Source organism: Populus euphratica, unplaced genomic scaffold (genome assembly GCF_000495115.2).
Source record: "Populus euphratica unplaced genomic scaffold, PopEup_1.0 scaffold22.1, whole genome shotgun sequence".
Taxonomy (NCBI): Eukaryota; Viridiplantae; Streptophyta; class Magnoliopsida; order Malpighiales; family Salicaceae; genus Populus; species Populus euphratica.
The window spans coordinates 1,216,660-1,355,796 of NW_011499863.1; the positions used below are offsets into that span (position 1 = coordinate 1,216,660).

Here is a 139,137-nt window from a genome sequence, read left to right on the forward strand (position 1 = left end):
AAAAATACCATCCAAGTTGATATTCTCAACTTGTTACCTGTATCTTTCTCTACGTTAGGTTTTAGCCTAGAACTAGAAAAGAAACACAACGTAAAATCCTGGACGGAAGGGAACGCGACCCAGCAAAGAAACAACAAGGAAAAAGCACGGTCCATTAAAAAATTATGCAGAAGCAAAAACCATATAAAAAAAGGAGAGAATATAGCAGGAGAACATGTAATTTTCCCCAAGTCAAGTGAGTGATGTGACCTGGATTAAAAGAGCTTAATTTTTAAGGCTAAGATGCATAAGATAAGTTATATGTGATCTTCTTCTAGGATTTAGACAGTAGCTTTTTTTTATTCATTTCTGGCCACAATCTAGACAATGGTGCCATGCTTGCGTATCTAATATTAGGCTGCGTTGCCCTCTACAGCACCTACTTCCACCATAGACAAACTCGTTACATCATTCAATGAAGTTTTTTTTTTTTTCCTTCAAAAAAAGGGAAAAGGGAAAGAAACCAGGTTCGTGCGTTAGGTCAGAGCCTACCGAAGAAGATAAAACCCTATACGAGAGCATCGCCATTGATTTGCAGGGACGTCCATCTCACTCCAACTTTAATGGATTCTCACATGAACGGATATGAAATTCTTAGTTGGGTTGGGCATGGATACTTGGACACCTAACCCGAGGCTCAAAAATCAATAAAAAATCTTAAAATCTAAAAAACCACAGCTAACTTTATATCAAATAATTATAAATTATGGCGTTTACATTTAGATAATAGATTTTTTGACCATATTTCACATAGGTTTAACCCCACAGGGAGAGCTACATATAAGCATCGAAGCATCTTTCAAATGGGTTTAATTAACACGGTGTTGTGTACGTTGAGGCAAATTATAAATAATCGGGGTGTTTCTTAGTTAATTATTTTCCTAATTTGAGAAACCCTATCATAAGCTGGTAAACAATCACTAATCCTAAGAATATTGCTGGCCCATGCTTGTCTATAATCTTTATATATTAACACCATTTTTTACATATAATAAAAAAGAAAAAAGAGTTTGAGGTTTTGCTTCCCATAAGAAAAATACAAGAAAATAAAACAAAACTGATTATGCAGGAATACCTCGGGTAAAGGGCATCGTTCAATTATTTTTCTTAAGATGATGAGGCAGAATAAGGACACTATACAATGGTTAATTGCGATTTAATTCATCAACTTGAAACCTTGAATATACGAATGGCACGATTGTAGAGGGGACACACCATGCAAAAATGACCAAAAAAACAAAAAAAAAAGCTATCAAATTTACTAATTCACAGATTTCGTTCATATTTTGCTGCCCAAAATTGGTTTTTTTATGTAATAATAATAATAAATAGAAAAAGCTATTCTTTTTAATAGAAAAAAAATATAATAATAAAAACTAAAAATAAATTATTTTTTTAAGAAATTCATATTAACATATTTATGAACACAAACTTTATATATATAAGGCAAGGCTATTTTGGATTTATTCAGAAATTTTGTAGGTATTGTTTTTTAAAATATTTTTTATTTAAAAATATATTAAAATAAAAAAACATATTTAAAAAATAATTAATTTTTTTTTTTAAGAACACGATAGTAACATCAAGACGTTAGTTCTTAGGTTTATTTTTATGCCTTTTTATATTCATTCGCCGGTCCCTCTCTCCCTCCCTCTCTCTCTCTCTCTCTCTCAAGTCTTAACTGGATTTTGTATATCCTTCAAACTCCATATAACCAACGGCATATTCCACCCATATATTAACAAAAAAAAACACCCCCTGCTCTTCACCAAGTCTCCTCTCTTCTTCGATCTCTTCCCTTTTAGATTTCAAAATCCTTCAAACCCCATTTTCCATATTGTCACCAAACCCACTTCTTCTTCTTTTCTCTCTCTCTCTTTTTTTTTTTTCAATTTTTGATGTTAAAGGCCACTCCTTTCTTCTTATCATGATTAAATGTTCCATTGAATTCTTATACCCTTGAATTCCGAGACAATCTCTACCAAGTCTTATGATCTAACAAGAAAATCCAAGTCAAAATCACACCCAGATTTTCTTTTCCTCTGAAATACAGGAAAGTGAAGATAATCTATCTTGTCTTTTCTATTTGAGTCTCTTTCACTGAATTTGTTGCCATCTTTACCATAATCTCCAAAAGCCGTATCTTAAAATTCTCTTTATATCTCTGAGATCACAAGATCACTTCAAATTTCTCATTCCCGATAAAGTTTCACTCTTTTCTGTTCTAGGAAAGAGAAGTTTCTATCTTTTAAGTCAGAAATGGTGGTGAAGATGATGAGGTGGCCACCATGGCCACCTCTGTCATCGAGAAAATTTGAGGCGAAATTGATCGTTCACAAACTGCAAGGCCTAGATTTGGTACAAGATGAAGAGCAAAACAGTGATGAGGGCAAGAAGGGCTTGGTGGTTGAGATAAAGTGGAAAGGTCAGAAGGGTATTGCTTTTAGGAGGTCTGTAAAGCGGAATTTTACCGAGGAACGAGGGTTCGAAGGTGATGGGTTTCAATGGAATGAAGAGTTTATAAGTGTGTGTAATCTTTCTGGAAATAAAGATGGTGTCTTTCTTCCTTGGGAAATTACCTTTGCAGTTTTCAGTGTAAATTTCCTTTTCTTCGCTTTTGCATTTATTGATTATCTGTTCATGAATTGTTGAAGAGTTTATAAGGGTTGACTTGGATAACATAATGGACATGTGCTTTGACATTAAACTATCTCCTCTCTCTCTCTCTCTCTCTCTCTCTCTCTTAATTATGGCATGTTATAGCAGTCACAATTTTGGTCAATGCATGATTTTTTTGGATGTCTAGAGTCAGATTGCCTTATTGATTTTTTTTTCCCTCTCTTTCATATTGATCAATATGTTATCCGTTATTTTCATGATTTTTTTTTCCCTTGCTTATAAACTTCTATAAAGATGAATACTTGAGGGGAAAAACTATAGCTAATGAAGAATTTATGTATCTCTCCTTTGTTCCAGGAAATTGGATGTTATACAGGATAACAATGGAGGTGTTCCTTTTTTTTTTTTTTGTGGGTGTGTTATTTAACTTCTAATGACTCTTATTCCAGTCATCATATAATGAATTTTTCACATGAATTGTATTTTTTTTTAATCTGTTATATCAGATTTTGCAATATGTATAAGAATATGCTTATGCAGAAGAATTGGTGTTGTTTACTGGGTCAATAAGCTAAATTCTTTGGGGTTCTTTTTGAGTACCTGTAGCTTTCAATTCAAGTCTTATGTGGCTTTCTTTTTTGGTTTATATGTGTGGTGACTATTTTGAAGTGATTGGCTTCACACATGGTGGATGTTATTATCATGCCAGATCATGTAAAGTGGCATGTTCCTGGAGGATTTTCTCATTTTGTTTTGTTTATGCTCTGGATCCTTAAGCTACTTTGCCCAGTTGTTTATTTGACATTGACCTAATTCTCACATGGGTATGTATATTTTTTCAACATGATGTAATATTTGAAATACATATCTACTGAGGATTTATTTGCTTCTCTTGATTAATAATGTGTTTTCATATTACTGGTTGTGAATTAACCATATAACGCTGAAATTTTCATTTTGCCTTTCTTTCTTCGAACTGTTCAATTTTACTCCTGGATATTGGGCTGTAGAATGATATATTGAAAAGTCTTGTACTGATTTTGATTATAAGAAAACCGTGTTTTTAATGGTTCAGGGCTTGAACCAAGGGCCAAGGAGTAAGGTTCTTTTAGTTGGAACCGCTACATTAAACCTCTCGGAATATGCTTCAACAGCTAAGGAGAAAGAAGCTGAAATTGCTGTTCCTTTAACAGTTCACAAGGGCACCGTTGAGGGCACTCCCTTGCTTCATGTAAGTCCATTCCTTTCAATATGTTCTACAACGAAAGTTCATGTCTGTTACATTTCTGACACTAGTTCAAATATAATGCAGTTGTCTCTCAGGTTGATGGAATTGAGAACTATTCGAGAAGCTCTACAAGCAGTGCAGAGTGTGATAGAGACTGCCCCATCATCACCCTCTTCTCTTGAAACTCTATCACCAAGGAGAGATGAACTTTCTGTTCTTAAAGCAGGTTTGAGAAAAGTGAAAAGCCTCCAGGTGAGAAAAAAGGCTTGTCACAAAGAGAACAGCAATGATAGGTGCTGTATCAGAATCGAAGATCATGAGGACAACTACCCATTTGATACAGATTCACTCGATGATGATGCTGAGGGGGAATCGAAAGAGAGCAACGGGGATCCTAGTGCTCAGCTGTCATTCAATTATGAAACATTGGCGCATGCAAACAAGGCTGGAGGATCATTTCATTCAATTGCTATAACTAATGGTGAAGATGAGAGTTGGATATACTATAACCATTGTAAACCGGATATGGGATCTTTGTATGTTGAATACTCAACTGCATCAGACCATGAAAAATCTTCGAAACAGAGTTCAAAACTTGGAATCTTAGCTTGGAGGAAAAGAAAACTGAGCTTTATATCCCCTAAGCCTAAATCTAAAGGCGAGCCTCTCTTGAAAAAGGATTGTGTAGAAGAGGGTGGTGACGACATTGATTTTGATCGCAGGCAGCTTAGCTCCTCTGACGAGTCCAGTTTTGGGGTACATATCAACCCTTTGCTATCTTTCTTCCTTTTCTTTTTTTCTTTGGCTTCTGGCATCGGCTTTATGCCTCTTAATAATTTATACGAGTTCAACTTCATTCTAAGGCTACTTCTGTTCTGGCAGTGGAATAAATGGGAAGAAGGTTCGACTACTAGTAGATCATCATTCACCGAATTTGGGGATGACAATTTTGCCGTGGGCAGCTGGGAGACAAAAGAAGTAATAAGCCGTGACACGCGCATGAAGCTCCAAGCACAGGTCTTTTTCGCTTCAATTGATCAGAGGAGTGAGCGAGCTGCTGGTCAAAGTGCATGCACGGCACTGGTTGCTTTCATTGCTAATTGGTTGCAGTCTAACCGATATGAAGTGCCAATCAAGTCTGAATTCGACTGCTTGATCAGAGATGGATCTTTAGAGTGGAGAAATCTCTGTGAGAAAGAGGACTATAGACAACGATTTCCTGACAAGCACTTTGACCTTGAGACAATTCTTCAAGCTAAAATTTGTCCACTTTCAGTTGTCCCAGAAAAGTCCTTCATTGGATTCTTCCATCCAGAAGGCCTAGAAGGAGATTTTGACTTCCTTCATGGTGCAATGTCCTTTGACAGTATTTGGCAGGAGATTAGTCATCATGGGACAGACTGGTCTAATAATTCTGACCCTTTGGTCTACGTTGTAAGTTGGAATGACCACTTTTTTGTCCTCAAGGTTGAACGGGATGCCTACTATATCATTGACACACTGGGAGAGAGGCTTTATGAGGGATGCAATCAAGCCTATGTCCTAAAATTTGACAAAGATACGACAATCCAGAAACTACCAAAGGAAACTAAAGGATCAGATGAAAAAACTGTCGGCAACACAGGGCAACCAAGCAGCTCCAAGGAAAAAACTCCAGCTGAAAAGAGTCTGCCATCAAGTGCAAACGAGGGAGAAAAGACTCAGATGGAAGAAGAGATTGTGTGTAAAGGAAAGGAGTCATGCAAGGAATATATCAAGAGTTTCTTGGCTGCAATCCCTTTAAGGGAATTGCAGGCTGATATCAAGAAGGGTTTGATGGCATCAACACCCCTTCACCATCGACTTCAAATTGAGTTCCACTACACCCAGCTGACACTACCCGTAGATGAAAATTCATCAAGAGATGTAACTGTTGGCTGATACACCGGCTGCATGGGCTGTTATCATGTAGAATACCTCCTATAGAGTTGAGTTCCTACAATCTTCTCTAAAGTTGATTACTCTAGCCCTTTCCCCTCCTGCAATATATGGTTTTTTAGGAAATAATTAGGCTGACACAGCCATCTAGTGATTTGTTTTCGAGGTTCTTCGTATATTCCAAATGTAGTTTTCGGACCAGGAATGTAACTATCTTCCTTTTTTACGACGGATAATAACCAACTCCCTATAGTAATTTCCATGCATAATGTCGCATACAGCTTCATTATTTTATTTCCCTCACATGTACATGATGCCTTTAATTACAGTGGAAACCATCTTTCTTTAAGAGTACCATAAGGTTGCTTTCTTTACAGTTATATAGAATTGATAACTGCTGCAAATAGGCTTACATATTGCTCATGAAGAACTGTGAAGAGAGAAAAATAGGCACTAAAATAAGTGCTTTCGTTGGCACTAAAATGACAAATAAAAAAAGAACATGTTATTTATTCTTCGACTTCAGATTCTCCATCTTCTTTCACTTCTTTTGCAAGTCCCGAAAATATCCAGCAGGGTTTTTCTCAAAACCCTCCCTCGAAATGCGAACATCTTGACCGGGAGCTTTCATGGTCCCATCTTTTGTTGCTTCTGAGTCAAAGCCAGAGACAGAACCAGTAGAACCACTACCAGGAGCTTTAGCTGCACCAGCGCCACCAGTAATACCAGATGATTTGTCGTTTCCAGACATCTTGTCCTTGCAGCACACCAATAACTTTTAAACAATGAAAGATCTTCGTTTGAAATATTTCTCAGATGATACAAATCAAGAGAAGGGTGGTGCTTATATAGTGCCTTAGGGAACTTGAAAGGATGGAGTATTTATTTCTCTGTTAAATTGGCGTGCCGCAAGATTGACAGTCAAATTTCTTTACAAATCTCGATGAATGCAGTGGAAAAAAAAGGGGTTGTAGCTTTGGTCCTTGATAAAGTTTAGGTTATAGATACCAATTCCCGTGCATAGGTTCATGTCTCGTTTAACCACTACATGCATGCAGCTTCATTTATTTCAGTTAATAGGAACTGAACCTGCTGACCTTCAAATAACAGTCGTTTGATTATTTTCTCTTGCACCTGCAATTTTCTTGCTCTCCATTGCATTTTGGGGAAACTACAAGATTCAAGATGAGAAACGTAGTATGGATATATTCAAAATGGACGGGAGGTTTCTAACATGTAAGCTATTTGGAGGAATGAGATCCAATCGTGAAGAAAACATAGCAAAGAAATAAGAGAGAAACCAAAATTTATGTGCAGGAAATGAATGTTTGGCATAAGCATGATACAGGAGAAGATAAACTTGGTTTAAATAAAGGATGGCATAAATACTTAGGAGCCTTGAATACATAGATTCTTAGCATCACACAAGATCTCATTGCTTTCGGACCAAATGAGCTACAAATACTTTGTCTTGAATCCTCTGACTATTCTAGCAAAATAATGAGTATCTTCTGACAGCATCCTTCCCCTGGGAAAAGATATCCCATAGATTTCTCATGGATGACACTTTCAGAGGAATGAAAGTCACGGGTTAAGGTTAAGTCTAGTTCGCATCTCCACTTGATCAAAGCCTGAGATGAGCTGAAGTATTTTATTGATGTAGAACGCAAACAACTTCAGTTGACCGTTGAGCACATCTGTGAAACAAGCTTGACTACTCCCCACATAGGTGCATCATTCTGCAAGAAATGAACTTAAGTCAAAATTTGAAGTAGCAGCATAAATGAGGGTGTAGTTTTCCACGTAAATTCTCTCTCTGCATCACTCTCACCCTCAAGAAACACAAAATGAATGCCCCGGTCTCTTATCAGAAGTAATTGACCCTCACGCAAGCTTCTCCTGATTATAGGAGTTAACCCGAGCTTCATGCGGACCTTGGGTAGGGTGGCTTGGCAAGACCACTCTAGAAAAAAAAAGGACAAAGATAACAAAGACATCAACTCACCAGATAAACCACATCAAAGGCTTTGCAGTAGTTACTGAGATTGTTCTCAATGTTGTCATTCCTGAAAAAGCAGTTCAGATGATTGAGAAACTAATGAACCCCTTGTTTAGTATAAAAAAATGATGTTACTCCTACTGAAAGATGGTTCTGGAAAGAGAAGTTATCAAATAGTTCTACACTTCAATATCTTCACATGCGGTGACTACTCATGTTTCAGACCTGAAACCTCTTGGTTATAAGCCCAAGACATTTAACATTGCATCGCACAAACATTCAAAAACACAAACAAACCAAGAAAATATCCCTGTTAAATTTCCCTCTGGTAATCATTCCATATTATGGCAAGCAATATTGGAAGTCCATAACTCGTCTCACACAAATTCCATTAACAATACAGTGTCCAAATGCCCAACAGAATTTTGAGTTCCTATCATGCATTTTTTTCACCTGCCTTTCCAGATATATTCAGTATTATGTAAACAGGTAACAAAACGTTAAACCCTCTGGGAACCAGAATTCAGCCAAGATTGGTGAAAACTTGGGAGGGAGGGGGGGGGTATGGTAGAGATAATCAAGCAATTTTACACACTCACAGGAAACCTGCAGAAATTCGAGTCTCATAGTCTAATCCATCAGACATCCCCAAGTCTCCCAGGTGATCACCAAGAAGCAGGACATTGGTTCTCTTCTTTACAGAAGCATTGTCATTGATTGGACCATCGCCATCACCGAAATGTTCATGAACAGGAGCAGCCATCTCTAGAGCATGCTCATTTTTATTTAGACTATGGATCAACTTCCCTGCAATGAAATAGCACACCAGAATTAGGATCATTCTAACATACAGAAGAACAAATAGACAACATCACAAATAAAATTTGATCAATGTTTCAAAATTATATTAAAAAAAAAAACAAAGGAAGAAGCATGTAACCTTTTAGGTTCGATATGACAAAGACACTAGTAAAAAAAAGAGAACATGGCATGTAGCTGAGGTCCTTGCCTTCATAAAAACTGGGCACTAACCCTAGAAGCATAGACCATTCACTTAATTGGAAAAGGAGAGATTATTCTTAATTGGAAAAAGACAGATTACTGGCATTGACTCCAAGGTAAAGTCATATTTCTGCTAGGGATAAAACAAAAAGAAAAAAAGAAGAAGAAAATCCCAGGCAGGTACCGCTATGAGGAGAGGCCAAAAACATATGTTGAAACAGTGGTCACGTAAGCCAGAAAGAAAATGATACCTTTGAAAGAAATGAGGCGACCATCATTATCAAATACCATTCGGTTTGAAACAATCTTAACATTCTTAAAAGATCTATGGACTTTCTGTCTCAGGACCTGGCACAGTGAAAAGAAGAAGCGAGTGCGGCGAAAGGTACCATAGAAATCAGTTAGTTAAGGCACTTGGTTATAGTACAAAATCACCAGAAAAGCATATACTGTAAACTAACCTCCTCTATGATATCTGCAAGCCCCGCAGAGAATATGAGAACTGGAATGTCTCTTTCCTGTGAATTAAGAACACAAGCAAATTTGGTGATATACAACTTGACATGAATACCCCTATTTAGAAAAGACAAAGCTCAAAACCTTATATCGAAATGACAAAATTTTACCTCCAAAAACTCAAAAAGTTCAACCACGCCATCCCTGAAAGCAATTGCAGAGCTAGCAACAGACTCCTTGATTGCATCATATGTGAGGCCTCCCTCAATCAGAAGATTATGGGTTTTCCCCCACCTGCATTAGAAAAACTATTACTTCAGTTTCCCAAACTACAACTAAAATCTCTCCTAAGACATTGACTAAAAGCAAAACACTATGAATCATTTAGGTGCTTATAAACCACCATAGCAAATTTGTCAAATCATCGTATTAGTAACGCTAAGCCAAAATAGCAGAGACACAATAAATAGAGTGACACACCACTCTTCCATGAGCTTAGTTTTCTCTTCAATTGGAATTGTTGGGGAGAATTCTAATGGATGATAGTACTCGTACAATGCCTGCCTCTTGTCATCATACTCCGCGTTGCCCTGCTTCAAAATTCCGTGACTGCCTACACATTGCCATTACAAGAAACTCAAAAGTCCAAATTTATTACAGATTTTCAACTACACAAACAGAACCATAATTAAGACAGTAAAATACTTTGCCCTCGACGACCGTTCACGAAGTAATTGGTTAATGTTCCATCAAAATCTGCTATCACCTTGCATATATAACATCAACAACAACCAAAAAATCTTTTGATTCCAATAAACAAAATCAAGAAATGGAAAAAAAGGGTTCTTTATTAAACTCAAAAATCAATAAAAAGAGCCCAAAAATTATGATAATAAAAGAAAAGAAATACCTGGAGTTTAGCAGGACCAGCCAAACGAACTGCATCGATTTTCCTTTGGAGTAACTGAGGATCACCAAACACTGTAACCTTTGAAAGATCATGATGACCCGCCTCCATTTTTTTCACTTGATTCTTGGAGCTATAACCGCTACACAAAACCCTGGAAAAAAAATAAAAAAAATAAAACCAACGTGTACAACAAATGTAAGAACTGAAAAAGGTGGGCACTTCTTCACATTGCATTCATAAGAAAACAAAACCTGGAATTATTTGATGGGGGAGAGGTAAATATGAGGTAGCAGGGTTGCGGGTTGTAAGTGATGTTTACGCAAGCGGGGAGCGCGGTGAGGATGTTTTGGAGACGATAACAACTCATTTGAGAGAGCATAAATACTGGCGAAGAGTTATATAGTATCATCAGCGTCCTCTGGCCGTACACAACTCCTTCAACAGTGTGAGCCAAATTAAATTTTATAGTTTGGGATATCTTAATGGGCTGGCGTTCTCTATGTAGGCCTCTGAGCCATAATGGGATGGAATGAAATTGCAGATGGAGCCGTTAAGAGAAGACATCACTCAATTTTTCACCTGATGTTTTCGCTTCATTCGGAATTAGAAGATTCCTGAATTTTAAGGCAACGACCAGTCTCTTACAACAATAGAGCTTCATGCTCTTGAACTTGAAATCTAATTTCTTATTATAAAGACAAAAAGAAGATACTTGATGGGTTTTTGTGTAGGTATGATAATTTAACCCAAATTTATACCGAATTGAATGAAATTGACTTAGTGTTTTTTTTAGGTAGTTGTTTTTTAAATAAAAATTATTTTGATAATATTGTGATAATCGAAATAAATAAATAGTAAATTACTGATATTTATATGATTTTTAATGTGTTTATGTCTTTTTTTTATTGTATTAGGTTTGATTTGAGATTTATATTGTTGGGTTTATAATGTTTTTTTGTTTAATTTGTTTTGATTAAGATTGAAATTTTAAATTATTTAGTTATTAATTTAACTTAATAATTTAAGTTATTATTGATAAATGAGTTATAAAATATTCATGAATATATAATTTTTTTTATTAATAAGTAATGGCCAATTTTGTCTTTGAAAAGCTTTTGAGCATTCGTTTCTCCTATTAAGAACCACAATTTTGCTTCCTCTCCCTACTTTTTCCAAGATGGGTTTTCCTTCTTATATCCTTCATATTTTGTTCAGTTAACCTGAAAGCAGCGATCTTGATGGAATCTGAACATGGGTTTGTTTAAAGTTCATTTCTTTGTCACATACGTTCTTGGCTGGTTATGTTTTTGAGCTTGAAGCAAATATTTTGATGGATTAAAGACATATCCATGTTGTTTAAAGATCATTTCTTTTTCACACACGTGTGATCCTACATAGTTCTCTGCTCTTTAAATTTAATTGTGGAAGCTAACTGATAACTCATCCTATTGGGATTGTTTCACCTCAGCGTTGAATTTTGATGATAGTTCTTGTATTTTAGATCTTGGTTTCTAAATAATCTTGAATATAGCTAACTAGAACATTTTCTGGCCTTTCTCACATTTCTTAAACAGGTTTTAATGGATATAGGTTATGCTTATGCACTGTTGGGTGTCGGTTTTTGTTTTTTGCATCTGAAGAAGAGTTACATAACTGGTTTTTGCAGTTCGGAATAGTAAGATGGCTAGACAGGCCAATACTCTTATCCTTGAGAATGGCTGGGGAGCATTAGTGGTAGTAGCAGCGACACTTCTGCAGACCAATTTTCTACTTCATCTGGCTGTGCCATCATTCAATCATGGGCTGAGCTCAGAGACTGCCTTCAACACCTATCATTCGAGTCCCATCACTTTCTGTATTTGAAAATTCTTCTTGATGCTCCCACATCCGTTTATGTTGCTGACCCCCCAAGCGAAGCTCCTAGTTTCAATTTTATCCTCTACAAACCTCGTGATTCCCCATGAAGCATATCCTCTCCTTCTCCGGATTCTTTATATCTGGGTCAGAAAGTCATTAAGACCCTCTTCTGTACTCATTGATTCGGCTGAGGTGTCCCTGTCTCATCTTTTAGCTATTGAATTTGGTTCTAAGAAGAGCCCCGAGTTTCTCTCTGAAAGTGCACTGCTTCTAGGTGCCTTTTCTTCTGTGCTTTCTGTATCAGAATCCTCTAAAACAGTCTGCTTGGAGTGGCTCTGTAGGTTGTTGGAGGATGAGTGCAGATTGTTTAGTCACTTAGGCAGGGTCATTCCAGATGTTCTTGCAGGTATAGGGTATGCTCTATGTTCTTCTGCGGAAGTTGCAAATATTTGCTTAAGAGATTTTTCGAAGACAGACTGTTCCATTTGCTATTGTCATGGCTGCAGCTGGTGTTCTGAGAGCATCGAATAGATCTCCACCAAGTGGTCAGGGATTGTTAATTCTTTCCATCCTAAGGGTTTCTGCGGAAAATAGGATAGTCTGTGGGACAAGGTTTTATTTCTAAAAGTAGAGACTTAGATAATTCTGGTCATGATTATACGACCAGTCTTCTGCTTCAGTGCATTTAGTTAGCTTTGGCTCGGAGTGGTTCAGTGTCTTCCCGACCTTCTCTGCTTGTATCCCTTACTTCAGCATTATCAACAGAGATATTTCCCTTAGAGCATGTATATCAAAGTATTCTTGAGCCAACACATGATCAACTGGACTTGGAGGCTGAAGATTAAAGAGCGTTAAAGCAGTGTAACTCTTACGGAAGAAGGGGCAACTAGTGGTGTTTTCTGCAATCAACACATTTCAGTAGACGAGGAGGGAAACGCTATAGTGGAAAATATGGTACGGCGATTCTGCAAAGAACTCTACTCTGGGCATCGGCAGGTGGCTTTCTTGCTGCATGGGAAAGCAGATGTGTTGCTTGAGGATATATATAAAACTGCCGAGCCTGTTTTCCTTATGGTTGTAGTGTTTGCATTGGCTGTTACGAAGCAGAAACTAAATTCAAAATTCTCAACTGAAAGTCAGGTGGACATATCTATCTTGATACCAGTTTCATTCTCCTGTATCATTGAGCACTTGTTAATCGCGGTTTAGAAATCAAAAGTCGTGGCTACTTGAAGTTTTCCCGTTTTAAAGGTATTTTTGAAAAAGTTTAAATATTTTTTATTTTTTTCTTTATTTCAAATTAATATTTTTCTAATATTTTTAAATTATTTTTATTTTATAATATCAAAAACAATTTTTAAAAAATAAAAAAACCTTGAAATGTTAATCAATGGGGGGATGCTTTCCTAAAGTTGATTTTGACTTTTGATGCTTGAAAATGGGGTGAAAAAGAAACTCTCAACTTCTATGCTTATTACAGAAAAATGGCTCTGTTGCTGCTACAGTGATTCATAAAGTTTCACACAAAGAATGGCTACATTGAAAATGAATATGATGCTTCTTAGAAAGGTATAGCATGCTTATTCTTTATGAATTTTACATAGCGATCATGGAGAGGGCTGGTTCTATATTCTACTCCAGGCATTACAAAAAGGAATGGGAAGGAATCCTTGTAATGATAACAGCACCCTCCAAACAAGCAAGGCTGGAAAGAAAAAGAATTTCAAGTAACAAGGGACAACTCCAATATAATTTATCTTCAACAGCAAAGGGGACAGATTATCAGCCCATTCTCATTACAATCCTGGCAGATACTTGGCAACCCATTTTCTACAACAACCTTATGGCTGCCATTGCAATGGAAACAAAGCACAAACCTAAATCCAGCACATCCTTCACATGGTGAACCAATGAATATATCAATCGGAATCCCTTCAAAGAGTACTCTAAACCTGCCTTGTTCATGCAAAGCCAAAACCTCCTCAGCTCCACCTATATATCTCCCCTTAATGAAAAGCCTTGGAGGGTTCACCCTGCCATCCAAAACCCTCCATAACTCCTCCTTAAACTCCATGTGCATTGACACATCCCTTTCGAAAAATAGTACCCGAAAACTCTCTAAGAGAAAGCGAATGCTATTACAATCCTCAAAAGTTTTTCTGATCCCTCTAAGTGATGTTGTGTAGAGAATTACTGAGTCACTTCCACCTGGTGGACACATCTCTGGGAAGCCTAATATAGGGTCAATATCATCACCTTCCTCAATTCGACGAGCCTTCAATGGTGGTTCTTCTTCCTGGTTTTCAAAATTCTTCTCTGGTTCTTCTCTCATTCTTTCAAGATTCTCTTTCTCAATTCTTGCTCGTCTCTCCTCTTCACTCACTCGCATATGCTCTTTCACTGCTTCTTCAAAGGCAGACAACAAATTCGGGTCAAAAAGGCTCCCGGAATTCAAATCCGGTCGCCGGAAAGATGAGATATCAATCTCTGACAGCGGGGATTGCCTAAAATTAGACCCTTTTGACTCCTCCTTATCTTTAACCCCAAAAAGATCCACTCTTGCCTTCACTACTGGCCTGACATTTTCCTTATCATCATCGACCTCCATTTCCTCATCCTCCTCATCAAGATCTCTCATAAGCTCATTTACATCAATAACATCTGATTCTTGATTAACAACAAAGCTGCTATCTTTAACCTTTTCTTGCTCCACTTCTTTGCATACCATCACCTCTGGGGTTTCAGCTTGAGCTTTGAGAATCGGCTTCTTTATGAACGTCTCGATGAACCCATCTGCTGCATTCACTTGAAGAACTCTGGTTTCCTTCAAGTACCCAATTGGCTTGATTGACTTGAGCTTCTTCATCAACTTCCCTTTCATCATTCCCTTCATCTTTTCCGCTCCTTCAAATTTGGGTATTCAAAATTTGATACGGAGACGTAGATAAAGATGTGTACAAGAAGATTCGAAAATGATCAAGAATAGAGACAAATTTCTCTCCTTCTGGTTCACTTTGATAGAGATGGAAGAGAGGGTTTTCAGCCTCAACGGCTATCAAGCTGTTTATGACTTTAAAAATTCAAAAAAAAAAAAAAAAAAGAGGTTGTGCGGGGGCAAAAGGGGAGGGATTCTATGAGGTGAGACAAGAAGTAGAGTATCTGCAACCTATCTATATCAGTGAGTGATGTGTATATCTCCATGTGATGAAGCTTGGTGGGGTGATGATTTCCATAGTGCAACGGTCATAATCTATGTCATGGGCCTACTTCTTTGCTGGCCTTCGGCCTTTTCTTGAGTATATTCATCATGCTTTATGTGCCTTTCCCACCTTCCTTTTTCGAAGTGAAATTACAGGGGGGCAAGAGGTAAAGGATAAGATTGTAGTTATTAGACTTGAAATAAAACAAATTTGAGTTCTTGGGCGGCCAAGTCAATTATTATTTTTATAAAAATAACTTCATTTTTTAAAATTATTTCTTTTATGTTGACTGGTTAGGTTCGGTTAAGTTAATATCATTTCTTATTCAAATTGAAACTCAACCTGTTTTTCTAACTAATCCATTAGTAAGTTTAATAATTATAAATAAAATTAAAATTAAAAAAATAGTTCTGAACAAATAATAATAGTTGAATGGGAAAACAGTAATAAATCTCATATGGGTTGAAATGTATTTAATATTTATTAGTGATTTAAGAAGAGATATTTTTAAAATTAGAAGTTTCCATTCTTTAAAAAAAGGTGTTTTATGAACCCATCATCCACGGGGAATAACAAAAGTTTTCTAAGAATATAAAATAAAATTTAAATATTCAACAAGTTGTTTGGAGCCCACTAACAGGGGGTTTGATGGGTAGTTAGCCATGTTTCTGCAGAGGGGCCCATTCGAGCTTGTGATGTCTCATTGTACTGGGCTAGGCCCTCTTATTTCATGCCCAGAACTTAAGAAAAGGAAAAACCCTAAAAAGGAATTATTTTTATTTTTATTTTTATGTAAAAGAATCCTTTTTTCATGGAGTTTTACACAAATAAAGAATGTGGTATTTAAATTATCTGAATTAACCAGATTCAACAAAGGCGAGACAAGAAGCATAACTAAAAAATAAAAATAAAAATAAAAATCCATAATAAATTAATCGTCAATCACAAGTAAATGAAATACAAAGTAATGAATATCGTTGAAGTAATGGGATTTTTTGGACATGAGAAATTGTGAAAAGGGAGGATTTTGTTGCCATATATTTCTTGATTGGGCTACTAGCAGCAGCTATTATTAGTCCTTTGGTCAGTTACACAGCCTTGAATATGGTAATATCTCCCACCACCTTCAGACATCTTCCTCTCTACCTCCTCCAAATTCCTCACTGCTCTGTAACGGTACCTGGAGCACAAACCTTCCATCTCCCTCAATGGCTCTGCAAAGACATCCTTGCATTGCAATACTGTTTGCACAAGCCATTATTGCAACATTTGATGCCACTTCTGGTTTAAGGTACACAGTGGGAGGCTCTGTCTGGTCCATCCCACCGCATCCTGATTTTTACTACAACTGGTCCTCCTCTCATACTTTCTATATCGGTGATGTCTTAGGTATGTATCACTAACTCTTATGTCCATTGCATCCATCAAATTAAAATTGTTTCAGTGAGTCAGATTCGCGTGATGATTTCTCGTTCCCATCCGCGCAACACGTAAAATACATTTTCCAGTGTTTTTTTTTTTAATTTTTCTATTAGGAATCGATGATGGATGATCATTGTTTAAGGAGCATCTATCATTTTTAGTTAATTTTCTCGGCTGCAGTTTTTGACTTTGAATACGAGTTCTTCAATGCGATACAAGTGCCAAGGCTAGACTACGAGAGCTGCACTGCTCTTAATCCAATGAGGATCCTTACAAGAAGTCCAGCAGTGGCAATATTAATTCATGAAGGTGTAAATTACTACATTTGCAACATCTCGAATTACTGTGATCTAGGCCTAAGATTTTCGGTTGTGGTCCACAAGTTTTACTATTCTACAGGGCATTCACCAGTACCACCTCCAACCTTGAGTCCATATCCAGCACCTGGACCATCTCAAGCTGGGTGGACTGATGTATCACAACCTTCTGTACCTAACAATAGTCCAATAGCTCCTAACGCTGGAAGAAGAAAGGGATTGCGTGCTAATTCTGGTGGAACGGTTGTTGGATTGGCTTGTGCGTTATGTTTAGGGACGTTGTTTGTGTTACTTTGATTCTTTAGTGTCTCCTTCATTTAAGCTAACATCTTTTTATATATTAAAAAGATTGAGAGTGGAAAATCTTCTTCATTTTAAATTCCTAGAGCGGATTCCTGAAGCTCTAAATCAAGACTCTCTGTGGAAGCTAACAAATCCTATCCCAGGATGGACTCATAATCTCCTTGACATTGCTGAAACATGTGATTAATCAAATGGTTTGTATGAGATTCGAGCACATATCTTCCACATATTAAAGGTGTATGGCAGCTAGTTCATCACCTGGACCATAGCAAGGTGGGTGGATTAATGTGTCGCAACCACCGGTCCCTCGTAGTAGTCCCATGGAACCACACAGTCTCACAGGTTCATGTTGTAACTCAGGCTAGTGGCTTCCGCATTTTGCTGTAAGGGATGTTGTTTGTTCATGCTAGTTGAGCAACATCTCAACATCTAAATTTTAAATTGATAAAACCTGGTGGACTTGTCGATCAACGCAACTCATGAGCCCGAGTTGCCAGTATTTATAATGTCAAATTAGGAATGTTCAAAATTTGACTATATATATATATATGTTAATTAACTCATTAATTATGACGGTAATCAAGTTCAGGATACTAGTTGCCAAGCGCACTAGTTTAAAAATAACAATTTGATTCTATGCAGCATCATGCTTGTAAAATACTCCAGCATTAATTGACTTTTTCCTAGTAGCAATATGCATCAAGTAATATCCTTCATGCTTCCAAGGGCCAGCAATTTTAATATTCAAATCTATGAATTGTATTAACTTCACTAGAATGGAACTAGTTCACCAGGTTATTGTTCTTATTCTAATCAGGCATCATGTGGTGGATGTCATATGAGGGATCTTTCAACAAACGAACAGTAATTGGTTGAAAATTATATTTCAATGTTCCAGGACAAAAAATCAGAGTCGCAAGTCACAATCTATGTCCTTGTCTCACCTCTGCTGCGCAAAGAGCAGTAATTGGTTGATAATGAATAATGAACAACTGCATTCGGGACAAAATAATGAACAACTGCCGGTCAGAATCATGTGTTGAAGGTCTAATTTCGATTACTGTGTATGCGCAAATGAATCATTGTATTAGTCAGAGTCTGTCCATGGCATTTCGGTTGCATCCTTGCATCTGATGGATTGTGTTTTTTTACAATACTTAGCTTTATTAGCTTCAAAACTTTGTAGTTTGCACAATTACAATGGTCTGAAGAAAATTTCTGCAGTCAGAATAAGTTTTCCAGCAAAACCTCTTAATGCACAAACCATAGAAACCATGTACCAAAGAATTCTCGCTGAGGTGGCCTGGAAGGCGAGTTTCGACATACGGGGCAAGTAGTATGCAGCTTGAACCATGGATCAATGCACCGTGAATGGAAAAGGTAATTACACTCAGGCAAAAGTAGCATCAAGTCACTATCTGTCTAGTGCAAATTGAGTTAATCTCAAACTTGATTGGTTTCCTAGCGTGTCAAGCTCTGGAAATATTGAGTTTGATGCGAGTTAAATTCAGATGTTTTTTGTATAGTCAACCACGTTCAAAGAAACATGGACGAGTCAGTCAACTAAGTCTAGAGTAATGTGAGTCTGACAAAAATATCAAACCTAGTGCACTTAAACTTAACAATACGTCAAATACATAATAATATGGGCCTCACAAATATGTCAACCTAATATAATTGAATTTAACAATCTATCAAGTCAAGACAGCATGGGTCTAGTAAAGATACTAAACCCAAAATATTTGGACTCGATAATTAGTCAAATTCAAGGTAACAAACCTCCTTCTTTGACATATCCAGGAAAATAACCAACCTTCCTTAGGTCTTATCTTGGGAAAGAATTCATTCTTTATACATTTAGCTATATTTAACATTTTAAACTTTAATCTCTCTACGCTTTTATAAGTGTATAAAAATTATATAAGAACCCATTATATTCTCATTAAACATTAGTATAGATGTAAGAGATATTTGTCTCTCATTAGATACTATCAAGGTAAGATTATACTCACCCTCTTTTTTACAAAAATACAAGACTCATGAGTTATAAATATATCATGAGACCTACAAAATAAAGGTTCACAATCTTAATTTTTTACTGCATATATATTTTCAAAACATCTTTCTCTAGAATATTCTTGTATTTTCTCTCTCTAAAAAAATATTTATTCAAGTATCGAAAAGTTTTACCTCCACCAAAAAGAATATTTTGCAGGTACTAATCACGAACAACTTTATAATACCAAGGACCAAGTATAAGCTAGGAAGAATGGAGAAGATTGTTACAATCAATTAATTAACCGATTATTCAACTTAAGAGCTCCAATGCCAAGCTATGATGTTTTGAATTAAAAGAGATAGGAAAAGGCAACAAAATCAATGGAGGCTTAAAATGTGGGTATAAATAAATGAGGGGTAGTGTGGTTATTGAATAAACATAATAAGTATAAATAGAAAAGAGAGAGAGAGAGAGAGAGAGAGAGAGAGATCTGAAATTAAGAGTGAAAAATTGACGAGAGAAAAGAAGAAAAGGGGAAGAAGAAGAAGAAGAGAAGAGGGAAAGATATGGAAAATAGAAGAAAATTAAAGAAAATAAGTTTAAAGGTAAGATTTAGGTTGTTAAATGTATAAATGTGTGTTCTTTGAGCTTTAAATTTTTATTTTGATAAGTGTTAGGGTTTTGAAGATTGTGTTTTGGATTGATTGATGAATTAATTTGAATATTATCAGTTGTTTAGTTGATTTTAAAAGATTTTAAGTAAAGATAATGATTTTGAGTTATGATTTGTGTTAATGATGAATTTTGAATTAGAAATTTTAAGATAGCAGTAGGTTTTCTATTAAAATTTTGGCTTTGAGGTTGAAGATAATAAAATTTTGGTTGGGTCCCTTTAATTTGTGAAAATTACATTTTAGTCCCTTAACTTTTAAAAATTTACAAATTAGCCTCTGAAGCATATTCAGATATTCTGGACAGAATAAAAGATGAATTATGGGCATAATTAAAGTATAGTTATGAATTTTTAACGCTTTCAATTTGGTCCTCCCATTTGACAAAAATCACAATTTGACCGTAAAATTTTGAAAAAATTATAGAATAGTCCCTGGAGCATAATTAGAGATTTTGGACATAGCCAATGATGAATTATGGATAGAATTCCACTATATTTATGAATTTATGATTATTTGGTCCTCTAATTTGACAAAGTTACAATTTGACCCTTAAAATATGATAAATTACATATTGGTTTCTAGCTATAATATTAGCTTTTTCAGATTATTTTGATGAATAATTGAGGTTTATTTAGTGAATTATTATCAAGTCTTATTATTTTTTTATTATGGAATAGATTTCGGGAAAACCGTTAATTTTTGGGTCTTTATGAAAAATAACTAGTTAGTTTAAAAATATATAGGGTTATGAAATAGATCCTTAGTTAAGTGTATTAAATAGATTGTATATTCGTTCGAGTTGTTTTTGAATATGTCTCCTTTATATTTTGATAATTTTGATATTTTATCGGTAGGACATTAATAGGATTTCCTTTGGCATTTGCTTTTGACAGCCATTTGCTTTCGAGTCAGACAAGTAAATAATTTTTTATATACATGAGAAATATTATAAATATTTGATTTATTAATATGAATTGGATAATGCTTTTTGATAATAAATATGTTGATTATTATCTTTATTATGATAAAACATGATCAATTGTTGAATATAAATTCTTGATATGAATCAATATATATATTTTGAATTGACTTCTGAATTGATAGCTTCTTATTTTATCGATGTCATGAGTTGAGACTTGAGATATGAATATGTTTGTTTAATTATGATTATAAATCTATAGTATACTGGTCAGAATATCCATATTAACAGGATAATGTTAATCTTTGTGCATATTATATCTGAACTCTATTTAGTCAGGGTAGTTACATGTGGATTAATAATCTCACAGTACAGAGCCTCATGCTTATTGTATTTTTATTTTCTAAGAAGCTTTACTATATGATATTTTTGTTATAGCTTATTTAAGAAACCTTTTTATAAGAACCTAGAACTATATATATATTCCTCATTGTTATATTACCTCGTGTGTGTGTGTCTATTGAATGTTATCTACTCACTGAATTGTTGAACTTATCATTTTATTATTTATTCTTTTTAGACTTATAACTTGATAGCAGGTCATTTTTGTTGACCTTTAAAACCTACTTTTTTTTGTTGTAATTTAGACATTTTCTTTTATGTTTAATTAGTGCTCCACAATTATGAATTTGTATTAACTCTTGTATTAAAATAATTAAATTATTATGAAGTTAGTTTTGTTATTAATGTTATGTTGAACTCTGATATATTGACTTATTTGAAGGATAAGTTTGTATATAAATTTAAGTTTGCATAGATATGGCGCCTTGAAAAAAAAAATCTTATTTATATACTAGTTATGAATCTAGAAATTGGATCATGACACAAGCTAATTGAATTTTTAGAAAATCATCACCGGCTTAGTCTCTTAGTTTTTCCATCATTCTTAGGAAACCCTTTTTGCTTCAAACCTTGTTAGTTTCATTTGGCGGCCATCGATGACACATAACATGAAGCAAAATATGAGCTGATCTGAGAGTTGTCATATGTTCCACATCCGATTTGACTGTCTAAATTAAATCCCTACATGATTGCCATAAACATCATGTTAAAATCTCTGTTATACTGTAGAGAATTACACTACTTTAATATCTGCACAAAATGTCTAAAAACACTAGAAAACCTCAGATTGACCCCACAAGAAATTGGAAAAACTAAGATGCAATCTCTTGAATCAATAACTGCTCACTGCCAATGGTGCCTCTTCAGCAAGAGGAGCCGACAAAGTGGTTGGCATAGGAGATTTCCGACAAATCGGACATGTAGGATGCAGCCTTAACCAACAGTCCACACATTTGAGATGAAAAACATGGCCACAATCAGGCAACAACCTTATCATGTCGCTATCCTTGTAGTCCCCTAAGCATATAGAGCAGCAAGAAGGTAGTAAATCATTACCCCTGGGTTCTAACCTTGCTTTTGAATAGGGCAACTTGGGGTAGCTTGCAAGACTGGCTTCGTTGAGACCGAGTTCCGTCACAATGGAGTCATGGTCAGTGATGAAGTCGCCTTGGTTTGTAGCTGTGTGTGGGGGAGAATCTACTCCACGGGTGCAGAAATACGCGGCCAGAGTTATGCTTAAGATCAAAAATAGGACACCTGAAGACATTCCGATAGCATATGCGTATCCATTCATACCTGAGGAGCCACTGTATTCCGTGGAGTTGTCCATGTTTCTTGAACTATTCAGCTGTGTTTAGGGTTTGATCTATAGGATTAAGTATGTATAGAGGGAGATATGGGAAAGGAGAGAGGGATGGAGAGTTGGAGAGAGAAAGAAAGACGAGTAAGCTCTGACAATATTAGGAAGTACTTTGTACCTGGAGATTGTTTGGTAATTCTGAAGTTGTGGAGTTATTACCTGGCATTTGTCAACGTTTCTGTCACTATTATGGGAAAGATTCATGATTTTTGGTCCAAGCGTTATCCTTTAACAGAAATTTCAATGTGAATATAAGCATTGTTTATTTGACAAACAAAGATCTTGTGAAAGCAATAAATACTGCCGTTTTTTCTTAGAAATATGAGGTTCTTGAGTCATCCCAAGTGAATTGGCAGCGAAAGGTCAAATTTCGAGCAGTGTGGCTCGCAAAAAACTTTCTAGTTTTCCATAGAATTTGGGACAGGAGAAAATTTCTTTCTGCTGGTCTTTTCCCTGTTTGGGCAGAGTAACCCTAAACCATCAAGGCCAGAGTAGGATAAGAGGTGCTGAATTCGTGTTTCGTCACCGAGGTGTGGATGTTGATTGTAAGAACTTTGTGTCATTAGCAATGTCATACCAAAATTGACTGGAACAACATCGTTGTTAGTCCAGTTCTGGTAACATGGGAATTGCTACATGAGCAACCAAAAAACCATAGTAACCAGTTCTTAGCAAGAGGGACAATGAATAAGAACATCACCTATTTTTTATTATTTTTGACTTATGATCAAACTAAACCACATACAACACAAATCACGAATCCCACTTGAGTATACCGTTCCCAAATTCCATGCTACATATGGTATCCTCTCAAAAGTTCAGGATTTTGCCACAGAAAAATTAAGAACATAGTCAGGAAGAGTTCAATGCAGAGCAACAAAACGACAAGCTCTTTAGCTATTTTGAAAACAAGGGAATTTCTGTTTGTCTGTCTCATGCTAGAACAATGTCTAGAAGCGAAGTAAAACCCGAACTTTTACCCTAAATCCAGCCTAAATTAACTTAATTATATAAGAAAAAGTTACAAGTTTCCTCTCTTTTAATTCGAAACTCTTTTAATTCTTATGGCTGCCGTAACCTTCCTCTCTTCAAACCAAAAATTTTAATTTTTTATTTTGCATTTCTTGTTCAAAAAAAGTAAAAATAACAAGTAAATTATCTTTTTATATTAATTTCAATTATAATTTGTTTATAAAATGATTAAAAAAGATATTAGGGTTTATAAGAATTAGAAGTTTATATTGTTAAAATTGATTTGTGATTATTAAGGATTTAATGTTAGGTAATTGATTAGTATGTTGTTAGAAATAAGAATTTATAAGTTGATTTATTTAAATTAATTTTTACGGGATTAAGAAATTTATTTTAACCTTACTGAAAAATCTGAACAAAATGGTCTTAAGATTGAAGATGATCAAATTTTATTTTGGTCATTCATTTATAAAAATTTAAGTTTAGTCCCTAAACTTTGAAAAAATTAGAAAGTGACCTTTAAATATATTTTGAGATTCTAGAAATTGTTATTATGAGGTTAAGGATGATAAATCTCAGTTTGATAATTGATTTGAAATATTTTAAGTTTGATCCCTTAATTTTAGTAATTTACATTTTAGTCCTAAACTTTATAAAAATTATAGTTCGGTCCCTATTTCATTCTATATAGAATTAAGGGTGGTTTATGAGTGGCATTTCATTACGATTATGTATTTATAGTTTGGTCCTCCAATTTTAGTAAAATTACATTCTGGTCTCTGTTTTGAAAAATTATCGTTTTAGTTCCTAAACGTAGAAGATTAAACCTAATTTTCTTTTATGCATTGGAATATTTTATTTGTATTATTTTGAATTGCTCTTGAGTATATTTTGTATATTTGTTGTAAGTTCTTTTAAAGATCCTCAATAGATTTTTCGGTTATTTTATCTGAAATTTCTTTTAATCTATATTTTTTCAAGTGAGTAAGATAATATTTAATATGCATATAATATAAATATATATATATATATATATATATATATGTTGATTATACGATGAGTAGTACTAGTTAATTTATTGAATATTTATATATGTTTTTTTATTTTTCGAGTACTCATTTATTCTTGAATTGCACTCGTATTCCGTCAAACTAAATTCTATTTGATATGATATATATTTTTTTGATGATCATGTGTATACCTATTATATCTTGATGTAGGACTTGTCAGTAACTCCATACTAACAAAGAGTAATTAGATTATGTGCACATAGTCATCTTCGAGTTTTATTTGGTCATCTTCAAGTATCATTTGATCTCTTACATGTATTCCACTACTTTATGATAATATGTTTAGTTTATATATGTATATCAAGATAAATTGACTTATAAACTATTAATATCTAAAATATATATTAAATGTTATTTTCTCAATGAATTGGTTTAACTCACCCCTTCATTCTTAATAGTATTATAAGTTTTTAATTTCTAATAGCAGGTAAATTTTGTTAAGTGTTCTTGTTTCTTCAGTTTTAATCAATATGTCTTATTTATTTTGCAAGGTTTTCCTTTTAGTTTTGATTTGATGTTTTAGATACTTTATTGTTAACTTGTTTTAATTAAGTTTGGATTTTGACAATATAATAAATATTATAAATTATTGCTTTTATTTTAATTATTGATGAGAAATTTTAAACTATTTTTTGGTTTTATTAGTTTTAATAATATAATATTTTTAAAAATTATAAAATGTTACATATTTTTTAATAACTTACTTTTTTAATATATCTGTTCTGTTCTGAAAGTTATTATAGGTAAATTGTTCTTTTAACATGACTCCTACATTACCAGCGATTCGGGATGGCAAGCTATATGTTTTTTTTCCACCACAAAGATCTCTTAAATAGTCCAAAACAGTACCAGTTAACCAATGGATTAAATTCTCTCTACCAAGTAACAAAGAAACCACAAAGTGTAATGAAAGTTGCCTGGGTTGGTCACTTTCCCTGGTTGGAATTTACGAGGAGCTTCCTGCCATCCAGATGAGTCAATGTAGACTTTAACCTGCAGAATGCCTCTGTGAGCGACAAGGCGTGCTCAGCACATATGACTTGAACTTCCCTGGTTGGAATTTATAAGAAGCTTCTGGCTATCCAGAATAGTCAATGTAGACTTTTAACCTGCAGAGGACCTCTATAAGCGACAAGGTGTGCTCAACGCATAGGAATTGAACCCAAGACCTCACTTCCACTCATTTGAGTGAAAATCATGACGCTAAACATCATTTGGTGGCCAGCTTGAAGGTTGATTACTAGCTAGGTACCTAACCTCCATTTGTTGAGAAAAAGTAGGCACGGGCAAGTTCCGGCATATTGGGCATGTATGATTCAGGCATTCAGCCTTGACCAGATGTCCACACAATTAAGATGAAAAGTGCGGCATCAATGAGCAATAAACTTAACACATCACTGACTATATAGTCCCCCAAGCATACAGAACAGCAAGAATCTAGTGAATGGTTAACCTTTTGTTGAGACTTTTCTTGTGAATATAGCAACTTAGGATAGCTTGCAAGATTGGCTTCATCAAGGCCGGGATTAATTGCAACGGAGCCTTGGTCAGTAATGGAGCTGCCTTCGTTGCTGGGGGTGATGAGTCTAGAAGGATCTTGTATGCCATGGGTGCAGATGTAGGAGGCAAAATTTATGATAATGATCAAAAGTAGGATGCCAAAAGAAATTCCCATGGCACATCCTATACCACAAAAACTTGACTGATGACTCTGCTCGGGGGAGCTGTTCATGCTTCCTGAACTATTCAACTGTGCATAGGAGGGAGGGAGAAGTGGGGCTGTGAAATTTTAGATGTACAAGGTCTGAGTTCTGACAGTCTCTGGGAGTAACTACCTGGTGATTGTTTCAATGCGTGGTTCCCAAGTTATTTATTTGTCAATAGGTTACGTGTCTTTCATGGCACCAGGCACAAGCTATAACCTTTACCAAACAAATTTCAACTTGGGATATCAGAAAGACTATGAATTATTGTGAAATAAAGATTGTCAAATTGACTTGAAAGAAGCCTCCTGTGAGAACAATAGATGTCTTCCTAGAAAGTGTTCTTTGAATCTTTCCAAGTGAAATGCATATAAGAAGCCCTATGAAAGAGGCCACTTGATCAATAACTGAAGTTGAGGTTTAAGAAAAATGTTTTAGATAATTCCACTCTATTTGGGGCAGGAAGGAATTCTTATGGGTGAAAAATGAACAACTAAACCACTTCTGTGCGCATATAGGGTACAGGCGCACCCTATCTACCTGGATGGAACAACATAAACATTTTACATACAATAGCAAAAAAAACTGTCACGGATTTCTGTGTCCTTAAATTTGTCTCGAACCAAGACTGACTGAAAGAAACATCAGCACTCTCAGTCCAGTTCGGAAAGAGATGAACAGACTAATGAGTTCCGAAGGAGTTAAATGGAGGAATGCATAGAAACTCTCATCAATGCTCATGTGATTCAACGAACAACTTTGGCAAATATACACATCTTGCAAAGAGAGTGGCAGCAGAGAAAAGGCAGGTGGCAAGAACATGGGCAAGGTGCATGTGCTCAACGCATAGGACTTGGAAGAGCTACTTGTCGTTTGACTGGGTCAATATCATTCATCTAAAAATGGCAGTAGTTGCTTGAAAATTAAATGTATAATATTCAGGACAGCATGTTAGATAGTCAGAATAACAAATTTCAATCGTGTGATTATCTAATCTCAACTGAACAAAGAGCAGTAGTGGTTGGCAATGGCTTATGTTTTCTACAACATTAAGATAGAAATCATCTCAGTTAAAATATAGAGCTGTAATTAGCTACAAAACTTCGTGAAATTACAAGGATGCAAACAAAAGCTCTACAGTCATCACAAATTTGAGCAAAAAGTACTTTCAGTGCGTAAACTGTGCAAACCATGGATCAAAGAACACCCTGCGGGGTTCCCTGGAAGCTGTTTCGGTGACATTGCTTGGGATTCGTACAGGCTAGTTTCGACACATTGGGCAAGTAGTATGCAACTTCAACCACGGATCAATGCACTGTGCATGGAAAAGATGATCACAGTCAGGCAACAGCCGCAGCAACTCACTATCTTTATAGTCTGCCAAGCAAATCGAGCAACAGGAAGCAGCTACCGATTCATCACCCTTTTCAAGCTTTTCCTTTGCTTCAGAATAAAGCAGCTTTGGATAGGTATTGAGAGTGGCTTCATCCAGGCCTATTTCTATAATGACCGAGTCTTGATCATCTATGGACAAGGAACCATCATGATTAGAATGGCCTGCAGGTAATGGTTTCCTGGTGCAAAAATAATAAGCAAGAACGGCAATTGCTATTGCTGAAAGTACACCCATTGATATCCCAAAAATGAGAGCAAACCCTCCAAATCTTGGTGTGGATGACTCTATAGGACTACTGCTATTCATCTTCTTGAAATACCTACAGGGTTAGCTGGAAGTGCTTTTGTCTTGTAGAGGAATGGAAGGAAGTGAGGGCTTGAAAGAGATACATGAAGAGAATAAAGATTTGTTTAATGAATTGGCTTGGAGTTGTTTGCGGCTGTATGCAATGGCTTGGAGGCAGCAGGCAGCATTGTTTTTCAAATTTCAAGCGAGGAAGATAGACATGATGGAGAACAAGAGAGAAGGATCGGAGCCTCAAATCATCATCTTGTTAAAAAAAAATAATGCAACTTGCCTGTGTTCTTCTAATACTCAATGAATTGTCAATTCAAAAGGGTTAATTAAGGACATGTTGCACAATTTTCATTAATATAAATGATTAATTAAAGAAAGTACATTTAATCTCGATGCTCACGAATATGTATATATATTCACACATCGTGAAAAAAATATTTTTAAAGAAGCACAATTAAAAAAATAATTTTTAAATTAATATAATTTGACTAGTTGTGCAGTAAAACCCACGTAACTAGAGACAAGCATGTCTTACTTGGGGGGGGGGGGGGGGGACTTTGCTAGCCCTTTTTTCTTTTTTTTTTCATTTAGTTAACTTTAGTTTTATTATTATGATTATTTTATCTGTTGTTTTTGCACAAAAACAATTAACTAAAATTAATAATACAGATGAATAAAATTAAAACTCTGTAGAGTTAGTTGGGAAAAAGTTTTCTCGCGTGAAAAATAATTTCTCAGTGTTTTTGATCCTTTATTCTACTATAAAAGATTGGCACGAAACAAAAACCAGGGTAGTACTTATCTAGCAAATTGATTTACACTCAACATTACCGTCTTGTTAATTAACAAGGTAACGGGGACACGGGGATTGAGTGCAGATTTATTATATGTATTTATCTTTGTTCTTTCAGCAAAACAAGAGTTTATTTATTTTATGTTTTTTTATCCTCAAACACTAACTAAATATAATTCAAAAAATAATCTTCTCGTCAATAAATACAGATAGATGCATACACATGCACACACAGCAATTGTAAAATTAAATAGGCATTGAAACATGCATTACACAAGAAGATTGTCAGCGAATGCGGAGGGGTTTTAATGGAACCAGGGTAGCACTCATCAGCTCTACCATACTTGGATAGAACTAGCCCGCTGACAGTACCTGAGGGGGATCCCCATGTGCAGTAGAGCTGCTTATGTTTCCTGAAGCACTCTGCCCGTTCTCGTCTGATCAAATTATGCATGCGCACATGTGACAGTTCTTGGGAGCTGCTACCTGGAGAATGTTTGGTAGTTTTCATATGGAGTTATTGCCTGAATTTTCTACGTTTGTCACTTTACTTTCACATGAATGATTTTCTTTCGAGCATTATCCTTTTTCTGATAAATTTCAAGTTGGGTTCCAAATACAAGCATTTTTCAATTGACAAACAGACGATGAAATTGACTTGAATGTAGCCTCTTGTAAGTGCAGTAAATTCCGCCCATCATCTAGAAATTTGAGGTTCTTCTAGCGTTTCCAAGTTACTTGAAATATGCGCTCATAATTAAGGGCTGCAGACCCTCAGGCTTGAATGCAGTAATTTCAATCAGGATGTTGCATGCAACAGCTTCACAATACTAACATAAACATTGCCAAATTGCTAAGCCTGACCAAAGGAAATATTCCATAGGGGCACAAGGTTACCCCCCAGGCTACCCTGTGGCGATACGTTGTAGGATTACTAGTCCTATCCATAACTTCAAAGTGACATTCAGCAACTTGTGCCCGATCCAGAAAGAAGCAGCCTATATGGCAAACTATAAATCCAAAATTCAAGTACGAGTTGCACAGAAAAAAACACCAAGGAGCAGTTCTTGGAGATCTCTCAAAGGTTCAAATACTAGGTAATTGCCAGAGTCTGCAAACATAGGTGAAATCTCCATACAAGAAACTAGAAGTCTATCTCCTATCACAATGTTGAGAATCTTATTACTTAAATAATTGTCAAGCCCACATCAGTTCATCTTGATCCCATTCAGCTCTCTTCGATTCACAGTCATCCCCTGCTCATTGATTATTGCTGAGCACATTGCACCCTCTGGCCACCACCACTATGCATATCATCATCTTCGTCATATGCTTCTTGAGCCTGTTGTTGTTGCTTCCTCCTCATCTCCTCCTCAATGTTAACATCATGTAAAGTAGTTTCCTCACATTCATCAAGCTCCATGTCAGTAAGCTCAGCTGAGGTTCGTGGAGGAAGCATGGTCTCCAAGGCCTTGCACTGATCAAGGGACAGGGAGTCTGGGAAATCAACAGTGAAATGAATGTACAGTTTCCCCCTCATGAATGGCCTTTGGTACATTGGCATTCCTTCATCATTTATAGCCTTGAATTGATCTAGGACAAATAGGAGAACCATAAATTAGCAGCTATTAAGAATTGCCTGCCACCTTAAGCAACTTCTTGAAGAACAAAATCATTGACTTGTGATAACCACTAACTTATGATCGAACCAGACCACAACTACTACAATCTTAAAATTTACAAATGAATAATAAAAATAGAATTAGCCCAGCAGCACTCTTTAGCCAGTACAGTTCCCTAATTAAATAATCCACACAATACCCAGGATCTTGGCACACAGAAAATCCAAATACTAAGTTAGAAAGACTTCGATGCAAGAACACAATAAAAAAAAAAGGGGATGTACCATTTTAAACAAAAGAACTGTCTTGTGCTAGAAAAAAATTCATTAAAGCTCAAAAATAGTCAATCAATCACTTCTCGATTGAGAAGTCCAGAGCTAACAACAAAGAAAAGTATCATGGCACTTACCAGGTTTAACTACTTCCCCAGGTTGAGATTTTATCAGGAGCTGCCTTCCATCCAAATGGGTCAAAATGAACTGGAAGCCACAGAGTGCCTCTGCAAGAGAGAGGGTGTGCTCGACAAATAGGTCATCACCCTTTCTCTTAAACTTAGGGTGCTCCTTTTGTTGTAGGACAAAAACAATGTCCCCTGTAACGGTGTCAGGCTGCAAATAACAACACAAACAAATAAGAATGCAATTAGAAGATAAAAATCAAAATGCCAAACTCAAAAAAAGCATCCAGCTCATATTACAGCTTCATCAGCCTCTCCAGGGAAAGTAATCCTCTGTGCATTTTGCATGCCCTTCTCAACAACTACTTCCAAAACTTTTTTCTCTTGGACCACCTTCTCACCCTTGCATTGAGGGCAACGGTCCTTGTCATTAATTGCCTCACCAGTGCCCTTACAATCATTGCAAGGATGCTGCATTTGCTGGATCATAGAGGGACCAAGGTGTCTTATAGAGACCTTCATTCCAGAACCTTGGCAACCAGAACATTTCAATGATGCACCAGACTTGGAACCTTTACTGCATAGTTTCAAATGAAATAACCAGTCAGTTGTAAATAAATAAATTAATAAAATAAAATAAAAAATCAGCATGCCACAAGATGCAGCACAGTTTTCAGAAGACACTAACCCCTTGCACTTGGAGCAGATTACATTGCGTGAAAGAGATAGCTTCTTGGATGTACCGTTGTAAATATCTTCCAAGGATACTTTAAGAGGGTGGATCACATCCTCACCCCTCCTTTGCCTTCGGCCTCTGCTGCTACCACCTCCTGAATGATAGAATTTTTTTATGTCAATGTGATCAAAAAGTGGCACGCTCTGATAAACCAAAATGTTTAGTGGACATAAAACTTACCACCAAATGGATTGCCACCACCAAAGAAGGATTGAAAGATATCAAATGGATCATGGGCGCCACCGCCACCACTGCCGCCCATTCCTTCCTTGAGGGCATCCTCTCCATATTGATCATATATCTCGCGTTTCTCTGGGTCACTCAGAACCTCGTATGCTTGGGCCAACTCCTTGAACTGCAAGGCACACAGAAACCCCATGTATATATTTAATAAAAAAAAACCCTCCAATTGCAATGACTATGAAGAAAAATCAAATAACAGCACTCCCTTGTATGCATGACTTGTTTTTGCTTCACGCGAATTTCACTATACGAGTCTCATTCTTTAAGTAGAAAAGTTAATGACAAACTATAAACCAAAATTTTTTGATGCGGAAAACAAATAAGCTATTAACTATAAATCAAACAGGGCCGCTATCAGGTGTTTACAAGCCCAAGAGCAATAGACCATAAAACAAACTAGAACCTATATTCACAGAAGCATTATTTGCAATCATAATGACCCACTAAAGTAGAGCAGATCTGTTAGCAATTTGTCCAAATTAAAACTCAAATCAACAGAACCAAAAACCACCCACATAAATCATCCAGTCAAGATCAACACATGCCAGTTAAACAGGATAATTCATCAAGATTAAAAGATAAACCTTTTCAGGATCACCACCCTTATCAGGATGGTTCTTGATAGCTGCTTTCCTGTAAGCCTTTTTTAAATCATCTTGTGAAGCACTCTTTGAGACTCCAAGAATCTCGTAGTACTTGGTATTGTCGCTTTTCTTTGGTGCTCTCCCAAACATTTTTTATATCAATTTAAATCCTGCACAAACAAAACTCTTCAAGATCAATAATCATTTAAAAAAATGAAAATTTGAACTTCTTTGAAGAAATAATAAGTACCCAGAATTAAAATCACGTTCAAGAATCTAATGATACTATAAAGATCAGGTATTTTAGAAAAATAAAGAGTACCCGGATGCAAAAACAAGGTCAAGAAGCTAAAAACACTATAAATATTTGATCTTTACGAGATAAAAAAGAGCCAGACGCAAGATCAAGAAACTCTCAAGGACTACAAAGATGCAAACTTTTCCAACATAAATTAACGTACAGCGGGTTAGATTATAGGGTCAAGGAGAGCCACAAGACAGACGGCGAGACAGAGAGGGGGATTGAAGAGAAATCAGATCCGTGTACTTAAAGGAAAGAAGGAATGGACGGTGGAGATTTGATTGTTTGGAGGGCTAGATGGTGGGCAGATTTTATTTTTATTAGAGAAATTCCGATTTTTGGTTTTGGGGTTTTAGAGGTGGAAATAGAAGGATCTAGAATTCTCTTGAAGGCTTTTTGGGTTCTAGGGTGAATCGGGGCCATTGATTTGGTCAATATCCTGTAATGTTTGCCACCTAGAAAATATTTTTTATAAAGGATCGAAATTAAAAAGAAAAAGCAAGAAGCAAGATGTAATCAAATGTGGTGGGTGTTTCCTGGAAAAGTGTGGGAAATGGGAGGAAAGCATCCTTTTAGTGGTTTTCTTCATTGTTTTGTTCTCCCATTGACCTTGTTAAGGGCCTCCTATAATGGGTCGAATTTGGAATACATAAATGAATTCATGAGAGAGAAGTAGTTTTTTTATAAGATAAATATTCTATTTATGAATGTTGATTAAAAATAATAGAAGTTTTTTTCTCAAGGTTGAATAGATTTTTCAAGGTTTTTTTTCTTTTTTTTTTGTCCAATTGATTAAAAAAATGGAGGAAAAGACATGCATTGTTCATGCAGATCTCCATTTAAAGAAAAAATACATGTGTGATTGATTGTTGCCATGTGAGATGGATTCTTTAATAAAAATAAATTTGAAAATTCATCACTCCTTGAAAACTTTTAGCCATGCATTATACACATCATAGTTGAAGACAATAGTGATTTAGAATAACTATCAATATTTAGCTAATGTGGTAAAAATATTTTTTAATTAAAATAATATTTTTTTTGTTTTTTATTTTTGATATTATCATATTAAGATTATTAAAAAAACATGTACAAATATTAATTTGATTTTTTTACATAAAAAATTTTAAAAACGAGTTGAAGCACAGAAACAATACATTTCTACTCACCCTCTCAAATAAACAAAGGAAAGAGAGAGAAACAGAAATGAGAGAATTAAAAAAAAATAAACATAAATGAAATATTATTCTTTTATAGTTCACAGTGTATTTTTTATTTCATCGTCTAACTAAATCTCCAAAGTCAATAGTGGTAATTACTCTTTTAGCACTGTAAATTTTTTTCATCAAATACAAGTTTGATTTTGTGTCTGTTGAAATTAAAAAAAAAAATTGAATTCATTATGACCAAATATTCCCCACTAGAGGAAGTAATTTAGGATAATAATAACTAATGTGAATTCATGCTAACTGAGATTTAAAAATCCAAGTTTACAGTGGTTTTATTTTTATATTTTAAAAGTATTTAAAAAAATTATTTTTTTCTTCAAATTAATATTTTTTTTATGTTTTTAAATTATTTTAATATGTTGATATTAAAAATAAATTTTCAAAAAATAAAAAATATATTATTTTAATATATTTTTAAATAAAAAAACATTTTTAAAAAATAATAATCACTTTTAAACTTCCTTGATAGTTATTAGTGTCAACAGGCTTTTGAATTTCAGACGATGTACATCAGAAGGGTGGAGAAAAGAAAATCATTTTGGCCACCGGTGGTCAAAGGCAGAATTAGAACTTTAAACGTGAAGGTGTCAAAATGAAAGTGAAAGACCATAGAGCTAAGACGTGATCTTTTCTGTACTTTCGAAGAAACAAGTCTTAATTTTAAGGGTCTAGATGAAGAAAATTCAAAATTTTAGGACTATTTTAGGACTAAACTATAAACTTTCTCAAAGTTCGAGGGGTGTCATGGCACCATTAACCCTGTACCTAGATCCACCCCTGCTGCTGGCAGAATTCTAGCTCGGTGATGGACAAAAAAATGACTGAACAACATCCAGTCATGGGGTAGATTTCAGATGACTGTTAATACAATGTCCAAGTAAAAAGTTCAAGCCTTCCATCTATATACAGTTCATCCACAAATGCACCATCATTTGATCGATCATGATGCGCTCAGGTTTCTTGAATTTTGTCATTACCTTTGCAATTCAGCTTTCAAAGGGTGTGGTGTAAAAGAATCAAGTTTCTTCTGCCTTATTTTTCACTTTATATGAGAAAAGGGAAGTTAAGAACAGGAGCCATAAGAATGAATCTTGTCGAATTAAATGACAATATACATAGAGATCCTGACACTGCTCGCTCTCAAATGATCCACGAGAGATTGAGCAGCTGCTGTTCCTACTTAATTGCTCCCCAGAATCTTTGGTTGGTAGAGTAGCGGGGCTGCGGATAGGGAAGTCTCGGAGGAGTTGCCTGACTAGCAACTTGTGAAAAGCAGACACCACACTAGTATCAGCCCGCATCCAACTTCCCATAGATCCTGATTCAAGACTCGAATCATATTATCGTTATCTACTCTGTGACAGCTACTACAATGCCATCATCAAAAGGCATCAGATCCTGCACAACTACTATATTCATGTTCATATTGATATCACTAGCTTTTATGAAAATATTCCTGCACAGCCTGCGATTACAATCAACAGCTGGTGACTTATTCTGGATACGCAATGTCCTTGTTACACAAATGTCTCAGAAGATTCATGATGTATGAAACATTTTCATCGGTTATATATAAATTTGGAGGAAATGGAGGATGTTGCCTACCAAATCTTTTGTGCTAGGTTGCATGATGTTTAACATCCGCAAGGCAACTACAATTCACACCAGCAAATTCATGAACTTTTTAAACTAAACTGCAGAGAAAGTGAGAGCTGAAATAATATCAGAAACCTTGACAAAAGAACACCAGCCACTGAGAAGATGCTAGAGGTATCCTCGGTAGGATTAACCTCATATAAGCATATCCAGGATCAGGTGCCATCTGTTTATGTTGCATCTACATTTAAAAAGAACAATTCAGAAAACATGAAGAATTGCCAAAGCACAACAACAATGTTAAGTTCAGCTAGGGTACTGACCAGGGAACATACACAATGGTTGTGCTGCAACCCCGGATCTGCTTTCCAGTAAACATTAAACATATGTAGTTCGATGATGTGATCCATTCTCTTCATAACAAGAACATATGAAACATCAGAATCACAACAATCAAAATTTTGACTCCATGTAAACTACGTGGTGCTTCCCATATATTCACAGAACACAAATAACATTCTACATTCAACACCACACCAAAGGAAAATTACATTGTTGTCTCTTCACTTCCTCTTACTTGTCCCCTCTTCCCTCAAAACCAAACACTACTATGTTTGTATGGTCTAGACTTCACATGATGAACTGGATAACTATGCAAGGCCCAAATAACCGTGCAAAAGAGCTGAGCAGCCATGAGTCAAGAGACACCTTGACCCTGTAGAATAATCATACAAGTTTTGGGTTTGTGTGGCTTTCATCAAATTGAAGCCAATATCTCAGTACATTTCACAAGCATCAGTGGTATTAAGTTTTTAATGGACTAGAAATTAAAAGGGCACCGATTGGCTGGCAAAAATCAGAGCAGGCAAGACATACCTATCCAAGTTTGATGAACCATGATCACAAATGGTTTAGAGCTACAGAAAAATACAAGGAAAACTATTCAATATGAATATAACTCCAAAACACGGCACTTATCATGAATACTGTCCCATTTAAAGTTCTACTTGAGTTTTTGCTCTACAACAGATCGTGGAAAAAAAAACATCTCTTATGTTCTTAAAGTTTGCTTAAATAAATTAAAATTTAAATAAGGTTAGAAAGAAACAAATTCTTCCTTTATCCCAAAAAAATAATTAAAAACAAATCCAGGAGCTGATTTTTGTATTAATGTCAGGGTCCTTCTATAAAAATGGCAGCAACAAAACCTGACTTTGAAGCTTTCCCATTCCCCTTTTCAACATATTATTACATGTACAATCGCTCATTACAAGTTCTTGGCTTAAACCACACAGACAGATTTTACAACAACCTGATTCACTTGGAAATATATAGCAAATAAGACAAATTCATCCACAGGGCTATAACATGCATAAACAAAATTTCAAACACCTCAAACTAGAACAATTACCACAGAAAGTGAAAATCCAACCTGCACATCATTTGCACATGCCACATCTCGCAAAATTTCAGAGAAAAACGCATGCCAAATAAAACTAGAGGGGCAGAAACATAATGAACAGAGCGCGTAACATTAGCTTGTGGGCCCTATCACACCAGCAAAACCTGGCCTGCGCATTGTTCCATTGTAAAGCAAAGTCGAGCATGTGAAATAAAGCTCAAGCTCCTGCTCCAACGAAAACCCTCTATGTACACCACAGTACCCACTACCACTCTCACTATCCAGCTTAAAGCAGAGACTAAACACAACTCCTCCTCTCTCCACCTCACCTCGTCTCAATTCCTCAATCATCAGAATATCCATAAATCAATAACAATCACACCTAAATCCCAAACAAAACCACCCTTTACAATATACCTGTCTTGTTCAAATCTGCATGTTTGTGCAAATTGTCGAGCAACAAATTCAAAAATTGAAATTTCACATCAGTGGAAACCAAACCTTGTTTTTTTCTGCAGGGTTCATGGAGAAAACCAGGAACTTTGTTTTGGTCAAATGCATTCTGTAGAATTTTCCTTCTTAATTTTATGTTTATGCATTGTTTAAGAAATCTACATTTCTTTCAACATTTATATCTATATTCATTTAAAAAAAACACACAAAAGAAAACCAGTAACTTTTACGGTCATTGCAAAAGTTGGAACTGACTATAAAAAGTATGTAAGTGCACAACAGTTTTTACCTAAGAACAAATGGTCTAACTGGTGGTGAACCATACCTCCTTCATGCCTGCAGCAAAACATTGACATAGAGCATGATGATAAACTAAAATATATTGTTTAGATATTTCTCAATATAAGAAAAGGATTGTATTAAAAAGAGAAAAGATTGGTGATAAATAAATAAAAAATGTACCTTGGAACAATGTACGAGACACGTTTACTCTGTCCACCGACAGCCGCCAAGATGCTCGTCACTGAAACTTCAGTTTTCTGGTAATCAGATGACGTGTAGTGGACTTTGCATGGCCATCTGGCTGTATCCTCTTATCTTTCATTCCGTTAACAAGGGTCGTAGCCTACTACAATATCCAGATAAAAGAGTTGTGTAAGCCACATTATCAGGTTCCAGACCACTATCATTAATTTGTTTGAAAAGGCTTGTGGCAACCTGAATGTTATTCTTTTTACAGTATCCAGACAAAAAGTTGTGCATGTCATGGCATCGGGTTTCATTACTCTATCAACATATTCTTTAAAAAGGCTCGTAGCATCCTGAATGTTGTTCATTTTAAAGTGCTTGTCAATCAAAACAGTGTGACAAATGACATCAGGCTCTACATCCACATCCCTCTTCCAGCTTTTGTAGTTGAGATTGTGGTCGGATACAATTTAATTATACACAAAACTCAATCATAAAAGTTAATTTTTCTTTTTTTTTTAAGGTTTTTTTTGTAGATCCCACACCCAAACCTCAACCTCCACCTCTAATGTGTCCTTTATTTTTGAACAACCATCCATAAAAACAGTATAAGTGACAGCATCAGGTTGAATCCCTATTTTCTTCATATCGTTCAAAGATCACAGGCCTCCCTCAAATGATTTTCCCTACGATAACTATTTATCATCGGTGTGTAAGTAAACAAATCAAGAGTTATCCCTCTGGTGATCGCAACATCAAAAACATACTGGGCCTTTCCCATTTCTCCTGCATGGCAAAACATGCCTATACTTTACATGATTTTGCTCCATGGCCAACATTGTGTTGAACAAGAAGACAGCTTTCTCGATATCATCGTTTTAACATCTTTTTTTGCAGAGATGTACAGAGTAGTTTTAAGCAGGAATCTGGGTTCACTACAAATCCTTGTTTGGACAGCCTGACAAATAGTTGAAAGGCCTTGTATGTATGGTTTGTGTTGACCAAGAATGACTCTAGAAGCAAAATAAAATCTCAGTAGAATCTGAGTTTGTTTACGGTATTAGAGTTTGTTTCTTGTTACTAGTCTAATGGCTATTTTTATTCCATGTAACAGAAAATCAGATATCCTGGGAGAATATCTTGCAATTCTGTTTTTTTTTTATTGTATAAATAATCGTATTGAAAATAAATAAAGAAGTGTGTTCTGCTGCAACTACAACATAAAAGTTTTGTTTTCTCTTCAATATATACAACAAATTGGTATCAGAGCAGATTTTCTTGAGGGACTTGTGAGATTGAGAGATCCTAAACACAACCTTTAAATACTTGTGAGATTGAGAGAGCCTAAATACAACCTTCAAATACTTTTCATCTAAACATAACACATTCAGTATGAATTCAGAAATGTCATTTACTGCAGTTGCACCTCCAGTATTTGATGGGATCAATTATCAAGTATGGGCTGTTAGAATGGAAGCCTATTTTGATGCTAATGATCTATGGGAAACAGTTGAACAAGTATATGAAGTGCCAACTCTGTCAGACAATCCAACAGTTGTACAAATCAAAAATCATAAAGAGAAGAAGCAGAGAACATCGAAAGCAAAAGCAACTTTATTTGCAGCAGTCTCACCCACCATTTTTTACAGAATAATGACTCTCAAAATAGCAAAGGAAATCTGGGATTTTCTAAAAGGAGAATACGAAGGAAATGAGAGAATCAAAGGGATGCAGGTGCTAAACTTAATCCGAGAGTTTGAGTTACAAAAGATGAAAGAATCAGAAACAATCAAGGAATATTCTAACAAACTTCTCAGCATTGTTAACAATGTAAGACTTCTTGGCACTGATTTTTCTGATTCTAGAATTGTTCAAAAAATTCTAGTAACAATTCCAGAGAAGTTTGAGACAACAATCTCATCTTTAGAAAATTCTAAAGATCTGTCAAGCATTACCTTGGCAGAGTTATTGAATGCACTACAAGCATAAGAGCAAAGGAGGCTGATGAGGCAAGAAAGAACTGTAGAGGGTGCATTCTTTGTCAAGTCTCAAAACAACCGTGATGGTAAGAACAGAAAAAAACAAAACAACAAGTTTGGAGGCTCTGCATTCAACACCAGAAACAATAAAACCAGCAACATTCAAAGCTTTCCTCCCTGCCCTCACTGCAAAAAAAACAATCATCCTCAGAATAAATGCTGGTGGAGTCCTAATGCACGTTGTTTTAAGTGTGGTCAGTTAGGGCACATGGAAAAGATATGCAAGACTCAACAACAACAAATTGAAGCCAAAGTTGCCGATGATCAACAGCAGGAGGAGCATTTGTTTGTGGTATCATGTTTATCCATAAATAAATTCACAGAAAATTGGCTCATTGCCAGCGGCTGTACAAATCATATGACTCATGATGGAAAGCTCTTCACAGAGCTTGATAGAAATATTATTTCCAAAGTCAAGATTGGAAATGGAACTCACTTGAAAGTAGAAGGCAAAGGAACAGTAGTCATTGAAACACACTCAGGTTTTAAATTAATTTCAGATGTACTATATGTTCCTGAAATTAATCAAAACTTGTTAAGTGTTTCCCAGTTGCTGGACAAAGGTTATAAAGTGCTGTTTGAAGACAAAAATTGTGTGATTGAAGATGGTGAGGGTATAAAAATCTTCAATATTCAAATGAAAGGCAAAAGTTTTGTGCTGGATTTTAAAGAAGAGCAAGCTGCTGTACACAAGGAAGTCAATAATTCATTGCTTTGGCATAAGAGAATGGGGCATTATCGTTATGAAGCATTATTTTTCATGGAAAAGAACAACATGGTGAAAGGCTTACCCAAATTAGAAAAAGATCTTCCAGCATGTGCTACCTGTCAATATGGAAAGCTGTCAAGACTTCCATTTCAACAAAGCAAAGCCTGGAGAGCTACACAGAAGTTGCAACTAATTCACACAGATGTTGGAGGACCAATGAACACATCATCTCTAAATGGCAGTAAGTATTATGTTACCTTTATTGATGATTATTCCAGAATGTGTTGGATTTATTTTATGAAATTCAAAGCTGAAGTTGCCAACATATTTGGAAAATTCAAAGCATGGATTGAAACTTAAAGCAATTGCAAAATTCAGGTAATTAGATCCGATAATGGAACTGAATACACTTCTGAAAAATTTAACAGATTTTGTGAAGATGCAGGCATTGAACACCAACTAACAGCACCATATTCTCCACAACAAAATGGTGTTATGGAAAGAAAAAATAGAACAATGATGGAGATGACGAGATGCTTGCTACATGATAAAGGATTGCCTAAGAAATTCTGGGCTGAGGCAGCTAATACATCAGTATTTTTATTGAATAGATTGCCAACAAAAGCCCCGCAGACAAGGACTCCGTTTGAAGCCTGGTTTGGCTACAAACCAAAGCTAATTAATCTGAAGATATTTGGTTGTTTAGGTTTCTCTTATATTCCTCAAAATAAGAGAAACAAGCTGGACAAGAAAGCTGAAGCTGGGATTTTTGTAGGCTACAGTGATGTTGCAAAAGCCTACAGAATCTACATACCTCAAAGAAACAAAGTAATCATCAGCAGGGATGTTCAGTTTTTCGAATCTGATAGCTGGGATTGGAAAGATGAAAAGCAGATTGAAGATCAAAATCAGAAGAATGAAATAGATGATATACCTGTGAGAGGAACCAGAACTCTTGCTGACATCTATCAAAGATGCAATGTTGCTGCAATAGAACCTGCAAATTATGAAGAAGCTGCAACTGATCAGAAATGGTTAGATGCAATGAAGGAAGAGCTAAAGATGATTGAAAAGAATCAAACGTGGGAATTGGTGGACAGACCTCAACACAAAAAAGTCATAAGAGTTAAATGGATTTTTAGGACCAAATTGAATTCTGATGGTTCTGTGAATAAATACAAGGCAAGGCTGGTTGTCAAGGGATATGCTCAGATATTTGGGGTGGATTTTTCTGAAACATTCGCTCCAGTTGCAAGGATGGATACAATAAGGATGCTGCTGGCACTTGCTACACAAAAAGGCTGGACTTTACATCAAATGGATGTAAAGTCAGCTTTTTTTAATGGTTACTTGGAGGAAGAAATCTTTGTTGAACAACCTGAAGGTTTTTCTGTTTCAAGATAAGAGAATCAGGTATATCAACTAAAAAAAGCCTTATACAGCTTAAAGCAAGCCCCAAGAAGCTGGTACAACGGGATTGATACTTGCAAAACTTAGACTTTATAAAAAGTTTAAGTGAATCTACTCCTTACGTAAAAGGAGTTGAAGGACAGATACTTGTTGTATCTCTTTATGTTGATGATTTGTTGATAACAGGAAGCTGTAGAGAGCAAATTGACAAGTTCAAAGAAGAGATGAAGTCTGTTTTTGAAATGACAGACCTTGGAGGGATGACATTCTTTCTTGGCATGCAAATATTTCAAAAACAAAATGAAATATTTTTGTGTCAGCACAAATATGCAAAGGAAATTCTCGAGAAGTTCAACATGGAACAATGCAAGCCAACTTCGACACCAATGAATCAAAAGGAGAGGTTCTGCAAGGAAGATGGAGCTGGAAAAGTGGATGAAAAGCTATATAAAAGCCTAATAGGTTGTCTAATTTATTTGACAGCAACCAGACCAGACATTATGCATGCTGTAAGTCTATTATCTAGATATATGCATTGTGCAAGTGAAATTCATTTTAAAGCAGCAAAGAGAATACTCAGATATATAAAAGGCACAGCTGATTATGGGATCAAATTCAGTCAAGTTGGAAAATTCAATCTTCGTGGCTACTCTGATAGTGACTGGGCAGGAAACATTGATGACATGAGAAGCACCTTTGGTTATTGTTTTAGCTTTGGTTCAGGTGTTTTTTTATGGAGCTCAAAGAAACAAGAAATTGTTGCTCAATCTATAGCAGAAGCTGAATACGTTGCTGCCACTGTCTCTGTAAACCAAGTAGTTTGGATCAGGAAATTATTGGCAGATTTGAATCTAAAGTAAAGTGAAAGCACACAACTGTTTATGGACAACCAAGCTATAATATCGATCTCAAATAATCCAGTATTTCATGGCAGAACAAAACATTTCAAGATTAAATTTTTCTTTCTAAGAGAAGTTCAACAAGAAAGAGAAGTAAAGTTGTTCTACTGCAAAACAGAGGAACAACATGCAGACATCTTAACAAAAGCACTTCCTAAGCTCAAGTTTGAGTATTTGAGACAGAAGTTGGGAGTTTGCAGTTTCAGAGTCAAGGAGGAGAATTGTTGACTAAGAATGACTCTAGAAGCAAAATAAAATCTCAGCAGAATCTGAGTTTGTTTACAGTATTAGAGTTTGTTTCTTGTTACTAGTCTAATGGCTATTTTTATTCCATATAACAAAAAATCAGATATCCTGGGAGAATATCTTACAATTTTGTTTTTTTTTTATTGTATAAATAATCATATTGAAAATGAATAAAGAAGTGTGTTCTGCTGCAACTACAACATAAAAGTTTTGTTTTCTCTTCAATATATACAACAGTTTGCCTCACAGTAACCATTGACCATGGCACTGTAATTTCCCAAGCACTTCTCTTCCAGATTATCAAAAAAAGCTTCAGCATCCTCCACCTTACCCCCTATACATAAGCCTTCAATGATTGTATTGTGTGTGACAGTGTTAGGTTTCAAACCCCAAGTCTCCATGTCATTCAGAAGGCTACACACCTTCTGTACAACGCCGTTTTTAGAAAATCCACCAACTAGAACGTTATAAGCAACAACATCAGGCTTACGCCCATTCATTTTCATTTCATGAAATAAACTTAAGGCATCATTAAGTTTACCTTCAAGGCAGTAACCGTGAATCAAAGTTGTGTAGCTGACAATGTCAGGAATCATCCGTCTACCCTTCATCTCAATAAGCAATGCCACAGCTCCGTCCATTTCTCCCAGTTTGCACAAAGCATTCATGACTATATTATAGTAAGTTTCTTCAAGTTTTATTCCCGTCTCCTTGAATCTATTAAATTGACTGACCACTTTAGAAGCCTCAACCATACAAAGCAATCTTTGAAGAGTTGAGCTCAGAATCACACAGTTTGTTTTGATGCTTTTTTACTCCATTTCACCATGAAGAAACAGCATTTTATGTAAATCCCTGGCCTTGGAAATTTCGTACATCAATGCACCATAGATATACACATTTGGTACAAAGCCTTGTTTTTCCATGTCAAGCAAGACATTCTCTACCTTTTCAATTTCATTTCATTACAGAAGCCACAAATCACAGTCGTGTAAACATAAACGTCTATTGGAATCTTCACTCTTGTTAGTCCCTGGAGCATCTTACAGCCTGGATCTAACCCCTGATGCGTGCAAAGACCTTCAATATATGTTGGGTGAGCAAAAGCATTTGGAGTCACTCCAGGTTCCCGTATCTCCCAAAAGACATCAACCGCTTCCTCCGAACTGCCTCTCACACGTAATGCCTCAATAGCAAGGGTATATTTATAATCATTTGGGCTCGAATCAATGCTCTGTAAATGCTGATAAGCGGCGACAACCATCTCCACTATCCTACACTCAATCAACAAGTTCGTGAGAAAGGAAGATGACCATATCCGTGGAACGAATCCACGGACCTTACTATTTTGAAAAGGAACATCAATAGCCTCGTCAAACATCCCAACCTTAACCAATGCATCCGACACTCGAACGAGAAAATTCCAACACTCACTCTCAACCCCGTCAACCAGAGCTCAGAAAAATATCCACAATTTCAAAATCCAAACCTCTCCCTTTCCTATTAAGTTCCAGCAATACAGAATCAAATTTCCTATCCATACCCCGAGGACACAAGATTCTAACAATGGAAACTTGTGAATAAACATTGTGAGAAAACCCTTTCTTTTAACTCCTTGAACGATGAAAAAGCAGCTACGGGTTTTTTTTCCCAAACTGTTCAAAGCTTCAACAACCTTGACTCTGTCTACCTCTAAGGAATGGCTAATAGTTAAGTGGTTTTGGTGATGGGTTTTTATTGTTTGCTCTTCTGTGACAGAGCTTGACAAAGTGAGGATTCAATGGAGCCAGGGCTGAAACTGTGAAGAATCTAACCAAAGTAACATTCTTTACATGATCTCTACAAAAAAATAAGCGACGACACCCACGTGGAAAATACAAGTCATTGATACAAAAAATCTTGAAAATAGAAGTCAAGATAACATCTTTCAAAGAAAAAGATAGAAAAAAAGAAAGCTAGCTTAATTGACTTGTATTAAGGTTAACTGTTGAACAAGCAAAGATGACGCCTTGTCTTGCGGTGAGAGGTAAGGTGGGAGAGAGGGAGATAGCAAAACCCTTACAGAACCCTGCTAGAGACATTTACAAAGGTTACAGACTTGCAGTGATTTTACGAGCTAACTCGTGACAGTTACAGCTGGTTTCAGTGGAGGAGTGGAGGCTGATGAATTGATGAGTTTCTTGAGGGCCGCACTAGGCCCTGTGATAAAGCATATCTGCTTTGCAGTGAAAAAAAAAATATTTTTATATTTACTTAATTATATCTATTTATTATTAATTATTAAAAAGATCTAAATGGTTTTTGGAAAACACTGTCGTTATGGAGATATTTTTGCTGTACACTTGAGCAGTGCAATGCCTCTTTTACCCCTTCAACCTAAAATACATTATAATTACTTTAAGGATATTGAAGTTTTTTTTCTGATGTATTTATTATTTTCAAATTATTTATACATAATAAATATTTTTTTTATGTTAACTGTATATTAAAATATCTCTTCAAATAAATATTTTTATATTTTGCTAAATGTTTTTTTTCTTGTTATAATTTAAGTTGGGGGACAATTGGATATTTATACAAATATAAAAACAATAAATAATTAAAATACATATTAAAAATATAAAGATACGCTAAAAGTAAAAAAAAAAATAGGGTCAACAGAAATTTTAATTTTTTACAATAATTTTTTGTGATTATAAAATTAGTTAAGAGAAATTTTGTTATTTATGTAAATAAGATGGGTTTTTTATTTTTTATTTTATTTTCATATTGTTTTTTAATTTGATCCTTGCTCACTTTTACTTCATGTTTGGATTATCTTTATATTATCCAGGTTAATTAAATTATATTGGAACAACTTCTATATAATTATAAATTTAGGTCAACTAAATAATTTAATTGGGAGGTTTTTTTAAATTAACATGTTAATTTAATTTCAATAATAATGATATTTTTGATTTTTAACTTTTAATTATTTTTTTATGGATAATTACAGAAACTCTCTAATAGCTTCATCTAAATTTCCTTTTCACTCTGTATTTTTATAAATTACACGTTACATCATATAACAATTAAAAAAATAAAATAAAATGCATTATTGAGGAAGTAAATTATTGCTAAACATATAATTTACAAGATAAAAAATGTAATTTATGAAAGTATGGAAAGAAAGTGAAATTTAGATGAAATTATAAAAAAAATTATAATTATCTATTATATATATATAGATTATTTTAATGTATTATTATAAAAAATATTTTTCACAAGAAAAATATATTATTTTAATTTTTTTTAGAAATTAAGAAACTTTCTCGTCTCTTCATTGCCTTTACGGGGCCCCATTTTCCTTCCAATTTGTCGCGACTTTCGGCTAATGTCCTGCCTGCCTTTTCCTTATCCTTTTAATTTTCCTTTCAAAGCACGCAATAATTACACTTCAATTCACAATTTCACACCCATTGTCGAGGATACTGTCTCCTTTGGGAGTTTGAAATGGACTGTTGTTTCAAGCCCATCATCTAGCTACAATGCTCCAGTCCATTCAAGATGTTTTGGCGATCATGGCAGAGCCTCCCTCAGTCCCTCGAACAAGGGAATCTTGGAACTTTTTCACATATATAAAACTGTCCATTTAAAAGAAAAGGAGCACTTCCCCAAGAAACGACTCCACAGCATTTTAAAGAGTGAAGCAGTCCCTGCTAACTGTACAGCTTTCCCATCTCTTTCACTGTCCCCCAGGCACTGTGTCCCAAAACCCTCATTCCTCGCTTTCCCTTTCTCTCCTTCCCTTCCTCCCTCAACCCTAAAAAAAAAAAATCTGTACTTTGATGAATATCTAGCATCTTCCTCATCTCCTGTTCCCCTACTGGTCTCAAAATTCTAGCATCAACCTTCTCCTCTTGCTGTCCAAATGGGCTATTATTTTCTACTCTTGTGTTTTAGTACACTTCATGAAATCATGATGCCAGCGCTCAACCAATCCACTTAAAGCAACGAACACCTACTCTAATCTCTTCCCATTTGTTTGTTTTTATGACCTTCAACATATTTTTAGCCTTATCTTTATTTCCTCCTCTAAAGACTTCAAGGCTCGGAGTCTTCAACCCCATCTTCTACTGTCTTCAGTGTTTTCAAGCAAGAAAAAAGGATAGCATCCACACAAACACAATCCTTGTTAACCAATCTGGAAGCTAAATCACACGCAAAAACATACTATGTTGTCATCTCCAATTCTCTACTCCTTTTCGCTCTTGCTTTCCTTTTCCCTTATCTACCTCTTCACCCCTCAAATCCTTGATCCTCTTCAAAACGCTCTTTCTTACGAACTTGATGATCCTACTCTCTTCAAGAAAGCCCTCAAGTCTTGTAAAACCATTCCCCCCGCTGCCACCAACAATCCCACTCCTAAAATTGCCTTTCTTTTCCTTACAAACTCTGATCTCTCTTTTGCTCCTTTATGGGAACGTTTCTTGGAAGGCTACAACAATCTTTACAACATCTATGTACACGCTGATCCATTGAGTAAGGTCTCAAGCCCAGATGGGATTTTCAAGAATCGGTTCATTCCTGGCAAGAAAACTGAAAGGGGCTCTCCTTCTCTAATCTTAGCAGAAAAAAGGCTTCTTGCCAGAGCCATTCTTGATGATCCTTTCAACCTTTATTTTGCTCTTGTTTCTCAACACTGTGTCCCTCTCCATTCATTTCAATACATGCACGATACCCTTTTCGGCCACAACATTTTGAAAACTTTCACTACTCAATCTCGTCATCAAAGCTTCATTGAGATTCTCTCCGAAGATCCAAACTTGCCTGATAGATACAATGCTAGAGGGGAAAACATTATGTTGCCTGAAATCCCATATGAGAAATTTAGAGTTGGATCACAGTTTTTTGTGCTGGCAAAAAGACATGCTTTGCTTGTACTCAAGGATAGAAAGTTATGGAGGAAATTTAAGCTTCCTTGCTTGAATACAGAGTCTTGTTACCCAGAAGAACACTACTTTCCTACACTTCTATCAATGAAGAATCCAAGAGGGTGCAGTCACTACACATTAACAAATGTTAATTGGACTGACTGCTTTGATGGGCACCCGCATTTGTATCAAGCAGAAGAGGTTTCACCAAATCTGGTGCATGGATTGAGGCAGTCCAACTCAAGTTATTCTTATTTTTTTGCCCGGAAATTTGCTCCTGATTGCTTGCAACCATTGATGGAAATTGCAGATGATGTGATTTTCAAGGATTGAAAACAAGTGAGCAAAGGTAAAGTAAAGCAAAGCAATACAGCATTATTGATCACTTTAGCTACCGCATCATCACTTGCTATGGGTATTGTATTCTTTTCTGCTTTTAGACTTTGGCTAGAATTCTAGTTGTTTTCGGTCATACCATTGAACGTGCGGTGGGAATTGCTTTTGTGTTGGGAAAAGAACTTTAGGTGAGCCTGTGTGGTATCATTAGTTGTTTTTCAAATGCTTATGTGAAAGTGTATATTGATTGAAAATATATAAAAATAATATTTTTTTATGTTTTAAAATTTATTTTTATATTATCATGGAAAAACAATTTGAAAAAATTAAAAAATAATTTAATTTTAAGAAAGTAATTTTTATTAAAAAAATTAAATGTAAAAATTAGCATGCCCTAAGTTCAGGTTCAGGTCAACTTTCTTGTCTTTTTTTTTTTGGTTTTTTATTGTTCTAGAAAACGTGATTTGTTACCATAATTTCCCCACTAATTGAAAATTATAATGCATTTATATCTTTTGTTTATTTTTTAGAACTAATTGATTATTGCCGTGTTGGTTATAAAAAGGTTTTACTTTTATTTTTATTTTTATTTTTTGGGATTATAAAATACTAATGGTTTAGTCATTAGCTTATGAAATGCAACTTAGGGGCTATTAGGGAGTGAATTTTAACTTGTTCTTTATTAAAATTTAATTTTTTTCTGCTTTAAATTAATTTTTTTAGTATTTTTGAATCGATTTGATATGCTAATATTACAATAACACCCCAAACATCCTTTAATACGATACTTGCTTTTAATTCTTTTAATATATTTATTTATTTAGAGCTGTAGAGAGGTGTTGATTCCAGGAGAGAGACGTTATAGTATTGGTTAGCAATTTTGATGCAAGTGCTGACCAATGTGCAATTGAGCCTGTAATAATGAATCATTATAGTTAATGCAAAGAGAGAAGGATTATGGTTGAAGAGCGCTAATTCAATAAGAGAATTGATTACACATTTAATTTGTGGGGGTCTTAATTTAGGTTTGGGATGGTTTAGAGGGCACATTTTCTTTGGTTAGTTTTAATTTTTCTTTCCATTGGTATTTAAGGCAGATTTAAATTTTTAAGGACATAGAAGGCCGGTTTAGCACCTAAACTTTGGTGTAATTACTTGAAGGTTGAAGCAAACTTAGGTTGGGTTGTGTGTGGTTAATATCACTCTATCTTGAAAGAACATAAAAACATTTCTATTTAAGGCAGATTTCTATCTTGAATGCTTTGTTTTCCTACAACATTGTTGTTGTAGATGAAGCTGTTCAAAATGTTTGCGAATGCCAAGATCTCCATTTTAGAAATTGCAGAACAGCTCTTCCTTTTTTCTTTCGAGGGATCCGTTTTATTGACCTTTTGGTTCCGTGGGGAAAACAGTCTTGTGTTTACATTTTCCTAAGGCCGTGTCTTGAGCCATGGCAAGATTTTGTCGGCATGGTCACTTGCAGAGTGCAGTGCATCTCTAACATGTTTGAATTAGGACAAAACCATAGACTCAAGAGCTCACTGCGTTATGGTCTCTTTGACCAATGATTTAATGTAAAATTCTTCGGTGTATCATGCTAGCTGCTCACGTGATCTTGTTTCTGAAAATATTTTTTCGCAGATTGATTGAAGGAATCTTTGGACTTTCTTCTTTGGACATTTGCAAGTGTGGTGAAGATAGGAGGAGAAAGAATTGTGTCGGTGGGAAGGGAATAAGACCCAGCCCAGTGTGAAAGTTTTTTTCAAAGTTGTTTGTATAGAAAGTTGAATCATAATGTTTTGTTGTATATGATATAGTATAACACTTTTGCTTTTGTATGTTTTAAGTACAAGAGTGAAGGCAGGGTGAGACTTCAGAGCATAAAGAGTCGAGCAAAGGCCAAATGCCTCCTTTTCCTATAGAAAAAAAATTCGAGATCTCCCATTGTTCCTTCCAGCTATACCTTCTCTTTATGGATTATAATTTTCAAATCAAGTATATTTTGAAAATGTAATCAAACACAATTTCAAACTAATGTAAGAACAAACTGTGTGTGGAAGTTATTGCGTGCACACGGCCATGGCTGAGAAATGGACCCCTCTCATTCTGTTGTGCGTCTGGATGGCCTGATGTTATCAACTGTTCCTGAAACAAAAATTGTGTTTAGCCTCATGTTTTCCTGTGAATTAAAGCATGTCACCTGTTCGATATTGCTGAAAACCATCGACATAGTACGCAAGGGATGATGAGTCTGGAGTTACTTCTTCTTGTGTGACGAAAGAGTGACGGGCTAGAAAACAAAAACAAGAGAAGATAGCGAACTAAAGGAACAGAAAATTGCAAGTCGAGCCCATGCTACTTGGAGGGCTATATCTTGGGGGTAAGATTTGTGCCATGGCACTACAGATTCAATGGTCTCAGAGCCCAGGCTTGACGATCTTGTTCTTGATGTTTACTATATTGATGGGTTTTGGTTCCGTCCTCGGCTTTGATGTTATCCGAGGCAAGTAAAAATGATGTTATCTTGGCATCCTCCATGAAAACTGGGACTCCCTGGCACAAAGCTCCTCAGCTTTGATCCTGAAATGACCATTAATTCCCACTCTGAGGCACGTAAAAATGATGTTATCTTGGCATCCTCCATGAAAACTGGGACTCCCTGGCACGAAGCTCCTTGTCATTGCATCATGGGCCCTTTTAGTTTCTTTTAATATGCTAGATTTGGGCCAAGTTAGCTTAAAGTTTTAAGAGTTAAGAGGGCATCAAGCCATTATTTGTCACTCTGGACAAAGTTCCTTGCTAAATGCCGATGAATTTCCAGCTATGTTAATGAAGTTCTTTCTGGTTATTGCGCTCTTTGGCATGTAAAGAAAACTAAAATGAAGACAAAAACACAGTGCACTAAAAGCCCCCGTTAACTATTACATATAATAGTAAAATGATATTTTTAGACTTCCAGAAAAAACCACTGACCTTTGTTCATGGGGTATTTTAACGTCTCATGTGACATATTTTTCATTAAAGAATTGTATTTTTTTTTTTAAGAAGGGGCATAATTGTGTTCTCAGATATTCATATAAACTAAATTAGCAACAATGATTTTTTATTAAAAAAATAAACTTTAGGAGCTTTTGTCTTTTTATTTATTTATTTTAATCACAATGTAATTAAGAATATTTTTATTTTTTAAAATTAATTAAATATTATTTAATTTTAAAAAATTATTAGTAAGTGCAGTATCAACCAATGATATAAAACACCTTTATGTTATGTTATTATATGCATTGTCCTAACTTTTTTTTCTTGGTACAATGCATGTTAATGATTTATTATTAGTTAATTTTTTTTATCTTAAAAAAGTAAGTTGAATCTCTTTATTGCAGATATTTTAACTATAATCTTTATTATTTTTATATCTAATTGTTTTTTTATAAAAAATTTATATTTTAAATTTTATCATTGAATCTAAAATTATAATATATATATATATATATATGGTTCCTATTTATTTGGTTTTATTTTTCCTTTTGATTTGAGCTTCCAGAAAAAAAAAAATTCTTACTCTCAAATTTATTTTTTTTATTTTCACTTTTTTAATTGTTGTTTTATTTTTTTATGTAATTAATTTATACCTCAAGTTTTGTTTTTTTAAAAAAAATAAGTGTTTTGGAAAAAAGAGGAGTCCCGGCGGAGCGCGGACCCGTGTCCAAATATCTTGCTAAATGCTTAATTAATTTGAAGTCTTGTTGACTCTAATCTCCATGATAATACTGTCCTTGTCGTTTGGAGTTGATTGCCCGTAAACATGGAAAATATTAGAAATAAACAATCCTTTAAGCATTAATTAACAAAATAATCACATCAACCTGACAAGTTGTCTTATCTCACTCACCAAGCTGCAACATACACTTCTTCAACAACCAGACATAACAACTTTTTCGCTACCTCGTAACAAGTGAGAGATCATCATCACCATCGTCAAAAATTCAACGAGAATTTGATGATGCCGTGTTCCCGTTATTTTTTTTAAATACTTATATTAAAATAATATTTTTTATTTTTTAAGATTTATTTTTAATATTTACAAGATATAAAAAAATTAGTTTTTTAAAAAACATTATTTACTAAAATCTATCAATCGAGAACACAAGTGGTGAGTAGCCGTGGAGTATGTAATCATCAAGGTGTTTAGATGTGCCGCACTTAATTAGTTTCATCCATTAATTAAATCGAGATAACTTAGGAGTGATCGGGCAAGTGGGTGAAAGTTTCCAATCATAATTGATTGCATAAGCCCTTTTCAATCTGGATTGTTATTCCTTTAAACTATGTTTTTGAATTATTTTAATATAATAATATTAAAAATATTTTTTTAAAATTAAAAAAATTATTCTACCATGATTTTAAGCTAATAACATTTATAAATATAATTATTATTAAAAATATTAAATACTACTACAAAACAATTATTTATTAAAGTTAGTTTAATATAAAAATGTGGTTACAATTATTTTTAAAATAATTTTTTATATTAAAATTTATATCAATAATTTTTTTATTTTTTAAAATTATTTTTAATATCAATATATTAAAATATATTAAATTAAAAAAAAATTAAATTAAAAAAAATTAAAAAAAAAAATTTACACCGCTTTCCCAGAACGGTGACTAAAACATTTACTAAAGCAGCATTGATATTCCCCTACTCCTAGGATTCCCTGTGGCGAGGAGCCGAGGAATTGTGTTCCTCGGCGATGTGTTTTGAGCAGTGTCAGTGACGACAACATAAGATTTTCGACGCGCGTCGGATTCGGTTACCTACCAGTCACGTTAAACATGACATAAAAAATATTTTCGATGGTTGATTAAAATTTGATTTTAATGCGAAAGTTTTTTTTTTTTTAATTATTATTCTTCCTAACAGATATAATTATAAAAGTTCTAGAACACTCTAAAGAAAAACAATTACTAGAGATGTACACACATACACACACACATGACATAAAACGTCGTATTTTTTTATTTACGCGTGTTCAGGTCGTTTGTGAATTCCTAGCGCACGTGAATTTGATATTTTCTCAACTACTTTAATGATTATCGTGCAAAATTAAAATCTTTACATATAAAAAAAGTTTTGTGATGGAGGGAATCTTCGTAAATCTTATATAAATGCCATTATAAAAAATACTTTTTCGTTAGATAATATTTTTGATTTATTCTTCAACTGTATATTTATTTTCTGGTTGGATTTTACGGCTCGTAGTTTAATTTATTGAGCATTGAAGTAACTAAAAATATATTCTTGCTTCTGTATTTAACCTAATTCCATTAGCCGGAGACTGAGAATATAGTAAGTATTTATTTTTAAAATATTTTTAATTTAGAAATATATAAAAATAATATAACTTTTTATTTTTAAAAATTTATTTTTAATATTAATATATCAAAATAATAATAAAATATTAATTTTAAATAAAATAAATTTATTTTTTACCCATTTTTGTTTATGCCACACTCTTACTGAATCTCAACGTGGCCACTCATATATTTTTCTTATATACTTAGCAAAATTATCTAAATTTGTTTAGGAAATAAATTTTAGGTAAGATCTGATAGGAGTTCAGAGTTAAAAATAACAATTTTAATTAATTTTTTTAAAAAAATTAAAATAATATTGTTTAAATATTTTTTAAAATAATAAATTTTTAACTAATCACAAATCAACTTGTATTTTTAAATTTATAAGAAGTTTAAATCAAACTAATTGTTTTTTATTTACTTAAACTTGTAACAATTTTATCGGTTGAATTCAGATTTTATAATATTATTTATTCCTCTTATTTGTAAATTTTTTTGCTCTTATGTTTATTATTAACTCTGTCTTAAAAATAAATTCATATTAAGTAATAATGTTACAAACATTTGTATATTTTGTTTTAGTAAATAAGAGCGTGTTTGTTCTCATTCTCAAATTTTTTTAAATTTTTTAAAATTATTATTTTTATATAATTTTAATGCAGAAATGTAAAAAAAGAAAAATATTAATTCTATTTTTTTAAGTAAAAAATAGTTAGAAGTAAATGCTATAGAAGAAAAGTTAAGGGCTGACATGACCAACCAAAGCAGAGGACCCACAATCCGTATTGTAACAATTTTATCGGTTGAATTCAGATTTTATAATATTATTTATTCCTCTTATTTGTAAATTTTTTTGCTCTTATGTTTATTATTAACTCTGTCTTAAAAATAAATTCATATTAAGTAATCTACCATGATTTTAAGCTAATAACATTTATAAATATAATTATTATTAAAAATATTAAATACTACTACAAAACAATTATTTATTAAAGTTAGTTTAATATAAAAATGGGGTTACAATTATTTTTAAAATAATTTTTTATATTAAAATTTATATCAATAATTTTTTTATTTTTTAAAATTATTTTTAATATCAATATATTAAAATATATTAAATTAAAAAAAAATTAAATTAAAAAAAATTAAAATATATTAAATTTAAAAAAATTTAAATTTAAAAAAGAAATTTACACCGCTTTCCCAGAACGGTGACTAAAACATTTACTAAAGCAGCATTGATATTCCCCTACTCCTAGGATTCCCTGTGGCGAGGAGCCGAGGAATTGTGTTCCTCGGCGATGTGTTTTGAGCAGTGTCAGTGACGACAACATAAGATTTTCGACGCGCGTCGGATTCGGTTACCTACCAGTCACGTTAAACATGACATAAAAAATATTTTCGATGGTTGATTAAAATTTGATTTTAATGCGAAAGTTTTTTTTTTTTTAATTATTATTCTTCCTAACAGATATAATTATAAAAGTTCTAGAACACTCTAAAGAAAAACAATTACTAGAGATGTACACACATACACACACACATGACATAAAACGTCGTATTTTTTTATTTACGCGTGTTCAGGTCGTTTGTGAATTCCTAGCGCACGTGAATTTGATATTTTCTCAACTACTTTAATGATTATCGTGCAAAATTAAAATCTTTACATATAAAAAAAGTTTTGTGATGGAGGGAATCTTCGTAAATCTTATATAAATGCCATTATAAAAAATACTTTTTAGTTAGATAATATTTTTGATTTATTCTTCAACTGTATATTTATTTTCTGGTTGGATTTTACGGCTCATAGTTTAATTTATTGAGAACTGAAATAACCAAAAATATATTCTTGCTTCTGTCTTTAACCTAATTCCATTAACTAACCTAATTCCATTAACCGGTGATTGAGAATACAGTAAGAATTTATTTTAAAAATATTTTTAATTTAGAAATATATAAAGATAATATAATTTTTTATTTTTAATATTAATACATCAAAATAATAAAAAAATAAAAACAACATTAATTTTAAATAAATAAATTTAATTTTTACTAATTTTTATTTAGGCTACACTTTCAATCGGATTAAATCTCATGGTGATTACTTGTACATTTTTTTTATATACTTAGCAAAATTATCTAAATCTATTTGGGTGAACTTAAGATAAGATATGAGTTTAAAGTTAAAAATATCAATATAAATTAATTTATTTTTTTTTAAAAATAAAATAATATTATTTAGATATTTTTTAAATAATAAATTTTCAACCAATCACAAATTAACTTGTATTCTTAAGTTTCTAAAAACATCAAATCAAACTAATTGTTTTTTATTTACTTAAACGTGTAGCAATTTTATTGGTTAAATTCAGATTTTATAATATTATTTATTCATCTGATTTTTGCTCTTATGTTTATTATTAACTTTGTCTTAAAAATAAATTCATATTAAGTAATAATGTTACAAACATTTGTATACTTTGTTTTAGTAAATAAGAGCGTGTTTGTTCTTATTCTCAATTTTTTAAAAGTTTTTTTAAATTATTATTTTTATATAATTTTAATGCAGTAATGTAAAAAAAAAATATTAATTCTATTTTTTTAAGTAAAAAATAGTTAGAAGTAAATGCTATAGAAGAAAAGTTAAGGGCTGACATGACTAACCAAAGCAGAGGACCCACTATCCGTACTTTCCCATCTTGCTGTATCCCACAAAGAGCAGCAAATGGGACTGAGGGAAGGAGTAGAGCTACTCTTCTTGTGTACTGTAGTGTAGTGTAGGGTAGGTTTTTGCCTTTTTTGTTAGTGGCAAGGTTTTTATTAAGGGTTCCTTACCTGCTAGACTATTCCTTCTCCTTTCTCTCTGTTTCCGTCTGTATTGGTGAAGATATTTTTAACAGCTAGTACAAAAGGTGATCCCAAGTTTCAAACTTTGTGGCTTTTTTGTTCCTTATTTCATTTTCTTTCGAAATTTTGATTTTTTTTCTGGGTTTTTATTTTCCCTTTTGATTCTTTTTGTGTTAGCTTGTTTTTTTTTTTAATTATCTTTTGTGTTTTGATTTAGTAAAGTTTGAATCTTTTTGCTCCACTGTTGTATTGTTTTTTTTTTTTCAAGAAACTTTTAATTCCAGCAGACTGATTATTTATGGTTATGGGTTTTTCCTAGCCTTGTGTTTGGTTCCGACTGTGAGTGAAATAGAGAAAATGCAATGATGGGTCTTATGTTTCTTATCATTTTGGATGATATGTTGAAAGGAAAATTCTTAACTATCTACAAGGATTTTGATTCTTTGAGGGTGATATGAGACGGAAAAAGAAAAGGAAACAAACATTTGTAGTCAAATCCTGTATTCAATGGTGAAGGTAATGAAATCATTTAATGGCATTTACTGTTGATTTCTCATTAAAGGGAATCTGTGTTGTAAGTTATAAGTCCCCTTTTGTAGGAAGCCAGTGATACTCACCATTTATTTATTTCTGTTATTATTATGGCATTGGGCTGGCGTTTGGCAATACAAGTCTGGTGGTTGTTTTGAACAATGAATGGGTAATAAACGAAGAATTTAGCTTTTTTGTTCTCGTGGGAATTTTATTTGAAATTTGTATTGCAAAGCACTTTGCTTTTTGGCCGATCTTGGATCTTGCATGTCTCTTCTTTCTCTGTTTTTTAAAGATTCCTTATAGAAGTTCTTTAAGTTCTTTCTTATTGTAAAGTTTTCTACCAATAAGGTAGGTTAGGATGCTGTAAGAGACACGACACTAAAGTTGCTGAATGGAGGAACATGTTGTGTTGTTTTCTTTCCATAAGAGGCACCTACAGCAGCCTAAGAATGGGATATCTGTGAAAATTGAAGCTTGAACAAACCCTGTTAGTGTTTTTCACCATGTCAAGGCAATCTCTCCTCCCTCCTCGCTGCCCATTCCAGAAGCCCCTGGTTTCTCGACCAATTCATGACTCCTACCCGCAACACCATAGATCTCCCTCCCAAGGTTCAATTTTGGGGGAGAAGCCGGCATGGCTTGATGATTTGTTAAGTGATGAAGATGCAGATTCCAGCGGGACTTGTCTTCGCCGGTCAGCCAGTGATTCAGTCACCCTCTTGGAAGGTATTGTGAATTCGTTTTCGGGTTTTAGTCCTTATAACAATGAAGCTGCCTCAGTTGGGGGTGAAACTTGTAGTGGGCTGGAGTCAGCTTCTATGTATGGTCCTAATTCTCCTAGGCGAAGAGGGAATGTGACCTTTTCTGAGAATGCCATAGCTTCCGCACTATCGGAGTATGCGTTTCAGAATCCTCTGCAGTATGTAGACGGTAGCTTGTGCATTTGGGGGAATACTCCCTTGGAATCAATGGGGAATGCATGTGGTTCGGCTGGGGAGCTCAATGGCGAGACGAGCACTGTGAAACGGTTAGAATCTGAAACTTTCTTGTTTCATTGCTGGCTAATTTGTATTCAAGATAACTGTTGTAACTCTTCGTATCACATCAATTTCTAAGCAATCTCAGAGGCTATAATTATATTTTTTTGGTCCTGTTTCTCGTATTTTTTAGTTCTGGCTGTTTCTCAGCTTTTTTATGCATTATTTCTTGTAAACTTATTATGGTTATCTGCAGGACCCTGATATGTTGGTGATGATTGTCAGTTTAATGTTAATGTCCATCTTACTTGCATTTATTTTAATCAATCTGGAATCTGAATCAATCTTCACCTATACTTGAAAGGACAGGGCCAAGCTTTAGTACCCAAGTCTCAGCTTTGCTTGCTAAAGTATTTTGTAGTTCTGTTATCTTGCAGATTGTGATGCATCATCCCCTTTATATCGTGAACCTTTTTCCCTCTTCACAGTCACAGGTTGAAAAGGTTCTCTGAAGCTTTTCTTGATCATGTTTGTGAACAGTTGTCTTGTGGGTGTAAGAGATTCTGTCGAGTGTATTGATCCAGAGTAATATTTAAACTTCTGTTAAGAGATACGCCATAAACCACTATGGTCTTCCAAGATGACCTCCGTTGGTTAGAGCTGTCCCTCACTAATATTCCTTCTTTACAAATGTATGTCCCTAGACAAACTTTGGCTGAAGCACAGCTATATTTCCCACCTGAGGGTTGTCTTACTGTCGCTGAGAAGCGTGCTCCTTTTTACTACATGCTTGCAGAGGGAACATTATGACTCTAGCCTGTAGGTGCTGGCTGGCACTGAAAATTGAAGCAAACACCTAGGTTTTAATGAGAAGGATATAATGGAAAGCCTACTATTGTACATACAGCTTGGTGATATTCGCAATTATGCCGTACTTAGGATGAAAATTGGGAAATCCTCACTTCTAATCAAATTGTTCAATTTGAAACTTCATATTTTCTGATGGATCTTTTCTCATCATTGTTCAGCAACATACGGAGACAATAACTGGTTTGATGGCTTTCTTTATAGGCAATCTGGGCAGCGCTCAAGAGTTCGCAAACTCCAGTATATTGCTGAGCTCGAAAGAACTGTTAATGTTCTGCAGGTAAATTCCTATGAGAGATGAGATTTTGTCCCTCTTTAATCTCTGTTCTCTTTCCAGGGATAGCAAACAGCGATGTTATCCTCTATGCAGTGCATCACTTGGGTCAATGAAATGAGATGTTTAAAGTGTCAAATAATTTATACAATTGGGTATCCATATACCCAGCATGACCCCCAGCTGTTAATTCGAATTACTTCACTGGTTTAAGAATATAAAATAGATTGTCTATGATTAAAATGCTTACACAATCTGATTTCTTTCATTCTTCCCCTTTTTTAAGTTCTGAGAATCAAGAAAATGTAATTCTTGGATCTGTTCTCATCTTTGATACTCAGTTGGCAATGCATACGAGTCTTCAATTATATCCTATAGATATACTATCAGCAAAACATTTTCAATTTCATTTTGTTAAGACTTATTCAGCAAATCAAAAAACCTCATGGCTGTATAACACTTTGCAGACTTTGGAGTCAGACTTGGCGTTCAAGGTTGCCTCAATGCTTCAGAAACGTGCTGCCTTGTCCCTGGAAAACAACACATTAAAGCAGCAGTTGGCCAGACTGCGGCAGGAAAAATTAATCGTGGATGGTGAGTTTTTCACTTCTCTGTTACATTTATTCATCCCAAATACAATCTTGTGAGGATTTTAAAGTTCTTTCAAAATGAAAAGCATACATAAGTTTTCCTGGCACTTAACCTTATGCTTCCATCCATTTCGCCACAGCTCAACACAAGACTTTGAAGAAGGAAGCTGAGAGATTGAAAAACAAGTTAGGTAGTTCCACAAATAATAAGTTCAGAACATATTCCAGATCAAGTCTTTCTCCAGAGGAAGCTAGATCAGAAGTTACATGGCAGATGGCGAGGCATAATCTTAACTAATAGACAAGGACCTTACCCATGCTTTCGACAATACATCCCTGTGGTTTTCTACTCACCAGTCTGCCATTTTGTGAAAAAAGAAAGCGGCCTTCCCGTATCATGACATATATTGGTAGGGTTCCCTTGCACCTCCAGGGCTCAACTCAAGTATTTTTATCTTGCCACACTTGAACTGCCAATGAACTGACTTGTATAAGGGGAGTGCATCATCGTTTCTCCATAATTATCTTTGCATCCATATGATTGCTTGATCATTAAAGTAAAATTCCTATTTTTCTAGAAGCTCATTTTCGGTTATCAGCTAAACCTAAAATCTTGCCTAGTCTCCTCTAAAAAAATACATCTACACAGGCATCGGGTTGGATGGGTGCTGCTACCAATCATTAGAATGCTCAGCTTTTGGAAAGCAATGGATTTAAAGCGGCATTTAGATGTGTTATGCTTTTTCACCGCCTCGTTGATGCTGGCTGGTGTAGCTGAGGCTCATTCCTTCTGGACACTGTTATTAAATCCATCGTAGCTTTGACAGATCGATCCTTTTCAAACTGGTGAAGGATATAGTGTTGTAGACACTGGACAAGATGACCACGAAAGAAAAACCTGGAGCCAGAAGTTCGTGACTCGGTATACTTACTCCAATTAGGGTGTATGCATTTAGATTGATCATTGCTTTCTATTGCCCGGCAAAACCAAGGATAGATTTTTAGAATCAGGAAACAACAAAAGCAGCCATTGTTGGGGATTAGTAAAAGCAATTCTTGAATTTTCTCAAGTCAAACATGTATATCTGCTATCCATATTAGAATGCACAAATGAACCAAGGGGAAGAAAGGTTTAACTTAATTTACACATCTATCTGTGTAGAATCCAGTCGCCAAACTGTTCAGGGGCATCCTTTTTCACAAAATGTATTCACAGTACTTGTCCAAAGAAAAAATAAATCATTGCATGGAATAAAGCCTAGTCCCGCCAAACACCAATTAAATCATGTAAATCAGCAACGTGTTTACAGGGGTTTCGCATCCAGCTCTTCAAATTACTTTCACAAGGATCACGTAAAAAAACCGCCTAACCACGAAGAGAAGCCCGAGGGACAGCAGGTAAGCCCAGTTCATCCTCAGCCTGTCAAGAATAGAAGTTTAAAGAAAAATGCATTAGGCCGGGAACATTGAGCAAGACATTGCAAATACAGTGTACAGCATATCTAACTTCGTATTTCAGAAGCTCAAATGATCCAAGTGTTGGGTAGTAGGAAACAAGCTGGCTGTTCGCTTAAGCTGGTATACAGGTGTATTACTTTCCATTTTTTAAAGGTTAATTAGTATTTTGTTCCATTAATTAGAGAAGTGCTTCCCAGTCAACAGCAAATAACAATAAGTGGTAAGAGAGTATAAGCAGCAATGCTACTTAAATACCCTCTCATAACACTAACTAAAGCGATTCTACAAAAAAAGAATATTTCACTGTACTATTAATACCTGGGCATTGTATCTGCTAGCTGGTGCTCCTTGTCCTGTGGGCGCTGAAGGCAAGTTCAGTTCTGCATCAAGATCAGATTCCTTATCAGGTTGCAGATAAGAAGGCACCCCATCAGATTCAGTTTCCATTCCCATGTCTGCTTCCAGAGCATCAAGTTCTGCATTCAAAATGAATAGAACTATCATAAAGTATAAATACCAGACGGGTCTTGTGTTTTTGCGAAACCAGTGCATGAATGCATGTTTCCAATTACAGCAGGGAAATATTTTTGACAAAGAGAGCGCTCCTACTGAAGATGCTATGCATTATTAAAGAACTTGTTTCTCAAACATCGGGGCGGAAAGTCAATCAAAATTTCTTTTTGTCCAAAAATAAACCTATACTGAACCTTAGAATGAACTTGAGCTTACCACCCATGAGTTCTTCCTCATCAATATCATCTGGCACATTATAGCTTCTGCCCAATGTCTCCTGAATTTCATTGCTCACATCCATCAAGTCCATCATCTCATCTTGCAAGTTCTACATAGACAAAAAAATAAGAAAAGGGGTTAAAATGCTTGTCATCATTATTCCTTGGAGACCTCAATAGAAACGCCAAAACGATAGGACAGGAGAGGAGGAGGGGCTTGGAATCAAAAGAGATTACGTACATCAATATCTTGAATCTTCACAGTTTTCATCATTCCTTTCAATTCCTTGTTGGCGGATTTCAAGGCTGACATCTGAGAAGAACACCAAAAAACTAATATGTGAAAGAAGTTAAGTCAATTTTTTTGAAACTGGTTCCCTTAAGGTGCCCCATGGTTATATATTTCATCTTTAGACTAAATGGCTATGCATGCTGAATGAGCAAAACAAAACCTACTAAACGATGTTTTGAAGCAGTCCCTCCTAATAGCAGACGTTTCATCCCCTACTGCTCATGAGGATTACAGATATCGATCAACCAGCTTGACCCCTGCCCCAGTGGGTGCTTCCAAGACAAACAAATATATCAAGGTGAGCATCCCATCCCCAATGCAACCATAAATTGATCGGGTACAAAACGAATCTCCACAGATGACATGTGAATAATTACTAACCAGAAATGAAATGCCTTATCTATTGCATATTTGCATGTACAAAAAATACTTAAACCTTAAATGCTATCTATTACTCTTTGCAATTCAGTCGAACTATCAGATGCTTTGAGGCCCCCTTTTAAAACAAACACTTTTAAAACTATATTGATGCTGTGGAACATACAGTTTGTTGAGCATCTTTAATTCCTTCAGAAGCAAATGCAACTTGATCAAGGTTGAACGTTTGATTATAAAGCATGTCACGCTGTCCTTCATACCTGTCCAGGCAATTGACAATATATCAAGCTGCATGGCGTCGCCCTAACATTAAGAGCATGTTTGGGAACGCAACCACCGCTTTCTGCTAAAAATTATTTTTTTATGTGTTTATAAATTTTTGAGGTGTCGATTTCAAAAATATATTTTTAAAAATAAAAAAAAATATTTTAATATATTTCTAAGTGAAAAACACTCATGCACAGCAAAAAAGGCACCAACCCAATATCAATATCCACACAGGCAGCTAGATCTACCAGTTTGGTGCTTCAAATGCAAAATTGAAGATCAAGTTCTAAAAAACAATCCAAAACCTTCAGGATTTGTTTCAGCACTGTGATCACAACCCAATAAACATGATCAAATCTAGAGTAAGAAACAAACCAAACCCAGTCATTTCAATAAAAAAAAATTCAAAACCCACAAACCCTTTCACCACCACAATCACATTAAAAAAACAAAAGGAGAGAACTTTCAATTCTTACATTCTCTTTTGCTTAAGAATCCTCATAGCTCTAGCTTTCACAGCCTCTTGAGCAGGTCCAGGTCTTGTCTTTTTAATCTGTTCTTTGTATCTAGCAAGTTCTGCATCTAGCTTCTTGATCTTCTCATCTACTGTATCACCTCTTTTATTTATCTAATGTTTTTATCATCAAATTAAAAACCCATATCAGAAATCCAACAACAAACCAGTATTATAAATTCAAGTTCAAAACTTTCTTGCTTGCTCGAACAAGGAATTCAAGAAAAAGAAAGAAAGAAAGATATATTACCTTCTCTGATGCATCTTGGATTGAAGGTGGTGGTTCTTTATCTTTTTTAGCACCAAAAACCCTCCTCATCTTTACAAGAAACAATAAAAAAAAATTGCTAATCAAGTTCTTGAAAGAGAACAAAGAGAAGAATTGGAAGAGACAGAGTTTTTCTTGTTTTTCAAGAAATAAAGATTTTGTTACCTTCGTTCTATTTTACCTTTACTCGGTTAAAAGGAAGCTTCTTTGAGTTTGCAGAAGGGACGTGTTACATGGATTTGGGTTCTGTTTGGTTTTTGATGTGGCATTATTTGATTGGTTGAGTTGCTTAATTGTCCAATAGTGATGTGCCATGCCATGCTGACTAGGCTTTTTTATTTTTATTAATCTTCCTTGGATCAATGGTACAAATACAATTATTTTAAAAAAAAAGTCTTTTTTTTTTCAAGAAATTTTATCAGTCCAAGTTAATTAAACTATTTTAATAGCGTTCAATGAAAAAAAATAATAATATAGAAGAGTAGCATATTTGTAGCTGTAAAATTCGAATGAGGGTAAATGTCATAGGCCCTTGAATAAAAAATATAAATTTTATCTAAAAATTATTATTATTATTATTATTATCACTCTCATCCCTATCACCATCGCTATATTTTTTCATTGACAAAAATAAATTTTACCTTTAACTATATTTTTTTTTTTTCTTGATGCTGACACATATTGTCTAAATTTTATCTGTATATAAATATGCATGTATTATTTCCATGACCATTCATACAATATTTACATTACATGTCTAATGCATTCCTATGATATTTAATCAATATAACACATTTAATATATTTAGATTTATACAATACATTTAATTTATATAATATTTTTTATATATTTAATTTTTTATTCTATTTTATTCAAATAGAATTCAATTTTATAGTCATTTAGAATTTATTAAAAAATATAATTGAGAAATTCTTAGATTATTATTACTGTTGAAACAACAAAAAACAAAAACTTGTTTCCTTGTGTGCCCTGGAAACAAATGAGACATTGCTCGTAGTGATTTTCATGATGTACTTTCTCTTCTTGCTTACCTGGTGCAAACTTCTCCATAATAAGATTTTGCTCATTCAAGGATTCCCTAAGGGAGGAACATCCCACATCGGAAAGAAAGGAATAACATTTGAACGTTATATTCCTAACTCTGAGGAGCCATAAGGTTCTGCAAGGGTGGGCTTGGAAGTGATTGGCTTTCGGGCATCCTAATGTGAGGTAGGGTTCAGTGCGTCCTAGTGAAGATCTGGTTGTCTTGACTACCTAGAGCGGATGGCACAGCGTGAAGCTGGTTTGACAGGGCAGACGGGAAGGATTACGGGACGGTGCCATTTTGATCCGCATGGCCTGAAGGAGCTGGTTCTAATCGGACCATTACTTCTGTTAGCCTGGAAAAAGTTATTTGACCCGTTAAATCAACCTCGAATTTGGATCATCCAGCAAAACTAAGCAGATATATATATATATAGTTTTTATCGTACTCGAAGAACGGTTTTTTATCATATTTTTCAAAGGAAACTAGCCAGACAAGTGCAAGCGGTGAATTAACGTTAAAACAAGTGCACTTGATGAACTACGCCTGGATACGTTCGCTAGCTTGTCAGAAGAGGCACTGTTATTAAAGCTGGCTTTTCCTGACAAGTTAACCGGATAATTCGTCAGTTCAGCAATGTTTCTTAAAATTTGACAAGCATTGGGCCAGATTGCCTTTTTTATTCAGCGTAATGTTTAGATATTGAAATGTAATTAAAAAAAATAGTATAAAAAATGATTCATGATAAATATGTAATAGTGTTAATTAAAACTAAAATAATACTTTTTTATTTTTTAATAATACACTGCCCATAATTCAAAAAAACGGTTAAAAATAAAATTATATGATAAAAACCTATTTTTTATTATCAACCAAAAAAGCATAGTGCCTCAACATGTCAGTATTTTTTAAAAAATTTAAAATATTATTTAAATATTAAATTACATTATCACTCTTAACCAAACCTAAAATTAACAAAAAAAAAACAAGATGTTAAAATACCCTAATACCCCTGGCTTCAATTTGTTACATTTCTTGGATTCAAAAGTGCACATGTAATTTGATTATTTATAAAAAAATAAAAATTGATATACCCATGCCCCTGTTGTGTTGATTTTCTCATCCCGGTGGTGTTTTTGCTATTTCATTGTAATTAAAAATATTGAATAAATAAAAATTCATAATAATTAATAAATCATATGAAAAATATAAAAACACTAGTAATCAAAGTTTTTTTTTAGGAAGGTTGTAGGAAACCTCTTTTTTTTAGTTATTTTTTTATTAGTTTTGTTAATGCTTCTATTATTAATATCACTATCACTATCACTGTTACTATCATCACCATCACAACAATTATTATTATTGGGATTATCATTATTATTATCACTACTATTATCACCACAATTACAATTATTATTACTTGTATTGTTATCATTATAATCATTGTTACTATTATTGTTATAGTAATTACTGTTATAAACTATTATTATTATCATTATTAGCAATGTTATTAGTATTATCAGTATCATTATTATCACTGTTAATATTATTGTTACTATTAAAATAATAAAAAATATAAAATTGATATATGAGTTATTATTATTATTATTATCATCGTCATCATAATCACTACATCTTTTTGTTATCATCCAGCTATATTTTTTTCTTCATGTTGACATGTATTACCTAAATTCTATCTCTGTATAATTATGCCATGTATTTTTTTTACGACCATTCATATAATATTTCTACTATATATCTAATACATTCCTGTTATATTTAATTAACAGACCACATCTAATATATTTACATTTACATAATACATTTAATTTATATAATATTTATATTTTATATTTTTTTATTCTATTTTATTCAAATAGAATTAAAATTTATATTTATTTAGAATTTATTCAAAAATATAATTTAAAATTTCTTAGAATTTAGAATGATTTATTGTTATTATTATTACTGAAATAACAAGAAACATGAACTTAATTTAAATGATAAAATTAAGTAACATGGCAACTTTGATAAAATGATAAAGGAAAATAAAGAAATCAAAAGAAAATGAATTAAATTGAAATTGGTATTACCCTTGTTGAAAATAAATTCAAAAACTTGATACAAGGGATAAAAATCTAAACCATAAAAAACCTTGATAGAAGAGCAAAGGGAAAAAAAATCAAAAGTAGAAGAAACATATTAAAAAACTTATATCTACAAATTATAAATGAAGGATTAAATTAAAAACAAGTAAAATTTTAATAAAAAAAATTATAACTAAAAGAACTGAATATAAAAGACCACCAACTAAAAAGATCGAGATTGATTTTTTTGGGCATGAGAGAGAAATAGAGGGAGGAAATGAAAGGATTATCACTATAAATCTCCCACCTTCAAATGTCACGTGCAATTAATAAAATAGAATGACACAAGATAAAATAAAAAAATAATAAAAACTTATTTTATATTATCAAGAGACATTGCATGTATTATTTAAATTGAATGATATTTTTTATTCATTAACAATTTTTTATATTTAAAAATAAAAAATTAAATTATAAATCATGTTACGAGACCCAACCAAATTAATAATAATAATAATAATAGTTACCTTTGAGATTGATTTAAAAATCACAAATTAATATAATCCGGTTAATTTGTGAATTACCATAGAACCTATCAGATTACGAACTGACCTTGAAAAAATAAGAACTACATTATTTTAATTTTTTTTTATTTTTTATTTTTTATTTGAAAAAAACTTTAAACAATGATATTTGAGATTGATTGAATGAATCAATTAAAGTCACCTCACCCAAACCGTGGTACAGACGTAAAAGGAAGATAAGTTTAACAACTTTGATAGATAATGAAGCCATGACACGTAGATTGTTCAAGTCAACCTCCGCCCAAGAACACAAATAATTAATTTAAACAAAAAACCACAGAAGATGATGACAGCATCTGATAATGTTGCCACGGTCGCATTCTCGCCGCCGTCTCTGCACATAGATGATAGAATTCACCTAACCGGTTTTTAAACAGCTAGTTTCGGTCTGTTGTTTTATATTTTAAGATATTAACACTTTAAAATAATACTTTTCATTATTTAAAATTTATTTTTCATATTGACACTTTAAAATAATTTACAAACATAAAATATTTATTTTTTAAAATAATTTTCAAAATATAAAAACAAATAGTTTTTTAACATCACCTAAACAACTCCACCTCGAATACATTCTTAAAACTATATTAATACTCCCCCGAAAAAGAAGAATTAATTCTTAATCATTTTATTAATAGTCCTAACTTGTTAAGCTAGTACATGATTGATTTGAAAAATTCACCAATCACGTTGCAGTATAAAAAATTAATATTTTTAAAATAATTATAAATTTTGATTTAGCTTGAGGGTCAATTTGATTGACCCGTCAAAACAAATCCTAGTCTAAGCTCTGTTTTAATTTGAACTGTTTTATTTTATTTTTTAATAAAATAATATTATTTAAATTATTTATTAAAAAATATAATTTAAGCTAGACCGTTATTTTTATGAATCATCTCATTCAAATTGCGCTATAGTTTTCAATTTTCAATTTAGATTTTCTAATTATAATTTTAAAAATTAACTTGTAAATTAAAATTAATTAAAAAAAATACAACATGTTAATGGTGATTTTTAGATTGGATCATGCTGGGTTCACTGTAAATCACACGATCAACTAATATTTTGAATGGAATTAATTGGATTTATTTTGATAATTTGAGATGTTTAGAATGATTTATATATATTATAATTAATTTTTGAATTTATTAAATATCCTATAAATCCAATAAACAAGTAATATAAACAAAAAAATCAACATCAATTTTTTTTTATTTTATCCCCGTGCACTTCACTGGTCTTATCCAGTTTCAAAACAATGCTCCAAGAGAACGATAATTTATTTATAAAAAAATGGTATTTGAACTAAATTTTTTATGATCACCTTATCATTAGAGCACCTTGACCCTTGCGCACACGACCACCGGTCTAATTTTGGTAAAAGTTATTTTTTAATTTTAAAATATATTTAAATAATATTTTTTAAAATATATTTTTGATATCATTATATTAAAATAATTTAAAAATAAAATAAATTATTCTTTCAAAATACGATAGTACAAGAGCCCACAGTAACAGAGAACCGCTGTCTATTATTTCGCATCTTCACCCATATAAAATCGAGTCCTCTGCTGCCCCTAAAACTTCCAGAATATCAAGCTCCGAGTCATGGCCAACGAGTTAGATGGGTTCAATTTCGAGCAGAGACATGGAAAAGCTAGAGTTAGAGTTGCAAGAGTTTGGAGGAACAAATCAGATCATATTCATTCCATGGTGGAATGGTGTGTTAGCATCAGCCTGTTATCTGATTGTGTCAACTCCTATGTTCGTGATGATAACTCTGATATCGTTGCCACTGATACCATGAAAAACACTGTAAATTTTCTCACCCAGATTTTTTTTTTTTTAAGATTCAGATTTGTTCTTTGGTTTATCAGTGATGTAAAGATAAGTCAGTCTTCATCTTGATTGTCAGCTAGTTAACCTAGTTTGCCTCTTTGTGTAAGATGTCCTTTTCTCTTGTCATCAAGTCAGCAACGTTTTTTTTTCCTATTTTTGTTTCTTGTTTTTGGGTTTTTAAGGATTTTGTTAAAGGCTTGGATGGCTTGATTTGAGTTAGGGAATGGATCCCTTCAATATGCATGTGTTCTTATGCCTGATTTAAGTGGCAAGGATGCATGGAATTGCTTAGGTTAGTGATATGATTTATGATATTTGAGCATCTAAATTTGGATTGTGATTTATGAAGCAATAATGCTTTGTTGTGGCTCTATGATCTGGTGTAGGAAACTCTTTTTAGCTTCTCAAAGCTAGGGTTAGTTTGTGTGTAAAATCATCGTTATAAATCAGGAGATTTCTTGTGATATTACTGGCAGTTCTTGTTTATCAAACAGCAATTGAAGTTTAGTTGCAATCATTTTAAAGGTTACCTGTAACGCAGGTATATGTGAAAGCAAAGGAATGTTCAGAGCAGCTTTCGGCAGAGAACTTTGCGATTCTGCTTGCTAGGCACTTCACATCATTTTACAAGCAGGTAATTACTTTTGCAATTGAGATTGTTACTGTTGAAAACACGGGGATAAGGAACTGCTGAGTTAGGCCATTAGCATTTGAAGGCTCCTAAACTTGATTTCCCAAGTCTTGTTGTTAAGAGCTTGGTTTTGTTCTATACAGTTAGAGGATGAACCTGGAACAGCTTCTTATATTTAATTCTCATGCATGAATCCTTTCTCATGGTTTTGTATTGTAATGATGTTTAGTTCTTTTGATTAATGCAGACCTCTTCTTCTCTTTTGAACATTTTGTAGGTAACTACTGCTATTGTAAAGATAGTGGAGAAGCCGTGGGAGCGTGTGCACATAAATGGGCAGCCACACGAACATGGTAATTCCAGAGCCTCTAGGTTAGAACATTATTGTGAATTTATGAAAGCAAGTACATCATTTCTAATCTTCTCAGAAAACAATCAAAATGGAAAGTACATCATTTCTAAACTTCTCAGAAAACAATCAAAATGGAATGCATCTTGACATATCTTCACGGATATAATTCGCTCCTCCCTTTTCATTTCAAGATCCTCTGATTTTTGGGAAATTAAAAGAAATATGTATTGGTTTGAATTGAGTTATTAATTCTACTCTTCTGAAGGTTTCAAACTTGGATCTGAGAAGCATACAGCTGAGGTAACAGTGCAGAAGTCTGGTGTTCTAAAGCTGACTTCTGGTATAGAAGGATTGTCTGTGCTGAAGACAACCAAGGTAAAGCAACCTCTATTTGATCTTTTCTGAATGAGCACCCAGAATTTCTTCAAAGCTGAGAAAAAACCGTTTATTTGATGTCCTTTTGGTGTTTATGCTATGAACAGTCTGGTTTTGAAGGGTTTATTAGGGATCAGTATACAGCTCTGCCCGAAACTCGAGAGAGGATGCTGGCAACAGAAGTCACTGCATTGTGGAGGCAAGTTTTTCCAATTTCTTTAATAATTTGATCTAGGAGAATTGCTGGTATATGTCGATGGATGATAAATGTTCTTGACAGACCCCTTCGCTCTATTTGGTTACAGTTAAGTACTAGTATATTGACCTTTTGAGTTTCAAATCAGGCTTATTTCTGAGATAATACTGTGTATGCAGGTATTCCTATGAATCTGCATCTAGCATCCCCAAGAACCCACTTTACTTTACAGAGAGATATTTGGATGTGAAAAAATCTTTGGCCAACACTTTCTTTGGTCCTCCTAAGGAAGGCGTATACAGTGCATCTGTTCAAAGCACTCTTTTTCAAATGGCAAAGGCTGTACTCAACAGGTCTCTCTCTTCTTAATCACATTCAAACTCATTATTGACACACTCGTCGACATTAATAGCTTCTTATATTGCGATCTCTGCAGATTTCCTGACATATCATTCATCCAACTAAAAATGCCAAATATCCATTTCCTACCGGTTAACATATCAAGCAAGGACAACACCATTGTAAAGGTAGAACTCTAGGTTCCTTGGATTGGAGTATATCATGTTTGAGTTTCTTACAGCATGAAAATCATGTCAGTTTGAACTTGAAGATAAATTTGTTAGCTGAATAATCGAACTAACAACAATGATGTCCATGATGAATCCTGCAGTTCAATGATGATGTTTTTCTACCGACCGACGAGCCACATGGTTCAATAGAAGCAAGCTTGAGCCGCTTCTGGTCAAAGATGTAGAAGCTTTTCTACAAATGTACTGATACCCTGGCCATCGTGTTTCTGCCCACATCAAATGCTATTCAGTTTCTGTATTTCCAAAATAATGTGCATAACCTGAACCAAAAAAAGAGAGAATAAACAGTGGGAACTAAAATCCATTTTAAGACACGTGACATGTAATGCAATTTACCTTTAATGATAATGTTAATATCTTGTGCTACAGGAGATTTTACTTTAGCTTAACACATTTTAATTGCTGAAAGGCGCCCCTTCTCAAGCATAATCTGTGCTTAGGATCTCAAGACATTGACAAAGCCGTGGGAGGCTGCGGGTGGCCCACACATTCTAGCACCCACCAGCATGTGTGGAACACATGCCTCTCCATTGGACAGCCCCTTTGAATACATGCCTCTCAGTGGTGCCCAATTATTTGTGAACTAGGTTTAGATAGTTAACACCAACAAATGTTCTTTAGATGCCATGACAATAACATAATGGCTGATGGAAAATATTTTTTTATAAAAAATAAATTTAATTTTATAAATTATTTTAAATAAAATAAATAATAAAAAAATTGAGATGATAAATAAAATTTTTTAAATAAAAAAATGATAAAGAGAAAAATAACTAACAATTAAAAAAATTAAAATTAAAATTGATTTAAAATTAAAATTAAATTAAATTTTAAGGAATGAAATTAAAAAAAATCAAAATAAAATATATAAAAATAGAAAGATCGAGAATAAAATTTGATATAATAAACATGTGTTCAAATTAAAAAAAAAATATTTTTTAAAATTAAATTTTTTTATTGAAAAGTATTTTTTATTAATTAATTTTTTAATCAACAAACATAATAAATTTTAAAAAATAACTTTTAAAAAACCACTTTCTATTGGAAAAAAGAGAGCATAATACTATAATAGTAGATTTACATTCAGCTATGTTCCTCTATGACATGTATACACACACACACACACATAATTTTTAGAGCTCAAAATTTAACATTAGTCATCTGCCATAGATTCTTATGAAAACAACCATCCACAACCAACAAGCAGACCAAAACCCTTCAAACTGTATTGTTTATCAGTCCTAATTCTCTTTTTAGCAATCTTATTAAGTTTCACCAAGACAAGACACTGCTTCACATCTAAAATCAACACTGACATCAAACCCTGTTTTTTTTAAGGAACACTTAGGTTTTTTTTATTCAAATCAAAACCCATTTATCAAATTACATTTCCCTGCCCTTTCCAAACCTACCTTTTCTTTCATTTCCAAACCTACCTTTTCTTTCAGGTATAACTCAGAAACCCATTCTTATATTTTAGTTCTTAATGAAAACATGAAAAGGAACAAGTTTAAGTTGAGTATTGAGCAGCATGGTGATTTAGAATCTTTGGAGTTTCAGAACTTGGTCATTAACCTTTATCAAACTAAATGTGGAGTAAATGAGACTATTGTGATATGTAATAGTGAACTTGGTGCTTGGTACCCACCATTGTTTCAAATCATGTCTTGTTTACCAACTGGTTACAAAAATCTCAACTTTGTTATTGGTAGAACCATATTTGAGACTAATAGAGTTAATGCCGAGCATGTTAAGGGATGTTGTAGAATGGATTGTGTTTGGATTCCTAATGATTTTTATGTCTCTATATTTGTGAAAATTGGTCTGATCCATCTAAGGTTGTTAAAGTTGTTCAGGCTGTTGATGCCGAGTTCTTTGATCCTTTAAAGTGTAAGCCTTTGGATTTTGGTTCTATAGGGAATTTGGTTTTAGGTTCAAGAAAGAAGGATTCGGATTCGAAAACGGAGTTTGTGTTTTTGAGTGTGTTTAAATTGGAGTACAGGAAAGGAAGGGATGCATTGTTGAAATCATATTTGAAAGAGTTTTCTAGAATTCATGGGATTGCTCCTATTTATGTGATTGATTCTCATATAGCTCAGGTTGATTTGCCAATAATGTATAAGGCTGCCCATGCATTTTTTTATAGCCTAAACTATCTGGAAGCAAATGCTTGATCTCTGTAATTCAGGAAGATAGGTAGATGATTGGCTAACAAAATTTGAATGTGCCCATTGGAACTTGCAGTAAAGAACTTCCCTTCAATTCTTTAAAGAATTTCCAGGTTCTTTTTACAAGATTTAGAGGGAAAAGAAGCCTCTTTTACAATATTCTTCAGAGAACTCTAGCTTCAATAGCATGGTGCAGAGTATCATATTTTCAGCAGGTATCATATTTGCAGCATTAACTGCATAAAAAGCTTTGGCTTAGTCCCATTTAGGAATATCTATTCTAATCGTGTTCTCCTATTATATCTGTCATTACCTGTCAGATTTCTCTTGAAAAGCTTGCTGTTTTCCTTTCTTTTACTTTTTTTCGTGCTTTCAGATATTTTAATCCATTTTCCTGCTGTAATGAATCCTGGAGACATGAATACAGGCTTCTTCTCAGGTTTCTCTGTGTCAACACCCAATAGACCAATCTCCTTTTCATTCCCTGTGAGTTTAAGGAGAAACCTATGTTTTTGCAGCAGCAAAATGTGATTGATCTGGATGTAGAATGAGCCAGGAAAATCAAACCAGGTCATTAGCACCAAAAGTTCTTAGCCAAGGTTAGATTGGTTCAGGTATGTAACCAACCTTAATGGCTTAGACAGTATAGAATATTTTCTTCTCTAACAACCCTAGCATCTATTTTTTGAAAGGAAAAATCTGGACATACAACTTGATGTGATTTATAAAATCATTACATCTAATGTGATGGTATTTAGAAGATTTTTCGGTATAATATTTCTGTTTGTGTCGCCTTACTGTTTTGCAATGAAATAGGCAAAAAACAAGGAGGATATATAGGAAGGGAAAAAGGAGAGGGGAAAATCACTCCCTAATTTCCTAAATGTTAACACGTAGAAATCTTTTACAAGCTCTAGGAGGTCTTGGCTTTGGTTTATTACAATAAAAGAACACAACAGCTCCCTCCGAGGAATCTTCTCTTCCTCACAGTTCTCACCATCCTCTCTCCTTCCCTGTTGTCTATCAATCATCAATATTTGTTTCTTTCAAACCTTATCTTAACCAGCCCCAACAATGGCAGCTGCTGCTCTTCTCCCCTGAACACCACCAACCCTTGACTTTCCCAAAACCCACCTTCCCCGGTTCAGGACAGGATGGCCTCCTGCACCTTTATTCGCCTCCTTGGCCTCCTGTCTTTCTTCATCGTAGCCAACACAGTATCATCATTACCCTCCTCTTCTGGGGGAATCCGCCTCGGTGTTATCAGAAAACCATCTGCTGATGTCCCTGTCTTCAGAGAGGCTCCAGCTTTTCGTAATGGGGATTCCTGTGGGCCACATAGAATCCACATTGTCATGACTCTTGATGCCAATTACCTTAGAGGCACCATGGCTGCTATTTTCTCTATCCTTCGACATTCTACTTGCCCTGAAAACATGGAGTTCCATTTTCTCTGGGCACGTTTTGACCGTGAGGTCTTCTCCAGCATCAAATCCACCTTCCCTTACCTTCACTTCAAATTTTACCGGTTTGACTCCAACCGTGTTCGCGGAAAGATCTCTAAATCCATCCGTCAATCCCTGGACCAACCTTTAAACTATGCTAGAATTTACCTTGCTGACATTATCCCATCCGACGTTAAACGTGTTATTTATCTTGACTCTGATCTTCTTGTTGTTGATGATATTGCAAAATTGTGGGAGGTTGATTTAGAGGACAGGGTTTTGGCAGCTCCGGAATATTGTCATGCAAATTTCACCTACTATTTCTCCAACCTATTTTGGCTCGATCCTGTTTTGGCCAGGACTTTTCATGGAAGAAGGCCTTGTTATTTTAACACAGGAGTTATGGTTGTGGATGTGGAAAAGTGGAGGCAAGTACAGCTTACACAAAAGGTTGAAGGGTGGATGACAGTGCAAAAGCAGAAGAGAATCTACCACTTGGGTTCATTGCCGCCATTTCTTTTGGTTTTGGCTGGGAACATAAAAGGGGTTGATCATCGATGGAACCAGCATGGGTTAGGGGGTGACAACATGGAAGGAAAGTGTAGAAGTCTGCACCCAGGACCTATTAGTTTGCTTCATTGGAGCGGGAAAGGGAAACCTTGGTTACGGCTTGACTCGAGGAAACCTTGCATTGTGGATCATCTTTGGGCTCCATATGATCTTTATCGCTCATCGTTGCACGTTCTTGAAGAATGAGGACGGAGACACTTTTGGAAAAGGAAGGGATTGGTGGTTTAGGAGAGCAAGAAGGAGACATATTAATGGCTGACAAACCTAAGTTTTAAAAGAGTTTGTAAAAAATATTTTTTTTTCTTCCCGTTCTTTCGTATCCTCTTTTATTTTACTTTCAAAAACATTAGAAATACAAACATTTTTCACTGTTCTGTCGAGATCGTCTGACGAAAAACCCTGACGAAAGCTCTGTTGTAAGAGGTGGAAAAGAGAATCCATAACCATAAGGGTTTGAATGTTTTGACTCTACTACTGCTTACCAGCATGGACTCTTGAAGCTATCTTCATCAATTGATTCTCTTACATATATAGCTTGAGGCGAGATCTTGAGTTCCTTGTGAAATGGACAATCACACGATGATGGAGGTTGTGCAAAATTTTCTGTGCCCCTCGAAACAACTTTCTAAATACTACATATTTATTTCTAAATCCAGTTTAGTTTCATATATTCTTTAGTTTTTTTTTTTTTTTTTACAACTTGTGAAACCCATCCCTGCTGTTGTAGAAATTTTACGATCTCCTCTGCTCAATATAGATCGACTATGCTTGTCATTACAATGTGTTGTCTTAATCTTGGATTTGGGGAATTGCTTACTTTTTTCGTGCCTTGAATTAAACAAGACAATGCATATTAAAAATAAAAAAAATATTATTTTAATATATTTTAAATAAAAAATCTTATATTACTATATTAAATACACTAAATTTTATTAAAATTTATAATAAAACTGAATAGAAACTAACAATTTAATTTGAATTTGATTGACACAGAATTTTTTATATAATTATCTTACTTGACATAATAAATAATAAATATAATTCGAACATCTTGAAATATATATATTAAAAGATATAACCGTGGATAGCCTCTGCTATTCCTAGTATGTTTAACCAAACATTATTCTAACAAGGCAACATGTTAAAAATAAAATCATTACACTTAAGAGGAACTGGCTTATGAACTTTAATGAATCTATAAACAGCGTGGTGCAAATTCACTTCGAACTGGTCCACCCGTGAAAAGATTAGGGTTTTTTTGGTTCCGGGCTAAGATTTCTTCTCATTGCTTCTTTTTTTCTTCGGATGAATGCATCTGATTTCTCATTGATATTTGCGGCCACGCTTATGAGATGCCTTGGGAGCACCTCTTCGGGCTCCTTTCTTGCTGGTGTCAAATTTTCACTGATTATGCCCTTACCTTTCCTAGCTCTATCTTCCTCCTTGCTGTCCTGTATGCTGTCAAGCTTTTTTCGACCTTTTTCTCGAGCCATGGTGCTCATATTCGGCCCTGTCTCTTGTTGGGTTTTCCCTCGAGCAGTCATACCATTAGCAGCACCATTCACTTGAACTAGGGGAAGCTTTTCCTTGTCATGGGGTGGCTCAGTGATTTTCTTCCCTTTCTGTATAGCTAGCTTGTCATCAGGGAGCTGACCCTTTCCTGATAAAGAGATGGGAATGCTCTCACCGTTCTTCATTTTCGGCTGATCACCATCATCAGTTCTCTGGCTACCTTTTGTTGATTCATGGGCCGAAAACCCAAGTTTGTCGACAGGCGTCCAATGTTCCAATTCTTCTTCGGTTTGCTTGAAGTGAATCTGAATTTCAGATCCTGAACCATTATCTTTTGACCTTTCTTGACCCTGATGGTGCAGCTTTTCTTCTCCATTTGTTGTTTTAAGGATCAAGGGTTCTTCTAGTTCGCCCACTCCATTCCTCAAAGAGTCATCTACAGATACCTCAGTTGAGCTACGAGGCACTGCATCGGCATGGCCTAAAGTGATGCGCTTAAGGGGACAAACAATAAGGTTGTTCATGAAGAAGTTGTAGAGCCTCTGGCAAATTCCAAAGGACTGAAAGTAGTTGTCATTTTTCTGCATTTTTCTGCCAAGAACATTAAAGAAAAAACGAAGAAACAGCTGTTGATGGTTGCTTAGGAGGGGACTTGGGGAGACAGTATATGCATATGAACAATTGGTTAACTTGTGTTGTTCTATCCTTGGAAAGTAGGGTAACAGAAGGAAGGAGTGTGAATTTGATGGAAGCATCCTTTGCTCTTTTAAACTTGAAAGGGTGTCATTTATCCGGTAGCATTGCAAAAGCAGAGAGCAAGAATATCATAGACAAATCTTATTGATTCCATGCATTGCAAAGGGAAATGGAATCCTACTTTGCTTGAAGTTTCTGATATTCCCAACTCAGTAAGAGCACGATTCACGCGAAACCATAACCTATATCAATATGGGCCACAGCCAGCAAATTTAATTCAAATGGCTTACATCCTTTGGACAGCCTGATAATCTATCTAGTAAGTGGTTAATGTGGTGAAATGGAACTCCATGCAGTTGGCTATGGCTGGTGATTTATTGCAGGAGGCAAGACTGAAGTTGAATTTTTTTATCACATCAACAACCGCAATCAAATCAATGCCAGCTTTTATTTTCCAATTAATCACAAGGAGTATCGATCAGCACCGAATTGGATATGCATCCAAGAGGAATAATTCAAATAATGCTAGCTCATTTAGTCAAGTGGGACACCTTGTATAATATAAGCAAACGTTGATACTTGAACATGAACTCATTGGAAATAGGGACCAAAAACTGCCAAAACTTCCTTGTATGAAGGTTTCTTGAAATCCACCACCTGCATGAAAATGAGAGGTGAAAAGGAACCGATCAACAACAAAATCAGAATACCGAATTTAACTGATTAGAACATATAAGAAATAGCAAGACAGTAACATCCACCCTGTCAATTATTCGTTCTGGTGACATCCATGACCACTCGCAAAACTCAGGTTTTTCAGTGCCATCACCCAATAGATTGATCACTTCCTCATTCCCAGTGAATTTAAGGAGAAACCTGTTTGTTTGCAGTTGCGGAAATGTGATTAATCTGGATGTAGAAAGAGCCAGGAAATAAACTGGGTTGTTGGTCACTTTTGGCAACAAAAATTACAGCTGTAACACTGTCGACTAAAAGTTCTTGGCCAAGGTTTGATTGGTTCAGACGTGTCAGAAACCCTAATGGCCTAGGCAGTGTAGAATTATTCTTACTAAATGCGGGCTATTTATTTGCTCACCACTTCTGTGCTTGACCTTTCTAGTCAGATCCCCATTGATGTTTAAGTTTTTCCCTAACTTCTGGTGGGAAGTCATATGTCAACCAAGAAGGCGTCTGAAAATTCAATCAAGATAGTAAACCTAACACTGAATGCTCAACAAGAAACAGCGGCCACTCCCTAAGTAATTTGAACAGAAACATGCAGAGTCGGGAATGGATGCAAAGGCTGGAAATAGGAAATATATTAGCTCCAACAAAGGCATGGTTGATCGATCTGCAGTGACAGCTAATGTGATAAACAGATTCAAATTGCATAGATCTCGAACTGTGTCCATCAATTCTCACAAGGCTATCCCATGGTATAACAATTTACAAAGCAAATCACTAGAGTGCACATTATAATCAAGAATCCAGATTGAGATTAAGCATTCATGATAACTAAATCCACGTCCACTTTCATGATTCAGACCCCCCTCATTTAGAGGCATTGACAACATGGCAGAATAATACTTGGGTGGGAATGTTTTTCTCACTAGATCTTGTTCCTGATGATTGCATATCTGTGCAGTGTACAGCACGTGAACAACCATAAGACACCAGGCTGAAGTTTTACTCAAACAAATCAGTAGTTCCATGGAAGATAACAAGTTTAAACCTAACATGTTGGCTAACAATAAAAAAAAAAAAAAAACTTCTAGAAATCTCAAAGCAAGCTTAAATCAGACAAAAAGCTGGTAAATTTCAATAGTTTTTATTAGTTTCAACTTTCAAAGAAGCAATAACTTTTCTCCTCCAAAGATTTGCTTAAGATAAGCTATCAATTCCTCTAAAGACCAAAAAACAGGGAAATAAAAAAGGACATAAAAAGCCAAACCTCAGCAAGGACTTCCGCCGAGCTAACCCCTGTTTCTTCTTTTAGTTCCCTGATAGCTGCAACTTTCGGATCTTCACTCTTATCAATACCACCCTATTTCACACAGTCACACAAAACACCATTAACAACCTGCATCCACAAAGAAAATTCTTAAGCGAAAAAAAAGAAGCTAACTTCATATACATTATTGTACCACAAAATAAAATCTTTCACTAATCATTACAATAATATAGACAGCTTCAACTTTCGAACTAACATGACAAATCACTAATATAAGACTCCTGCCAGCATTAATTTGTACAACATAGTTAACTAATATTGAATAATCCTTAACACTGTAATAGACATAACTCTACAATCTTCAATAGATTAAAAGAAAAAACAACGGGGCCATCTTTATTTTCGAAGAAAACTAATCAAAATATACATGGGTTTCAAAAACTAAATAAAAACCATTAAACAAAAAGTAGTTCTGAATTTACCTGTGGCATTTGCCAAGCATCAGGTAAATCCAATCTTGAAGCAGCAAAAAGCTACAGAGTCCACACACAATAAGATTATAAGTCATGAGCATGTATAGAATTATAGCAAAATTTTCACTTAACCAACCTTCTTTGATGGATTGATCAGGCAAATGCCAACATTTTTTCTGTAACCTTCAGAAGGTGATTCCATTGATGATGTACAGCGAGGTCTCGGGCTTCAATGAAGGAGTGGCAGCTTACTAGATTTAGAGAACTTAGAAGGGTAATTTGGGAAGCGACAAGTGGATGTATAGAGAACCTGATGCTGGAGAGGACGACGAAGAAGCGTGGGATAATAGAAAACAGAACGACAAATGGCCATATTCTGGGCTTCCAAGCTTTTCGGTTGATGATTATAAATATAATTTTAAAATCCGATTTAGAGTATATTTATTAATGCGGCAATGGTTATTTAAAATATTTTTTTATTTAAAGTAATATTTTTTATTTTTTAAAATTTGTTTTTAAAATGTATCAAAACTATAAAAAAATTAATTTAAAATAAAAATAAAAAACTTTTAACTTTTAAAAAATAAAAATAAATAGATTTTTAATTAAAAAACTTACACTATCAAACAAGAGAATTATCTGACCCAGAAAATAATTTAAAAATATATAAAAAATATTAATTTGATAAAAAATTGCCAACGAGATTATCAAATATGAGATTGACTAGAAAATGCCTTAATTATTGAATTAATTCGTGGATAATAACTAACTCATATCAATATTTTTATTAAAATATTTTTATTTTAAATTCTGAAATTTTTTGATGATATCTAATTGAGTATTTAATAACTTGCAGATAACTTCTCGATTATACTTTTACATACACAAATATATAAAACATATATTTTGATATGCTAGTTCTTGAAAAAATAAGATACAATATGTCATGAAGGCACTATTAAAATATAATTCTAACATTTAATTATTTTAGATAATAAATAAATAAGTAACATGGAAGTATAAAAAGTAATAAAACCAAGTGCCAGGAAATGAAAGCAAAAATGATCAAATCACTTGTTTCGATCTTCTTCCGTATCTTTAATTAAAGGTGTTTATTTTTGAGGTAATTTATGTTATTTGTCTAATTATAAAAAAAATTGGTAATTAAATATTTTTTTTACTGTATCCAGCATATAATTGTTTTCCAAATTTTTATTTTATAAAAATTAAAATAATTTTTTTAAAAAAAACTGCTTCACATTTATATTGTATACACAATATATCTTATAACAATTTTAACCAAATATATATATATATATATATATATATATTTAAAATCAGAATTAAAAATATTTTTTGAATTATAATAATAAAAATTTATTACAATATTTAATACACACTAAAAAACCACATTAGCCTAATATTGTAAAGTTAGACTCATAAAAAAATAGTGTAAAATTAGTATATAAAACCATCGCAACATATTGAGTTTTTTCATAAAAAAAGAGTAAAATAAATGTTAATTAATTATTCATAGTTTTTGTATAAATTTATTTTCGAAGTATCTTGGAACACCATTTAATTAATTTTTTATTATTATTGATACAAGATAAATTGAAATTATATCAAATAAGGACCCGATACAGATACATCTATTTTGGACAGAAACATATTCGTTGTCAGGTATTTCAGGGCTGGAGACTATTTTGCCTTTTTCAGCAACAATTAATATTGTATTTATTTCTTTTAATATTGTTGTGGTTTTTGTGAATTGTTTTTTCAAAATCTATGGTGCTAAGTTAGCACTATAATTCCCATTTTCCAATTTTTGGTCACTGCAATTCTTTCCTTTTTTTAATTTTTTTAATATATTAATATTTTAAAAAATAAAATCTAAAAAATATTATTTTAATTAATTTTAAATTAAAAATTATTTTACACCCATGATATCAAACACATGAACTATAAGGCTTTATACTGTCCTATAATAAAATTTGATTAAAATATATTTGTTTACTGTGTAATCCTAGTCCAAAAATACCATGTCCATTATGAAATAACCAAAAAAATCTCTTAAAACAACATGGTGAATAGAAAGTTATATCATGTTAAATATTTATTTTTTTATTCGATTGCGAGATTTTATTTTTTTAGTTTATTCATAATTAATTAATAGTAAATTATATATTCTTCATATTAATTTTAATATTCATAAAAAAATATTTTTTCAAATATTGACTTTAAATTTGAAACAATCATCCCTTTTTTCTACTTTTTTTTTTTTCATATTAACCAATTACACACTACTCTAGATAAAAGAGAATACAGTTTCGTATATCTATAAAGACAATGAAAAGCTTGTTTTGATCACTAGATAATGTCGTACACACTACTTGAATGATGTAGACGTTATTTATTTATTGACGCGTGTTCAACTTTCATCAATAACTTTTCTCATTTAAAAATTCAAAAACAATATAAAAATATGAAAATACCCTCATAGCCCTGACAATTATATAAAATACTTATGTGAGGTAAAAAATACCTCCAAATACAAAGCTTATTATTCCTTTATTTTTTTGAAAATTAAAGATGTAATTTTATTGTATATGAATATTTGTAAACCCCATGAAAACTTTTATTCAGTAGCTTAATAATTTTTTGATCATAAGCGAATAAATATATTTATTGTTAAGAAACTTATGAAAATTCAAGAAAATCTTTAATCAACTGTTTTAAATTTTATTAATTTTTATGGTAATATTTTTACTGTGCTGAAAATTTTAAAAGACATAAACACTAAACACCACCGTAAAATCATTTAATGACCAATAGAAGAGTGAAAAATACCAGAACATTCCCACCCTCGAGACTTTATTTTTTCCATTCAAGAACAACATGATAATTTTATCGCTATAGCGATGCACAGTAAACATGTATCTTGAGCTACAATAAAACTCCCACGATTTTTAGAGTTTTTGGCAATGAGCGAGCACGAGTCACTCACCCTAGAATTCAATGGAATCACATTGCCTTTTTAAGGTACTGTCACCCTAAATATAAATAGAGAGATAGAGATCCCTTTTCCATCACCAAGTTGCCACTGATCACCCTTCATTTCATGCTACCAATTGGCGGTTACACCTCTCTTGACAGCTCTTCTACCCTTGCAAGCCACCTCTCTTTCTTTCCTCTTCTTCAATATTTGATTCTTCCTAGCAACCTCAAGAATCAAGTCCTTTATTTTCCTAGCCCCTACAGCCACGGTACCAATTAGCATGGTGGACTTTCCTCCAAACCTTGAAGATGGAGAGTCATGGCTGCCTTCTGATGTTTTTCTTGAAATTATATCGACAACAAATGCTAGCAAGGTTAAGAACAACGACAAGAATCTTCTTCTTTTTCGTGATCATCCCACCTTAAAATCTTCTGCCAATGTTGCACCAGAAAATATTCAGGTCAATTTCTCAATCTCTCCATGCCTTGTTCTATGTATCTTTTCATGTTTTTTTTTTTCCATTTAATTTTTTGATGTTTCCATGTTAACTCTTGTCTAGATTCATTCTCACATGTACTGCCACTACGGCCACTCTCTTTAAGCACTTTAATCAACAGATTTTCTTGTTTGATTATGGCTTTAAGTTCTTTTCCTTTGTTTCCTTGATCCCTAAGGTAATGTTATATAGTATTAATTTTCTTTGCCCTGAAATATATCATTTTCTGGGAAATCCCTAAGGTAATGCTGAGGATTTTTCACGTGAATCAATTTTGCTGTTAGTGACATGTTGACAGATATTACGTGTGCTAATCTAAGTTGTCATTGCCAAATATATAACCACTGCAGCTATGTGACGCTTTGGGTGGTTTCAAGCCAAATGTCGAAAGCCCTGTTGGCACTAAAGTTACAAGTGTTAACCATGGCTACCATCCATGCTGCTGGAACCATGGATTTGAAGTTGTATCTGGACCCTTTAACACATACAGTTCAAAGATCATGACACCAGCTCATAATCAAACTGAAGTAAATCTTTATCCTCTCAACATTATCTCTTGTTTCCTTTTTATGAAATTTACAAATTGATTAAAGGGTTTTCACTAATGGTCCGATAATTAGGGTTTCAAAAGCAGAAACGTCATGCTTTTTTATAGAAAATCACAAGGCACGGGGGTTTTCCTCCCTCGTTTCAATAAACCATTCTCGAAGGGAAGTGGGGTGTTGCCTAGAGGGACGGGGGTGTTCCTTAATCATCAAGTTATGGACAAAGACAAATATGGTAAGTTACGAAATCTTTTTTTTTTTACAAAAATTATACGTATTTTGGCTGTATTTAGATTTTTATTTATTTCTTGCTGGCACTTTTCTATTTAATTTGGGCCTATCTAGTAATTACACGTTTTGTAGTTTAGCACTAGACTTGGAACTGCCTAATTAATCATTTTCAAAAGAAGGATTTGCATTTAATAATTGTGGGACATTTCACCATTATATATTATAGTCTCATTTAAGGTAATGTTTTGTTTCCTTCGCAAAGTAGAAGAGATAATTCCTTTCTTAAAATTATAAAAAATTATTTTAAAAATATCACAAGAGATTTATTTATGTTTTTATCTTTATTTCTTTAATTAAATACATTTATATCTCTTCTATATTTATACATTCGCTATAACCTAAATATTTTTTAGAACAACATGATTTAATTACAAGTTAATTTACAACTCTAAATTAAACACTCATGGGTTACCTTAATTAATTATGGGAGAATAGCATCGTGGATACCATGTAATTAGTTGACTTAATTTTGTGAATAAAACGAGTGCATTAAATCTTGATAGATTATAATTAATGAAATGGGTCTTTCAAGATTTAATTTCTCATTAATTGAATCATTCATCGAACTGTATCGATGTATTGGGGAGCCGAATTCACACCATCTTGCTTTAATTATTAAAGTTGATTAAGGATTAGTAGAATCATTAAAAAATGCTCGTACCACGAATTATTAGATGATTTGAATAATTTAATTTAATGTTCATTCAATAAAAGTGGTTGTTGTGCATAAATTAACGAGTCCACTGAAATTATTGTACGCATTAGGTATTCATGAAAAATGAAAAATAACAAGAAAAAACTCCACTAAGATGAAAAATTCGATAATAAACTCTACTAATCAATGATTTATACTTACATGCAAACGCATGTACATGTCTTTAACTATATTCATGGGATGAAAGGAAATAATCAATGTTTATCTTATTTTTTTGTTCCTCCGGGTGATGAAAATAAGGTTGAAGGGTACGAGAAGAAAGAATTTGGGAAGGCGGGATCCGAGGAAAATGAAAGACACGACTCTCTCGATTCACGTATGATCATCAAGTATGTTTGCCTCGGGAATGGACACGTTCAGCTCCCTAGATTATACTAGCTTCTTTGTTATGTAAAATTATAATAAAATAAAAATGTAATAAGATATTTGTTTATCAACAGTTAAATGTTCCTCCGGGTGATGAAAATAAGGTTGCAGGGTACGAGAAGAAAGAATTTGGGAAGGAGGGATCCGAGGAAAATGAAAGACACGGCTCTCTCGATTCACGTATGATCACCAAGCATTTATTTTTTAAAAATTATTTTTAAAATCGTTACATCAAAATAATTTAAAAATATATTAATTTAAAATAAATAAATAAAATAAAATTTTAACTTTTTTTTAAAATATTTTTAAAACATAAAAATAAATATACTCTTAAAATTTTCATGCTTGTGTTAACCCTCTCTGTTTTTTTCTTTATTCATCGTTGATTTCACTAAGCATGGATATATCAAAAGTAGCAAAAGTTTGAAGATTAAAATTTATTTTCCAATTAGATTTCTACGTTAAAGATTGAGTCAATCTTGGAGCTAATAACATTCAGCTTTCAAATTAAGCTTGAAGATTTTTTTTTTTAAAAATTGTAATGTTGATAGCGTGCTTAAATTGTATTAGTAAATTTCTATGTATTTTCTAATAAAATTAGCAAAAGTCATGTGCTTTTATATAATTTTATTATTTTTTTGTTCAATAGAAATTCCACTGCATAATAAAAATACTTTTGTTTACAAAACTATAATTATTAAAATTTAAATCTTATTAAAGTTATTAAATCCAATTTAATCTAAAATTAAGATCATAAGTTATGTATTATAATAAAATAAAAATGTAATAAGATTTTTGTTTATCAACGTGATTATAGTTAATTTTTAAATAATTTTTATGTGAAAATATATATTAATAATTTTTTTTATTTTTTAAAATTATTTTTGACATCAGTACATCAAAATAATTTAAAAATATTAAAAATATATTAATTTAAAATAAATAAATAAAATAAAATTTTAATTTTTTTTTAAATTTTAAAACATAAAAATAAATATACTCTTAAAATTTTCATGCTTGTGTTAACCCTCTCTGTTTTTTTCTTTATTCATCGTTGATTTCACTAAGCATGGATATATCAAAAGTAGCAAAAGTTTGAAGATTAAAATTTATTTTTCAATTAGATTTCTACGTTAAAGATTGAGTTAATCTTGGAGCTAATAACATTCAGCTTTCAAATTAAGCTTGAAGATTTTTTTTTTTAAAAATTGTAATGTTGATAGCGTGCTTAAATTGTATTAGTAAATTTCTATGTATTTTCTAATAAAATTAGCAAAAGTCATGTGCTTTTATATAATTTTATTATTTTTTTGTTCAATAGAAATTCCACTGCATAATAAAAATACTTTTGTTTACAAAACTATAATTATTAAAATTTAAATCTTATTAAAGTTATTAAATCCAATTTAATCTAAAATTAAGATCATAAGTTATGTGAATTATCGTGTGAGGTGTAGCTTGAATTAAAATTAAGATCATAAGTTATGTGAATTAGCGTGTGAGGTGTAGCTTGAATTTTTTAAAAATAAAATGATATTATTTTGATTTAAAAAAAAAATAAATCAAATTTTAATTTTTTTAAAAAATTAAATCAAGTTTGGGTTACTCACGCAAGTAAGGATGGGCGCAAGTGAGGATGGCAAAAATTCAATGCCCTAAAAACCCAAGGGTTCCTCCACAAAATTTGTTTATGAAGGAGGGTGAGTCAAGACCTAAGATTAGGTTGAAAGGGGTAGTTAATGGATAACAGACAAATATTCTTGTACTATCCCTATGTTAATCATATAATGAATTAATCCATTAAGCTTCTCAAATTTAATCTAGTTAATTATGCATGATTTTTTCTTAAATTTAACTATATTAAATTTTAAGTTAACCTATTAAATTATACATAGTTTAATAAAAATAAAAACAAATCAGAACATGTAAATACGAGTATGATGCATTGAATACTTTACTGACATTTAATTATTTCAACTTTCAACCAAACAGTATGAAGGCAATTCGAGGGAAAACTATCATCATAATTATTTATTTTTATCAAATCATCACACCAATTATGTTTTCCTCTAAAAATAATACTATTTTTCTGACATCAATTTAGCTTAGTGAATAAGGATCATAGTGGCGGGTGGTAGGGCAGAAGATTGAAAAAATAATGGAAGACCAAAGTGTACAACCTGTCAAAGTAAAAGACCAACCAATAGCCGAAAAAATAAATTTCTTCAGAAAAAAAAAAAACTGGCACTGCCCTGGTTGGTCTGCCCTGCTTTGATCTGGTCCCATCACTTCTCCATTAATTCAAACTTCAGCAAGAACTAATCTTTTTAGGTTCTTTCTATCATTTTATTTCTGGGTTTTCTCTAGTTTCTTCAAAAGAAAGAAAGAAAGAAAGAAAATATGATCGTGGCAGTTTCAGGCATGGATTCACTCGGTGAAAGAGCAGCGAAGATGAGAGAAGCACTTCAAAAAAGCCAAACTATAACTGATAATGTTGTTACAATTCTGGGTTCCTTTGATAGTCGTCTTTCAGTTCTTGAGACTGCTATGCGTCCTACTCAGGTAAGTAGATGTGGAAATGTTTTTTGTTGGGTTGAGTTTTGTTTGGTTCTTGAGAAAATGATGGAAAAGATTGGGACTATGGGGTTTTTTTGGTGGCAAACTGAAAAACCCATATGAGATAATTGATACTGGTTGATGGTGTTTAGTTTGGTTTTCTAATTGCTTTGACTTGTTCTTGCTGTTTGCTGTTGATGTGCTGTTTGTTGTTTGGTTTGTGAGGAAGTGGAGGAAAGCTGAAAGGTTTGGCTGTTTTTTTCATCGTAGGTTGTAGAACCCAGATGAGATAAATGGTTAGTTGTGTGATTCAGAAGAGAAAATTATACGATTCTTGATTGTATCCTGGTTGCCAGTGTTTATTTTTTTATTTGTAATTGAATTGACTGGTTATCCTTGCTGGGTATTGATTTATGATTTGCTGTTTAGTTGAGGGAATTTGGATCTTGAGTATTAAAATAATCACTGTTGAAGAATTCCAGATGGATGAATTGACTAGTTATTGGAGGCAATTAAATTATACTGATTTGATTGGTTTTATTTGTTAAAAAGTTGGGTTTAGATTGTTTTTATTGAATTTGGCTGGGCTTAATCTGGACTTTGTAGATTAGAACGCATGCGATAAGGAAAGCTCATGAGAATATTGACAAGACACTAAAGGCTGCAGAGGTTATACTGACACAGTTTGATGCTTCTCGGCAGGTTGGTTTCATGTATTACTACAAATTTTGCTTTCTTGTTCTATTTGTGAATCACTATATATTTGATTGTTAGTGCCGTTACTTTCCCTGTCTTAGAATATGTTTTGATTTTTTTGTGATGTCTATGTTTTCTTATAGCTGACTCACCCATTGAGACTAGCTTGATCAAAGTGTTTTTGTGCTTTCCCATTCAATTGCTAGACTAAGGTCTGTTTTGTCCCAAAAATAGGATTCTAGTTCTTCTTTAATCAGCATTATGGAATTAGTTGCCATCCTAAAACTTCCTTCGATGTACCCATAGGTTTTTTTTTTTGGTTTTGTTGCCTTAACTTTTTAATTTCTCAAGGTGAAAACTTGATGACTTATCTGAAATTTAATGGGTCATGTCTTTTCTCAAGTACTACCTTTTCTTTGATGATGCATCAATTTTGATGTTTGAAATCTTTTACTCTTTGGATGCACATTTCTTGCACGACTGTTGATATCATCATCATTTCAATATTTAGGCAGAGGCTAAAATACTAAAGGGACCGCATGAGGACCTAGAAAGTTACCTAGAAGCAATTAATCAACTACGAAGCAACATTCGTTTCTTTAGTGGCAACAAAGGCTTTAAGAGTAGCGATGCAGTCATCAATAATGCAAATACCTTACTTGCTAAGGCTATTTCAAAGCTAGAAGATGAGTTTAAGCAGCTTTTGGCATTGTACAGGTATGTTGTCCAAGTGATGGTATTCATGTTGCATGCCAGTTACTTCTAACTGGTTATTGCTAATTCTTCTGCTTTTCTAACCAATTGGTGCTTCTATTATACACTGATGATATTTAACATTTCTCTATTTGTCAACTGATAGTTATCTATGATAATAAGCTTCATGTGTCAATTGATTGTTATCTATGATATTTAACATTTCTTTATGGTGTTGGATGGAAGCTAGTCCCATGTGCTTGGTTCAACTTCTTTATCTTGCAGCTTAAACTTAAGTTTTGCTAGCTTATGAGCATGTATAAAATAAACTTTGGGGATATCAGTTAGGACAGGCTTTTCTGTATTTGCAGTACGATTGTCCCTTTTTTCTATATGATGGCTACTTTAATTATTATGAAGGTAAGCTTTCATTTCATTGAACAACAATCAAGCTGGACTCTGTTTACTTCTCATGAACTCTCATCATCTGTCTATTTTGTTTTTGGAATTTATATATGATGCACGATTGATATTGATCTCTCTAGTGATTCTAGATAGGAAGTAGTTGGTAATGACCTATGTATGCACTTTGTCTGGTCATGCAATTGGTAATGACCTATGTATGCACTTTGTTTGGTCATGCAACTTAGCTTTGTTCATCTCTCTAGCTTGTTTATTTTTATTTTCTAAATTCCAGCAAGCCTGTGGAAACTGATCGTCTCTTTGAGTGCCTCCCTGAATCAATGCGGCCATCATCGGAATCACCTGGAAACCCATTTAGTGGCAAGAATAATCATCATGAGCACCAAAACGGTGCTTCAGAAACTGGTGGTTTCAAACATCTTACTCTCATACCTCCAAGGATTCTACCTTTGTTGCATGATTTAGCCCTACAAATGGTTCAAGCCGGGAACCAACAACAGTTACTTAGAATTTACAGGTAAAGAGCTTTGTCTTTTGACTAGTTCCTGCCACTTGTAGTATTATTTGCACTCTGAGCTATTTTGACCTCCATGATTATTTTTTGGTCCATCCATGTAGTTGTTTACTTAAGCTAAGTCAATTTTGCAAAGCTTCAATACAACATTAGTTTTTTCTTACAACTTTAGTGCTCTCTTGGAATGAAATGTCTAAATGGCCCAGTCCAATATAAAAGGCAATTTCTGTGCTTTTAGAAACCAGATTGGTTCCAGTCTAAGGTAGATGTTAATTCAGGTTTTTTAATTTTTGTTCACCTTAGAGTATTCTGCATGAAATCTAACTAGAAGAACTTCTAATTTTGCCTTGCTGAAGACATGTGAGCTTATAGAAAATTACAGTTTCTTTCCATGATTCTATGGTACTGCATGATACCCAAGCCTTGTCAATATCACTAGCAGTTACTGCCTTATGCAACCTTATTTGACTTTATAGTTTAAATAGGAAGGCATGGTATCAAATTGACAACTTCTTTGTTTTCGTTCAGGGACACCCGTTCTTCAGTATTGGAGGAAAGCCTTCGCAAGTTGGGGGTTGAAAAGCTGAGCAAAGAGGATGTCCAAAGGATGCAATGGGAGGTGTTGGAGGCCAAGATTGGGAATTGGATTCATTTCATGCGCATTGCTGTGAGGAATTTGTGGACTTGCATGCTTGTATTTATGTTGTACTTCCTAGTATCTAATTATGTTTTGTGCAGGTTAAAATCCTGTTTGTTGGAGAAAGAAGAGTCTGTGATCAAATATTTGAAGGGTTTGATACTCTCCTTGATCAATGCTTTGCTGAATGTACTACTGGTAGTGTCTCCATGCTTCTTAGTTTTGGGGATGCAATTGCCAGAAGCAAAAGGTCACCTGAGAAGTTATTTGTGCTTCTGGACATGTATGAGATAATGCGAGAACTGCATTCAGAGGTATGGTTAGTGTGACATATATACAAGAAATGCGTTCTGTTTACTTCCTGTAAATTTGTTCAGTTTTATATGAATGACATAAGAAACCAATATGTATAGCAGAAATTGAAATATTCATTTGTATATTAGCTCTTTCTTGCTTTGTCCCCCTCCTTTCTTTTGACTGAGTTTGATTCATATTCTTTCTTTGCTGAATGAAAATAGGAGCCTATTTCCACTGGTACTAAGTCTTATATCCTTTTTTCCAGGCTTTCCACGTGGTGGCTTTTTAGTACAATTGAATCAAACATCTAAACACATATCTCCATCTGACACCATTTTGGTCAATTTGTGCTACCGATTTATGATAATTTTGTGGATGCGAAATCTATAAAATATATGATATATTCCATATTCCGCTTGGATGCCAGAATAGATGTTTAAGCATGATTTGCAATCAGGGTTAGTAATATGTTGAGAAGCAGGACAGTATTGTAAATACACTGCACAATGTTTATCGACTGCTAATTCTTTTGCAGGTTGAGGGAGTTTTTGGTGGTAAAGCTTGTAATGAAATTAGGGAATCCATGTTTGGTTTGACAAAAAGGCTTGCCCAGACTGCTCAAGAAACCTTTGGTGATTTTGAAGAAGCAGTTGAAAAAGATGCCACAAAAACTGCTGTTTTGGATGGGACTGTCCATCCTTTGACTAGTTATGTGATTAACTACGTGAAGTTTCTCTTTGAGTAAGTTCAGCTGTCCATACTTTCGATCTTCTAGTTCCAACATTTAGCTGGTTCCACTTGTTCACTTTCAGTGCAGTGTCGTGTTCCAACTTGAAGCTATATGATGCAGCCATGCTAATGATCATCAAGGTTTACATATTGTTTCTTTAGTCAGAGTGGTTGGCCAAAATATTCTTTGCTCACCTATTGACATTGAGCAACTTATTTCTATTCTCTAAAACCCTTCTGGCCCTTTTTTAACATCTCTTTTTAATAAAATATTTCCATGCTGCTGGATTTGACATTGGATATGTTCACATTATTTACCTGTAAACGATGTATTAAATCTCTACAGCTATCAAACAACCTTGAAGCAACTCTTCCAAGAATTTGAAAGCAATGGCGAAACAAATTCACAGTTAGCAAATGTAACGATGCGAATAATGCAGGCTCTCCAAACCAATCTGGATGGGAAATCTAAGCAGTATAGAGATCCAGCTCTGACTCACTTATTTCTCATGAACAATATTCACTACATGGTCAGATCTGTGCGCAGGTTTGTTGTGCTTAATTTTTCTCAGAGTTCTTAAAACATTACTAGTTCTGCTTGTGGCCAAGTTTCAGCTTGTAATATTTTGTTTTCAGATCAGAAGCCAAGGACTTATTGGGGGATGACTGGGTTCAAAGGCATAGAAGGGTTGTGCAGCAACATGCAAACCAATACAAAAGGAATGGTTGGTCAAAGGTGCTGTTCTGTTTGCCAATTAAATGAACTGCCAGATAACAACCATACTCTTAGTTAGCTTTGATTGATATCATATAGTCTCGATATTTTAGACATTTGAGGTAGCTGAAGGTGAAAGGTGCCCTCAAGGTGCTCTCAAGGTGCCAGAAGCCTTGTGGACTAAATCTGCTAGAAAATATGTGTTTGCTAGTCAAGTTGTTTTCAACATGAATGAAATATAACAAGAAGGTACAGGTATAGGCAGTTGTGATAAATTCTAATACCCAAGGCATGTGAAAGAAAAGTTGACAAAAATGGAACTTTTGTCAATGGTAAAAAATAGAACAAAGAAATGTGTATGTTCTTACTAGAAAGAAAAATAGATTTGTTGAGAGGACTGCCTTTCATTTATTCTGTTCTATTAATACAATGAAAAGATCTATAGAGTAAAGTAACCGGGTTTTCACCTTACTAAATATTGGATTTTCAGATTCTTCAATGTCTCTCTACGCAAGGGCTTACCTCATCCGGGGGAGGAGGTTCTGCAGTACCTGGTGAGGGAGGAAGTGGCAGTGGAGCTTCAAGAGGGTTGATTAAAGACAGGTCAAATCAATTCACATTATCTTTTCGTTTTCATATTCACAAACTTTTCTGACCTGGATGGAGAAACGTGTTATGTGTTATATGTTCAGGTTCAAGACTTTCAATGTACAATTTGAGGAGCTTCACCAAAAACAATCTCAGTGGACTGTTCCTGACACTGAGTTGCGAGAGTCACTAAGGCTTGCTGTTGCTGAAGTCTTGTTGCCTGCCTACAGATCCTTTATAAAACGCTTTGGGTATGTTCTGTCCCGTTATGCTTGCACCACAGATACATATGCTTCTTAATATTTTTGTAGATTTGAAAAAAACATTTGTCTTTTGTAATGTGTTTTTTGTAAGAGAATGGTGCATGTGCATTAGTTTAAACTTGATCTGAAAATAGTAAAACATGTACATCAATGTTTGGATTTTGTATCGGGCAGGCTCATTTGTGATGGTAAGGGACAGGGAGTTCTTATATTTTTTGCATTTCTGCATCTTTTTTCTTTTTTTCAACCTGGAAGCTTATTTCATTTTCTGCTCTAAACTATCTAGATCATGGTTGAAAAAAGCTTGAAACCTAATCCAAGTGGAATTCTGCTCCATCTTGACATATCATCTTTCCCCTTTTCAATTCTGAATGCTGTAAAACCTAGGTTCTGGTGCTGCCACTACAATAAAGATTGTGCAAAACCCACATGTTTAATTGTACCGTGGTCTTCTTATTTGTATAATTTCCCTCATTTTGTTGCAGGCCCCTAGTTGAGAGTGGGAAGAATCCTCAGAAGTACATTAGATACTCAGCTGAGGATCTGGAAAGAATGCTGGGTGAATTTTTTGAGGGGAAGACCTTGAATGAACCCAGGCGGTAAAGTTTCGATACTCTCTTGAAAATTGGGCACGTGCTCATGATCTAGTAGCTCACGCGACACACTTTCTTTGGAATGCTTAGTAGTTAGGTTCCTCCCCCAGTGTAGGAGTGACAGTACCTTGGTTCGGATGATGACATTATGTGTGTGCGTGTGTTTTTTTTTTTTGGTGGGGCGTCTTGTGCATCTGTGTACCATTCGTAAAGGCTGTGAATAAATGTATTCTTCCTATTTGATTTTAACAGAATTAAAAGACTTTTTAGCCGTAGCTTGTGCTATTGGCCAAGAGTTTCTTTGTTTTGATGCTATAGATAGGCTCTTTTCATTTTCCCAAAGATGCAGACCATGTATATGTTTTCCAGTTTTGTGGTATATATTGTGGTGGAGATGGATTGCCCTGCCATGGCCTCATATTTATTTTCTCCAGCGAGATCATCATTGCCACCATTTCTAATTCTAGATGGTTACTTCGGCTATATTATATTAACAACGCGCTCCCACTTGAAGAGAGCTGAGACAGCACAAAATACGCATAGACAAGTAAGTGTGTTATCCCAAAAACAAAAGAGCCCAACCTACCTCCACCAATCACATGTTCAAACAACTCATTTATTACAGTAAGTGAATTAGCTGTTAGAAGAGGAATGAATAAGCTTCAACATTAAGTGATTCTAGGTGTGTTGTGTTGAAACAATAGTATGATTTAGGTGTATTTATTTCTTGAAAAGTGGTTTTTTAAGAAATTATTTTTTTATTGTTATTTACTATTAAGAAAGAAAAATATTTTTAAGTCAAATAAAAATTTAACTTAATTTCTAGAAAAGTATTTTTTTGAAAAATTTAGATGAAAATATTTTTTAAAAGTTGTGAAAAATTTTAAAATATCATATTATTTGCTGATTATATCAAATTTGGTCCTCAAACTTTTGATTGCTATATATATTTTGTTTTGAATATTTATTTTTTAATTTAATTTTTATATTAATTTTGGTTTTTATTTTTATAATTATTATTTGATTTTTTCTTATCTTTCTTTATTGAAATTTTTTAACTATAAAATTTGTTATATTTTTATAATTATTATTTGAAATTTAATTTTATTTGAGATAATTTATGAAATTATATTTTTTCTCAATTTTATTCTCATTCAACTTTTTAATTTGTAAGATTTGTTCTTCACTATTTTTATAAATTTGAAAAAAATAAAATATTAATAAGTTATTTTTCAGCTCATTTTTCATGACATAACCAAATATTGAAAAATATTTTTTAATTTATTTTTTATTATACTATCAAATATCATAAAATAATTTACTTTTTCAGAATTTATTTTTTAAAATAAAACTACTTTCCAGAAAATAAATAGGGTTAGTACACCAAAATTCATTCCCCATCCTTTGGTCTAGACACCAAAAATGATATCATTATATATATATATATATATAATCAAGTATTTATCAACAAAAATAATAAAGTCTTAACTAAGAAAATAATTTCTCATTTAATCAAAATGGGCCAAGGCTAATTACACTATTCAGGATATCAAGGGAGACAGCATGTGTCTGACTGGGTCCAAACATCCTCCTCTTCCAAAAAAAAAAAAAAAAAATCAATCTGCCGCCAAAAACAGAAAGCCAAATGGACTAGCTTTTGCCACGTGACGCAAAATCTAGCCATGACTGACCACCTTGAAATACCGTTATTTGCGTTCTTTTGTGTTCTCTGGCTCTTAGAAAAAGTCCTACTCTTTCGATCATCAATTCTTGTTTGGTTTCTGAGAAAATTGCCATGGAGAATAATATTTCACCAAAGGGTATGTAAATTTAAAATTTCCTTGTTTTTTCATGTTTGATTTGGTCTTGTGGTTTTCTTTTAAATGTTTCTTTGCGACTGTTGATCATTGGCTTTGAAAAATATTTGTGGGTTTTGAAGATAAGGAAGATGAGACAAGGGAATGTTGCAGCAAGGAGTCATGTGAGTACAAGCCAGGAAAACCTATTTCTGATGATATAATACCTCATCTTCTCAACTTGTGAGTACTTTCTTTTCTTTACTTTGCTTTTGATTCTATCTGTTTTTAACGCTACTTCGGTTAGATAAAGTCATGAATCAATTGTTTTTGTTTGAAATCACTGCCATTAAATTTTACCAAAGAAGTGGACCAAGTCTCAGTCTGCGAAAGCTGTCCTGAGTATACCTCTACCTGTAAAACTAAAAAGGAAAATAAATCTGTGATGTCTAAATGGAAATAGAATGAAAGGGAAATTCCTGCTTTCCATGATGATGGGTGTTCAGATGATAGTGAAATTCTGTTCTTGGTCATCAAGACTGACTCTTTATTGATCACTTCAAGATGTTCATCGAGGTTTTTTAATTGATTGTTTCAGATATGGATCTTGTGCCACACCTCGCGACTTTGAAATCTATGCTTCAAATGCTTCCTTTGAAGATCCACTCATGTGTGCTCATGGGTATGTAAATGTTGGTGCCTCGAAATGTTTTGCTAGGAAAGTGAACCTGATTTTTTAAACTTAAAACACACTGCATCACAGAGCACTGTTTGCATTACGAAACTGGATGGATAAGCGGAGTTCTGTTGTAATTACATGTAGAGATGTAGTTTGCATATGCTGCTGTATGAAAGAGCTATTCAAAATTGTTAGCTTTAATTAGAATCAGTATTTTTTTGCTTGTTTTAGCCAGGGAATGTTGTGGGAATGAGTGCCTTTGCAGTTTCTGATTTTATGATTCCACAGGGTGAAGCAGATCAAGTCGGCATTCTATTCACTTTCTAAGGTATTTTATTTTTGGTGCCGGTGATAATCTTCTTCTTTCAACATATCAAGTATTTTATTCAATTCGTTTATGCTTATATGTTTTGATCTTTCAAGAGAATATTTAAGGGGGCCTGGAGAGAATTTCAATTTAACTTTCTGATTTTTCTGGAGATGCATCATGATTTCCTAAGCTCTCTCCCCCTCTTGGATTTTGCTCTTATCATTATGTCTAAATTTCAAGAGACATGCTTATCTTGTTTGATGGTTTCATGTTTGGAATTACTAGTGATCATTGTTTCAATGCTACTGGTGATCATGTATAAAATTGGAAAAAAAATTTTAATTGTTTTTCAGATATTTAGCGAATCAAGAATTGTTGAATACAGCGTGGAAGAAAAAGCAGTGTCACCGAAAAAGCAAGAGGTTCAAAACTTCTTCTGCAATTTCTTTTTGCTATTTTTTCAAGGTTTGGTTATTAATACAGATTTTTGAAGCTTTACGTGTACATTTGCTTTAGATATTAATTGACAACAAGCAGAACTACAAGTTCCTAGGAAGAAGTATAGACATGATATCACTCATCAAGCTATATGTGGAGGATGGGAAGGTTGTTCGCCATGAAGATTGGTATGCTCTACAGATGCCCATGTAGAATTCTCCGTCATCTTGACCTACAGTATAGTTATGCTTATGTTCAATTCTGCATTAATTTTATACAGGTGGGACAAGAAGCCTCTAAGAAATAGAGAAACAATCAAGTTTCCAATGGCTGGCCGCTTTATGGAAACACTTCGCAGGGGATCAATGCTTGCAACTCATGCTATGATGGGGTTCGGGAAGGACCCAACCATGTAAAATTACTCTTAGAATCAAACAGATATGTTGTGCTTTTCTTCTGCTTAATTCGTGTTCATGCCTGTATTGGTGTTGTATTTGTCGCTTAATCACATCAGCAAGCCATATATTGCTGGCTATTCTGCTTTAAATTAGTATTACGAGTAATAACCAGCAATTACAAGTTTGTATATTCAAGTAATGTATAATGTTTAGCAGCTGTACGTTCAAGCTCCATTTTCTTGTTGCAGAAAGCTGTGTCCAGGTAATTTATTGGAGGGAACAAGCTTTGTAATAACTGTTCGTACTACATTTACGTATGATTTCTCTTAATGAAGTTTACTTTTCCTTCTTTATATTAGTTTGGCATTGCAGTACAACTGCATTTTTGAGAATTTTTTTATTTTTTAAACCTTCGAGCTAACATTTTTTTATTATTTTGATATCAGAAATGAATTTTAAAAAGTGAAAAAAATATTATTTTAATATATTTTTAAATAAAAAATATTTTAAAAATAATATTTACTACACTCACGAACATACAGACATGTAACAGTAGCGGTAAAGGTGGTTTTTTCCCAACAAGTTCGCCAAATGGTATCTTACTAATCATCGACTCATAACAGGGCTGGGCAGCCACAATAACAGAGAGGGAAAAGGGAAGGAGGTGAAGTATGAGAGGAAGTTATGTTGTTTGCTTATGACCACATTGATTGCAGTTCACCAGAAATAAATTGATCACAAGCATACCTGCGCAAACCACACAATTAACCTTTCAAATTTTTGCTTAGATATCAGTGATGGATCGACAGAGAGATGAGACTGAAGCATGGGATCTACCCCTTTAACTTAATTGACCACCTCTGACAATATTTCAAGTCCAGATGTTGAAGTCATTGGATGTGTGCTTGTCACCTGTACCACCAACTATTTTCTGGTAAAATTCTCTTATCATATCTTTTTTTTTTATTAATGTGAATGTTCGAGCTAGTTTACACGCATTACGACTAATTCTACGGATTCTGAAGTTAACGATCATGTAAGCCTCCAGTGACCACCAACTATTTTCTGGTAAAATTCTCTCATCATTTTTTTTTTTTATTAATATGGATGTTCAGGCTAGTTTACACGCATCATGAGCAATCAAGAACTCGAACCTAAAATCATAGAAGAAGCAAACCTTTTATTCCCAAATCTTTACCACTTAACCACCACTTAGATAATTACTCTCCCATCATATTTTTGTGTGAAGAGAGTAAGTGACCATCATATGAGCAATCAAGAACTTGAACCTGAGATTATAGAAGAAACAAACCTCTTATTCCTAAATCTTTACCACTTGATCACTACTTAGATGGTTACTCTCTCATCATATTTTTTATCATATTTTTGTGTGAAGAGAGGACCTTAATTTTAGGCTTTAACTTTGATTGCCATATATATCGTCATTTCCAGCTGTTCTTCTTTTTGTTGAATCTCGATGGGCTAGACGGTAGATGTGTTTTTTCCTGTTCATAGCTGCTGCTTTATAAATGTTTATTTTTTCCTTTAATATAACGTGCAAATGCCATGTTATACAGCACTAGAATTCTCAAGCTGCAAAGTTAAAAAAAAAAAAATCTAGAAAAAACTCTTATGTACTCTCGGAACTCTAACTCTTCAGATTAAAACCCTATAATCTAAAATCTAACTAAAAAAGAAAATCTAAATAGCCAAGAAAGCTATAAAAACAACAGAACTAGGATCGATCAATCTTGTCCATAATGATTGAAAGCTATGATCTATATATCTCTCCAAGATTCTCAAAGACAAAATCAAACAATGATTGAAAGCGAAAAAACATATCGAATATCCAAAACCATATCTAACATTCTCTCGTTAAATTTCACGCCGGAGCCTCTTTTTGACTGGTCTTTCCATGCTGCTTTGCCTTTGAGATTTATTTATAACCCCACAATAAGCCTAAAGCCTAGTTGCTCTCTCTCCTCCCATTATCATGTGAGAATGATGAGTGAAGGATCCAAGACTATAGGGTTCTTCAGGCATAGCTGCAGCAGTTAAGGAGAGAGTGAAAGATAGGTGATTCTATGATAAAGCTTTTTTCTTTGTCGGAGTTCAATTATACACTTGTTATTGGAGTTTCAGATCCAAGAATTCCCTTACTTTCATGCAAAACTCTCTTACATGAGAAAGAAGGAGCTTTATGTACATGGTGACCTTAAATAAGAACAGCCATTTTAGCTAGCTACCTTTCTTTTTCCAAAGACTGCAAAAGTATTAAGGTGTGGAAACTTTGTCTCCTTGCCATTCTTTTTTGGCAAAGGGCTCCACTCCTTCTCTCAAAATCAAAAGCTTGAGGCGTGGAAGCTGTCCTCGATGAGACACGGCTATTGCAGTATATGAAAGATAAAAGATGTGAGAAGTAATGCCCTTGAAAAGTGTGTGCATTTTGAATACTTTATGCCCTAATGACCCTAAAAAGAATACATCAGTGGGTTCATGCTTTTGTATTTCTTTTTCCCGTTCCTTTTTATCACTTGCGATGATTTCCCGTTCATGTTCTCAGATTATACAAGGATAACGGCTAGTATAATTCATCTCACAAAACCTTTTGGACATTCTTATTAAATCGGTGCAAGTTATCACTCGGTAATCTAAGATTTGAAAATTAATAGAACATGCACTCGATTGATTTGATGAATTAAATCATTAACCGGTCAATCTGGTTAAAATTTAATTTATTTTTTTATATATATTTTTTAAATTAACATTGTTTTAGATTATCTTGGATTAATCTATTCAAATTATAATCCTAGGTTTAAGTCATCGACCTAACTTAATGACTTTGTTTTTGATCCATTATCTTGTGTTATCATAAAACTTCAAGAAAAATATAAAACAAATTAAGATCATGCAGTTCTGCCCCCACCTCATCATACCATGAACATAAAACAAGCTATAACAACCTTGTGATTAATGATACATTGATCAAGACCTAAATGTTGTTAAACTTGATATTTTACTGAGGTTGATTAACAATACATAGATTAGGACCTTGAAGAATATCACTGTCTTGTTAAAAACTCATTAATATTTATATTAGTGCTTAAATGGGTATTTAGTTAGATGCTACAAAGGTCAAAGGATTCTGTCACTAAACCATGCAACAGCTGCTAGAAGGCTCAGAATTTGAATTGCGGCAGCCACTGAAGTAGACTTAAGGTGAGTTTGGAAAACAGCTGACTAAGTCTGAGCTGGTCGTCATCTGACTATTTTGTCCAAGAGAATGTTTTCTTCATGTCGGATAAACATGAATTGTAGTGGATTAAGGGTGTCTGAAACGATTGACGAAAAGGTCCCGAAGAATATGCAAGAAACAATCATCCCCTCAGGAAGAAAGAGACCAGAAAATCAACGTTTTCTGAAAGATGTTTGTTATTGTTCTCAAAGTCTTCTGGGGTATGATATATTGTTAATTACAAGCGTGCGAACATGATAAGTGCAATAAAAAACATGTCTAGATATGTTTCTTTAAAGATTAACAGAAATTCAAAAGAAAAGGAGGAAGAGGAAGAATTAGGATGTTTGCGGAGCTTATAAGCATGGCTACAAGAACTAGTTAAAGGTTGGAGTCGTGGGTTGGCTAGATTAAACCACTATTCGATGAGTTAAATTTTTTGTTTTTTAATAAAAATTATATAAAAAGTGGACAGGTCTATATTATTGACCCACCGGCCTAGCCGTTGTTTATAATTACCAGGTCTCTGTTGGTCATAGACTCAATGCTCAATCTCCCGGCAAGCCACACAAGCTTTTCGTGCAATTTGACAACATCCCATAAGATTTCTTGGTTAAAAACATCAATCATTCATGGAAGTTGCTATCATGACTTCTCATGACTTCGTGCTCAAATCTTTTAACCATTTATCCCTTAATGGGAACAAAGCTCGAGGCCTTGTCTTCAAGTGGCTAAGGCTACCCATTATCATCGACAAAGTGGAGTAGTTCTTAAAATTTTTCTGGGGCTGCTGTTGAATAAGGATTGGTTCCAACCTATTTACTATCATGATGCCGTGAAGTGTACTTATCTCTTAGACTAAACCCATAGTGTAAGAAAATAGTGTTATTGGTTACATGAGATAATATTAAAATTTTCTGATCTTTTTGCCGGTATTCCTTTTCTTTTTTCCTTTTCCCTTTGTTCTCCTCTCTTCTTTTGTCTTACTCAAGTAAGAACATGACAGTTGGAGATGAGTAAAGCAGGGTGAGTTCCACATTTTGGAATACTTAAGCCATTGCTTTCCTTGTTTGATTTTATGTTCTAAAGCTTACAAAAGAATGGAAAGCATAGGCTGGCTACTTTTTGTAGTTTAGTCAAGGTTAGTTAGTACTCATGCTATGATTCTCTGGGGAGGTGTAAAGAGCTTATATTTATGAGTCTTTTGGTTTCTTACAAGTAGAGGAAGGTATAGAGCTTTCTGAAAGACAAAGCTTATTCCCCTTTTTGTTAACAAAATGGTACCTCTGAAGTTTGAACAAAATCTTCAAGAACAACATGCAAGAACCAAAATCTAAACCTAGCTATATTCCTCCTCTTTTGGTGCTTATACCACCTGATAGGGTGGCTTGGACCGCTCCTTTCAAGCTAGTTACCAGTTGCTAAATATATAGCATGCGTGAGATATTCAGCAGAATAAACTCAAAACAATTTTAGATTAATCAGTCAGCTACGTGGCTGGATAAGTTAGAACTAGAGAAAAGGAAAGATAAAAGTCTACATTTGAATGGTGAGGAGCTGGCAAGGTCCCATAATTTGTTCTTCAGGTGTATAGCTTGTTAATTAATATAATTATCACCATATATATATATATATATAATAACAAATTAATTCTTCAAACATGGTCCCATAAAGTCTTAAAAAAGATCTTCCTTTTTGGGATTCCAAAGTGAAAACTTCTTTATGGTCTAAAGATTAGATGCTTCTTGTTTTTGTGCTGATCCTCTTTTTGGTTGATGATTAGTGCTCACTTTTTTATGGTTGTTTCCCATGGAAGATTTTTTTCCTTGTTTCTCTTTCAAAGTAGCCACTCCTTTGCATAACCTTGAAGCTATGAATCTAAGCTTTTGATTTTCGACAAATTTTTTTATTACTAGTTAAGTCTTAGTGTTTTGTCTCTGCGTTTCAAGCTAAAAAAGCATTATTTTTTTACTTGAATCGCAGTTTCACCACAAATGAGCCCTTAATCACCATATATGTTTATCATTACTGGAACTATAAGATCAGTATAAAGGCAATTTAAGATGATATAGAATATAAATTTGCATGGAAGATTGCCTAACTTGGACAAAGAATGAAATCTTGGAGGAAAACCATGATTAGATTTGCAGTATGTAACATCAAGTTAAGAAATAAAAAGACATAAATATACAGCAAAGCCTTACTTAGCTAAGTGCCTAAATCCTGTCAAATCCCTTCTCCATGTAAGATCAGAAAAGAATTTTTCTTTTTCCCCTTTGTTAGTTTAATCTTTCTCTCCCCACATAAATAAAAAAAAAAACCAAAAAAAAAAAGAAGATAAAAGAAAGAAAGGTCCTTCAATATTAAAGATCTAACAGATATACCCCCCCTAACTTAATTCTTGAATTTTGAAAACAACGTGCCTATCCACAGATTCTAAAATCCCATATTCTGCAAGTGAACATTGATCATCTCCATTATCGCCAAAGGAAATATTCAGGTCAAGTGAAAGAACTAGACTTTTCTCCTCCATGACATCCTCATCTTCCTTGTCTTCATGATTGTCACCAGGTTTTTGCCTTCTTGGAGGAGAACATGCTCTGGACACCGAACAGAAGCTTTCACAGCTGAGAATAATAATGGCATCCTTAAGAGGGACTTTTTCACCATCAGGAAGTGTTACATTTCCATTTTCAATTGCTTGCTTGATACCCTTTTGAGAACAGTTGTCAACTTGATCCACATCTTCCATGAAGAATACGCGACGAGGATTTTCATTCAAAGCTAGGCCAAGTCTCTCAAGATAACTGCAACCCAACTCATCTCTTGCCCTCTTGTTTTTGGATTCTTCGATACAATCAGCTCTTGATGAGGAGAAATTACTCAAACCAATCGAGACAAAGTTGCTTTGAGAGCCAAAAATTAGTCTAGCTAGCTCCCTTGCAATCTTTTCTTTGCCTTCAAAATCAACACCTAAGAAAAACAGCCAAGTTTCTGCTTTGTCTTCTATGTGATTCAACTTTCCTTTCCTTTTCCTCATTCCAGACCTGCACTCAAGGATAGTGGTTGCAATTTCAGGAATGATATCCTTCTGCCATGGAACCTTCTTCTCCAAGCCACTACGTAGATTCTTCAAGTTGTAGTCATTGAACTCCTTGAAGCTTTGGACACCCTCCATATCATCCATTGCTTCACTTGAAGAAGCTGAATTTGGACTAGAGTTGGGATTTGACAGAAGGTCGGGTTTGGGATCATTTCTCAAACTGCTTTCATAACCTTCATTGCTGCATTCTGAAATCCAAATCTGGTCCTCCTTTTCAAACTGTTTATGTTCAAAAATCACTGGCCAACTTAGGTGTGTCTGTTGTGAGTCGGTGTTGCGCTCTTGCGAGGAGAATGAATTCGGTGAAGGAGGAGACGAAGCAAATTTGATGGTTTTCTCAGGATAGTAGGACTGTTTGTGGACTGAACCAAAAAGAGAAATCCCTTTATTGCATAGATATTCCTGCTAAACAAGTTCCAAGTGCAAGGAGTGTTAATTTAATTGAAGTACTATTGATGTAGCCAAGATTCATTATAAACTTCGAAGTTTATGTAAAATAAGCACCTGGTCATTGGTTGTATTTCTTTCAGTTTCTTTGCACTGCTGGAGCCATAAGGGCAAGCTTGAATTGCTAGAAATAGTAACGCTAGAAGTGGATTCCTTGTTATGGGTCCTACCTACTAGGCTTTGAGCTTCTTTATTGAAGTTGACAGAGTAATCTGTCCAGCAAGTTGAGTGGTTATCAACTCTAGATTCAAGCAGTGGCCAACTGGACCCATTCAAAGATGCCTTGCTTCTGGATTGATGAGATTGTGAATCACTGAAAGAAAGTAAAGAACAGAAAGATTAGTACTAATGGGGAAACGATAAGCAGATGAGCTTGAAATAGCACTTTAATTAAAATTTAAGAACTTACCTATCGAGTTTGAGACTTAGGTTCAGGCTCCCAACTGGAATTGTTACAGGATTAAGTTCCCACATGGTCTCTAGAGAAGGGTGGCCTGCTTTACACTTCATGTAAGTTTGGAAAGTAGCGATCCCCATAAGCCACAACCTTCCTGTTTCACTGAATCCATGAACTAATCTTTTGAGCTCCATGATTATGTGATCTACAGTGCAGTAGTAGCTTCTCCTTTGCTCACCATAGCTTGACCAAAAATCAGCTATCCATTTGAGATCACCCAGATATAAAACCACCCCAGTGCTTATATAGCTCTTCACAATGCACCTAAGCTCCATTAGCTTCTGTTCAAGTTCCTCTTTGGAAAGACTTCTGAAAGAGAAAAGAGGAAGGTTTTTGAACCTCACAGACCTCAAATCCCCAGAAACTTCCCCTCTCTCAAACTTGTCCTTCACTCCCCTAACTACGCTCTCAGCAGTAGCCAGGCACTCTCCTGTGATGATAGTGTTTCTTTTTTTGCCCACCAATGTGTTTAAGACACTCATTACATCATCATTCCTTACTTGATCAAATGGTTTGCTGTGCATGATTCCAAACTGACTGAAAGGTAGAGATTGAGACACACTAGCGCTAAGAACTTGAGGTTTGATGATTTCTTTGGGCTGACAGCTGACAGTAACAGAACTTTGAGGACAAATCTCCAAAGAAACAGTTTGTTCTACCTTGTTTTTCACTTGAGTACTGGAGAAACCAGCCTCCCTCATGACTCTACTAACACTAGGATCATCTAGGATTGAGATGATGAGCTGTTCTATCTCAATTTTCAAAGCTAAAATGGGCTGTTGCTGGTTTTCGATGGACCCTCGCCGTTGGTGAGCCTGAGCACGCTTAAAGGCCGCAACCAAGGCATTGGAGAGGGAAGGGTATGAGGAGTGAGGGCCTAATAGGGCACTAGAAGTGGACGCAGGGAGGCGATTAAGCGCCACATTGAAGCAGAGCTCTAGAGCTTTGCATTGAAGAGGATGAGAGTAGGATTGAAGGCAAGCCCTTCTGAGAAGACCAGTAGAGGAAGCAAGCATTGTGCTTGCTACATGAAGAGGAGTGACTTGAGCATGGCCTCGCCGCCTAGCAAGACCAACTGCTTGTTTCACTAAACTAACAGCCTCGGGAGTAAGGGCCTGCTGTACACTGCAAATTCCTGCCCTCATATTTCTCTGGTTTTGAATGTTCACTTATGTAATGATACGAAGTTTCAGAAATATCTAACTAGATGAAGGAAAACTAGATGATCGTTCAAAGAGGTTTTGGCTTCATGTGTGGATAACAAGAGAAGTATAGTAGTATATAAGGAATTTCTTAGGTAAACTCTCAGTCAAGCTTCCAATATATATGAAGAAAGCAGCTATCTGCCGGTTTATATTTTGCTTGTGAGGGAAGAGGTGTGGCAAGTGTAGATATTATGGGCTATGGGATTGTGCTTTTCTTGCTAGTGAGGCAAGATTTTAGTCTTTGTATGTGAAAGTGCTTTGCATGTGATATCCAACTTTCTCTTTCTCTCATCATATAAAGGTTAGTGGATTAAAAAAAAAAAAGGTTGGTGTCTCTATATTGTGGGAGCTATAAATTATATCAACATTTTGCAAAGCACTAAGCTTTAAGGACTATGAATGGAATAATCACTTTGTTTTGTTAAATAATATATATATATAATGACTGATGCATTATGTACTATATACGTTATTAAAGGATGGAAGAATAGGCTCAAAAGTAGATAATGAAAAAAGAAAAGGAAAAAAGAGAAAGGGCAAAAAGAAAAGGAAAGGCAAATCCACCAATACCAAGAAGCTGAAGTAAAGAAGAGAGGACTGCCTGTCTGAAGGGAATTGGGAACTGTAGTAGCGCTTTACTTTGCTCTCTTATCAAAGAAGAGGAATAATGCCTTTGATGATTGAGTAATGGATGGCCACAAACTTCTATTTTCCTTGAACAGATTGTATGAAATCTATGTAAAAAACATTCCTTACCCTCCTCCCCGCCCATAAAGTTGGCTTTGATGAGGGCCTTCATTTCAAATCAAGTTCTTGATTTAGACCATGACCCTATAGGAGCCCTTCAATAATTAGCTAATCTCCAATTATCTTCTTTTCTGGGATGCAGGGGTAGTACTGTTGTTACAGTCTCATGCTTATATAATATTGATGTATAGAACATTAATCATACTTGTTGGAATCCCACCTCTCTTCCACGGAATTGGATATGGTCATCACAAAATTCCACTCTATTTTCCACAATATATAGCATTGGAGTACTCGTTTGAGTTTTCCCTGGATCAGGCTTGCACTAGATATCACATTGCACTTCTCTCGAGCTATAGCTCTTTCCCCTGCCAAGCTCCTACCTAGCTAATTGTCACTTGAATAAGAAATCCTTGGCTGACAGAATGTTTCATCTGCATGCAGACTTATAGCTAATAGCATGCTTCTATCAATCCCATGTTCTTGTTGTTGATGCATTGCTTAATTAGTCATCGTAGTTCCTCCTTGAAGCTAGCACTGGATAAAAATGCACATAGGCAGAACCAGAGCTGATGCATGGAAGGCTTTCAACACAGTCTAGGCCTAGCAAGGGTAGCATAGTAGATACAAACAAAATATAATAGTGACTCGAGTTAGACCCCGTCTGTCTGAAACGAAACGGCAAAACGGTCAACTAGTCAAACAAAATTGTCAGGATAAACTCAAACGACAAGCCGGTGACATGTTGGTGACATCGTGAAAAAGTAAAGAAGTTCAACTTACCTCTAAACTAAGAATACTTTTCAGAAACCCCCCTAAAACTCTTATCAAGGGAATGCGGTAAAAAATATATGCAATTCAAGGATTTGACAATAGATTATTCCCCATGATTTAAGTATCTTGATGAGCATGTTTCATTGCCTAAGATTGCATAAAATATCTTTTTTCCGTTTTACATATCTCAAGTATCGGAATAAACATTAAATATTTAAGGGGATTTTAGAAAATAGGGATTAAATTGAGAAGACTCATAAATATCAGGGATGGTGACATAAAAGGTACCACAGATAGTTGATAGGTGGTATCCAGCAAAACCATGTCAGTATCGGGTCCTCTCTGTCTCACAGATTTCAAAACCATAGCTACTGATCTCCAAAATTTATGACTTTTTTGGGTTGTATCTTTTGTGAATTTGTCTGAACTAACATGGGTTTGATTTCTTGGATTGAATTAGTGTCAGAGTTTGTTTCTTTTTATTATTTGTGTGATGAACATGCTCCTGCATTCGATTTTGCTATTTTGACCGTGGGCTTAAAACATTGAATTCCTTACAAAATAGTGGAGGTAAACAAATTGTATGTCCTAAATGGGCTGGAATTGATATGTTTACTGAGCAGATTAAGTTAAAAAAAAAAAAAAGGTTAGAACAACCCAAATATACTTTTTTTATTGGATTATTGAATCGATTAAAAATTAATTAGTTTAATCTATGGACTCGGTTTTATAATGGATCAGCTAGTTATTGCTAGTTGAGCTTGGAATCATGTCCAAGTTATAGACACGGAATATGCTGTGATAATTTTTCTTTGTCTCTCTAGTTGTTTTTTTATCTTTCTTTATCAATTCTTGGACAAGTATGCAGTAGTAATCTGCATCTGCCTGAAATGCATGCTATTGAGTGTCAAATATATCTGCTGATGAATGATGTTTTGGAATGCTTTTTTGTTATGTTCTTCGCGTCTCGTTATCATGTTTCAATTTGTATGGTTCTTGTGTTGCCCTTTAAAAGAAGGGTTTCGGGTATATACACATGAGATTGGCTTGTTTATGTGTTCTTCACTTGCAGTTTAGGGTTGCATGTACACACGATCCAATTGTCTGGTTGCCTATAAACTGTCAGGAATATTGAGCTGTGGAACATGAAGAGACTGAATTGAGAAACTGGGTGTTGCCAGTGGCAGTGATACCTGCATAATTGTGCCTCTGATACGTCCCAGAATTCAAATTTCACAAGTGATGAAGATATATAAGGTGAATTCTTACAAGCAATTTGGCTGCTCACTTGAGATTGTCGTGGATATATCACAAGAGGGATCATAATTTTGGATAAGATATGGTTGCATTGGGGGAATTCTTACATATGTCAGTGAAGGATGCCCAATGCAACAATATCTTCATCAAAATTTAACAAGAGTCTGACGAAGTGCCAGGGAACTTTGCATTAGAGGACAGCGATCTCTGCACTTGATGTTGGCTGTGGAACTCGATGCTTCAATAAGGTGCTTCCTTAAGTGATTTCCATAATGATTATTGATAGGAGTTAAGGAACAACTTGCTTGTGTTGCATAATTTTGTCATTTTAGGCTTGTTAAGATGGTCTGAACTCTGAAGTTGCTTTTACTAGCTTAGGAATTTGGCTTTTCATTGTATTGAAGACACGGGAATTTCTTAGAAGCCTTGTATCCCAGGAAATTTCTATCTAGTGTAACAAAAGAAGGAAAATATTATAGCCTCCCTGGTCTAATCTGAAAAGGGAGTGATGAAATCTGTAGTTTAGACAATCAGAGGAATGCAGCCACATTGATATGTTAAGGTTCTATCATGAGATGTCAGTCATATCATAAGCTGGTGATCTTTAATGACTATGAAGATGGAGGGAGGGAGGGAGGAATTTAGAGATACACAATGATACTTGATTTAATTAAGAGTTGAATCAGCAGATCTGAGGATGCTTACAAGGACCTTAGCTTTACAAAAATGTCTTGGAATTCGCATGAGGCAGATGATACCAGTTCAGCAGTTCTTGCTAAAGTGCAGCAGCTAATCGCTTGTTCTACTTTGTATAAATCTCTACGTTTTCAGAGCTACAGCTTTCAGTGTCTTCAAGTGGACTTTGGATGGTCATGCTGTCAGTCATACAAAGTAGTAGAACTCACGAATCTCGTTTTCTTGTAGTTCTCACTTTGATAATATATAAGGTTGTGTTTGATTAGTGTCTTTAGTAAAAAAGAAGAGGTGAAACATTTGTAAAAGAGACAAAAACGTACTTGATTGTACTTTCAAAACCTAAAATACAAGGAGGCATGTGTCTTCTATCTTCACTGTATCCATTTCTTGTTTATATCATAAGGGATTCTTGTTTATTGAAACAACAGTGGAAAATATTCGATGGGTTCTCCACTTCACTTTGTCCAATCTTATATGGTAACCCAAGATTTGAGAATGCCTTCGCTATGAACAGGGGAAGAGGAAACCATAGAATATATTCGAGACTAGTCTCTTACAAGGACACAGCTTTTTCTTTTTTATCGAAGTCATTTGTATTTCTATCAATTTCCATGACAACTCCTTGCGTTTCAATTTTTTTTTTTACCCTTTTTTGATGAAATAAAAAAAAATGGAGCAACGTAACGTGTGCATTCAAAAAGATGAAAACAACCTCTGACCTTCTATAGAACTTCTTTTTAAATGTTGACATGTGAAAGAGGTATATGAACAAATCTATTAAACGTTCCACTGCAGTTTCATATACTGTTCACATAATGGGTTAAAATCTGGTTGATGATGTCAATGCATTGCGTGTAGGTTTAGCTAGCAGTTCTTGAGGAAATCGATAGCTCGCATTTGCAATGCAGTTTAGCTAATTTCGTAGACTGTTGTATGTTCGGTCAAACACACCATTTTAGGTGGCTTCTTTTAACGGGTCAGATTACCAGAACTCCTCTATTAAAGAAGATCATTCTATCACCCGATGTCTGCATTAAACGTTAGATTAGCCATCTAGATAGTGTAGTCACGGTTCATTTGCAACAATAATCTCACGTTCTTTCAACGATTCTCCTTGAACCTAGCTGGAGATTCACAGGCAGAGAACAAGAGGCAGAGCCTTCAAATTCTAATATTTCTTGCCATTTTCAAGAAGGGGAGAGATTTCATAATCATCATAGTAATTAATGTACACGAAAAGAAGCTCTAATCTCATTTTGTTTTTCTTAGATCCTGCTAATATAAGCAAAACTGGAATCATGAAAGCTAAGACGATACCATCTGTTCTTCTTCATCCATCTCATTACGCCCTTACAATGAACATAGAGGAGATGAAGACGAAGAGGTAGAATCAGAACAAGGAGCAGCCGCAATCCCACAAAGTAGATCGACAAATGCCCCAACTATATACCCATGATTCTTCTTCCCATTGACCTTCAAATACCACCCCAATAACTCCTCTAAACAATCCCAATCTTTAAGTCCATGAGACTCCACCATCTCCTCCATTGACCTTCTAAAATCAACATATGGGTTTTCGGACTCCATTGCTAGCTCTACACTTTCTTTGAATGGAAACCCTCCAGTTTTTGCCTCTTCTAGTATTGAGTTTGTGTCACCAGGCTCAAAAAACAATCTTTCTGATCTCACCCCACGTACAACAACCTCCAATGACTCCCCGTCGTAGTCCTCCGACTCAGCTGAGAAGCTTGTAGTTTCTGACGAGTCAGTGAACCATGACTCTGGTGTTTCAACCCCTTCAGAAGAATCAAAGAAGACTGAGTTTACGGTCTTGATAACATCATCTCCAGCCCTGAAAGAAAGGGTCTTTGGGTGCTTGCATGAAGGCCATTTTTGCCATGTATGCTCTGTTTCTTTGCCCTTGAAGAGTGTTGGTATCTTCATATTTCTTGCTCTCTTGATCTCAAACACTAGAAAGAGATGATCTATAGGCTTTTTGGTTTGCTATTAATGTGATCAGAGGAAGTTGTAAGAGATCTATAGGCTTTTTGGTTTGCTATTAATGCGAAGAGGAGTAGGGGAAGATGAAAAGGAAATGGGACAGGTAGGGCCTGTGATCATGTGAGTATTAAATTCTGAGTTGCATAATTGAACGTGATATTAAATGTCTCCTCACAGCAACTAAACATAACACAGCTTCTTTACGTTCAAAAGCTTCCATTTATATAATAAATGGAGCTCCCGTGAATTGTTTTGTTGATGTTATTCTGTCCCATAATTTTCCTATCCCTTTCATAACCCATCTCTTCCAAGCTCCTGTTAATTTTCTCTCAAAAATATTGTTATAAAACTCGGTTTTGGCATTATAGGTCAACCTAGTTACTAGAGAACATCTCTTCCAGCTCATTATAGAGTCTAGTTAGAGGGTTGTGAAAGAATATATATTTTTTTTTTTAACAAGCTCTTTCTTTAAACTCGAATTGAAAATGACACTTAAACCAATTATTCAAAAAATTAAATAAAATTAATTTAGCTAGACAAATTATGAAGAGAGTTAGATTCTCTTAGCAGACAAAGAGTTTATTTGTAATTATGATGGTGATTATGGTTATAAGTATTTTTTTTTGTTTAGAAATTCATTAAAATAATATATTTTTTATTTTTAAAAATTAATTTTGAACTCAGTAAATCAAAATAATTTGATAACATAAAAAATATTTTTTTATAAAAAATATAATTTTAATTACGTTTGCAAACGCGGCAAAACTAGATGGCATAAAGTCTACTTGAATGAGAAAGCCCTAATTAGGCATGATATATTGCGTAAGTGAGGAAGTAGGCTTGGTTGTTCTTTCGCCGTGAACCACGTGATGGTATCATATACTTTGTCGAGGGACCTGTTTTTAATTATTACAGTAATTGAAAGAGACAAAATACATTAGGAACTTCATTTGGAAAAGGAGAAATGGGATTGAAAAATTAAATGAGGCAAAATTCATGTGACTTCTTTCTTTTTAAAAAAAAAAAAAAACAAAATGAGCGGGTTAATGAGGCACACTATAAATGTGAATAGAGCCGTACCATCGACCGGATCAAAATTGGCTCGCCCGCTAGGGTTACTTAGAAGGCATCCGACTTCTTTTTCATGAAAAGAAAAGGCATGTTGTTGTTTAAACGATAATTATCAGACCTGGCTTGAAATTTAATTCGGAAAAGAACCTTTTTTTGGATTTTTTTTACCAATTTATATGTCATGGGTTAATTTTTTATTTATTAAAATGATATTATGTTGTTCTTTAAAAAATCATGAAGAACATTCATGTAATTAATTTACTGATCAGATAATCACAGAGAGTTTGGTGGTGTCGAAGAAGGATATGTTACCTAGGTATGGAAAGAAAAAAAACCCTTCTTTTGATTTTAAAATTTAACAAGCAACTGCTATTATGTTTTTATTTTTTTTTTAGTTTGCAAGTGATTTGAACGAGGAGAATATGAATTTATGGCATTCGATCATTAGAAAGGATCAGTAGCTTCATTTTACAATTTATGGCATTCTTATGAATACATGGAGTGTTGTGCGTAATGAAATCAGGAAATGAAGTCAGGATTTCAAATTTTTTTAGCCACCTCGTGAATTTGGTGTGGTTTTACTAATTTTAACAAGTTGGGCTGATTTTATGCAAGTTTTACTTGAATTTTTTTAATTTTAAAATTTTTAATTTAATTTCACATGTTTATCTATCTTTAATTTTAAAATTTTTAATTTAATTTCATATGTTTATCTATTTATTATTTATTATGATGTATAAAATCATATAATTTTACTAGTAGAAAACACGTTTTTTTTATAACAGTGGTCCTACGCGGCTTGTAACTGCCATAAGATGAAGAACAAAAGCGAAATAAGAAAAAGCTCACATAGTTTTCTTGTAATCTATATTTTGGGTGAGAAACAACAGTTAGCTATCTTGTCAGTGGGTCGTTAGAGAATCAATGTTCTTTTCTTATCTCTCTTTTTCCCTTTTTCTTTTTTCTTTTCTTGAGAGTTACAGATCTCAATGTTGATGAGGAGCTTTTAGAGAGGAACTTTTCAAGAAATGGGCTTGGATTGAATTTGAATGTTTTTGTACTTGCCACCGTAGTGGTAGAACACCACCCCTAGCAAGGCATATACAGCCCCTAACATTCAAAAAAATAATTTAATTATCAAAATAGTGTAGTTTGGATAAAAAAAATTAAAATAAAAAACAAGGAGTTGAAAGCCAAATTTTACATAGAAAGGTTAACTCCAGTTTTTTTTATCCAATCAATCAAGTTTTTTTCTAAAAAAATAACTTGAATTAGTTCAACAATCATATCATAGTCTTAATTTTGAAAACAATAAATTGTGACATATTTCATTATAGGAGAATCCTTCACAAATATTTACATCCACTTCTCTTTTCTTATAATTTTTTTTTTTTAAAAATCACACTTCTCTTTTCTTATAATTTTTTTTTTAAAAAAACCAATCTCTTCTCGTGCGATTTGAATGGTTCGTGCTGGAATCAGTAGATCATTGGGTTCGCAGTTGTTATTGTGATCAGTTCAGGAGGAGGAGGAGGAGGAGATTGTAGATGAACTGGTTTGTCTCCTATCTACCGATTCATTATTGGCTTTGGGCAGGCATCTATGTGGAAAACACATGCTACGTTGACCCTCATTATTTTATTTTATTTTTAAAAAAAATCGTTTAGTTTGATAATTGAGAAGATTGTGAAACATTGGGTCCTACGTATTTGTGAGATGACGCTGCACGTCGTGCATGATATATTACAAAATGCATTAAGATGGACATCTAATATGGTTACCAGCTAATAATAATTAAAAAAAGAAAGAAAAAAGAAGAATGTAATGCTAATATGTACTCCTTAAATATTTCCCAGAAAAAAATTTTTTATGAGGCAATAAAAATACTAAACATTTTTTTAAAAAAATTCTTAAAATAATCAGGAGTCATTAAATCATAATTAACAATAAGCTTTATTAATTCAATGATTTATATGTTTTTTTTTACTAGTAATGTTTTCCATCGAAAAATGTGAGATATATATCATGTCTATTTTTTTATTTAATAAAAATGTATGACGATTTCAAGAATTTGGTTATGAATTTTTATTTTTTTATATAACGGAGCTTGGGACAAAATGCATTAAGATGGACATCTAATACGGTTACCAGCTAATAACAATTAAAAAAAAAAAGAATGTAATGCTAATATGTACTCCTTAAATATTTCCCAGAAAAAAATTGTTTATGAGGCAATAAAAATACTAACATTTCAAAAACAATTCTTAAAATAATCAGGAGTCATTAAATCATAATTAACAATAAGCTTTATTAATTCAATGATTTATATGTTTTTTTTTACTAGTAATGTTTTCCATCGAAAAGTGTGAGATATATATCATGTTTATTTTTTTATCTAATAAAACTGCATGGCGATTTCAAGAATTTGGTTATGAATTTTTTTTGATAACGGAGCTTGGGAATAATATATATATATATATAACATTAGTGAAAGAAGAACTGTGTTTTTGATTGTCAAATCACTCTGATTTGATGGGAAAAAACACTAGTGTCAATGAAATGCCCTTAGGGGCATTCAAACTATACCTAAATTAAGTATTAGACGAGATCAATTCCTATTAACTTGTGATTAATTTTGTAGCACCAACTTCAAATAGCTCATAATAAATGTTCGGAAAAAAAAAATGAAGCAATTGTATTTCAGGGTTTTCCTCAGAGCACAGTAGCAATTGAAATACAAATGGATGAAGCTAGGCATTAATGGAAAGAAGATGAAGAGTCAATAGGCTATTTTGGTGGAAGTGCAAGAATCAGTAAAATAGTGTTAGAATATATTAACTTAGATTAATTTAAAATACAATTCGAACCAACCACGTACCAAGTTGTCTTTAATATCACTTATTTGAATTGTCTTACATGGAACATGATAACGATCGTGATGCATTATATCCATGCATGGCACTCCTTTTAAACTTTATTATTATGAGATGCAAAAGTGATTAATTAATTAATTGCAATTAATGTTCCAACACCTTCAATTAACGCACTTTTTTAAAATGTGGAATATTGAACTTAATCCTACAATAATTATACATTGTACGCACTCTTGTCCAGATTCAGTTCTGTTCTGTTTGTGTGCCAACTGCCAAGAACACAAGGGATAGGATTTGCTGACAAGAATGTTCTTTTTTTTTCCCCTTCCCCTTCTTTGTTCTTCAACTAGTTTGGTTTTTCAAAACCAAGTGGGATAATTAAAATATCTGAACATGTCTCCGAACCACGACAATCAGTTAAAATATACATTTAAAAAAAAAATTGATTTTAGCATTTTATTTTTTTCATTAAATAATATCCATGCCGTAAAACAGAGAAAAGAGAGATCAACATGTACAGTTTTTTAGGTTGGGAGATTGAAGGAACCAAGTGTGTTGCTGTGTGAGCGTTGATGGGCTCAAGCCCATGATTCAGGCCCTTTATATTGTTTAGAACTCATGAACTAAATAACAAATCTGTGACCCAGTTGAAAGATCTGAGTTAATGATTAACCTAAGATTATATCATTTTAAGTGAAAAGTTGAGATGATGTTAATTTAAGAATTTCTTAATGATTGTATATGAATATGAAAATTAATTGAATTAATATATAGTTATTAAACTTAAATGGGTCTAATAAGTTAAGTTGATAGGCTCTGGACTCGAGCCCAAGCCGTCTTAACAAAATCCCAACTCCAAAACATAACCAGACAGCATGCTAAGTCTTGAGCTTCTTTAAATGGAGAACCGTTCTATGTTATTCAAGGGGATTAGAATTGCTTATACGTACAAAAACTTAGATAGCATATCTTATCTTGACTGAATTTTCATTCGTCTTGTGTGCCAAGAACATAATTCTTAAATTATATGAGGAAGTAAAATGCTCAAATTATGTTTAAAGTACTAAAACATTATTGTATCCATTATCCAAAGTTTTATACATTATTCAATTGAATTCTCTTATCCATATCTATTAGTGTAATTACTGCTTAAAGGGCATGACTTATGCGATAAAATTAAGTATTCATTTTTTGAGAAATCTTCATGTTATTTTATGAAAAACTGGTAGAGATTTTTCCAATTGAGGAGCTCTAGATAAACAAGAGATGTGATTGAGAAGATTCTTATACGAAACCAGAATCAATAAGATGGGACTAATTAAAGGTTTACTAAAATCATATATTTTATATTAGTGCAGGTCCTTCTTTTAAAACAAATATGGATTATACTAATATAGCTTTGGATATAGTTTTTTTTTCCGTGAGAACATGTCTAATTAATTTGGTAACTTGTTAATGAGAATAATTATACTTTATAATCTTCTACCACACAAGCTTTTAAGGGGATGTCTAGGAGTATGATTTTGATTGTCTTTTAAAATATTTTTTATATCAAAATAGAGGGGATGTCTAGGAGTATGATTTTGATTGCCTTTTAAAATATTTTTTATATCAAAATGTATCAAAATGATATCTTTTTTATTTTTTAAAAATTATTTTTTGATCCAAAATTTTTTTATTTTTTAAAAATTATTTTTCGATTCAAAATATAAAAAAATTTAAAATTTTTAAAATACAAATTGGTCTGCATTTTCAAATACTCTTTAAAACTTCAACTGCTAATATTATTTATACTCAACTTATCACATCTTCTCTTTTAATTTTTACTTGAAATAATATAAAATTTTATGATAAATTCGAGTTAATTTAAAAAATACTGGACTGAACTCTAACCTAGGTTAAATCTTGGGCTAAGTAGAATTATGCTTACCATGAATAAATGGTGTGATATTTCCTTGCTACAACAGTTTAATTATAATTTGAGGAATTCTAATATATACTTAAATTTTAAGGTGGTGGATGGGTATTTTTTAATCACATCCAAAAAGAGTAGAATTAATTTCAGATTTTGGATATACAAAAACTAATCTAAGAACACCAACTAGCCATAAAAACTAATGCTAATCATTCACACTTTTGGAAGAACACAAAGGATTCTTAATTATTATTATTATCTCCTCTTATAGGAAATATGGAGAGCACAACAACGCAGGCTCAAAACCCCACCCACCCCAAAGCTGCAAAAAAACAAAAGATGGCACGATGCCTCCCCCACTACAAAACCCAACTCAAAAGCATGGCCAGATAGCATGCATGTATACACTAACACCTCCTTGGCTTCTTTGCTGGCCTGTGACGAAACACATCAACCAAAACGGTTCTCTTGCATTTTGGACATTTGGGATCTACCTCAGAAACCATGACATAAATGAGGCAACGTGCACAGCCCATCAAAACCAGTGAAGGTACCTTGGTTATGTCGGTTCTGTTCATTGAGTTCATGTCTATTATCATACAAGAACGTTGGCTTGATGAGATCCCAACTTGTTTTGATGCTTCGTCCTGTTGGTGCTGCAATCCTGGCAGTGAGAGCCTGAGGCTCAAATCAATACCTGGACTCTCTCCTTCTTGTGCCATTATGGGAAAGCATCTTCCATTTCTTTCCTTCTCCTCAAATCTCATTCCGATCTTCAAATAAATAAATAAGATCAGAATCGATATATATAATGCATCACCCTTAATCCTTTATTTATGTTTTTTTTTTTGCGCCGCGATTCAAATAAAAAACAATCGGAACAATTTTTTTTATTTTAAAAAACAATCAAAACAATTTTTTTTATTTTGAAACACGTAAACAAACACGCTCCAAATAGAAAAATAAAACTTCTTCTCCGGATAAGAATTAATTAAACTGGAGAATAAGAAAAGGAAAGTGCAAAAAAATTAGCAATAATAAAAATCAGTTCATAAAATTAAGAAAACACCATGCTGCTTTACCTCCTTGTGGAAAAAGTCATGCCATTCGAAACAAGGTCGAGAAGGTGGAGCTGGTTCTAACATTGGATAATTAAGATCAAGAGATTTATGAGATTCTTGACGAAATTGATTTATGAGTGATCCGATGTTATCATTGCCACGACCACCCTTCTTGGTCACACCATTTTTGTCTTCATTTCGGCAAGCATGCCATAAACTTTGTGGTTTATGGTTATGTGAGATCATTGTAAATTCTGATGACCTGATAGCAAAGAAGCAAGCATATTTATACAGGGTTAGAGGACATGGTTTTAGAGTACACTGACTTGTATGGTTGTAAAGCTTCTTTCCTTTCTTTTTTTCACAAAGGTTGTAATGGTTCTAGGTAATAGCTAATGGACAAAATGTAATGAAACGGATGACAAATTCATGTTAATTTTCATGAGGGAATTTTGCAAGATTTAGCATACTTTGATGTTATGGTAAGGAAGAACTCATAATTAGTAGCAAACCCAATTTCATGCTTGTATTAAAAAAAATATATATATTGAATTTTCAAGTACGTGAGGTTCGTTTAATATATTGAATTTTCAAGTACGTGAGGTTTGTTTAAAAAAAAAAAAAAAAAATTAGATTCAATTTTTGAAGTGGAAATTCATGAAGCTCTAATTAAAGCATGGGAAAATGAGACAAAAATACAGAAAAGAAATCAAAGTTGTTGAACTGTATTTTAACAAATGTAAAAAAGAATCATATATGCAGATTATTGCAATGCAATCGATCCGTTTTAATAAAGACAGAGTGGAAACATTGAATAGCCGTTGTAATTTAGAAAACAAACAACAGATAATAAATACCCCCTTGTGTAAATGGCTATCATATATTATAGCATTATTAATGCTATCATTAATTAATAAACAAGAATATCCATAATTATATCTCAATTAATTATTGCTTCTCGGGGTTTATATATATATATCTTTTTTATTTTCATCCAAAATCTTTGATTTGTTTCAGTCAAGCCTGGTATATTTCATTTTCATTCCACTTTTGTAAATCTCAGTTTTGTATCTAAAGGTAATGAAATACTTTACTATAACCAAAAGGTAAGAATAAACAAAAATAATTTTAAATTAATTAATTAAAAGAAGATATGATATGTGCTTCACTACAGATTAAATATTTTTATTTTTTAAAAAAAATTATTTATGCAATTTTTTTCAATATATTTTGATAGTTCAAAAAATACGACAAATCAAAAAATTTATGTGCACATGTAATTAAATAAACTAGGAATTATGTATGTTAATAAATTAATAAAAAATCATTAATGATATCTAAAAAATAAAATACTAAATTGATTGAATAAAATAAGAATAGAAAAATAACAAATAAGACTATATATATTAAGAATATCATCTAAAAATAAATATTTTTTATTTTCAAAAACATAATTTATCTATATAAAAGATAAAAATAAAACCATAGATGAATAAAAAAAATTAGTTCAAAAATTAAATACATAACAAAAAAATCAATACTTTTTAAAAGGATCTCCCGAACAAAATAAAACAAGGGTGATTTATTTTTTTTAATTTTTTAACCAAGTACATTACTTTATTTCTTTTTAATTGTATTCTTTAAAGATATAATTTCATAGCAACCATAGTTATCAAAGCGGGTCTAGGAGTTGATCTAGCTAAAGGGTCAGGTCCCGAGTTATAAAGGTTGACTCGAGTCAACTCAGAAAAATTAGAAAAATATATATTTAATGTTTTAATATTTTTATGAAAAAATTAAAAAATAATTTATATAAATATAAGCTATATATTTTGTAAACAATTAAGTTTAAAAGATTATTTTAAAATATTTATTATCCTACATTGAAAAGATATTATCTTGTTTTTCTAAGTTGAAGTATTTAAATAAAAAAATATCTCACATTAAAAGAATATAAAGTTTAGATAATAAAAGGACTTCAAATTCCACAATACAAAAATAAAATATTATTTTAGTATTTATATAGTAAACTTTGAAATGAGTTAATAAACAATTAAAAAATATAAAAAAAATCTCTATCAAGTTTTTCCCAATTCACTTGAGTTATAAGTTGACTTGGCAAGCTGACCAGTTTACTTCATACTAGTTACAGGTCTAGATTTTAAATGAAACAAACTCGGTCAATACTATTAAGTCCTGCTAAACAACAGGACCCAACAATATTAGATTTGGCCGCCAAGTCAGACCCAACAGCTTTTAGCATAAACAATTAAAAAAATAAAAACCTCTTAACAACACTTTTTGATTTAAAAAACAACAAAGACAACGCTTTACAATGCTACAATATTGTTTATAATACAAACATTCTATATCTAAAATATAGTCCATAGTGTAATAAATTTATATCCACAATAATAAACATATAATATTTTGCTCACCCTTTTAAAGTATAATATAATATGATAAAAAGAAAAAAAGGAAAAAACTGCATTAACACTATCTAACAGTTATTTGATAGCCCAAGAATAAAATTAAGCTAAGCAATTATGATATATATATATATATATAAAGGGATGGGAGCTCGAGTACGGGACAATCTTGACATCACCTAGAGTGTGAATATTTGCACATATTTAAAGATGCTATTTGATGACAACATCAAAGAAATAGAGGGATATAACAACTGAGAGGGATAAGAACAGTGAAGGTTTTAATGAAAAGATTTTTTTATATATATAAAAAAGGTTAAATTAATTTGAATCTTGATTTTCATTCAACTATAATATTAATGAAGGCAAAGATAATGTTGCTCAGTGAGAATTGAAGCTGGTAGAATTTAAAAATTTCTTGAGAAACTAACCCTCTCGAGTTTTTATCATATTGGTTTCAAGCTTTGACTCCAGACTCCTAACCTGGTTTAGACCCGGAGTCTTCGGTTAAAACCCTTGCTGTCATGATGATCATCATCCTCATCATCGCTATCTCCATCATTCACACCAGCCAAAAACATGTCATTATCACCATGAATGCTGGGTTCATCATTGATATCTGATTCGTGGTTTGCCTCGAGAGAATGATGTGCGTTCCAATCAGGAGGGAAGGTCTTCTGCAAGGTCTGTGTAAGCTCTCCACCTATTCTTTCAATCTTGCGTAAACACTTGGACCAGTAAACTGCAGTCCCCATATCTACGGTCAACTCAAACTCTATCATCTCTATACAAATGGACAGTATCCCCGAGTAAATGTATGCTTCAGCAACAGTAGCCCTTGACAGCAATGATGTCATTAAGCAATGGTACACAGCTTTATCAGGCTTTAATCCGGCTAACTTCAACTCTTCGAAGCAGCTCAAAGCCTTTTCTGGAAGAGAAGCATTTGCCCACCCATGAATCAACGTGGTGTAGGTTTTCACATTCGGCTTCACCCCTGCAGCTTCCATTTCTTCCATTGTTTTTGTTGCTCTCTGGAAAATATGGATTATTCAAATCATATGACGAATGCCACAGGGGAGAAAAAACTCATCCTATTATGCATTAAAAGGAAAAGATGCACTAACTTATAATTAATGCCTTCGAGAAAACTGAAACAAAACTTCCGATGACAAGTAGTTTACACATATTGCCGTCAAAATTGTTCTGATAACTAGAAATAAAAAAATCCATCCTATAATCCATACCCAAGTAAGAAATGAAGCACTGATTTGCTGAATTAACACCTAAAGAAAAAAAGATGAAATTATTTTCACCTGCAGATGAAATCCTATGAACTCATGTTAATTAGGTTCTCTGTGCAAGAGCTACAGAAATTTAGAATGAAATGCTTGTTATCACCATTCAAGTTCAGAATGCATTCAGTGTGCTCTTTACTAGCTAAGTAAAAAACAAACTGACTAATGACTGATCAGCAAAGCATACCAGCATATCTCCAGCCTTGCAACAAGCATTTATAAACGATGTATAGGTATGAATATCAGGTTGAACCCCTTCTTGCTTCATTTGTTGCATAAGGTCAGCAGCCTCCCAAACATCACCTCTTCGAGCCCATCTACATCAGGAAACAATTGAATCAAGTTATTGGAAATACATGTGGACAACATATCTGACCGGAACAAGTAGGGGGAGATTAGAGGAGTTTCTGAGAATACATTAATTTCAATAATATTAAAGAGGTTAGAACTCTTCTCAGAACACAAATTTTAGAGTAATAGACAATAATCCATACCCATCAATTAATATGTTATAGACAAAGGTGTTTCTTGGAATATTTTGAGCACTCATCTCTCTTGTAACTGCTAAAGCACTTTGCATCCTGCCTGACTTGCAACATGCCTTGAGCAGTGCCTCGTATGTAAATACATCAAGCTGTAGTCCTTCATTTCTCATTTTGGTAAAATACTCGAAGGCCTTTCCAGTATCACCTAATGCTGCATAACCATGCATGATTGTTGTGTACGTGTGTTCATCTGGACTTACACCTGCCAGTGCCATCTCATCCAATATTTCAACAGCCTTCTCCATCTATAAGATACACAAGATAAATATAGTTGCGTCAAAAAAGAGAACATTACTGAATATAGGCTTCTAGAGAAGACAACATTCACCAAAGGAAAAAACATAATTCAATTTTCAAAACTGCTGATATTATTCCACATATACCAAAATGGAACTTCACTAAGCATCTCAAGAAGTGACTTAAGTCGATCAAATAACTGAAGGATATGATGGGAACAATGTTTCACAAAACAGGAAGAGAGGTTAAATTTTTCCACCAAATATATGGGGGTGTAAGAGTCTTAATAACTCCCACAAATAGATATAGTAAATTACTCATCACAATGCTGTTCATGCAAGCAGACTTTCGAGATTTTCTATGTACCCTGAAGGTGAAGGACACATATTTAGGAAGTCTTTCAGACACTTCAGCAATGCTATAGACAACCGCTCCTTTCCTAACAAATCCAACAATGTTGAAAGAAGTCCGTGCTAAATTAGTTATACAGCACACACCATGACATCAACAAAAAAGTTCTTTTCACTACCTAGTCTATTTGTCAAAGTTGGAATCTGGTCTGACCAGGTTCCAACACTACATTACATCATATGCATAGTTTACCTTACGCTTCTCAACAAGGCCAAGAACCAAAGCATTGAAGGTATGCACAGTTGGGATGCACCCACTCCGCCTCATCATATCAAAAATTTCTAGGGCCCTCCTCATTTCTCCAGCTCTTGCAAATCCATGTATAATGGGCATAAATGTGTGTGAAGTAGGCCTACATCTTTCCTTCTGCATTTCCTTCACCATATGGATGGCACGATCCATATTTCCCATTCCACAGAACGCTTTGATGATGTTATTATAGAGGACAACATCAGGTTTCAAACCATCTTTGATAACATCTTCGAAAACTGCAAATGCATTGGTCCAATCTTTTAGCTTCAAGAACCCGTTGATCAACATGGAATATGTCTTCATGTTATGCTTTATGCCAACAGATTTCATCATTTTGCTAACCTCCAGGGCTTTATAAACTTTACCAATCTGAAAAGGAGGTTTGGATGTGATGTTTGATCGTCAATTAAACAGAAGACTAGAGATACCAACTTAACTACAAAGCACGAGTGAGGAGCAACTATACATGTAACAAAATACAGAACTCAAGCAGCAAAATTCAATGAATAATATTGAAGAAGAAGACACACTGTACTTTCATAAAGCACAAGGATTAAGAAAGTTTGAACAGCAGAGCACAACAAAACATGAATGGTCAAAATCCTCAACTAAGAAAACTCTGCTAGCGTCCCTCTTCTAAAATTCTCAGCCTTCTCTCAATCTTTCTTAACCTCAAATTAGCTTGCAGGAAGGACACCTGATGTCAAACTTTCAGAAGATTCCAATTCAATTGAACTCGATTGCAGCCTTCTTAGCACTAAAGTCATAAGCCGTCACAACAAACAAATTCCCCTGCATCCTCCTTCATGATCGCTCTTCTAGTATATTCAGAAAAGAAAAATTATGGTGCTGGAAGACCACCTGATGCCCAACTCTATGAGAGCATTTAGACATTCAAATGGACTGGACCCCAGCTTTCTTGGCACTGAATCCATAAGCTCTGTCAACAAACAAATTCACCTGCAATCCTCCAACATGATCATCTTTCTAGTCCACTCAGAAAACTGTCTCCATGTCCCACTCTTTCAGGACACAACTCCAAGAGAAGGTCAAAACAAATGAATGCAGACATCTAAAAGATCTCTTTTATGACTTACCACAGCTTTTTACTTTCCATGGACTCAAATATCTGAGTTCATTCTTCCAATTTATGTTTTTTTTATATTATCCTTTGTGCAATGAATTATAAATCAATTTGATTTGAGCAATGACATACTTAGCTCCACCCAGTTTTGTCCAGAATGTTTATATGGTACTATCTTGAGTTAGGGCTTCCCTTTCCTTAAATTCCAAGCATTTTGGTGTCAGATTGCTTCAATAGGCTTATGTGCGAGGGAGCTTCAAAATAGAATAAAGATGCAAAAATTTTAGAGCAGAAAGGTGAAACGACAAAAGGCTTACCTTGGTATACATATTGATGAGACATCCGTAACTGATCACTGAAGGAGCAAATCCACATTCCTACAGCATGCATATAGCAATTTAGTATGACGGGACTATAAATAAGATATGAATTATAGCACAATTCATGTAATTCTTCATGGAAGAGTATTAAAGGAAAAGGTGAAGCTTTGCAATTACATGTTATCAAACATTATTTAAACATCAACCACTGATCAGGCATTAACCCTATATGGATTTTGCTACTTCCTGGATTGTGTCCTCTGACACCTTTACTTGACACCCACACGCGTGCGCACGAGCGCGCACATAATTAAAGCAGTCTTCAACAAGGTATTTTGCCAGAAATTTGACCTAAGTTCAATTTCTTGCTTCAATAGGTAGTCAACAGAATCTTAAAAGTTGACACTCCTTTGCAATTTCCTCAGGCCAGTCCATACAAGCATACATGCACAAGTATGTACACATATCTAAACATTTGTGAAGTGTTCCATATTCTCACTAATCAAACCATGGAACAAAGGAAGACTTGATGCTTTACTTTCACAAAAATGTTTTTCCACTATCATTTATTTGTTGCTCTCTTGGTAACAAAGTTCACATCTTATTAAACCTTTCACGTGCATCTTAAAGACACTTGTAAAGGAGAGCCCACTGAAGAATTTGCACGACACGTAGTATAGCAAACAAAACTTGATCAGAAAACATTAAGCCCAATGCAGACTAAGAATTTTAGATTATTCAACATTTCAAACTTCCAGCATGAATCATGAAGAAAACTGCTTATTAAGTTATACACAAGCTAGATTTATCTGAAAATTATAGAATTTTCATTACATATAGAGGTGCTTAACAACTAGATAATAGATTCTTTCTAAGAAGTTTTTTAACACTTTTTACATGAAACAGTTGCAAAACTTGACAAATATGCTTTGCGGATCAATGAAGCTAAAAGACACAGAACATATCTCCAACGGAAATAAAACTTACAAAACTGAAGCACACAAATGATCACTTCACAGGATAAACTCTATGACATCATCATCATCATCTTGTTACCTTAAGCCTTTCAAATACAATAAGACATTTTTCTTCATTTCTAATCATAGTGTAACCATCCATCATGGTATGATATATGTCAAGAGGTGCATCTATATCTTCTTCTTCCATCTCTCTCACCAGAGCTTCAGCTCGATCCATATTGCATGCCTGACTGTAATTAATAGATGAGGAGTGAAGCTATTATGAATTTATGTAAGCAACTCATAAACTTGGAAAAGATTTAACAGAAAGTGTAAAGTATAATGTGTAGACAAAAGATGACAGATACAAATTTTAGCATGCAACCTGGTTCAATAAGCATATCCTCCAAGGATCCATTCAACACATACCAAAGGCCTTTGCCCACAAATGATGCAACTGACAATGGGTCCTTATATGGTCCTATATGGTCCTAACCTTCAATAATTTAATAAAGTTGGCACCCCAAAGACTTGGACCCCAATAATTGCACTTGGGAGTGGGAGACTTGACAAATTCACCAACAATAGCCCTAAAATTATTAATGGTTATATGAGCACATATATATAGAGTAAAAGCAGACTTAAAAAGCTAGAACATATGTATTTGACCTCATATTTATAGCCATGGAACTCGTTAGCATATTTATAAGTATAAATATAACAATAAGAAAATTAACATAGACTTGAATTTGAAACTTAATACTGACCAATAAGCGTATATAATGTTCCCATAAATGTATGCATTCAAATTCGTATGCCTCTCTTTGGCCTTCTTAAACCAGCTATCTGCAGCTCTTCAAAATCAACTTTTTAAGTTATTATTAGAACAGAGAGGAACTTCTGAAACAAAAACCAAAGTTGCAATTTTTTGCTATATAGAAAGTAAAGACAGGAACGAGTTACAATGCTGAAGTTTAAAGCATATTCATCAAAGCTTTTATATGTTGATCAACCCATAAAAAACTACAAATAATTTAGTTCAAAGAATAAACCACTACGTGAATAAGAAATAAAAACACAAAAAAAAGCTTAAAAAAAGTTAAGAGAGAGAGAGAGAGAGGCTTCAAAACTGGCAGATATATTACTCTGGCATATAAAAGGATACTTTCCAAGAGCAAAGTTAATGAAACAGATACATTCCTCAAGAAAAAATGTACTAAAGGTAATATTTACTTACTCAGCATTGCCGATTTTGGCAAATCCTCCGATAACTATGCTATAAGTCACCAGACTCATTTCAATGCCCTCTTCATTCATTTTCCTAACACAAGACAGTGCTCCTTCCATGTCTCTACCAACTGCATAAGCGTGAATAAGGCTGCATGAAATAAATAACTTTAATGCCAAAAGAAGAAAATTAAAGTACATAACTATTATCCTCAAAAAATATGAGGAACCAAGTTCCTGTTAATTGAACATAGTTTACACTTGGGAAGCAGTCTTTAACAGACATTGCCAATTTACCAGAAAAATGAATAACAACATGAATGAAAAATAAACACATAAATAATGTACAATATTCAAAGCTGAGAGTCCTACAATCTTGTTTGAATAACTCAGAGTGAAATCTTCCTCGGAATGTTTGCTTCCTAAAATATAATTTGCATCCAGACACATTGTTCACATAATATGTATGTATCCAATACAATTTGGATGGGTGACCAGTATTTCAACAGATGAAGAAGCTCATGAAGAAGTTAATTCAACTTAAATCATACAGAAGCAATACTAAAGATGTTTTATCAGAAATTTTACCTCGTATAGACATGTGAGCTGGGATCCATTCCCCTTGCTCGCATGCTCTCAAAAGTTTGTCGTGCACGATGCATATCCCCTCGCCTTGCATAGTAACCCCCCATTAATCCAAAATCCCTTCTAGAAGGCTAGTAAAATGATGTGAAAAAAAGAGGAAACAAACATTATAAATGACCAAGTAAAAGCTATTATAACTTTCTTAAATATAAAAGGTCACGCATGATATGATTATGCAACATTTTCCATCATTATAGAAGTCATATGCATTATGAATTAAGCCATTAAGCATGAATCATTCCCTTAAAAGTTAATGTTTCTCCACTTAGACCATGGTTACTATAATCTGCACAAGTCATTGTTATAAATGTGTTGTCAAACAAAGAATAATCAGGGAATCCATCGCTTCCTACTCTTTGAAGACATAATTCTTATAGGTCACACATTTTCTCTGCTTAATCAACTTTATAAAAAAAAAAAATACCAGTCTAACAAAGAAGAATGTCTGGCACTTTTTACCTTCTTAATCCTTTCGAAAGCACTAACACCTGCCTGCCAATTCTCCGGTTGCGTGTCTAAAACCTTCCGAAAAGCCTTCGTAGACCCTTCTCCTTCTTCATGCCATTTAGGCCTATAATCTTTTCCATCCTCTCCATAAACCCAATTCTTTCTCTCCTCTGCTTTCGCTTTCAATCTTCTCCCATCATCCAATTTCACAGTCAAAACCCTCCCATGAAACTCCATTCCATCAAATTCCTCAGCTTTCATTGCAGACTTCCCTGCTTTTGGACCATCATAGATAATAAACCCAAACCCCGCATTCCTTTCAGTCTCATTATGACTCTGGATCAAAATTACATTCTTTATAGGCCCGAATTGACGGAAGAATTCAGAAAGTTCATGTTTTTTTATCCAGTTTGGTAAATTTCCTATAAAGATCTTCCCATTTTGGTAGAATTCAATTCTGGGGGCTTCATTTTCTATCTTTTGAGTCTTTTCTGGGGTTTGAAGTATTTCTATTGGCGGCGGCGGCGGTGATGGAGGAGGAGGGGGCGAGAGTTTGCTGGAGAGGCGGAGTTTGGTGGAGAGAGAAAGAGGGTTGGTGGTGGTGGTGCTTGTTACTGAGGGTTTGGAGGGGTTGAGGAGGGTTTTGAGAGGGTTCTTGAGGAATTGAGGGGGGGTTGGGTTTTGGGTCGAGGTGGTGGATGGTGTTGGAGTGAGTGATTTGGGACGGCGAATAGAGGAAGAATTGGTGGGTTCTGGTGGTGGTGGAGGTGTTGGTTTGAGGGAGAAAGAAATAGTTGTGGTCGCGATGGAGGAGGAGAAGGAAGTGGGAGAATGAGGGAAGCGTGGGGTGGTGGAGAGTGGCGAAATATCCATCATCTGTTTAATGTTGAGACTGAGGAAATGGAGGGTAGCAGTGGTAGTTTTTGAAACTTTGGGCACATCGCCTTAATTGGCCTGTTTGTATTTGTATTTTAAAATAGTTTTTAAAAAAATTAAATATATTTTATTTTATTTGTTTTAAATTGATATTTTTTTATAATTTTAGATAATTTTAATGTATTGGTATTAAAATTTATTTAAAAAATAAAAAATATTATTTTGATATATTTTTAAATAAATAATATTTTAAAAAACAAGTAAATATGTTAGAAACTCCAAAATATATATATAGAATAGAGTATTTAATTATTGTTTCCAGATAAAAAAATATTTAATTACGGTTTTCAGATAGAATAAAGATCTAGATACTCTCTTCACTATTCTCGCCTAAACACTGCCTGAAACACTGATTTGGTATTGCGCATGGAGTTCGTCGACGGGAAACTTGCCTAGGCAACCTTTCACCTAATGGAAGTGCTCAATTCTCAGTGGAGCATTGTCGGTGTAGCATACACCTTTATGATAAAATATAGGGGATGAATCAAAGCCTTGGGCACTCTGCACATTGCAAACCCACCCGCTGGTATTAGGAATGCTTGCACATGAAAAGAAAAATCATTCTGCAGTAATGAACGATAGCAGGCTAGTCACCGTTGAACATGGGCAAACATCTACCAACTGGTATTAGGAATTCTTGCACGTGAAGAGATAAATCATTCTGCAGCGGCACACGCTTGTAAGGAACAATAGCGTGCGAGTCACCATTGAACATAGGGGGTTCTACAGCTTGCTTGATGAAATCCAGGGTAGAACAAATTACACTTTCTTCAGAGTAATGATGCCTAATAAAACTGAAATGCAAGGTGTTCACGTACTTGAGCACATAACAAAAATGGCATTAGAAGACAGGTTTAAATCAACTAAAAATATCATTCTTTAACAGCAAAATCAACTAAATCTCCAGTTTTAAACAATCAAGTACCCATACCCACTGAGGGTAATATCCATAACAGACACTTAAAGCGAGCACTACAAAAAGACAAGACGAGATATTTAAAGTTCTTGCACTCGAACATCCTGTGGAGGTTTATTTAACTCAAGAACCTCCTAGCACCACCTCCTCTACCAAATCCCTGAGTGGGAAGCATTGGCTGAGGCTCAACTTCAACAAGCCCAGGAACATCTGACATACCAAGAGCAGCAAGCATGTCAATGGTCTCTTTGTCAACCTTAATCTCATGGATCTTAATGGCAGACTCCTCAGGCACGAAATCCATGCGACGCTCACGCTCTTCCTCTTGTAGTTTCAGTGAGATGCCACGAACTGGTCCCTTCTGAATACGCTTCATTAGATGGGTAGAGAACCCAGCAATCTTGTTGCGGAGACGCTTTGAGGGGATGATAGCAACCTCTTCCAAGATCTTCTTGTTGGTGTGGAAATCCAAGGTCATTTTAGAGTAGTACCTCTCAATGACCTGGCGTGAAGACTTCTTCACTGTCTTGGTACGAACACGACCCATCTTAGCTAATAAGCTGCTGCTGCTGCTAAGAGAAGAGCAACTGAAACTGTAATGGGAAACTGTAATGGTGATTGTCTTTTCCTTTCAAGGAAACATAAAAGCAAAACATGAGAAACTACATTTTTAATGATCTAAAGACAAAACACCATTAACAACTCTAAGTTCACACATGATGACATGACATCCAAAATGCAATGGAGCTACAAGAGGACTGCTTGAATTGTCAATGCTATTCATATAATTCATTGAAGAGAGGAGCTCCACAAAAGCTCCTCAAAGACCATGAATAGCAAAATAATACATATTCTATTCAAAGTATGGGGCATGTCAGATAAAACATCCTGTTTTCCAGTTTAAAAAGAGCTGGAAACCCACAGTGATACTGTGTTGATCACGGTCGGAACTATTCTAAAAAAAAAAAAAGGGTAATGGGCAAAGGGAAATAAAATCCACATCCAGTGTAAGCTAAACATCAAATTACAGACAATAAATCAAAACTTCAAAAGCTTCCCACCATCAAAACAACAATAATTTTCAAAAAAAAAAATCGTAACTCTTAGGATTCTTTATTCATTCAAATGAATAAGGTAATCAATAAAACTTGTTCCAGTTCTCATACTTTCTCAGCAAACAAATCAATTACTAAAAAAATTCTTCAGCAAAAAGTAATATTAAGAACAGTTTTGCAGTCCCATTACTAAGAAACTAAATATCCAAAGCAGGAAAAAAAAACCCCAAAAACAACACCTTTATCCCACATTCTCTTAGCAACCAAACAGATCAAACACACACAAAAGCAACAACAAAAACCATATTTTTTTTCAAAAAAATGATTAAGTAAACAGATATCCCACAAACTAAAAGATACTGAAGGTTTCACGAGATATAGGTGGTGACTAAAGAAACACGAAGCAAGAAAGAAGTGAAAGTTACCTTCAGGATGCAAGGAGAGCCCCGATGACGAATACCGAGGTGCTGCTGCGGCGTTATGGGAAGGAGGAAGAGAGTCTTCTTCAGGTATATAAGCAGTCTAGGGTTTGCGCCTGCTAGCCACTATTTTGTTAAGAACTTAACGGGCTGTTCTTCTGGGTTCATTTTTAGGTGTATGAAATAGAAGGCCTATTAAGTTTTTTGGGCTGGGGGATAAGAAGCCCACTACTCTTTACCTTAAGTTCATTCGTTTTTTTTTTTTTTCCCTCACAATTTTGTTTTAATAGAATCAATCTTTTGACGGGGTGAGTGAAATTTTTGTTAATGGATATGGATAAAGCAGGTGAAGTTCATGTTATTAAACCTCGTCTTGCCAAATCTATCTAGTAGATTAATACGGTAATTTATTAATGTAAAATCTAGTTAGAAATGTAAGTTTATTAGAAGAAACGTGATAAAAACTTGATTTGATTTTAAAAAATAATATTTTTAATTTTAAATGATATAATTTTAAATTAAATCAGGTTAGTTTATTCAATTTATAACTCGGACTTCGATTGAGTCATGGAACTCGGGCCTCCCCACCCAAAAAAATAAAAAGAGAGAGATATTTAGTTCATTAAGCTAAGGTGAAACCAATTGTTGCCCGTAAAATTTTTGTTTCGGAATTTGAAAAGGCATCTATAGGTATAATATAAATAAATTTAATAAGTTTTGTATTATTAAAATCATGTTCAGTTACTGGTTTAATACAGAAAAACAGATATAACAGAAATATAAACTTATTTAGTTGGAGGAACAAAAACATAAAAATAAATTTATTTTTATAATAATTTTAGAATATTTTTTTATAGTTTTAAAATGTGATATTCAGAGGATATGTTTCTAAAAAACAATTTTAATCTTTAACGTTTGTCTTTTCTGTTTCAGGACAGCAATAAAACGCAATCTAATGGACAAATTTATTATATTTTTGGTGCATTAACATTTTATAAAATTAAAAGATTAGTTTTAATTTGCATGCCACTAAAATATAATTTAGTAATTCTAGAAACAAGCTTCATAAAAGAATGGCAATCCCGAATGCAAGAGCTAGCTTATGGACGTGGTGGCTCAGAAGTTCTCGCTTTCAGCTATCTTACAGATCATGAAGGTCAAAGTCAGTCTCAGCCTTATTAACTAATATAGTCATCTCTTCTAGCAAGTTATTCAACTCTAAATATATATCAGTTATTCTAGGATGGGTTCTCTCGCCAGCCATAAAAGTGTGAACTTTGTCCTTAATTTCGATCCAACTCTTGCCCCTCTCCTTCAAGATCTCACTCCCTTTGACGGACTTCCTTGCTTTTGCAGCTTCCCCCCACTTTTTACTAGCAGCGTATGTGTTTGCCAGTAGAACATAGTTTCCTCCACGATCAGGTTCCATCTCGAACAAGTTCTTAGCTGCAATCTCAGCTAATTCAAGATTCCCATGAATCCTGCAAGAGGCTAAAAGTGATCCCCACATTGAAGCAGTAGCAGCAAATGGCATTTTCGTCATCAACTCGTGAGCTTCATGAACCAGTCCTCCCCTGCCAAGAATATCAACCATGCATGAATAATGAAGTACATTTGGTGACACGCTCTGCTTTCTTGTCATAAGGTCGAAATAGCTTCGTCCCTTGTCCACCAAACCTACATGAACACATGCGGATAATACTGCAACATAAGTCACTTCATCCGGTTTCATACCCGTCTGCTGCATTTCCTCGAATAAATTCATCACTTCCGAAGAGCAAGCATGTTTAGCAAACCCGGAAATTATAGCATTCCACAAGACAACATTCTTTCTCTCTACATTACAAAACACAACATAAGCCTCTTCTATGCTACCACATTTGGCATACATGTCTACAAGAGCGGAAGCAACAAAATTATTTGGACCCAAACCAGTTCTACAAACAATAGCATGCACCTGCCTCCCTTCAATCAAAGCTGCCAACCCTGCACAAGCCTTAATAACGGATGACATCATAAACTGATTATTTTCAAGCCCCATTTCCTTCCCTCTAGCAAACAACACCAAGCCCTCTTCATAAAGCTCATTTTGCACAAACCCTGCCACCATTGAACTCCACGTAACATCATTCCTCTCAGGCATCCCTTCAAAAACACAACTTGCCTCTTCAATCGACCCACATTTTGCATAAACATCAATCAATGCAGTACCCACAAAAACACCAGCATCCACTACAACCTTGATAGCAAAAGCATGCAATTGCCTGCAGAAAAAGACATCACCTTTAGCAGCACAAGCACAAACAACACTAGAAACCGTGAATTCACTGCATGGGCTTCCTTCTCTTTGCATTTCCAAGAAAATGTCGATAGCCTTTTCCTCCTCTCCATTCTGTACACAAGTACCGATCATTATATTCCATGAAACCATACTTCTCTCAGGTATTTCATCAAACACCTTACAAACACGACGAATGAGACCACGTTTCGAGTACATATTCATTAGCATGTTTGATGTTAAGGTATCTGTTTCTAACCCCAATCGAATAACTTGTCCATGGCACGCCTTCCCTATAATGGGTTCTCGATTGTTTGCACAGGATTGTAGTAAAGAATGCAACTTTAATACTTTGGTGGCATCAAAGAAAAAGTCTTGTTGAGTTATAATTTCAGGTTTTTTGGTAGCGTTACCTAAGGAACAGAAGTGTTTACAGTAGACAATAAAATTTTCACTGAATCTCTTCTTGCTGCAAATGATCCCAAAAGTATTCATGTCCTAGCAAACGATGTTTGTTCATTTCTTTCTTGGGGACAGACTTGCTTTCTCTAGTCTTGGCAAGGAAAGGCAAATAGTGCTTAAATAGGCCTTAAGGCCTTTTAAAATGTGCTTCGATTAAATCCAGCGAGTCTCGTGATGTCATTGACGATAGTTATCATCCTTGATTTTTAGGATTGATCGGGTTAAAAAAAGCTGGATCCTGAGTTATGTAAATTAATCGAGTTCCTTGAATTGATTTTAAAAAATAAAAATCAAATATTTAAAATTTTAATATTTTATATAAAAAATAAAAATATTATATTAGTTTTCATATAATAAATTTTAAAAAGTATTAATAACTAATTAAAACATATAAAAAAATAGTATTTCTTTAAAAGAAAAAACATATTAAAAAAAAATATCAACTGAATTTTGCTTGGTCATCCTAGTTATTAGTCAACTCGGCAAGTTAAATAGATCCCCAGTCAATCTAGTAGGTTAGTTAAGTTTTTAATTATTCTATTTTTTATCTTACCTGAAATAGTACAACCACCGGTAATTTATGTTGTAATGGACACTTACAAGAAATTAAATAAACTTGGGATTGATTGGAAATATAGTTAAAGTGTTTTTTCTTGAAATTATATTAAAATAATATTTTTTTAAAATTATTTTTATATCAATACAAATTATTTTTATATCAATACATAAAAATAATTTTAAAAAATAAAAATAAAAATAAAAAATAATTTTTTTTTCAAAAATATAATCTCAAAACGTGGAATGAAGATTTTTTTTTCTAAAGTAAAGTAGGTGAAATAATGGGGGAAAAGAATCTCGTTGACAAGGAATTGCATGTCATCGTAGCTAGCAAGTTGATGGTAGCTGGTTCAAAAAGCTCCCCAAGATGATGATGACGACGGAGACTGTGACATGAGGGAAGGTAGACCCAGATTGTCAACCTGCTGGCATGGAAAATCAAGCAGGAGAGGTACAAAAGAAGGCAAAATCTGCAAATCCACAAAGGCACAAATCTTGTGGACCCTCGTGTTCTTACACTGAAAATTACACGACCAAGACTCTGTATCAGCTTTAATTTTTCAACTCTCCACTTACAAAATCCTCACCAGTTGAGCAGCATTATCTTCTGGAAGGGGATGTCTTTTCATAGAATCATCACCGTATTCTGAACTGAAAGTAACTAGCAAGGGGCCAAATAAGAGATATTCCAGCCGGCCGGCCGGCCCAGCCCCATCATTTATCCTCGCTCACTATCTCTTTCCTATGCCTTGCTTTACTGAGCTGTGCCTTTCATACCTATCTATATTGTCTGTCAAAGCGTACTGCCGATTTGCGGTGGCAGGTATCTCGTGATTTTTGTGTGGCTGCGACAGTGATAACACCGCAACTCTTTTGGGAAAAGTGTGGCGAGGTTTTGCTGGGTGTTTTTCCCGTGGATATATATATATATATATATAAAAAAGCAATAAATAGAGTGTAATTTTAGCTCACAGAAAGGTGTGGTTTGTGTTTTGAGATGCTGTTCTAATTGTGTTATAAATTTTTATTTTTTAAAATTAAAAATATTTTAAAAAATAATTGTTATTATACTTTCAAATATTATCTAAAAAAATAATTAAAAAAACCTTAATCACACCTCATTGTACCTCAAATCTAAACATGCATTTAAAGCTACTTAATCACGCACCGCCGAACAAAATTTTTGAGTTAGTATCTTGCTTAAAATCAAATCAGATAAACATGTTATACCCACCCAAATGAAAATATTAAACCAATTTTTTTATTAAAAAATAATGATAGAAACCTTAAAGCTGGAAGTAGAAAATAGGATAATTTGTTGAAATGGGAGAGGGCAAATATGCCCCCCAAGTATTACTCCATCTTGATTGAGTCCCCCGACAAATGATTATCCCAATTAAATCCCCCGTGTGATCAGACATAACCCCCTTAACACCCCTACCATGATACCATCCAATCATTTACGTCCCAAATTTTACATGGATGGTTGACTAACGTCCAATTAGATGGAGGACTCGATTGTGATTTTTTTTTGTTGGGGTAGTCAGCTGAAAGTGGTGTGATGGGTGGGCATCTTCATCTTCTTTTATAGTTCAAGAGTCTGTGGAGATAATATAAGCAACGCATCGTTCTTCATCTTTATGGCAAGATCTATTGACATGGCATTACCTTGAGAAATATATTTTATCTTTTACAATATAGTATTTTGAGAAATATATTTTATCTTTTACAATACATTTTTTCAGGGATTTGTTTTATTTTCTGAAAAAAAAGAGGGTGAATCTGCTCATAAAGTAAAAGAATATGAGCACCACAACATCACTTGAATTATTTTTGGATTGGTCTTCTCATTTCCCTTTTCACCTTTTATTTGCAGAGAATCCATTTAGTGGAAACCTCCATTTGCTGCCCACTTCTCGTTGTAGGCATCCTCTGCCCTACTTTTATTCAAGATGATCATGGAGCATAAATCTTATCCGATATTGACCAAATAAATCAGAAGAGAAAATGAGATTTTGTAATTAGTCAAACCCTCTCACCATGCACCCGAGAGATATTAAAACCTACTTAGAATTGACTTAGTACAGAGCTTACCATGCACCCGAGAGATATTAAGCCCTGCTTAGAATTGACTTAGTACAAAGCTTGTTTCATGGCTGGGTTGGAAAGATTAACTTATTTATAAAATTTATAAAAAAAATTGTGTAGTTTTGCTAAAACAAAATAAAATCAATGAATTTTATCATTGGAATTTAATTAGTTAACCAGGTTAATTAAAGTTTTTAATTGAATTACATCTTATTAATTCTTTATTCCATCTCGACCGGTTTTGACGGACTTGCGAGGCCAATACAAGTTTTAGAGCTATATTATTGTTTTTAGTAAAAAATCAAAGTGAGATGATACAAGATTGACAAACTTTTTCGTTACTGTTAAAATCAAGTATATATGGAGGAGGGGGTTGGAGGAGAATCAGAATAGAATTTGACCCTTATTAAGTACAGAAGGACAACGTCATTTTTCTCACTTCAATTTTTAGGGTAAGAATTCTGAAGCATGGTTTATTAAAGGCACGGTGGTGGGATAAGAGGTCCGAGTGTAGTTCCTAAGACGCTGACGGAGGTCCATGATTCCAATCTAAAAAAACAAAATAAATATATATATATACACACATACACACATGATTATCAATGAGTAACTTATTCCAAGTTTGATACACAGAAAGTATAAAAAGATTAGATTAAATTCGTTAGATTCGGTGGTTGTAATAACAAAAAGTCGTCACCAAAAAGCATTAATTGAAGGATATATCTGAAGAGCACTTCACCTATGAATCAAACTTATATCTTAATTGCATCGATTATGGTCACAGTCAAAAGAAAGTGGAAAATGAGCTTCATGATTAGGCAAGACCACTCCACTCGTATCGACCTTGCGATCGACATGATTTGCCCGAGCTCAAGTTTTCATTGCAGGTCGGTTAATGGAGCTTTAAGAAAGGAGTGACAAGACATTGGGGAAATTGTTCTTTTCTATCAACCATCTACACCATGATTCTAACTCTATCCCTTGTAGCTTGGTAAAGAAATCTCTTGTTATTTGTCAATTTGTATTTAATTAGGCAATCAGCTTCAATAATCATGAAATTATGCAAAAGCATCTTTTCCTTTTCAAAGTGACATCATATCGAACTTTTCTCACTTTTGATTTATTCTCAAACCCCATTTCTTTAATTCAATTTGATCATGAAGATCATCATTCCCGGAGTATATTTAAACAAAATCCCTTTTTTTATTCACTGTCAAAATCCCCCCTTTTTTTCCCATTCAAATTATCAAAATACTATAACAGAAGTAAATCCAACGGAAGGAGTAAAAACCATGTTTAATGTTAAACTCGATTTAAGTCGATTCGAGAAGAAACCAATATATTCTCTAATATAGTCTCTGATTCACCCAAATTGACTTTTATTTTGAAAAACAGATTCAAATTGATGTCATTGTAACCTTTTAATTGAGTCCAATCGATCCAAATTAACCAGAAGGAACTCATCATGGCTCCATCATCGGCCAGGATTAGTTACTACGGTAAAAACACAATGGAAATGACTTCTCTTTTCTATGCTACGCTTCATTCATGAACTGTTCAAGTCAAACGAGCAAATTTAATAGTAGTTGATGGATCACATGAGCTGATGTACAAAGGATCACACAGCCTAATTTCAAGTCCACCTCCCTTCACCAACTATACAAGCAGCCACTTAGGCAAAATTCCT

General features: G+C 34.0%; 21 protein-coding genes and 4 pseudogenes across 37 annotated transcripts in view; 11 read left to right on the top strand and 14 right to left on the bottom strand.

The window, feature by feature from the left end:
- Nucleotides 1-1,678: 1,678 nt before the first annotated feature.
- On the top strand, nt 1,679-6,152 carry LOC105125412 (uncharacterized). Its single transcript, XM_011025836.1, has 4 exons — nt 1,679-2,634; nt 3,734-3,889; nt 3,971-4,642; nt 4,769-6,152. Exons 1-4 carry the CDS (start codon nt 2,299-2,301, stop codon nt 5,804-5,806), a joined length of 2,202 nt encoding a protein of 733 aa, XP_011024138.1. The 5' UTR covers nt 1,679-2,298; the 3' UTR covers nt 5,807-6,152.
- A 942-nt stretch (nt 6,153-7,094) lies between these two features.
- On the bottom strand, nt 7,095-10,837 carry LOC105125411 (5'-nucleotidase / magnesium ion binding protein). Its single transcript, XM_011025835.1, has 10 exons — nt 10,422-10,837; nt 10,171-10,321; nt 9,966-10,026; nt 9,741-9,873; nt 9,431-9,554; nt 9,266-9,322; nt 9,056-9,152; nt 8,402-8,609; nt 7,809-7,869; nt 7,095-7,542 (listed from the first exon to the last, which is right to left on the bottom strand). Exons 1-10 carry the CDS (start codon nt 10,577-10,579, stop codon nt 7,480-7,482), a joined length of 1,113 nt encoding a protein of 370 aa, XP_011024137.1. The 5' UTR covers nt 10,580-10,837; the 3' UTR covers nt 7,095-7,479.
- Nucleotides 10,838-13,471: 2,634 nt separating this feature from the next.
- Nucleotides 13,472-15,415, bottom strand: LOC105125413 (uncharacterized protein At3g28850-like). Its single transcript, XM_011025837.1, has one exon. It carries the CDS (start codon nt 14,918-14,920, stop codon nt 13,787-13,789), a length of 1,134 nt encoding a protein of 377 aa, XP_011024139.1. The 5' UTR covers nt 14,921-15,415; the 3' UTR covers nt 13,472-13,786.
- Nucleotides 15,416-16,338: 923 nt separating this feature from the next.
- On the top strand, nt 16,339-17,319 carry LOC105125414 (chemocyanin-like). Its single transcript, XM_011025838.1, has 2 exons — nt 16,339-16,616; nt 16,830-17,319. The coding sequence occupies exons 1-2, from the start codon at nt 16,436-16,438 to the stop codon at nt 17,261-17,263; spliced, it is 615 nt and encodes a 204-aa protein (XP_011024140.1). The 5' UTR covers nt 16,339-16,435; the 3' UTR covers nt 17,264-17,319.
- Nucleotides 17,320-21,900: 4,581 nt separating this feature from the next.
- LOC105125416 (RING-H2 finger protein ATL70-like) lies at nt 21,901-23,148 on the bottom strand. The gene has a single exon (XM_011025840.1). The coding sequence runs from the start codon at nt 22,591-22,593 to the stop codon at nt 22,096-22,098; it is 498 nt and encodes a 165-aa protein (XP_011024142.1). The 5' UTR covers nt 22,594-23,148; the 3' UTR covers nt 21,901-22,095.
- Nucleotides 23,149-27,324: 4,176 nt separating this feature from the next.
- LOC105125415 (putative RING-H2 finger protein ATL71) lies at nt 27,325-28,461 on the bottom strand. The gene has a single exon (XM_011025839.1). It carries the CDS (start codon nt 28,068-28,070, stop codon nt 27,630-27,632), a length of 441 nt encoding a protein of 146 aa, XP_011024141.1. The 5' UTR covers nt 28,071-28,461; the 3' UTR covers nt 27,325-27,629.
- Nucleotides 28,462-29,853: 1,392 nt separating this feature from the next.
- LOC105125417 (dnaJ protein homolog) lies at nt 29,854-33,053 on the bottom strand. 2 transcript variants are annotated; one of them, XM_011025841.1, is made up of 7 exons: nt 32,898-33,053; nt 32,437-32,606; nt 31,790-31,964; nt 31,562-31,703; nt 31,174-31,450; nt 30,886-31,084; nt 29,854-30,447 (listed from the first exon to the last, which is right to left on the bottom strand). In XM_011025841.1, exons 2-7 carry the CDS (start codon nt 32,584-32,586, stop codon nt 30,122-30,124), a joined length of 1,269 nt encoding a protein of 422 aa, XP_011024143.1. In that variant the 5' UTR covers nt 32,587-32,606; nt 32,898-33,053; the 3' UTR covers nt 29,854-30,121. The 2 variants fall into 2 exon arrangements, with proteins under 2 accessions (XP_011024143.1, XP_011024144.1); XM_011025842.1 differs by lacking the exon at nt 32,898-33,053 and adding an exon at nt 32,759-32,846.
- Nucleotides 33,054-34,974: 1,921 nt separating this feature from the next.
- On the bottom strand, nt 34,975-44,795 carry LOC105125583 (pentatricopeptide repeat-containing protein At2g26790, mitochondrial-like; annotated as a pseudogene).
- LOC105125582 (uncharacterized) lies at nt 39,290-39,874 on the top strand. The gene has a single exon (XM_011026098.1). It carries the CDS (start codon nt 39,290-39,292, stop codon nt 39,872-39,874), a length of 585 nt encoding a protein of 194 aa, XP_011024400.1.
- A 1,877-nt stretch (nt 44,796-46,672) lies between the features above and the next one.
- On the top strand, nt 46,673-50,504 carry LOC105125418 (uncharacterized). Of its 2 annotated transcripts, none has more exons than XM_011025844.1 (2): nt 46,673-48,455; nt 50,079-50,504. In XM_011025844.1, the coding sequence occupies exon 1, from the start codon at nt 47,403-47,405 to the stop codon at nt 48,432-48,434; it is 1,032 nt and encodes a 343-aa protein (XP_011024146.1). In that variant the 5' UTR covers nt 46,673-47,402; the 3' UTR covers nt 48,435-48,455; nt 50,079-50,504. The 2 variants fall into 2 exon arrangements, with proteins under 2 accessions (XP_011024146.1, XP_011024145.1); XM_011025843.1 differs by having other exon boundaries at nt 46,676-48,450.
- A 5,977-nt stretch (nt 50,505-56,481) lies between these two features.
- LOC105125420 (basic leucine zipper 6-like) lies at nt 56,482-61,029 on the top strand. 6 transcript variants are annotated; one of them, XM_011025848.1, is made up of 5 exons: nt 56,482-56,707; nt 57,525-58,203; nt 59,225-59,300; nt 59,762-59,888; nt 60,025-60,464. In XM_011025848.1, the coding sequence occupies exons 2-5, from the start codon at nt 57,680-57,682 to the stop codon at nt 60,180-60,182; spliced, it is 885 nt and encodes a 294-aa protein (XP_011024150.1). In that variant the 5' UTR covers nt 56,482-56,707; nt 57,525-57,679; the 3' UTR covers nt 60,183-60,464. The 6 variants fall into 6 exon arrangements, 5 of the variants coding, with proteins under 5 accessions (XP_011024150.1, XP_011024149.1, XP_011024152.1 ...); XM_011025847.1 differs by having other exon boundaries at nt 57,529-58,203; XR_842236.1 differs by lacking the exon at nt 56,482-56,707 and adding an exon at nt 60,534-61,029 and having other exon boundaries at nt 56,851-58,203; nt 60,025-60,294.
- Nucleotides 60,996-63,977, bottom strand: LOC105125419 (charged multivesicular body protein 5-like). Its single transcript, XM_011025845.1, has 7 exons — nt 63,775-63,977; nt 63,487-63,638; nt 62,910-63,003; nt 62,315-62,386; nt 62,072-62,183; nt 61,661-61,818; nt 60,996-61,304 (listed from the first exon to the last, which is right to left on the bottom strand). The coding sequence occupies exons 1-7, from the start codon at nt 63,841-63,843 to the stop codon at nt 61,251-61,253; spliced, it is 711 nt and encodes a 236-aa protein (XP_011024147.1). The 5' UTR covers nt 63,844-63,977; the 3' UTR covers nt 60,996-61,250.
- A 5,039-nt stretch (nt 63,978-69,016) lies between these two features.
- LOC105125425 (uricase / urate oxidase / nodulin 35) lies at nt 69,017-71,857 on the top strand. Its single transcript, XM_011025853.1, has 8 exons — nt 69,017-69,323; nt 69,889-69,981; nt 70,256-70,331; nt 70,596-70,705; nt 70,813-70,904; nt 71,081-71,254; nt 71,338-71,428; nt 71,572-71,857. The coding sequence occupies exons 1-8, from the start codon at nt 69,117-69,119 to the stop codon at nt 71,653-71,655; spliced, it is 927 nt and encodes a 308-aa protein (XP_011024155.1). The 5' UTR covers nt 69,017-69,116; the 3' UTR covers nt 71,656-71,857.
- Nucleotides 71,858-72,580: 723 nt separating this feature from the next.
- On the top strand, nt 72,581-73,859 carry LOC105125584 (uncharacterized; annotated as a pseudogene).
- Nucleotides 73,860-74,813: 954 nt separating this feature from the next.
- On the top strand, nt 74,814-75,860 carry LOC105125423 (probable galacturonosyltransferase-like 4). The gene has a single exon (XM_011025852.1). It carries the CDS (start codon nt 74,814-74,816, stop codon nt 75,858-75,860), a length of 1,047 nt encoding a protein of 348 aa, XP_011024154.1.
- Nucleotides 75,861-78,311: 2,451 nt separating this feature from the next.
- On the bottom strand, nt 78,312-80,697 carry LOC105125422 (nudix hydrolase 26, chloroplastic-like; annotated as a pseudogene).
- Nucleotides 80,698-83,321: 2,624 nt separating this feature from the next.
- Nucleotides 83,322-85,753, top strand: LOC105125421 (uncharacterized). Its single transcript, XM_011025851.1, has 4 exons — nt 83,322-83,764; nt 84,151-84,327; nt 84,421-84,580; nt 85,610-85,753. The coding sequence occupies exons 1-4, from the start codon at nt 83,585-83,587 to the stop codon at nt 85,642-85,644; spliced, it is 552 nt and encodes a 183-aa protein (XP_011024153.1). The 5' UTR covers nt 83,322-83,584; the 3' UTR covers nt 85,645-85,753.
- A 2,148-nt stretch (nt 85,754-87,901) lies between these two features.
- Nucleotides 87,902-94,786, top strand: LOC105125426 (exocyst complex component EXO70A1-like). Of its 2 annotated transcripts, none has more exons than XM_011025854.1 (12): nt 87,902-88,279; nt 88,880-88,975; nt 89,481-89,686; nt 90,360-90,602; nt 91,128-91,266; nt 91,338-91,550; nt 92,069-92,274; nt 92,609-92,809; nt 92,899-92,998; nt 93,468-93,580; nt 93,670-93,816; nt 94,314-94,786. In XM_011025854.1, the coding sequence occupies exons 1-12, from the start codon at nt 88,118-88,120 to the stop codon at nt 94,429-94,431; spliced, it is 1,944 nt and encodes a 647-aa protein (XP_011024156.1). In that variant the 5' UTR covers nt 87,902-88,117; the 3' UTR covers nt 94,432-94,786. The 2 variants fall into 2 exon arrangements, with proteins under 2 accessions (XP_011024156.1, XP_011024157.1); XM_011025855.1 differs by lacking the exon at nt 87,902-88,279 and adding an exon at nt 88,349-88,569.
- A 1,344-nt stretch (nt 94,787-96,130) lies between these two features.
- On the top strand, nt 96,131-98,337 carry LOC105125427 (uncharacterized). The gene is made up of 7 exons (XM_011025857.1): nt 96,131-96,241; nt 96,361-96,460; nt 96,816-96,899; nt 97,185-97,224; nt 97,560-97,628; nt 97,723-97,832; nt 97,925-98,337. The coding sequence occupies exons 1-7, from the start codon at nt 96,217-96,219 to the stop codon at nt 98,058-98,060; spliced, it is 564 nt and encodes a 187-aa protein (XP_011024159.1). The 5' UTR covers nt 96,131-96,216; the 3' UTR covers nt 98,061-98,337.
- A 5,059-nt stretch (nt 98,338-103,396) lies between these two features.
- Nucleotides 103,397-106,746, bottom strand: LOC105125428 (uncharacterized). 2 transcript variants are annotated; one of them, XM_011025859.1, is made up of 3 exons: nt 105,237-106,746; nt 104,885-105,140; nt 103,397-104,782 (listed from the first exon to the last, which is right to left on the bottom strand). In XM_011025859.1, the coding sequence occupies exons 1-3, from the start codon at nt 106,427-106,429 to the stop codon at nt 103,667-103,669; spliced, it is 2,565 nt and encodes an 854-aa protein (XP_011024161.1). In that variant the 5' UTR covers nt 106,430-106,746; the 3' UTR covers nt 103,397-103,666. The 2 variants fall into 2 exon arrangements, with proteins under 2 accessions (XP_011024161.1, XP_011024160.1); XM_011025858.1 differs by having other exon boundaries at nt 103,397-104,785.
- Nucleotides 106,747-110,992: 4,246 nt separating this feature from the next.
- LOC105125429 (transcription repressor OFP13-like) lies at nt 110,993-111,952 on the bottom strand (annotated as a pseudogene).
- Nucleotides 111,953-121,573: 9,621 nt separating this feature from the next.
- Nucleotides 121,574-129,671, bottom strand: LOC105125430 (pentatricopeptide repeat-containing protein At5g04810, chloroplastic-like). 2 transcript variants are annotated; one of them, XM_011025860.1, is made up of 11 exons: nt 128,751-129,671; nt 128,235-128,362; nt 127,657-127,797; nt 127,187-127,273; nt 126,916-127,009; nt 126,517-126,666; nt 125,458-125,517; nt 123,997-124,425; nt 123,106-123,401; nt 122,799-122,928; nt 121,574-122,347 (listed from the first exon to the last, which is right to left on the bottom strand). In XM_011025860.1, exons 1-11 carry the CDS (start codon nt 129,612-129,614, stop codon nt 121,802-121,804), a joined length of 2,925 nt encoding a protein of 974 aa, XP_011024162.1. In that variant the 5' UTR covers nt 129,615-129,671; the 3' UTR covers nt 121,574-121,801. The 2 variants fall into 2 exon arrangements, with proteins under 2 accessions (XP_011024162.1, XP_011024163.1); XM_011025861.1 differs by lacking the exon at nt 126,916-127,009 and having other exon boundaries at nt 126,517-126,670.
- Nucleotides 129,672-130,519: 848 nt separating this feature from the next.
- LOC105125431 (40S ribosomal protein S17-4-like) lies at nt 130,520-132,182 on the bottom strand. Of its 7 annotated transcripts, none has more exons than XM_011025869.1 (2): nt 132,071-132,182; nt 130,520-131,156 (listed from the first exon to the last, which is right to left on the bottom strand). In XM_011025869.1, the coding sequence occupies exon 2, from the start codon at nt 131,135-131,137 to the stop codon at nt 130,709-130,711; it is 429 nt and encodes a 142-aa protein (XP_011024171.1). In that variant the 5' UTR covers nt 131,138-131,156; nt 132,071-132,182; the 3' UTR covers nt 130,520-130,708. The 7 variants fall into 7 exon arrangements, with proteins under 7 accessions (XP_011024171.1, XP_011024167.1, XP_011024170.1 ...); XM_011025865.1 differs by having other exon boundaries at nt 130,520-131,162; XM_011025868.1 differs by having other exon boundaries at nt 130,520-131,165.
- Nucleotides 132,183-133,092: 910 nt separating this feature from the next.
- LOC105125432 (Pentatricopeptide repeat (PPR) superfamily protein) lies at nt 133,093-134,908 on the bottom strand. Its single transcript, XM_011025870.1, is given in 1 exon segment — nt 133,093-134,908. A coding segment is annotated over 1 exon segment (1,710 nt). The 5' UTR covers nt 134,838-134,908; the 3' UTR covers nt 133,093-133,127.
- Nucleotides 134,909-138,974: 4,066 nt separating this feature from the next.
- The window catches only part of LOC105125433 (cationic amino acid transporter 6, chloroplastic-like), a 4,116-nt gene continuing 3,953 nt past the window's right edge, over nt 138,975-139,137 (bottom strand). Inside the window, exon 5 of the mRNA XM_011025871.1 lies at nt 138,975-139,137. This exon is cut by the window's right edge and continues 670 nt beyond it. The gene's annotated coding sequence lies outside the window, so the exon portion shown is untranslated.

Coding starts and splice junctions, on each gene's coding strand:
- LOC105125427 (XM_011025857.1), top strand. CDS start 96,217: ATGGAGAATAATATTTCACCAAAGG. Junction 96,242..96,360: donor GAATAATATTTCACCAAAGG/GTATGTAAATTT, acceptor TGGGTTTTGAAG/ATAAGGAAGATGAGACAAGG. Junction 97,225..97,559: donor CATTCTATTCACTTTCTAAG/GTATTTTATTTT, acceptor ATTGTTTTTCAG/ATATTTAGCGAATCAAGAAT.
- LOC105125413 (XM_011025837.1), bottom strand. CDS start 14,920: ATGAAGGGAATGATGAAAGGGAAGTTGATGAAGAAGCTCAAGTCAATC.
- LOC105125426 (XM_011025854.1), top strand. CDS start 88,118: ATGATCGTGGCAGTTTCAGGCATGGATTCACTCGGTGAAAGAGCAGCG. Junction 92,999..93,467: donor AAAGGAATGGTTGGTCAAAG/GTGCTGTTCTGT, acceptor TTGGATTTTCAG/ATTCTTCAATGTCTCTCTAC. Junction 93,817..94,313: donor TCCTTTATAAAACGCTTTGG/GTATGTTCTGTC, acceptor ATTTTGTTGCAG/GCCCCTAGTTGAGAGTGGGA.
- LOC105125425 (XM_011025853.1), top strand. CDS start 69,117: ATGGCCAACGAGTTAGATGGGTTCAATTTCGAGCAGAGACATGGAAAA. Junction 69,982..70,255: donor TCACATCATTTTACAAGCAG/GTAATTACTTTT, acceptor AACATTTTGTAG/GTAACTACTGCTATTGTAAA. Junction 71,255..71,337: donor GCAAAGGCTGTACTCAACAG/GTCTCTCTCTTC, acceptor CGATCTCTGCAG/ATTTCCTGACATATCATTCA.
- LOC105125430 (XM_011025860.1), bottom strand. CDS start 129,614: ATGATGGATATTTCGCCACTCTCCACCACCCCACGCTTCCCTCATTCT. Junction 125,518..126,516: donor TTGTATTTGAAAGGCTTAAG/GTAACAAGATGA, acceptor TGCATGCTGTAG/GAATGTGGATTTGCTCCTTC. Junction 122,348..122,798: donor GCAAGGCTGGAGATATGCTG/GTATGCTTTGCT, acceptor CATATTTTCCAG/AGAGCAACAAAAACAATGGA.
- LOC105125418 (XM_011025844.1), top strand. CDS start 47,403: ATGTTGTCATCTCCAATTCTCTACTCCTTTTCGCTCTTGCTTTCCTTT.
- LOC105125420 (XM_011025848.1), top strand. CDS start 57,680: ATGTCAAGGCAATCTCTCCTCCCTCCTCGCTGCCCATTCCAGAAGCCC. Junction 58,204..59,224: donor GAGACGAGCACTGTGAAACG/GTTAGAATCTGA, acceptor CTTTCTTTATAG/GCAATCTGGGCAGCGCTCAA. Junction 59,301..59,761: donor GAACTGTTAATGTTCTGCAG/GTAAATTCCTAT, acceptor AACACTTTGCAG/ACTTTGGAGTCAGACTTGGC.
- LOC105125416 (XM_011025840.1), bottom strand. CDS start 22,593: ATGGACAACTCCACGGAATACAGTGGCTCCTCAGGTATGAATGGATAC.
- LOC105125415 (XM_011025839.1), bottom strand. CDS start 28,070: ATGAATAGCAGTAGTCCTATAGAGTCATCCACACCAAGATTTGGAGGG.
- LOC105125428 (XM_011025858.1), bottom strand. CDS start 106,429: ATGAGGGCAGGAATTTGCAGTGTACAGCAGGCCCTTACTCCCGAGGCT. Junction 105,141..105,236: donor CTAAGTCTCAAACTCGATAG/GTAAGTTCTTAA, acceptor ACTTTCTTTCAG/TGATTCACAATCTCATCAAT. Junction 104,786..104,884: donor GAAATACAACCAATGACCAG/GTGCTTATTTTA, acceptor GAACTTGTTTAG/CAGGAATATCTATGCAATAA.
- LOC105125417 (XM_011025841.1), bottom strand. CDS start 32,586: ATGTTTGGGAGAGCACCAAAGAAAAGCGACAATACCAAGTACTACGAG. Junction 31,451..31,561: donor ATCTGCTCCAAGTGCAAGGG/GTTAGTGTCTTC, acceptor GAAACTATGCAG/TAAAGGTTCCAAGTCTGGTG. Junction 31,085..31,173: donor CTGGAGAGGCTGATGAAGCT/GTAATATGAGCT, acceptor TGTTATTTGCAG/CCTGACACCGTTACAGGGGA.
- LOC105125412 (XM_011025836.1), top strand. CDS start 2,299: ATGGTGGTGAAGATGATGAGGTGGCCACCATGGCCACCTCTGTCATCG. Junction 2,635..3,733: donor TTACCTTTGCAGTTTTCAGT/GTAAATTTCCTT, acceptor TTAATGGTTCAG/GGCTTGAACCAAGGGCCAAG. Junction 3,890..3,970: donor AGGGCACTCCCTTGCTTCAT/GTAAGTCCATTC, acceptor AATATAATGCAG/TTGTCTCTCAGGTTGATGGA.
- LOC105125423 (XM_011025852.1), top strand. CDS start 74,814: ATGGCCTCCTGCACCTTTATTCGCCTCCTTGGCCTCCTGTCTTTCTTC.
- LOC105125414 (XM_011025838.1), top strand. CDS start 16,436: ATGGCTCTGCAAAGACATCCTTGCATTGCAATACTGTTTGCACAAGCC. Junction 16,617..16,829: donor CTATATCGGTGATGTCTTAG/GTATGTATCACT, acceptor TCTCGGCTGCAG/TTTTTGACTTTGAATACGAG.
- LOC105125431 (XM_011025869.1), bottom strand. CDS start 131,137: ATGGGTCGTGTTCGTACCAAGACAGTGAAGAAGTCTTCACGCCAGGTC.
- LOC105125421 (XM_011025851.1), top strand. CDS start 83,585: ATGGTGGACTTTCCTCCAAACCTTGAAGATGGAGAGTCATGGCTGCCT. Junction 83,765..84,150: donor TTGCACCAGAAAATATTCAG/GTCAATTTCTCA, acceptor TAACCACTGCAG/CTATGTGACGCTTTGGGTGG. Junction 84,581..85,609: donor TATGGACAAAGACAAATATG/GTAAGTTACGAA, acceptor GGGTACGAGAAG/AAAGAATTTGGGAAGGCGGG.
- LOC105125411 (XM_011025835.1), bottom strand. CDS start 10,579: ATGATACTATATAACTCTTCGCCAGTATTTATGCTCTCTCAAATGAGT. Junction 9,323..9,430: donor AACTTTTTGAGTTTTTGGAG/GTAAAATTTTGT, acceptor CTTAATTCACAG/GAAAGAGACATTCCAGTTCT. Junction 9,153..9,265: donor TTGCAGATATCATAGAGGAG/GTTAGTTTACAG, acceptor TCACTGTGCCAG/GTCCTGAGACAGAAAGTCCA.
- LOC105125419 (XM_011025845.1), bottom strand. CDS start 63,843: ATGAGGAGGGTTTTTGGTGCTAAAAAAGATAAAGAACCACCACCTTCA. Junction 63,639..63,774: donor TCCAAGATGCATCAGAGAAG/GTAATATATCTT, acceptor TAAAAACATTAG/ATAAATAAAAGAGGTGATAC. Junction 61,819..62,071: donor TGAGGAAGAACTCATGGGTG/GTAAGCTCAAGT, acceptor TTTTGAATGCAG/AACTTGATGCTCTGGAAGCA.
- LOC105125582 (XM_011026098.1), top strand. CDS start 39,290: ATGTCATTTACTGCAGTTGCACCTCCAGTATTTGATGGGATCAATTAT.